Source organism: Musca vetustissima, unplaced genomic scaffold, assembly GCF_032173495.1.
Source record: "Musca vetustissima isolate MV318-11 ecotype Yass unplaced genomic scaffold, APGP_CSIRO_Mvet_v1 utg5396, whole genome shotgun sequence".
Taxonomy (NCBI): domain Eukaryota; kingdom Metazoa; phylum Arthropoda; class Insecta; order Diptera; family Muscidae; genus Musca; species Musca vetustissima.
The window spans coordinates 66,622-201,788 of record NW_026876638.1 but is presented as its reverse complement, the minus strand read 5'-3'; the positions used below and the strand labels follow the sequence as shown (position 1 = coordinate 201,788).

Below are 135,167 nucleotides of genomic sequence, written 5' to 3'. Positions count from 1 at the left end.
GATTTACGCATGTCTGTCCGTCCGTCCGTCTGTCGGTCTGTCCGTCCATGTATTTTTGCGAACAAAGTACAGTCGCATTTATGATCCGATTTGGATGAAATTTGGCACAGGTTACTTAATTGGCCCAAGGACGAACCCTATTGAAATTGGAAAAAATCGGTCGACGTTTAGGCATAGCTCCCATATAAGGGTACCCCCAAATTTTCGGTATTTTGAGGTTCTTGAGCGCGTTTTTTAATTGAATTTGCTGAAATTTAGTACTTTGAGTTCTTATTGGGTAGCAAATCTCCCTACCATAAATTTTAAATATAGGTCAATTTTTTTCGGATAGCCCCCATATAAGAGTACCCCCAATTTTCGGTATTTTGAGGTTCTTGAGCGCGTTTTTTAACTGAATTCGCTGAAATTTGGTACTTTGGGTTCTTATTGGGTAGCAAACCTCCCTACCAACAATTTTAAATAAAGGTCTATTTTTTCGGATATCCCCCATATAAGAGTACCCCCAATTTTCGGTATTTTGGGGGTTTTGATCTCATTTTTCGACCGAATTCGCTGAAATTTGGTACTTTGAGTTATTATTGGGTAGCAAATCTCCCTACCAAAAATTATAAATAAAGGTCCATTTTTTCGGAGAGTCCCCATATAAGGGTACCCCCAATTTTCGGTATTTTCGGGTTCTTGGGCTCGTTTTATAACGGAATTCTCTCACTAAATTTGGCTCAGCGTAATGAATTAGGTCTAGATGTGTGTTAAGTTTCCTGAAATCGGTTCAGATTTAGATATAGCTTCTATATCTGACCAAATGAACAATTTAGTATCGGTTGCAGAATGACGTGTTTATGGTTCCAAATTCATTTTACTGATCCTTTAAAAACGATCCTTTAAAGCGACGTCTGTTAGGATTCATCTGTTGAATATACTCAAAGTGGTGAAGGGTATCATATAGTCTGCCCCGTCCGACTTTACTACTTTCCTTACTGGTTTGATAATGTATCTATCACCTCCCCTTTGCTTTGGCACCAGATTTGTGGACGAACATGCCATTGGGTGCTACTCCAGAGTTCATCACCCATATTATAGGATCTGAATTTTTTAAGAATATATTGAGTTTCTTTGACATAAAAGTAATAGAAAATTGGCTTCTTCGTATTCTTCTTGCACTTGAGAAGATATTTAAAACACATATTCTATTTTAGGAAGTTGCCCTATATTTTTTTTAAATGAATGTCTTCCGATTTTGCATAGACCTTTAGAATTTATTTCATTAGAAATCCAATAGAGTATATTCCTTTCGATAGAAGAACGAAGTTACTATTGTCACCATAGGGACTTTTTAATACTTTTAGAATATTTTCACTTTAAAAACTTCACGTATACTATAGAAAAATCGCTTACTATGTAAAACCATTAAAATAGAACCTTCTATAGTATTCTATACATTACTATTAATTTATTTTATTATTTCGCACAAATGTGAATTTAATTATTTTTTAATTTAAAGTATATATTCGGAATGTGATATTACTCACATCATTGGCAGAACTCAATGCACAATGTTACTGCGCTCGGTGGCTCTTCTAATCCTTTTGGATGGCTTCGAATACAATGAGGTATGATATAATATTTTAATTTTATCCTAATTAATTTCTCTCTTCTACAGGCCGCTCAACGTCGTTACAATTTCGAAGTCCTAAATCTCACATGTACCCGCAGGGGTCCTCTGCTCAAGGGTATGCAATGTAATTTTGCAAAAGTCGCCACAAATCAATATAGTGTTTCGGTTTATATGTCTTCAACTCGGCAATTGGCAAGCAATGCTGAAATCGGAATAACCATTCATGTTCAATCGCAAAAATTGGATAAAATTTTGAAATTTCTAGATATAAAAGTAAATATTTGTGAAACATTGAAAAAGCAGACCGTGCCCATAGCTATGATTAAGGCGATATTTAATGAAATTATGGCAAAAAGTAATGTGCCATATGCATGTCCAATTCGTCAGGTAAGCTTCGTAATATGAGGAATTCGGAGGAGAGAATAAAATATTTCAATATTTTTTTTTTCTTGCAGGATTATGTTTACAATATGACGAACTTTATGTTAACCGATTCCATATTTCCTGTCTATACGATATATGCAAATTTTAATTTTACCATGAATTTTATGAATGATTATCGCACGTTTGCGGTGTTGCTGCTGCAAGGACGTACGGTACCCAAATAGGTTGAAGATTTTATGAATATGCTAAATTTTGAAATAACTTACAATAAAATAAACGTAGCACAGACCTTAAAATAATTCGAAGTAAGATAAAAACCAGTGAGCGGAGCAGTATAGTCGGACGGGGCCGACCATACGATATCCTACACCACTACCACGGAACTCTAACTTTCTGCCGACGTTTATTCTGAACGTGGTCAATATTTCGTGATAGTTGCACCCTCTTGCCCTCTTCCTTACACTTCCGAATATTCCCAAATATTCCCAATATTAAGTACAACCCTTCAATTACTTGTCCAGATTCCCTTAACCTTGGATTGTGTTGTGATGTTCGGATTATAATTGTGGCCTACAGATCGTCTAGAAAAAAAGAAGCACAAAAACTTAAGTTTTCCGTCCAATTCATCCCAAAATTTTGATCTGATCATCACCAAAAATTATACCCGATATCCCTGACAATACCTGGATCCTCATTGAACATTTCAAAGCGATCAGCGCTATATTTCCACCCTCTAGTGTGGTATTGGGTTACTAAATAATGTCTGAATACGTAAGCACCTGTAAATATTTAAGTGTAACTCCCAAATCTGAGTACATACGACCATATAATTGGTATCAATTTAAAGGTCAACCACCCCTATTGAACACAGGCCTTGGTCCTTCAGGGGCAAATAAATACGCCATAGAATACATTTTTTTGTCATTTTTCACACAAAAGTCAGGGTTCATTTGAGCCGCTAATTATTGACCGATCTTTATCAAAACAGGCATGCTTATTCTTTGGCCCGATCCTCTTCTCTATGCAAAAAATTCGACAAAAATAAAGTTTTTGGGTTTTGTTTTTTATGCCTTTTTAGGGCGAAGATCATTCATGTAAATGTTTTTTATTAATTTCTCTTTCGAGATGAGCTACATGGTCGGAGTTGCAATGAAAAGGAAAGCCAGAGAGATACTACATTCCCACCACTATGCGACGCGTTTCGCCGTTGGTTAAGCGGCTCATCAGGCATATTGGGAAATGTGGCTTACAAATGTCTTTACTTGATAAGTTGTATTTATGTCGACTATTGTTGCGAAATTGCATCTACGAATTAAATTCAACCGTGTCAAGGTTCGGACATTTGGCATCACACCAGAACATTCATTTTTGGTCCATTTCATCCCCTAAATATTAGCCGATCTTTTCCAAAAACAATAGGGGTCTTTATTCGCCAGAACCCATTCTACATGCAAAATTTCGTGAAGATTGGTTCATAACTGTGGCCTGTATCGTGTTTACAAATTATAATGGACAGGCGGACGGACGGACGGACACACATGTCTAGATCCACTCAGCTGGTCGAGATATGACGATCGGTATACTTAAAGGTGGGTCTAGGACCAATATTTCGCGGCGTTACAAACTTTTGGAGCTGCACAAAGCTATAATACCCTGACAACATAGTTGTGTAGGGTATTAAAATAACCTATAGATCTTCAGAAGGCCTATCAAATATCTCAAAGGTTTAGAAAACCTATCAAAGGACTTATAGATATGCTCCTAGTTATGACTTCTATTAAAAAAAATCAGTAAAGTCTTAAAACCGTAGATGAATTCCAGACATAGACCTTTTAAGCTTTAGAGGACCTTTTAAAGTCCTGTGAAGGATTTTGGCCCCAATAATTGTAGTACATATCTCAATAAATTGCTAAGCCTGATAATAGACAGACCTCCAGAGGGCTGTTTCAATATACTGTAGCAGTAAAAGTCCTATCAATGGACTTCATGATAGGTTCATAGCAATAGAAGTCAATTAAAACCTCTTCTAAGTTTCCATAGATCAATCCAACGTCTTCTGCTTAGACAAATTCCGTTAGAAGTATTTAATTCGTAGAAGGCATTCCAAACATAGAACTTTTAAGCTATAGATGAACTTTAAAAGCCTTGTAAAGGATTTTAGCATCCTAAAGCTAAATAGGCTTGACATTTTATTTGAAAGATGTCAACAAAATAAACCTATCATAGGTATAGGAATATTTCCACTTCAGAAAATTGGCCTATAGATCTCTAGAAAGCTACCGAATATCTCTAAACTATAGAAAACCTATCAAAGGAATTCTAGATAGGTTTCTAGCTATATAGAGAAATTAATCAGTAAAGCCTTTAAACCGTAGAAGAATTCTAGACATAGAATTTTAAGCTTTACAAGACCTTTTAAAGTCCTGTTATGGATTTTGGCCCTAATAACTATAGTACATCCCTCAATAAATTCCTAAGCCAGATAATTGACCAACAAACCTTAAGAAGTTTGTTTCAATATATTGTAGCTATAGGAGACCTATCAAAGGACCTCTTGAAAGGTTTCTAGCTATATAGGTCAATTAAAATCTTTTCTAAGTTTTCATAGATCAATCCAACATCTTCTGCTTAGACAAATTCCGTTAGAAGTCTTTAATTCGTAGAAGGTATTCCAAACAGAACTTTATATGTATATATATATATTATATGACCTTCCGAAGATAGAATATATGTATATATATATATTATATATATATATTATATATATATATATTATATATATATATATATGTCAGTCTCCTACCGGGCGCGTCCCCAGGTGGCGGATAGGGGGAAGTTGGATGATCAGACTATCTCATTACTATCAGCTAAACCCTGGAGGTAAAGGAATAGTCTGATCACCCCACTTTAGGGCTTTTTGCCCCGCGAACCAAAACTGACTAAAGATGGAAAGTAAGGAAGATAAAATAAAAGTTACGGTGCAGAGCCTAAATAACTCAGTACCGGCGGGTGTCGTTGATCTGCCCACGAGTCACGCCCCGTCGTCATCCAGCGATCGTCAGCAAAAATTTCCTACAGATGTGGGTGGCTTGGCATCTGTAGTCGAGGGTATCGCTACAAGCACTCAGCCAGCAGGCACAAACAAGTTAGATTTCGGTCACCACCGGGGAGGCGAAAGCCTGACCCAACCTTCAGAGACAGGTGGGGACTCGAATTCTAACTCCGTGTCTGACCAAGAAAGTAAGACCGATATAACCGTCCTAGAATGCCGGAAGAGAGAAGAGGCCGATAGGATGGTGGAAGAAGTGAGCAAAGACATAGCGAAGCTCACAACAAAAAGAAAGCAGCTATCTGAGGCACAAAGGCGAAAACTGGCCAGGATGAACCGGAGAACCAAAATCAAACAGGAACGGGATGCCCTGAAGGATAGGCCTGACCCTCTCCCACTTCCTCGGAAGCGGCGAAGAGGATTAGGTCATTTAAGGTCTAGAAGAAAGTACGATTTCCAAAGACAGGAATTCGCCTGTAGCTAAAATTTATATATTTAGAAGTCGTTTCCCGGTCTTCTAATTACATAAGATCTGTAAAATACTTCTAAGTTTAGAAACACTTTTCTATATCTTTAATAACAGAAATAACTTCAAAATTATGAACCTAATCACCTCTTACAAGTACACTATAGCTAGAAGGGTTCTACAGATATTTTGTATCTAAAATTATGGACAGACGATCTAAGGCTTATTCGCACAAAATTTCTTGATTGTTGGAGTTGGTGCTGAGCAAACTTGTTCGGTAATCGAATAGCTACTTGGTTGAGTTTTTCTAACATAAACATATGCATTTTTGGAGTCTTTACTAAGGACTCTAGTTGTAGTTCTGCTTTGAATCGTTTTTTTTCTTTCTCTACGAAGCATTATTTTTCGGTCATCGAATAGTTACATTGGGTTTGGTTGAGTTTCTTTGACATAAAGGCAATAGGAATTTTACAAATTGTGGTGTCTATTACGGAGTCTAGTTGTAGAACTGCCCTGTGTCATTCCCTTCTCGTGAAGGAAAAGGGATTCGCTTAATTTTTCCATAGAAGGTTGAAAACTTCTGTTCGGCCTGTGATTAGTAAAACTCTTCGTTTACCTAGTATTGTTTAAAATTTCTGATCGGCCAGTGAATAGTAAAACTCTTCGTTTACCTAGTATGGGACTTCGTCTTTTTCGCGATGTCTTCTACTGACGTACGAAACTTCAATATAGCGTAGATTTTTGCTATGTTCCTTGTTCGATCACCGAATAGTTACGATATTCTTGAGAGAGTTTCTTTGACACAGATATATTAGAAAAATCTTCCTTCTCGTACTGACCATGGCTTACTTTTTGTACTTCAGCCAAGCATTCTTGTTCGGAAACAGAATAACTTCGTTGGTATTGCTTGAGATTATTCGGCATTAAGTCTTTCTCGTACTGGATATGTGTCACTTCGGTGACGTCCTTCCACATAAGCTTAATATTTCTTCCAATTTTACATTTAGAAATCTTCTACTTCTTCGTTACATATTGCTTACGCACTGAATTTCAATTTAGCGTAGATTTTTGCTAAGCATTCTTGTTCGATCACCGAATAGTTACGATAGTCTTGGTTGAGTTTCTTTCACATAAAAAAGTAATTAAATCATTTCTTTGATATAAAATCTTCCTCATTTGGGTTATCAGTCACTTAAGTGATGGCGTTCCCAGTAAGCTCCTAATTTCTTCATAAAGGTCATTACTTCGCATTTAGCCTTCGTCCTATTGCACTGAGGTCCTCCAGTATAGGCTTCTGCGTGCACTCTATGTCTGCTTCTAATAATTGTTGTTAAATCACAAGAAGTTATGATTGAGTTTCATTGACATATAGGCAATAAGAAAAGCTTCGTCTTTCATATCCAAATTTAGTACATATTCAGTTTAGTACTTTATTTACTTAACAGAACATTTGTTCGTTCCATATGCCACACTTTAAAAAGATTTCCTGACGCATCGATCTTTGTGTGAACCATCAGTGGGCTCGCTTTTATACGACTTTTAGAGCTGGGGTATCCTCATCCACTCGCACAACATGGTCCAGCCACCGTAGTCGCTGTAGCAGGATACGTCTGACTATGTCGATGTCCGCGTATATATGGTATAGCTGGTGGTGCATTCAATGTCATTATTCACTGTGGACGCAGATCGTCCCATATCAGCTGCATTATCTGCTTGCGCAAGTACTCATGCTTCTGATCCATATACCAGCACGGGTAGTATCAGCGTCTTATAGAGTGTGAGTTTAGTTTGGCAAAAGGTAGACTTGTTCCACGGAACCTTTCAATACCGAAGGTGACAACCTTTCGAGTGACCTTTTCAACGTCCTGCTCGAAAAGATCACACAAGCTGCATTTGTGAGCATAAATTGCACTCTGTAAATTCACATTTTAGTAATTATTAAAATATTTACATAAACTTCTTCATCGAATCCTTAATTTTTTTTGACAGAATTCTCCTTGAGATCGCTTTTCGAAACACCTACAATCCTGAGAAAAAAAAACAAATACATTTATAGACTTCAAGGTATTTAATCTGTTTTGATATTCTTCACTGCTGTTCTTGTTCGGTCACCGAATAGTTTCGTTGGGTTTGGTTAAGTTTCATTGACAAAAAAGTAACAGATTATGACAATGATGGACTTCCACATATGCTTCTTCTTCATAGCGGTCATTTCAGATCGGCATGCTTGTTGTATCATCAAACGATTATGTTGGTTTTTCTGGGAGTTAAATTTTTACGATCAAAAATTGCCATCGGAAAATCTTGAAATTGCTTGTTCGGTCACCGAATAGTTACGTTGGTCTTGGTTAAGTTTTTTCGACATAAAGAAGATATTTAACGAATATATAAGGACGTAAAACATCCCTTTGCTGAATAAAACACTAAATATCTTCTTGAGATCGTCATTTTCCGTAAATTCCGTCGCTATATAATCCTTCGTGTTAGGTTGTTACGAACCATGTTCATGTTCGGTCATCTCCTCGGCAAACAGGCTTCCAATGTCTCAAATAGTATAATTACTAAACTCCGCCTTATAAAAACATCAGTTCTGAATCGTATCTAGAAAATACCTATAGAACCCTATCGACTTAATGATTTGTGGCAACCTTGGTTTATAATCGAAAACTAAAATTATCCCATCTTTGAAAAACAAATATATTTGCGTATTGATTTTCCATTTTATAATTAATAGAAAAGCTTTTAATGCTATTATCAAATTCTAAATCTCCATTTTGTATTTTTAACTAATTTCAATATTAATTTAAAAATTGTTGACATTTTTTACGATAATTAATTATACTTAAATGGAAAGTTTTTAAAAAATTTCCATTCAGTATAATTTCATTTACCATTGATAGCCATTTGAAATTCAGTAAAATTTGTTAAAAATTCTGAAATATGTTTTGGATCCTCCTTCTACATTTAATTACCATACAATTTGTTGTCTATAGCCAGGTACTTTAAAAATTAAATCACTTTCAGAATTCTGACGCCCAAATTTCTCTTCTAGGCCGCAAATCGCCGCTTTAATTTTGTCATACACAATTTGACGTGTAATAAATTTAGTCCGCTTGTCACAGATATGGAATGCAACGTTCAGCAGTTGGATACGAATATTTATAGCCTTAATTTGACGGCACGTTTAGAACGTCAACTAGCCAAAGATGCTGAATTTCATGGTGTAATACATATAAAGCCAGAGAAACGTTTGACCCCGATTAAATTTGCTGAAGTCCGTTTAAAAGTTTGTGATACGCTGGCCCTGCAAACATTACCCATACCAATTGCCAAGACTATTTTCAATGAGGTTATGTCCAAGGGTAATTTACCATTTTCGTGTCCCATTAAAGGGGTGAGAGAGATGATGATATATTTTATTTAGATAAAAGAAGGAATCACTGTTTTCTCTTTTCAGAATTTCACCTATAGGGTAACAAATTTTGAAGTCTCTGCCGATTTGTTTCCAGCCTATACAATAATTGTGGATTTTAATTTTACTTTGACATTTTTGGAACATCAAAAGAAATTTGCCATGCTTTTGTTGCAAGGTTCCACAGTTCCAAGGAAATCTTAAATTCCATTTTTGTTGTTTTAATTTGGAAAATGTAAAATATATATCGGAAGTTTTATGTAAAATGTAAAGAATTAAATATAAAAAGAAGCCTGAAGAAGACCCTTTTTGTTGAAGTATGAAGTAGTATTCCCCGCTTAATTAGCTCCACGCTTAATCACCTTCCACGGTTAATTAATCCGATTTCAGAATACCCAGTTATTTTCAGTACAATCTCTTACAAAATCGCACGTTTAATTACCCCCTTTTAATTACCCATTTCATTTTTTTGCCCCTAAATAACCTACCCCAAAATAACCGTACCTTCCACGGATAATTACTCAAAAATCTTGAAATTTTCACTGAGGTAATTAAGCGGGGTTTACTGTATTCAGAAAAGATCTTCTTAGATATTGTGTCAAAGAAAGTCAATCAGGGCCAACATAACTATTCGGAGAGAATGCTTAGCAGAAATGTCCGCTAAGAAGAAATTAAAAGAGTATTGAACAGCATATTCGAAATATCCAATGTCTAGTAAATGGAGCCGAACATTTTTTCCTATTACCTTTGTGTCAAAGAAATTAAACCAAGCCTATCATAATTATTCGGTGATCGAACAAGAATCCTTAACTGAAATGTCTTCTCTGAAAAATTAAAATTATCTCAGAGAATCCCAATATCAACATAACTATTCGGTGGCCGAAATAAGAATAATTAGCAGAAATTAACGATATGAAGAAACGATGGAAGTTATCGTGGAAGGGGCTCATGTCCAATACCAGGAAGACGAAGATTATTCTATTACCTCTATGACAAAGAAACTCAACCAAGACCAATGCAATTATTCTGTGATGGAAGAAGAATGTCAATTACCAATGTCCAATACAAAAGTCGATAATTTTTTTTCATATTACCTTTGTGTCAAAGAAACTCAACCAACCCAAACGCAATTTTTCGATGACCGAACACATATTCTTAGCAGAAATGTCTTCTATGGAAAAATTAAGATTGTACATGGCCGAGTACATGACCGAGCAAAAACAGCTTGACATATATTTTCGTTATCAGAAAATTTAGAGGTTATTTTGAAAGATGTCATAATTTGGACCGACCATGCGAGGAAGAAACAAATTTTTATATCACCTTTAAGTCTAAGAAACTCAAAAAAAGTCCAATGCAATTGCATTATTTTATTCGGTGATCGAACAAGTAATCGAGCAGAAATGCATATGGATGGAAATCGTTGTGGTGACTCATATCTAATTCCTTTTACCTTTATGTCAAAGAAACTCAACCAATAGCAACGCCATTATTCCGTGATCGAACAAGAATCCTTTTCGAAAATACCGCCTATGACGAAGATATGAATGAATACCTAATGACATCATGTTAGTATTGGACATGACTCCAATACGAAGAAGACGACGGGATTCCTATTACCAAAGAAACTCAACCAAGAGCAACGTAGTTTTTGGGTGTCCCAACAAGAGAGCTATGTCAACTAAAACTAAATTATGAACATATGCAGAAAAATGTCATTTAAGAACTCTATGTTGAATAGATAGACTAAACCCAGGCCAACATAACTATTTGTTGACGGATAATATTAGCATTATACACTTAGATCCTATGAGCGACGATACTACGAAATATACACAACCAAAACAGGCTTTTTAGTCCGTAATTATTTGTTGGCCAAAGAAGAATTCACTGCAGAAATGATCTACGTCCAATACGCGGAAGACGAACATTTTCCTATCGCCTTTATGTCAAAGAAACTCAACCAAGATAAACGTAATTATTCGGTGACCGAACAAGAATGCTTAGAAGCAAATATGAAGAGTGTATTTTTTTCTAGTCAAAAAAATCTATAGCCTCAGTAATAGTTTTTTCAGTCTAGAAAAAATCTATAGCCTCTGCAATAGAATTTTTTCAGTCTAGAAAAAAATCTATAGCCTCTGCAATAGATTTTTGTCAGTCTAGAAAAAAATCTATAGTCATGGCTATGTTTTTTCCGTGTAGATAAAAATTCTATAGCCTCGGTTATAGCGTTATTTCCGCCAAGAAAAAATTCTGTAGCCTGGACAACATAACTATTCGGTGACCGAACAAGAATACTTCGCAGAAAAACTTTTATGATCGATTTTCTATTATTTTTATATCAAAAAAACTCAACCAATATCAACGTAATTATTCAGTGACCGAAAAAGAATAATATGCAGTACAAATTCTAGAGCAAAAGGCCATAGATGAAACAAAATCTAGCTTAGGGATACGTAGTCGAGCACAAAAGTCGACTTTTAGACTTTTCGATTTTTGTCTCTGATAAAAAAGTCGATTTTTAGACTTTTCGATTTTTCGATTTTGTCAAAACTGTTCAGAATCGATTTTCGACTTTTACTGACTTCTGCAAAATCGACTAAAAATTTGATTTTTATATGAATTATTGTGAACAGAAAAAGTAAAGTTCCGGAAAGTGCAATTTTTGAGCAATTTGAGCTTTGTGATAAAAAACCAAGTATTTATGAAGAAAATCGAAAGTCGATCTTGAAAAGTCGACTTTACGATTTTCTCATAGATCAAAAGTCGACTTCGACTTTTAGACTTTTCAATACAAAAATTCGATTAATCGATTAGTCGAAAGTCGATTTACTTATCCCTAATCTAGCTGAGGTTACACGAATTTGTCTATCCGAAAAACTCTATAGCTAGGCGAAAAAAAGTCTATAATCAGCCCCTGCAATAAGCTTTTTTCAGTATAGAAACAATTCTATAGCCTCGGCTATAGAGTTTTTTTCGTCTAGAAAACATTCTATAGCCTCGGTTATAGAGTTTTCGCCTAGAAAAAATTCTCTAGCCTCGGTAATAGTTTTTTCCGTCCAGAAACAATTCTGTAGGCTAGACTAAAGATTTTTTCATAATATAAAGAATTCTATAGCCTCATCTATAAAGTTTTTTCGTCTAGAGAAAATTCAATAGCCACGGGTAAAGATTTTTTTCTGTCTAGAAAAAATCTCTACAATAGGTTTTTCCAGCAAGAAAAAAATCAGTAGCTATGACTATTCTATAATCCTGGCTATAGGGTTTTCCGTCTAGAATAAATTCTATACCATCAGATACAGTTTTTTTTTTCGTCTAGAAAAAAATTGTTTACACTCTGTGAAGGCCTTAAACTTCCCACTCGACTCGATATAGGGTATCTTATTAAAAAATAAAAAAATTCCAACACACGAAATTCCAATTCGATATTTTTTTCTTTTTTGTTATAAACAAATAATAAAAAACTAAACAACATCAGACGGCGACTACATAAATTTGACTTGTTTTTTTCGATTTTTCAAAGCTCAGACAAAGACAGCTAAAGACAAGACTTTGTAGACCAGCCAGCCTGTTTGTTTATATTCAAAAATAAAAGAAAGAATAACAAAAATTCGGCAACAACAAAAATAAACTATAACATATTCGATACTCAATATATAGTTGTTATTGTTATTGCAAATTTTTGGTAAATTAGTTTGCTTATCAGCATACGCATAAATAGCAAATAACTTTCGAAACAAATATGTTCAAAATTTGGATGATGATAAGTTGTGAGTACAACACGCTTTTTTGTTTACTATATTTTTTGTTTTGATTTGATTGTCCAGACAGAAAAAAATGGGTGTGGCTCCAGACATAGACACAATAAAAATCGCGACTTTGAAAAACTACGCAGTTATTTATTTTTTTAATTAATTCGGCAAAAAAATATGCCTCAACAAATTGGCGGGTTTTGAAATTTGGGACAATGTTGAAAATAAAAAAAAATAAAAACAATTTTTTAGAGATCAGATTATGAAAAGAGATAGAAGTGTAAAAATAGGCCTATATGAGGTTCTCAGTATATAGACAACCAATGGGAATACACCGATATCTAAGAGAATTTCTATGTACACAAGACATACATAAAGTTCGGAATACTTAAAGAAGCTCTTATACAGTTTCATGAATTCAATATTAATTTTAATTTCCATAAATTACCGCTTATCAGACCACCACCATAGCTCCAGCCGACAAAAAGTCTGAGGAACAATCATTCACAACAAAGTATTATTACCGATATCAGTTGTTCTCTATTATTTCTGACTTTCATTTTAATTCCACATGACATTATCAATAAATGCGGCAAAGTCGTTTAATATCACCACACTTTTGTGAATGGAAGTTTGTTTGCTTGTTTATTATGGGAAAAAATGATCGCCGTCCCCTAGACATCCGAAAAGATTACAGGGGTTTTGCAAAAACAGAAAAACAAAATTTTTATTATTGATAATAAAAAAAATGGAAAATTTGTAATGAGGTCATTTTTTTAAAAAATGAGGGGAACAGGCACTTCCGAAGTATTATATACGGAGAAGAAGAACTTCCTTCAAGAACTAACAATATTATCCTGATGAGAAAAGAAGACGAACAAATTCCTATTGCCTTTATTTCTAAGAAACTCAATCAAAATCAACGTAACTATTCGGTGACCGAACAAGAATACTATTACCTTTATGTCGAAAGAACTATATCAAAAAGCTATAGAAATTTTTCTAGACGGTAAAAGTCTATAGCCAGGGCTATAGAATTTTGTCTAGACGGGAAAAGTCTATAGCCAGGGCTATAGAATTTTTTCTAGACGGGAAAAGTCTATAGCCAGGGCTATAGAATTTTGTCTAGACGGGAAAAGTCTATAGCCAGGCTATAGAATTTTGTCAAAAGGTAAAGAACTCTACAGCCAGGGCAATAAAATTTTTTCTAAACGGAAAAAATCTATAACCAGGGCAGTAGATTTCTTTCTGGACGGAAAAAAGTCTATAGCCAGGACTATGAAATTTTTTGTAGACGGAAAAAACTCTATAGCCAGGGTATAGAATTTTTTCTGCACCGCTGTAGAATTTATTCTAAACGAAAAAAGTCTATAGCCAGAGCTATAGAAATTCTATACGAAAAAAAAATATTTGTTTGCTGTAAAACCTGACCCTATACAATGCGGAAATTTTTTCAACTATCAATTTTAGCTTGACACTATTCTGTTTCGCAATTGAATCGGTGATGATAAGAAATCTGCTTAGCTTTGCAATTTTCTTTTTCATTTTTTATAGTTGCGAATTGCATTTAACTGGAAAGTCCATTGCCTAGAATTCTTATCAGAGTTTGAAGTATTTCTCGGATCATTGCCATAACCTATAAAACACAGTTGTAACAATTTTTATTATTCTAGCGATAAGTGCTAATGAATAGTATTCTAGATGACGAATTGCGACGAAGAGATACGGAATTCTTGATAACAATCGACATTTCCATCGTCGAAAAAGGTCAGGTCTGCTGTGAAAATAGTTGTGCTATAAATTTATGAAGCAAGTGGGAACTCAGGGATAAAATGTAAAGGAAAACTAAATTTCTTATAGGGAGAGAAGGACATCATCGAAGTAAACAATGTTTTCTATTGCCTTTATGTCAAAGAAACTCAAGCAAAATCAACGTAATTATTCGGTGATCGAACAAGAAAGTACCTTTTTCGTTTAGAAAAAATTCTATAGCCTTGGCTATACAATTTTTTGTTCGTTTAGAAAAAATCCATAGCCTTGGCTATAGACTTTTTTCGTTTAGAAAAACATCTATAGCCTTGGCTATAGAAAAAATCTATAGCCTTGGCTATAGAAAAAATCTATAGCCTTTGCTAAAGACTTTTTCGTATAGAAAAAATTCCGTAGCCCTGGCTATAGTTTTTTTCGTAAAGAAAAAATCTATAGCCTTGGCAATAAACTTTTTTCGCATAAAAAAAATTCTATAGCCTTGGCTACAGACTTTTTTCGTATAAACAAATTCTATAGCCTATAGACTTATTTTCGTATAGAAAAAATTCTATTCTATAACCAACAATTTTATAGCCTTGCTATAAACTTTTTTCGTATAGATAAAAATGTATAGCCTTAGCTATGGACTTTTTCGCGGCTGTAGACTTTTTCGTTTAAAAAAATAATCTATAGCTTTAGCAATACATTTTCTTCTATATGTGCAACTCCTATAGGCTTGACTATAGACTTTTTTCGTTTAGAGAAAATTCTATAGCCTTGGCTATATACTTTTTTGTTTAGAAAAAATTCTATAGAATTTGTTCTACTTATTATTGGGTCGTTCACTGCTATTGGTTGAGTTTCTTAGACATAAAGGTAATAGGGAAATCGTCTTATTTTTATATCGTTCGTTTCGATTGAGCTTCTTTGACACAAAGGTAATGGGAAAATCGTTGCCTCGACTACAGATTTTTTTTCGTCTAGAAAAAATTCCATAGACTCTGCTATAAACTTTTTTCGTCCTGAAAAAATTCCATTGCTTGGCAATATTTTTTTTTTTTTTTGTTTAGAAAAAATTTCATAGCCTCTTCAGCTAATTTTGTGGTTCCAATTGTGTTTCGATATTCGAAATTCTCATGTAAAATTAATTGTTCAATATCTCCGCCTGATTGCAGGAATTTTTGTGCGGCTAAAATTTATTTACTGCAATTTGTAAACAATTCCATTGGTTAAAAATAAATTGAGCCGTAAGTTATTTTTAAGAATCTTCATGAGAATATTTTAGGCTGTGGGTGATTGAAAGACAAACAAATTTTTGCAAGAAAAGAAGAAAAACAAATAATTGCAAAAGAAACAATAGCCGATATCTTATAGAAATTGCCAAACAAATTGCAGATAATTAATAATTATTTTGTATAAAGAACATTTTGCGTTGATTATATTTCATGGGAGTTGGGGTCAATAACCAATGTGCAGACATTTATATTTTTTAGGTTAGGTATTAATAGCATAAATAGGGTCCTTGGCAAATGAATATATTTAATATTTTCGATGTGGAGAATTTGAAAAACCTCGACCTTCCTCAATAATATAATTTTGAAGCCATTAAATATTGAGGTTATAAAAAATCAATTTATTGGACCCTGTACTCTTAGGCCATCAAAAAAAATTAAAGTATTAATTCAATTTAATATTTCATTAATTTAATTTCCACTGCATTTATTCCCTATCAGTCAGTCACAGACATGATGAACGATAAGCCATTCAAAAATAAAAAATATGAAAATAATCTAGAAACGCTTTTCAATTCAGTGACGTCAAAAAACGAACTGTTCTAAAAATAAAAATTTCCAAATATTTGTTTACCAATAAATCATAATGAATTGAAGGTGTTCATTTATTTGTTTATATTTAATTTTAATTAATAACGTCTATTTTGTTGTTATTAAATTCAGTGCGTATCCATCATAAAAAAAAATTGTTTGCTGGCGAATTCCAAGAATTCACAAAAGCCATTTATTGTCAAATGCCTTTATGCGATGCGAATCTGTGATAAGGAAATGATTTATAGCCAGAGCTAACGTAATGACGATTGGCACACGTTAAGAAGGCAGGCTTTGTCCTCACATCTTACCGTCAACGGCAGTAATTTTCCTAACTTTTAAAATGACTAACTACTTGATGACAATAATCTTTCAATTAATTTATTTGGTGTTTGTTTTAAATTTTTATGTTTTTTTTTGTTTTAATTTTTATTATCAATCATTTGGTTTAATTAATTTATTGATTGATCTAATTAAAATATTTATCAATACCCAAATGATTGATGAGACATTTTCAGACTTTGAATACCTTACACTTTAAGCAAACAATTTAAAACTCAAACCATAATATTTTAAAGTCGTAGCTATTTTCTTCTTGGCAATAAAAAATATAGCCCTGGCTCTGTGTTATTAAACGGCATTTACAATAGAACCTTCTTTATGAGGATTTATTTGACATATTTGTAATGGAATTGACAATTTAGATCTACTGGATTGGAGAAATCCGGTACAATTTAAACGTCCTATTAAACGCTATAGCCAAGAACAGATTTGTTCTCATTATTTCGCAAAAATACTCTAAATCCAAGACTATATAATAATTTTACTAGACGCAGAAAACTCTCTTCTTACTATTCGGTAAAAGAAGGATACCAAGAAATACTTTAAATAAATATTCTTATTTTTATTATATTATAACCTTTATGTCAAAGTAACTCAACCAAAAGCCAACGTAAATATTCGGTGACCGAACAAGAATGAAAAAAATTATCTTAAAAAAAATTATATAAACGATAAAACTCCGAGGCTAATGCTATAGCATTTTTATTACGAAAAATCTGTAAAGGCTATGATCTATGCCAATCCTTAATTTCTTTATAGACAGAGAAGATTTCCGACCACAAAGATTTTCCTATATACTTAATGTCAATGAAGCTCAACCAAAAACCAACGTAACTACTCGGTGACAGAACAAGAAGCCTTTGCAAACAAATCCAATATGAAGAAATTATGGATGAATACGTATGTCCAATACGAGGAAGACGACGTGATTCCTATTACCAAAGAAACTCAACCAAAAGCAACACAGCTTTTAGGTGTCCGAATAAGAGAGTTAAGTCAACGAAAACAAAATTATGAACATATGCCGAAGAATGTCATTTAAGAACCCTATGTCGAATACGAGAAATGTGTTTCTATTTTCTTTATTTCAGAGAGACTCATTAATAACATTAGCATTATACACTTAGATCCTATGAGAGACGATATCCCGATAGATACACACCCAAAACGGGCTAAGAACTAGGTACTTATTTGGTGATCGAACAAGAATTCATAGCAAAATGACTTACGTCCAATACACGGCAGACGAAGATTTTCCTATTATATTTATGTCAAAGAAACTCAACCAAGACCAACGTAATTATCCAGTGACCGAACAAGAATACTTAGAATTAAACATGAAGAGCTTATGGGTATCTAGACAAAATATAGCCTCGACTATAGAATCAATAGCCTCGGCTATAGAATTTTTTCTGGACGGAAAAACTTCATTTAATTGTTTTTAGACGAAAAAAAGTCTATAGGTGAGGCTATTGAATTTTTTCTAGACGAGAATAGTCTATAGCTGAGGCTATAGATTTTTAGGCCAATGCTATTGTTTTTTTTTTCCTATAGTAAAGTGAGCCTATAGAAGATTTTCTATTTTTATTATTCCAAAGTATTCCAAAGGATACGAAACATTTCTTTAAATAAATATTCTAATAAGTATAAAATACAGTACAAGAAAGACGGAGATCATCCTATTACCTTTATGTCAAAGAAACTCATCCAAATCCAAAGTAAATATTCGGTGACCGAACAAATTAAAGATTTTGCAAATTAAAGATTAAAGATTTTTTATAAAAAGGAAAAATAACAAAAATATTCTTCAAACAAGAGGACCCACTGGTCATCTATGAAAATATCTACTAAACTTCTATGTGAAGACCTCTGGTCTCCTTTGATAGGAACTTCTGGTCATTTATACCTACTGGCCTTCTAAAAGTCTTCTATTTGAAGACATAACATCTTTCTAAATAATATTATTAGGTCCCACTTATCTTCTATGAGAGGACCTACGGATCTGCTATGAAAAGATCTACTGATCTTCTATTAGAGGACATATTGGACTTCTGCCAGAAGATCCACTTGTCTTTTGTGAAGAAAATCTATAGGTAGGTCTATGAGAAGGCCTACTAGACTTGTAATAGATGTCCTACTGGTCTTCCATGAGAAGACCTTCTGGTCTTTTATTAGTAGGTCATAGAAGACCTAATAATATCTTCTGAATAAGGTCTACTAGTCTTCTATGAGAATACCTATTGATGTTCCATCGGAAGGCCTACTGGTATTCTATGGGAGGACCCACTGGTCTCTTAAGAGAATAAAAATATTGGATTTCTATGGAAAGACTTATGGATCGTTAATGAAAGACCGATTGATCCTTCAATGAGAAGTCCTATTGATCTTCCCAAAGAAGATTTAACGCAAGGTCTTCTATATAAATGACATGGTGACCTAATAAAAATACCTTTTGAAAATAGACCAAAATTGACTTATAATAGGAAGACGTAGTGCCTTTCTGATAAGAATAGCATGTGTTCTGCTAATACGAAGGCGAGGAGGATTTATAATAAGAAGTTTTATTAGCTTTGTAATACGAAGACAACAACCGGTTCTAATAGGCCTTCTGACAAGTACTAGTGGGTTTCTGATTAAAAGAACTATTGACCATCTAATATGAAGTCCTAATCCTCATAATAATAGAAGACCTACTGACTTTATAATAATAAACCCTAGTAGCATTCTAATTAGAATCCTAGTTTATTTCCAATAAGAAGACAAAGAGGCCTTCGAATAAGAAAACCTAATGTCATAATAATAATACCTACTGAAATTATAATAAAAAACCAAATTCCAATTAGAAGACCATCTGACTTTGTAATAAGAAGGCCTAGTGAGCTTCTAATAAGAAGACCTAATGATCTTCTGATAAGAAGACCTAGTACTTTTCTAGTAGTAGAAGGACAAGTGGACTTCTAATAAGAAGTTTTAGTAGCTTTCTTATAAGAAGACAAAGGCCAGTGCTAATAGGCCTTATGATATGTTCTAGTGGCCTTCTGATTAGAAGACCTATTGACCGTCGAATATGAAGCCCTAATACTCATAAAAAGAATACCTGCTGACATTATAATAAACCTAGTAGAATGTCTAGTTGCTTTTCAAGAAGAAAACATAATGTAATAATTATACTGAAATTATAATAAGAAAATTTAGTGGCATTACAAATAAAAGACCATCTGACATTCTAATAAGAAGAACTAGAGATCTTCTGATAAGACCACCTAGTAGTCTTCTGATAACAAAATCTAGCGGTCTTCTTATAAAAAGTCCTAGTGTTCTTCTAATAAGAAGTCCTAGTGATCTTCTAATAAGAAGCCCTAGTGATCTTCTAATAAGAAGTCCTATTGATATTCTAATAAGACCTAGTGGTATTATAATAAGAAGACTCAGTGATATAATAAGATGTCCTAGTGATCTTATAATAAAAATACCCTGTGAACTTCTAATAAGAAACCGCAGTAATCTTCTAATAAGAAGGCCTAATCGTCTTCCAATTAATAGACTTAGTGATCTTCTTATAAGAAGACCTAGTGATAATCTTATAAGAAAATGTATTGGGTTAGTGACTTTCTAATAAGAAGGCATAGTGTCCTTCTAATAAGAATATGAGGACCTAGTAACATTTTAATAAGAAGACCTATTGCCTAGCCTATAGGATACCCATAACCCAACAACAATCTAATAGGAAGACTAAAGGTCGTCTAATAGGAAGGTCTAATGACCATCTAATAAGAAGACCTACTGATTTTTAATAAGAAGACATGTTAGCCTTTTAATAAGAAAACCTATTGGAATTCTAATAAGAATGACCTTCTAATAAAAATAATCCTGATAGTGTGATCTTCTAATTAGAAATAAAATGTCTTACTGCCTCTAATAAGAAAATTTAATGGGCTTCTAATAACAAGACTTACTGCTTTTCTAATAAGAAAATCTAATGGCTATCTAATAAGAAGAATTGGAAGTTTTTTTATGGGAAGATGTAGTTGCTTTCTGATAAGAAAATCTATTGATATTTAATTGTTTTCTTATTAGGAAATCTGTCAATATTTAATAGAAGATCCAGTGCCCTCCTTAATATTAGCACCTAGTAGCATTCTAATAACAAGGCTGTAATAAGAAAACCTAATGATGAATTAGTAGTCTTCTAATAAGATGGTTTGGCAGCCTTTTAATTCTATTCTAACATTTTATTTAAAATGGGATCTAATAAGAAAATTTAGTGAATATCTAATAAGAGCACTTGGTAGCCTTCTAATAAGAATACTAATAATAAGAAGACTTGGTAGTCTTTTTATGAGAAAAAGTTAAGGTTTTCTAATATGAAAATCATTTGGTCTTCTAATATGAGCACCTAGTGGCATTCTTATAAGGAAATCTTTTGGCATTTTTACTATGAGAACCTAGTAGCATTCTAATAAAAATGCTCTAATAAGAAAACTTAATAACAATCCAATAAGAGCACTTGGTAGTCTTCTCATAAGAAAAGCTAGTGGTTTTCTAATAAGAAAATTTGTTAACATTCTATTATGAGGACCTAGTAAATTTCTAATAAGAAAATCTATTGGGCTTCTTAATATCAGGACCTAGTAGCATTCTAATAAGCAATCTTATTGGTCTTCCAAAAAGCACATCTGAAAATCTATTGGCCTTCTTAATATCAGGACCTAGTAGCATTCTAATAAGCAATCTCATTGTTCTTCTAAAAAGCACATCTGCCATAATTTTCGTTTAGAAAATCATTCAAATAAAATTACGCACATTTCATAAATTGCTGTTATTTCAATTTAAGAACCCTCTTCCCTCCCTCATTAGCCGTCATTATCCTCCACGTCAACATATCCAACTTATAGATTGTTGAGGTCTCATTTCATTTTTATTTATTGTTCTCTTTTTTTAAATTTTTTTTTGCAATAATATTTCGAACGCATTGTTTTTCCTGAATTCCTAAATAAATAAAAAAAATTCCATTACTACTGCTGATGCTGTTTTGGCTGCTGGAAATAGTAAACAAACGGCCGATGCTCTCCAATGAACGATATGGACTTTTTGTTGTATTGCTCTGATGGCTGCGCTGAATGGCTATACAAAATTTCCATTTCATTTCAATTTTTTGTTTTGTTTATACAATTAAATGTTTTTTTATTTGTGGCGAAATAAATTGCCATCAGCACCAGTGCCTGTCTATATGTCGTTATGTCTGCCTGTCTGCTGGCTGCCAATTTTAATGAGTTCTTCGTGTGTTTAGCTGAACGCTTATAACCCCAATTTTTGGTGTGTTTTTTTTTATTCTCCCTCCCAAACGATAATTACTCTTAAGAAACAGACATGTGAAATATAGTCTATTTTGTATTGCTCTAGCTTTTGTAAACAAAAACAATATTTATTTATAAGGGAGTATGAGGAGAGATTTTTACCAGAGAAGTTCGATTTTGTGGAGAGGGAACAGGGAACATCTTAAACTTTAATTATAAACAAGGAAAAAGGGTTAAGTTCGGCCGGGCCGAACTTTGGATACCCTCCACCATAGATATACTGACAGGTACTAGAAATGAAAATATAGGGAACATACCAAAAAGTGGACCTATACCGACATGTCTAAAATCGGATTATGTAAACCATAATACAAATTTCAGAAATTTCAGAAATTGATAATTCAAATTCGAAGATGGGGAATATCGGTCCACTCCTTCTGAAACCTCCACACAGGGGCTAGGTCTAAATGCGGCTATAGTACATTCGAACCTTCTAATTTCTTTTATCTCGCTATCCTCCGCAGGCGAAATGATTACAATAGAGTCTTAGAACCAAACTCAAAACGCGGAACAAATCAGATAACTATTTTAATATAAAAAAAGGGGGTTATATGGGGACTACCCCAAAAAGGGGGCGAACATTAATAATTTTTGGTAGAGAGATTTGTTACCATATACAACTACAAAATACCAAATTGCAGCAAATTCGGTTGAAAAACGCGCTCAAGAACCCCAAAATACCGAAAATTGGGGGTACCCTTATATGGGGGATATTCGAAAAAATGGACCTATATTCATATTCATTGTGGAGAGATTTGGTACCTATTAAGAACTCAAAATACTAAATTACAACTAATTCGGCGGAAAAATACGATCAAAACCGCCAAAATACTGAAAATTGGGAGGTACCGTATATGGGGGCTACCAGAAAAAGTGGACCTATATTTATAATTTTTTGTGGAGACATTTAGGACCCAATAAGAACTCAATGTAGCACATTTCAGCGAATTCGGCTGAAAAACGCGCTCAAGAACCCCAAAATACCGAAAAATAGGGGGGTAACTTTATATGGGGGCTACCCGAAAAAATGGACCTATATACATAATTTTTTGTAGAGAGATTTGGTACCTATTAAGAACTCAAAATAATAAATTACAGCCAATTCGGTGGAAAAATACGACCAAAACCCCCAAAATACTGAAAATTAGAAGGTACCGTTATATGGCGGCTAACAGAAAATATGGACCTATACTTATAAGTTTTTGTGGAGACATTTAGTATCCAATAAGAACCCAATGTACCAAATTCGGCTGAAAAACGCGCTCATGAACCACAAAATACCGAAATTTGGCGGGTACCCTTATATGGGAGCTATGCCTAAACGTGGACGATATATCCCATCTTCGAACTTGACCTGCCTGCAGACAAAAGATAACCCTATGCAAAATTTCAGCTCCCTATCTCAATTCCTTCAGAAGATAGCGTGATTACAACAGACGGACAAACGGACATGGCTAGATCGTCGTAGAATTTTACCCTGATCAAGAATATATATACTTTATAGGGTCGGAAATGAATATTTCGATGAGTTACAAACGGAATGACAAAATTAATATACCCTCCATACTAAGGTGGAGGGTATAAAAAACGAGTAAGGAAAGTTCAAATTCGGAAGGGACCGACTATATGATACCTTTCACCACCTAGGGACGAAAATATATACGGGAGCTATATCTTAATCTGTACAGATTTTCACGAAACTTAACACACATAATTTTAAACTCCGTCTAGTACTCTGTGCCAAATTTCATACACATCGAAAGATATATAGGTACTTTGTTGCACCATTTACATAAAATCGGACGAAAGTACATATGAGAGCTATATCTAAATCTGAACCGATTTTCACGAAACTTACCAAACATCATTCTAGAGTCAATTCATTTCGCTATGCCAAATTTCGTGCAAATCGAAAGATATATAGAGAGATTGGTGCGCCATTTACATTAAATCGGACGAAAATATATATGGGATCTATATCTAAATCTGAATCGATTTTCACGAAACTTAACACACATCATTCTAGAGTCAATTCACTACGCTATGCCAAATTTCGTGCAAATCGAAAGATATATAGGGACCATTTCTATTAAATCGAACGAAAATATATATGGGATCTATATCTAAATCGCAATCCATTTTCACGAAACTTAACACACATCATTCTAGAGTCAATTCATTACGCTATGCCAAATTTCCTGCAAATCGAAAGATATGAAGGGACTTTGGTGCACCATTTCTATTAAATCCGACGAAAATATATATGGGATCTATATCTAAATCTGAATCGATTTTCACGAAACTTACCTCACATCATTCTAAAGTCAATTCATAACGATATGCCAAATTTCGTGCAAATCGAAAGATATATAGGGACTTCGTTGTACCATTTCTATTAAATCCGACGAAAATATATATGGGAGCTATATCTAAATCTGAATAGATGTTCATGAAACTTAACACACATTATTCTAGACTTAGTCTAGTACTCTGTGCCAAATTTCGTGCAAATCGAAGAATATAAAGCGACTTTGGTGCACCATTTACCAAAAATCGGACGAAAATATATATGGGAGCTATATCTAAATCTGAATCGATTTTCACGAAACTCAACATACATCATTTTAGACTCAATTCAGTAAGCTATGCCAAATTTCCTGCAAATCGAAAGATTTCTATTAAACCGAACGAAATGATATATGGGAGCTATATCAAAATCTGAATCGATTTTCACGAAACTTAACACAAATCACTCTAGAGTCAATTCATTACGCTATGTCAAATTTCGTGCAAATCGAAAGATATATAGGGACTTTGGTGCACCTTTTCCATTAAATCGAACAAAAATATATATGGGAGCTATATCTAAATCTGAATCGATTTTCACGAAACTTACCACTCATCATTCTTGACTCAATTCATTACGCTATGCCAAATTTCGTGAAAATCGAAAGAAACATAGGGACTTTGATGAACCATTTACTTAAAATAGGACGAAAATATATATGGAAGCTAAATATATCTAAATCTGAATCGATTTTCACGAAACATAACACAAATCATTCTAGAGTCAATTCATTACGCTATGCCTAATTTCGTGCAAATCGAAAGATATATAGGCACTTTGGTGCACCATTTCTATTATGTGGTGAAGGGTATAAAAATTGATTTTTTTTAACTTCTTAATAGGGTACTCTTAAAGACCTTCCCTTTAGATTAACCCACGAATTTGTTTTCATATTTTATATAAAAATCTATGGCCTTAAAAATTCCTCCCCCTAAATGTATGCTCTTTTTAATGTCTTCAACCAAAATCCCCACAAGTACACACTGCTACTTTTTTCAAACACTTTAATATGGCCTACTTTTAGGCGTTTGCCTTTAATTTGTTTGTTTACCCAAAATGAGGTTTCGCCTATCCAAAATCATATCAAACGCACATTTTTCTGGAAATTTCCGCCTTTAAAGAGGTTTCCTTTTTTCTATGTAGAGAACGAAACACATACATACACACACATATATAGATTTGATTAAATTTCTCATGGTTGTTAGGCTTGTGGAGCCTTTGCCTGGTTGGGATTGTGGTTGATAGGAAATTTCTTGGAAATAAATTTAAGCTGGTGGCCTGGTTAGGCACGCACACAGGCATACATATATATATACCAAAACACAATACAATTTGTTGATAATTAATTATGTTGTTCCTGGAAAAATGTTTCAAGTTATTTTTGAAAGAAGGGAATTTTGTTGACTAACTCCTAGGCGTTTTATGTAGCCTACATAATAAGAAGAAGATGGGAATTTAAAAGTCCTCTTAATACCTTATGGTATTAGATCACCAATAAGACTTCTTATTAGAATCCTACCCTCGATGATACGAATATGGAATTTTAAAAGTCATTTTAATAAGAATGCCCTATGGTATTAGATCAAGAATAATACTTCTTATTAGAATCTGCCTAGGTCTTCATATTAGAAGGCCAATACTTTTTTCAAAATGTTGTTGCCTAACTCCCAGGCGTTTTACATACCCTCGATTTTAAGAAGATGGGAATTTAAAAGTCCTCTTAATAAGAGGATCACCAATAAGACATCTTATTAGAAACCCACCAAGTTCTCATATATGAAGGCCAATAAATTTTCAAATTTAAAGACCAAAACCTAATCTTATTAACAACAACAGAAGGAGAAGAAGACCTGGTATTCTTATCAGAATGCTACTAGGTTTTCATATTCAAAGGCCACTAATTCTAATAAGAAAACTTCTTTGATCTTCTAATAAGAATATCTATTGACTTTCTAAGGAAAAAAATTATATTGTCCTTTAACAGAAGATCTAGTGACTTCCTATTCCTACGAAAATCTACTGGCCTTCATAATATGATGACATAGGTAGCATTTAAAAAGAAATCTCAAATAAGAAAATCTAATGACAATCTAATAAGAAGGTCTGGTAGGTTTTCTCATTCAAAGCTCACTAGATCTTCCTATAAGAACTTTCATTTGTCTATGTAATAGGAAGCTCCTAAAACTTCTGGGCCTCTAGGTATTAGGCCAGTAAGTCTTCTTATTAGAATACCACCATATGTTCTTATTAGAAAATCATATCGTTTTCGTATAAGACATCCACTAGGTTTTCCAAATAGACGACAAATGTAGACATTTTCAAATAGTACAAACAAATCTCCAAGAACTAATCATTTTAGCAGGTTGGTATCAATGAAGAAAATATTCTCCACAAAATTCCCTTAGAAGACACCGACCACACGAAGTCTGTATAATACACGTATATAGCATTAATATCTCAAACAAATTCAAATAAATAATGAGGACATTTTTTGTTGCAACATTTTCTTACACTTTCCCATTTATGCCAATAACTGCCAAAATACCTCAGATTAGAGGGTGCGGGTCAATAAAGAAAACATTCCCCACAAAATTTCATTAGAGGTCAGTGACCACATCGAGTCAGAATATTAGATGTATATGACAATAACACCTCAAACAAATCGAACTATATAATGAATACATTTTTTGTCGCAAACATTTCCTACACTTTCCCGTTTATGCTAATATCTCCCCAAATACCCCCGATTAGGGAATTAGTGTCAAGGGAAAAAATATTCCCCACAAAATTTTACTAGAGGTCACCGAACACATCAAATCGATATATTGCATATATATAGCAATAACATACATAAAAAATCAGGGTATATATAAAAAGACCTCTTTTGTTAAATTGTTTTTCAGAGCTTTCTGTTTTTGCTTATATCTTCGTAAATATTTCAGTTAGGGGGATGAATTCAAGGAAGAAAAAAATCGCCACAAAATTTCATTATGGGTCACCGAACAAAAGAATGGTCAAGGCATAGTATATATGCCAATAAGATAGTCCGAATGGTTTTGGATTAATAAAAAATTAGGTGTTTGTAAAATATATTTTTATTTATTTCTCTTTTTTTTACTTTTCCGAATTTTGCCAATATCTCCTTAAATATACCAGTAAAGGAAGGAAATATTCTCTATTAAATTTCACTATGGGTCCCTAACCAAGAGAAATCTTTAAGTATAGTACATATATTAATAAAAACCCAAAACAAATTAGTCAAATTAAAAATTAAATGCTTATGGTATAGAAATTTTACCTTTCCGAAATTTCTCCCGAATATCTCCCCCAAATACTTCAGTAAGGGAGTTGATGTAAAAGAGGGAAATGTTCTCCATCGAATTTCACTATGGGTCGCTAAACAAATTAATCCAATAAAAAAATAAATGTTTATGGTATAAAAATTTTACTTTTCCGAATTTCGCCAATTTTTCCCTAAATATTCCAATTAGGGGGTTAATATTAAAGAGGGAAATGTTCTACATCGAATTTCACTATGGGTCACCGACCAAAAGAAATCTCTATATCAATAAAATCCCAAAACAAATTAGACTGATAAAAAATTAAATATGTGTGGAATACATTTTTGTATACTTTTCCAAATTTCGCCAATATCACCCAAAATATTTCAGTTAGAAGGTTGCTGTAGAGGAAAGAAATATTCTCCATCAAATTTCAACATGGGCCACGGACCAAAAGAAGTCGCCATATAGAATATATATGTCAATAACATATCAACACAAATTGGTATGAAGAATTATTTTTTCGAAAAAAAATATAAATTTTACCATTTTCCAAAATTTGCCGAAATCTCCTCGAATACTTGATTTTAGATGAATGCTACTAATGGAGAAAATGTTCTTCATAAAATTTCACTATGGGTCACCGACCAAAAGAAACCGAAATATAAGTTACAAATAACAATAAAATACCAAAACAAATTGGAACGAAAAATTATTTTTTTCGAAAAAAAATATTAATAATAATTTACCATTATCCGATTTTTGTCGAAATTTCCGTTAATTTTTAATTTTAGATGGGAGGTAATAATGGAGAAAATGTTTTCCACAAAATTTCACTATGGGTCAGCGACCAAAAGAAATCGCCAAATATGTTATATATGACAATAAATTATCAAAACACATTGGGAAGAAAAACTATTTTTCGAAAAAAAAATAATAAATTTACCATTATCCGATTTTTGTCGAAATTTCCTTGAATACTTGATTTTAGATGGAGGGTACTAATGGAGAAAATGTTCTCCATAACATTTTACAACAGACCACCGACCAAAAGAAATTGCCATATCGGTTGTAAATGGCAATAGAATACCAAAACAAAATGGAATAAAAGATTATTTTTCATAAAAAATAATTTTTACATTTTCCGATTTTTCCGAAATCTCCTTGATTACTTGATTTTAGGTGGAAGGTACTAATGGCGGAAATGTTCTCCACAAAATTTCACTATGGGTCACGGACCAAAAGAAATCGACATATATGTTATATATGACAATAAAATATCAAAACAAAATGGGATGGAAGAGTATTTTTTCGAAAAAATAATAATTTCACCATTATCCGATTTTTGTCAAAATCTGCTTGAATACTTCATTTTAGATTGGAGGTATTAATGGGGAAAATATTCTCCAAAAAATTTCACTTTGGGTCACCGACCAAAAAAAATCGCCCTATCGGTTATAAATGGCAATAAAATACCAAATCAAATTGGTATGAAGAACATTTCTTTTTTGCTTTTGAAAAATAATAATAATTTACCATTTTCCGAATTTTGCCGAAATCTCCTTGAATATTTCATTTTAGATGGAAGGTCCTAATGTAGAAAATGTTCTCCATCAAATTTTACTATGGGTCGCCGAACAAAATAACTACGTAAATACAATATAAAATCGAATAAAATATTGAAACAAATTTGCTTAAATTAAACACAACATTTTGAAGTGAAAATAGATTTTTCCCTTTAAATATTACAAATTTTATATCTTTAATACAAAAACAGATATTTTGTACAAATAAAACTCATTTGCGAACATGTTTTTCTTTTAGTAAAAATTATATATTATATTTAAATTTATTATTATTGCCAAAAAAGAAAAAAAAACAAACTAAACATATTTACATTATTTTCTGTTTGCGTTTGATTTTTCTTATTTTTACACTTACAACTAGAACTAGTGTATATGAGCTATGAATACCTTTTCATTCTCCTAAGGGATTACAATGTTTTTTTTTTTTTGTATTAAAAAATTAAAAACAAAAAACATACGGAACTTTTTTCGAAAAAGTTCCATTGTGGTTGAAAACATAACATATTATGGAGGGGGATGGCTGGCTTACATGTTAATTAGCATGCTTATGGGATGTATGGGGGAGAGGGGGACAGAAGGGAGAGGTTGGGGGGATAGATGAGATGAGCAATTATGGGAATTTGGGTTATGGTTTATGGTTTTAAAACTACGCCTGCGTAACTATATATACATCACCATTATTACTAACAACTTCCGTCATGGTCATTGTAGATATTGTGGGGGGTGAAGACGATGAATTGTTGTTGTTGTGGTTCAAATTTAAATTCGAGTTTTGATTTTGATTATCGGAAACACCACCCGCTCCACCTCCTCCACCATGTCCGGTAATTTGAAAATGATCTTCCAGTGTTTCAATATCATAGAAGACGGTATTACATTCCCCACATTTGTATCGCGGTATATCCGCACAATTGGCATGTTTACGTTCGATGTGCGATTTCAAAGTCATGGCAGTGGAAAAATGTTTACGACAATTGTCCACAGCACAACAATAGGAACGCTGTTGATGTGTCTGCCGATGACGATAGAGTATGGCTTTCGATTTGAAAGCCTTATTGCAAATGTGACAGGTGGGTACCTTCCCTGCCGATTGATGAGTTTTCATGTGCATGCGTAACATCCCCGGGCCCTTGAAACTCTTGTGACATATTTCACATTGTGGTTGTTTCTTGCAATTGGCCCGAATCCAATTTGAATGTTGATGCATGTGGTTCTGCAGACCCTTAAATTGTTTAAATTCTTTTTGACATAAATTGCACTTGTAACGTCCCGTAGCCAAAATCGTGGTTTGTTGGTTAATAAATTCTGCAATGAGTTTGGAATCAATTTCGAAATCATCATCCTGCCCGGCGGCCTGGGCTATGGAACAGGCGGTGGCTTGTAATTGTCGGGAGTTGGCCAAGGAGCGATTGGAATTATTGTTGTTGGAGGTGTTGGAATTTGAGTTGTTGCCACCACGCCTGGATTTTGTTTTTGTGGCCGAGGAGGAGTTTGCGACAGGTGAGGCATCTAGGGAATTGTGATTGGAGGAGCAGGAGGAGTTATTAACTTTATTATTAAATTGTTGCTGTTGTTGCTGCTGCGCCTGGGCCTGCTGCTGTTGCATCTCCGTTTCATTGGCATCACACGCGGCCTGGAAAACCGCATTTACCTCCGCCTCCTCCATGGCATCAACATCATCCACATCATCGATGCAACCACCCTCCACAACAGTGTAATGGGCCAGGGAATTATCCTCATGATAGATATTCGCCTCATCGTCCTCATCATCTAACATCTGATGATGATGCTGTTCCTCCATATCCTGTTCATGGGTGGTGCTAATAAATTCCGAACCATTTGATGTTTCCAATAGCATGGTGCCATCATCCTGTAAGATTTCCTCTTCCATGTGGATTTCTTCAATAATATCATCCTCTTCGTCGAGTTCATCTTCCCCCTCATCATCAATGACTTCCTGAACGACGACATCGGGTAAAATTAGGCCCTGATGATGGTGTTGTTGTTGTTGCTGATGGGATGTGGTCACTGTAACATCTTCCAAATATTCCATTTCCACATTTTGTTGTAATAATTGATGATGATGATGTTGTTGGTGGTGCTGGTGGATCTGCAGCTGCTGATCATCCTCCACCACAATTGTTTCACAAATTTGATCCCGCTCATTTGAATGGTGTAGAACATGATTATTGCTCTGCTCATCGCCAATGTGACCACCACCACCATCCAAATCATCCTCCTGCTGATCCCCCTCCTCATCATCGATTAGATGCTGTTCCGTTTGTTCCATAAGAGCCTCCTCATCCATTATGGTTAGATGATCATCTTCCAGGATCGCAGTGGCATTCCCACCATTACTTAGGGTATGGGTAGTTATCACATTACCTCCACCTGTAGTACCACCTCCCACCGCCGTCAAGGTCCGCTGGGGTACAATTTGTACCAATTGCAGAATCTGTTGGCCATTGGGTTGTTGTATCAATTGCAGGGTCTGACCACTGGTGGTTTGTATTAATTGGGCGGGGGCAAATTGTGGTTGTTGTAACTGTGCAGGGGCGGGGGTGGTGTGATGGAGCAGATGATTGGCGGGATTACCGCTAATTATTTGGGTCAATTGGGGTGGTCCACCGGAATTACCACCACCATTTGTGGCCAACAACTGGGTGGTGGTGGTTATTATCTGACCATTTGGCAGGACAATTTGTTGAGGCAGGACATTACTGTTGTGGTTGTTGTTGGACGAGGAGGATATTGGCAATAATTGTGGTGGATTTGTGTTGAGCAAGGTCTGGGTGGTCAAACGTGGCTGATGGCTGAGGGTGTTGTTGTTATTGTTATTACCGCTATGTTGTTGTAAAGTCAGGGTGCCGTTACTCTCATTTAAACTTATTGTGGTCTGGGGTAAGATGTGCTGTTGCTGTTGTTGCTGGAGGGCAGGTGTTGAAATGTTGCTTTGCTGCTGCTGCTGAATTTGGGCAAACTTCTTGGCTGCGGGTTGGGATTTTTTTACGGAAGATTTCCGTTTAACGGTGGTTGAGGAGGAGGCGGAGGAGGTGGTACTGCTCGTGGTGGCTGAGTGCATTAGCAATTGCTGCGGAGGCTGCTGCTGAGGACGATGTTGATTGTGTATCAAGAGGGACTGTTGTACAGGTTTCTTATCCTCATCTTGGTGGACCGGGGAGGACTGGGGTTTCGTTTGCAGAACCAAATGCAATTGCTGATGTTGTTGCGGCTGTTGCTGCTGCTTTAAAGATTGTTTTTTCTGTTGCGACTGTGCGGGTATTTGTTGTTGTTGGGCCATCCGTAACAACAGATCCTCTTGCTGCTGCTGTTGTTGTTGCATTTTCAGTAGCTGCTGTTGTTGTTGCTGTTGCAACAATAACTTTTGCTGCTGTTGCAATTCAAATAATTTCGCCTGGCTCTGCTGTAATTTAAGGCCTTGGATTTCATCGAGAACAACACGGGTCGTTGTGGTGGTCGATGATGTACTTTGATGGTTTTGTTGTTGCTGTGCCACCTGTTGGATAGTCTGTTGTTGAGGCTGATGGTGTTGCTGCTGCTGTTGTTGATGTTGCGGAGCCGCTGTTTGTTGTATCCTCACACTTTCAATTTGTGGCTTTTCGTCGACCATCACTCGAACCGTAATAGATTTGATATATTCTCGTAGTTCTTTATCGCTGCGCTCGACCTGCATTTTAAATGCATGACAGCGTGAAACGGCATGCACACATTGGACACAAATTTTGTCGGGCCAACCTTCGGTGGGTTCGACCGAAACACTGGCACATTCCATTAACATTTCGGCTACCTTTTCGCTAAACAACGGTCGCATATCCTTGCGTTCGCAAATGCACACACGACAGATTTTATCCAATTCGAGGACTTTTTTACGTTCCATCATGGTGTGTGTGTTGGTGTAGATGTGAAATTAAAATTTAGTGGCTGTAATTTGAGAGAAAAGAAAATGGATATTAAAACCAAACTATGAAAAACAAAAATTGAAAAATGAATATAGTGTGCGGTCGAAAAAAAGGTAGTAAATGCTTGGACTTCGAAGTGGTATACTGCAGTTATTTTGAATTTCACGCCTCACGCGATACGCCTTAAAGTATGCTCCGAGTTATTAATATATATGGGAGCTATATCTAAACCTGAACCGATATTCACGAAACTTATCCCACATCATTCTAGACTTAATTTAGTGCGCTATGCCAAATTTCTATAGAAATCGAACGAAAATATATATGGGAGCTATATCTAAATCTGAACCGATTTTCATGAAACTTAGCACACATCATTCTAGACTCAATTTAGTACGCTGTACCAAATTTCGTGCATATCGAAAGATACATAAGGACTTTAGTGCACCAATAACCTTCAATCGGAAGAAATTATATATGGGAGCTATAACTAAATCTGAACCGATTTTCACGAAACTTAACACGCACAATTCTAGACTCAATTCAGTACACTGTGCCAAATATCGTGCAAATCGAAAGGTGTATAGGGACTTTAGTGTACCATTTACATAAAATCGGACGAAACTGTATATGGGAGCTGTATCTAAATCTGAACCGATTTTCACGAAATTCAGCGCACATCATTCTGCACATAATTCAGTACACTATGCCAAATTTCGTGCAAATCGAAGGGTATATAGGGTCTTTGTTGCACCATTTACATTAAATCGGACGAAAATATATATGGGAGCTGGCGAATATTAAAAATATTTGGGAGGGAGATTTGTTACCAAATGCGACTGCAAAAAAACCAATTTGGAAAAAATGCGTTTAAAACCGCCAAAATACCGAAAATTTTGGGATACCCTTATATGAAGACTACCCGAAAAAATGGACCTATGTTTATAATTTTTAGTGTAGGGATTTGCTACCCAATAAGAACTGAAAATACTAAATTACAGCCAATTGGGTCGACAAATGCAATCAAAACCCCCCAAAATACTGAAAATGGGGGACACCTTTATATAGGGGCTACCCGAAAAATAGGTCGAAAAATGCACTCAAAATACCGTTATATGGGGGTTACCAGAAAAAGGTAATCTATATGGCGGCAATCACTCGTACCCACAGATCATGGCCTACAACTTTATAAATTGTCAACGAGGTTTATCTGCGAATCAAGATTTGTCGGCAGGCGAATTGGGACCATAGTCCTAGTTTTAACTTATCGCACATATGGCTTTCCATTTTATTTAAATTTCGATCATCATGCCCTCTTCTGGTGAAAACTCAACCATAATTTGGGACATTTAAAAGGAGCTAACATCAAGTAGTTTACAGCTGGGCTTATCATTTGTGTGAACCTATCCTCAATACAGCTACTATTCCTATTGCAGAATCTACTAATTTTAATAATTCCTAATAAAAAAAGTTCTAGCATACTTTTAGGCACCCACATTCTAATTGCTCAATAAGAGCAGCTTATAAGGAAGCACATGGAAAACGAAAGGAAAGGAAATAACATTTTTTTTTCTTAATATATCCTTCTGGCAATTTCCTTAATAAATTTATGGCAAATATGCCACCCACCCGCACTTTCTAATAGCCATCTATCCAAATATTTACAATGTAAACACAAGGAAACCCAAATTTATATGTTAAGGCGAGTTCTTTTCAGAAATCTTACAAAAAACGTAGTTTTGCATGTTGAGAGACATGCGCATAGCTCAATTCAAGGGTTTAATGGTGTTTTTTTTTGTACCAAATGCGTAAGGTTTGAGATAGGAATAGGGATATAAATAACATATGATGATGTCCTGTGCTACAATTTCAACTCAATGAAAATTCGGAGAGAGATTGAGAGGGAGGAGGAGTACAAATGAAATGAATGAAAGTTGAGCCTCTTCTGTTTATTTTGGCAATTTCATTCATGGCATAGCCCTAAGGAGAAATGAATGTTGTTTTGGACATATAAATATTTTTTTTTTGCTGTAGGATATAGAGAAGGATGTAAAAAAATAAAAGATATTTTCGTTTGTGACGCAAATCTTTTGTAGCTCGCGGGAAAGAATTCGTACTAAGCTAAAGTTCATTGGGCAGAATGTATGGAGATGATGATAGAATGGACATAAATATATAAATTCGGAATAATCATTTCATTTAATTCTATGACGATAAAAACATGTCCGTATGTCTGTTGTAAACCCTGTGGCCTCTTAATGGATTTAGATATATCGCTAAAATGTTGCATAGAGTTGGTTTTTGTCTGCAGGCAGTTGAAGTTCCAAGATGGGCTATATCGGTCCATATTTAGGCATAGCCCCCAAATAAGGGTATGGCCTATTTGCGATATTTTTAGGTTTTTGAGCGCGTTTTTCGTCCGAATTCGCTGAAATGTTGTGCTATATGGGTCCACTTTTTCGGGTGGCACCCATATAAGGGTACCTCTCAATTTTCAGTATTTTGGGGGTTTTGAACGCATTTTCGCGATCGAATTCGCTGTAGTTTAGCGTTTTGAGTTCTTTTTGGGTAGCAAATCTCTCCACTAAAAATTATAAATATTTGTCCGTTTTTCGGGTAGCCCCCATATAAAGTTACCCCCCATTTTTCGTTACATTGAAGTTATTGAACGCGTTTTTCAATCGAATTAGCTGCACTTACATGACTTTCAGAGGCAAAATCCAATTTTAAATAAATCGAAAACAATTAAATTCTTTACAATTCTCCCTTAATAGTTTTTTGTAGAACTTTAGGAGTACTATCAGTGGTAAAAAATGTAGAGCCTCCGGTTTATAACTTTCGAGATAAAGGCAAAAAAAGGGCGTTCACTCACGCGACTTCAAATATACATGACTTAAGACATCACTGCTAATAATGAGAAAACTTTGCGAATTGTGTGAATATTTTGAACATTTTATATTCTTTACATGAAGAAGACATATCAAGCATTATTATTGCACTTTCAAATTTTTAAAATTTGGCATATCCTTTATTTGCGGTCACTCACGCGACATTTGTGAGTTTGCTGTTTTTATTTCTGCAGTCTCAACATTTATGGTCATTAAATTAGTTTTATGCTAAGAAGAAAAAATAACAAATGCGGTCTTTCTTTGTATTTTTGCCTTTACGTATTTAAGCACAATTAAAAAAACAAATTCTTCGACTTTGGTTTACCTTTTTGCGGAAGTGCCCATATATCGGTCATTAATTAGGGATAGCCCTCATATAATGATAACCTAAAATATTCGCTAATTCCTACTCTATGTAATCAATATAGGTCTCACTTTAGGCACAGTCTCATATAACTTTGCACTCTAAATTGCTGTAGTTTGAGGATTTTATACTCTACCATGCGTCATCAGATTCTAGGAAAAATTCCCGCTTTTTCACTTGTTTATTAATTAATTTTTATTAAAATATTGTTTTTTTATTTATTATTTGTTTCTTTGTAATTTTTTCTTTTTTTATTTTATTAAATAATTTGTTTTACTTCATGATCCATTATATTTTTATTTAAATTTTTTATTACATTTATAATTATAATTATTATTGTTATGATTATTTTGAAGTTTTTTTTTTTAATTTTTATTAATTAATTATTTATTTTAATTTTTATTTTTTAGTTTTATTGTTTCATATTTATTTATTAGTTACATTTATATATATATATATATATATATACATTTATATATATATATATATTATATTTATATATATTATTTATTAAATTATATATTTCTAAATGTATTTCTTTTTCCCGCCATTTATTTTCCCAATTCAAAAACATTAACCGTTGCAAAATCAATCTTTCCCTGTAAATAAACATCTGTGAAACACCCTGTCTAGCAAAACAATTCGCTCATGCATATATGACTCTCCCTGTTTCGCAAAACATCACTCATCATATATGACTCTCCCTGTCTTACAAATACATCAAAGAAAGAGATAACAATGGGAAAACAGGAGAGAAAACAATATACACGGTCTTTTTTAAATACTGCAACAACACTACTACACACCAATGATGATGATAATATACACCTCTCTCACACAAACACGAAGTCTTGAAAAGGCAAAATAAAAACACACAACATAACGAAAACAACACAAAATGAAAACATAAGTGAGAAACACAAAACGACGACAAAAAACCGCACACACGAAACGAATATTCCGGATTTTCTGTTTTTGTGTAAAACCAAATAGCCGAAGAATATGTGAAGAGTGTAAAATAGAAAACAAAAAAGAAAACCGACGACGTCCAAGCATTTACTTTCGCAGATAGCACACGAATTAAAACAAAAAAGAAAATAAAATGTAAGCACACCACTACACACTTACCTCTCAGTTAGTAGTTTATGTACATATATAATGTAATTATATAAAAAAATGGTAAGGCTCTTGATGTGTGCCAAAGCATTTGATGCATCACATTTGTGTTTCACGTATTCAAAATTCTTTAAAAAAGGATTACATTTTCTTTTGCATATTTGTTTTTGGTGTCACAAACAACTCCTTTCACAACTGCTGTTGTTTTTTTCTTCTTCACACACAACACAACAACAATAATAAACAAAAACAAGTTAGAGTGAAAAGTTTGCAAAACTCAGCAGTTTGTTTTGTTGTCGTCGCCGTATTTTTTTTTCGCCCGCAAATGGAATTCACAAATAAACATGAACGAAATAACTAGAGGAGATATTTTGATTGAAAACCGTTTTCCATATATTTATTTTCTTCTTCTATTACTTGGCTAAAACTCTTCTGCTGTCTCGGAATCCAATCGAATCGACTACTCGTTCGTTCTGTTTGATGGTGAATAGCTGATTTGTCTGTATACGAGCACTCTTTGTCTTGCTCTGTTACGTTGCTAATGCCACACACATGCACACACACAAATGAACGATTTTTCGTGAACGAAGTTGTTTCGTTTTTTCGTATCGCTACAGCCACCGTCACAAAGAAAAGGAAGAAACGAATACTGAACAAACATGTTGATAGGTATGCGTGTGCAAGAGAGAAAGGGAAAATGAAACTGTACAAAGTAGAGGGGAGATGAATAAACAGCTGTTTTTTGTGGTTTGTTGTATAGAGTTGCCATATGGCAGGGTTTTTGAATTAGGTAGACAAGGTTTAAAATAAGTGAATGGCGGGATTTTAACTGAAAATTAAAAATAATTAATTTTTTCATTAATAATAAGCAATTTTAAATGAAATTTAGTAGGTCTACCGCAAAAATATATACATATAAATATTTACTACAATTAGATCGTACACATTTACAATAATAAATACATTCTCTTAAAAGGGAAGAACCATGTTAAAACTTTGAGAGCTCAAAAACAGAATTATATGTAAGACTGTTTTTTTTAATACTGTGATATAGAATCTCCTTTCTAAATTAGAAATTTCTTTGACCTGCATAAGATCGGATTATTTCCTGCATTTCGTTTGCTAATGAAAACATAATGAGCTCTAAAGAGGTCCATTCACGTAAGTAGGAGAACTATAGAAATATGAATAGGTAAGGAAGAGCTTCTTAGAAGTTATAAGTAATTATATAGAGACCTTTATAATTTAGGAAGAGGTCTGTATAGGTCAGGAGGACCTGTAAAGAGGTCTGTATAGGTAAGGAGTAGTTCTATAGTAGGCTGTATAGGTATGGAGGAGACCTATAGAGGTCTGTGTAGGTTGGGAGCAGATCCGTAGAGGCATATTTAGGTATGGTGGAGCCCTATAAAGGTCTGTACAGGTTGGAAGGAGATCTGTAGAGGTCTGTATAGGATATGAGAAGTTCTAAAGAGGTCTGTATAGGTTAGGAGGAGCTCTATAGAGGTCTGTATAGGTATGGATGAGCCATATAGAGGTTTGTATAGGTATGGAGGAGGTCTAAAGAGGTGTGTATCGTTTGGGAGGAGACCTATATAGGTATGTACAGGTTGGGAGGTAATCCATAGAGGTCTATATAGGTTATGAGAAGTTCTATAGAGGTCCGTATAGGTATGGAGGAGCTCTGTAGGCGTCTGTATAGGTATGGAGGAGCTCTATAGAGGTCAATATTGGCATGGAGGAGCCCTATAGAGGTCTTTACATTATGAGAGGAACTCTGTATGGGTAAAGAGGAGCTTCATAGAAGTGTGTATATGTTAGGAGGAGTCCTAAATAGGTATGTATAGGTGGGAGGAGACCTATAGAGGTAAATATAGGTATGGAGGAGCCCTATTGGAGCACGTAGAGGTTGGGAGGAGATCCGTAGAGGTTTGTATAGGTGAAGAGAAGCTCTATAGAGGTCTGTATAGGTAAAGAGAAGCTCTATAAAGGTCTGTATAGGTAAGGAGGAGCACTATAGATGTCTGTATAGATAAGAAGGAGCTCTATTGTTGTCTGTAAAGGTAAGAAGGAGCTCTATTGATGTTTGTAAAGGTAAGAAGGAGCTACATAAAGGTATATATAGGTAAAGAGGATCTCTATGGAGGTCTGTAAAGGTAAGGAGGAGCTCTATAGAGTTCCGTATAGGTTAGGAGGAACTCCACAGACGCCTTTATGGGTGAGGAGGTGCTCTATAGTCGTCTATATAAGTACGGAGGAAGTTCATAAAGGTGTGTATAGGTTAGGTGGAGCTCTATATAGATCTCTATAGGTTAGGGGAATTTTATAGAGGTCTGTATTGGATGGCAGGAGTTCTAAAGAGGTCTGCATAGGTATGAATGAGCTCTATAGAAGATTGTATAGATTAGGGGGATCTCTACAGATGTCTGTATAGGTAAGAAAGAGCTCCATAGAGGTGTGTATAGGTAAGGCAGAGCTCAATAGAGGTCTCTCTAGGTTAAGTGTCGCTTTATAGTTGCCTGTATAACTTAAGAAGAAGCTATCGAAAACCACTCCAAGGACGGTAGAGATACGCCTACCTTCGATGGAAATTTCAAGTTATAAATTGACTTCTCGCGTCCAGGGCGCACTAACGGTGGTTTGTCGGCTATAAGTGTAATTGGGAACCCAACGCTTGTTATCATTTCAAAGTGTGGATTCGTGATGTCGGATATCAGTTCCAAATATTGACCGTATTAAACGATTTTGGAAGGAATTCCTAAAGAAATACTCATTGAGAAATGCACGTCTTTAGAGTAGCCTTACAAAATTTAAAAATGTCCGTCTTTGGAGTAGCATAAAAAATAATTTTAAAAATCCCCGCCTAGGGAGTAGCCTTAAAAATAATTTTAAAAAATCAACGCCTTGGGAGTAGCCTTAAAAAAATAAAAATATCCGCTTTGGAGTATCCTAAATAAATAATTTTAACGCTTGTTATCACTCGAAAGCACGAAATTCGTGATGTCGGATATCAGTTCAGAAACATCGACCATATTGAAAGATTTTGGAAATAATTCGCTGCAAAGCAAAGAAATACTTATTGAGAAATTCGGGTCTTTGGAGTAGAGTTAAAAAATAATTTTAAAAAATCCAAGCCTTAATTATAAAAAATCCAAGCCCAAAAAAATAATTATAAAAAATCCAAGCCCAAAAAAATAATTATAAAAATCCACGCTTTGGGAGTAGATTAAAAAAGATTTTAAAACAGGTGTGATTTGAGAAAATATTTTATATATGGTTCCAAAGTCTCGAAACATTAATCTTCAGTGATCGTACAAAGATTTTTTGCTTCAATAATGAAGTCTAAATCCCAAATCGGAGTAACATTTTACATATACCTTTCTAGGGTTAATGTTGGTAACGTTCACAACATTTAAATTCACGTTACTTGTTCACTAACGCTAACATATCATTGCGAAAACTAATGACAATCAAATGAAAACTGCCATGTAATCGGAGAGAACGTATAAATTTTGTTTTTATTTAAAAATCATTAATAAATTACTTACCATATATAGATTTTATTTGTTTACGATTGCAATATGTGTACTTTTCTATATTTTATTATATTATTTTAATAAATGTTGTATTTAATTAATTTATCTTACATTTAATTCTCTGAAACACACACTCACACACAATTCTCTCTTTTGACAACTTTGAAATTTTCGACGAACATTGATTTTTCACATTTGCATTCAATTTACTTCCAAAATAATTATTATTTTTTACATTTCTTTTTTAATTTTCTTCTATTTCTACTATTTTATCTTTTTATTCTTTCTTTCTTATTTGTTTATCTTAAAAAATCACTGATTTCACCGAAACACAACACGAATTCCTTCCATCATCAAGACCGGGCCGCGTTTGTTTATGTTTTGCATTCCCATTTAAATGGAGAGTTGCCAAGTGTGAATGATTTTCTAATGGGATTTATTCTGACACAGGGTGTTTCACAAATGATACAAATAAATAGAAAACAAAATACCATGACTCCAAGATATAAATATTTTTATTCTACTCTATGGACAGGTCGTAAAATCGGCTACTAGGTTATAAAATGTGCGACAGTCAGAAAAAAATTCTACCGCTACTTTCGGTTACATTTCTGCAATAACTTTTCCTCCTAACTCGTTTCGTTTGAGTCTTTTGCTCTTATACAGTCGCCACAGTCTTGGGTAGTAGGCATAACTCGCTCGCCTTTAGAAACTATATTAAAGAAAAATTCTATAGAGGTTCGAATAGATATCTTTTTAGGATAGCAGGAGTTTAAATAGGCCTTTATAGGTTAGAAGTAGCTCAATGGAGGTAAGTAGGAATATGCAGTAGCTCAATAGAAGTCAGCCTAAATATGTAGGAGCTCAATAGAAGTGTGTATAGGTATCCAGGAGCTCAATAGAGGTATGTATAGGTTAAAAGGGGCTCAATAGAGGTCAGTATAGATATGCAGGAGCTCAATAGAAGTGTATATAGCAGTGTTGGGCAAAATTAAATTGAGAGCAAGTGTGTGCGAGCATAACTGAGAATTAACCATTAAAAACGACTGACGTAAAGAGGTCAGAATGAGATATGTGTTTACAGGAGGCCTCAGTTACGGAATATAGCGTATATGGCCTTAGGTGTATATAGGTATGCAGGAGCTCAATAGAGGTGTGTATAGGTATGCAGGAGCTCAATAGGGGTGTGCAAAGGTAAGCAGGATCTAAATAGAGGTCTGCATAGGTTAAAAGTGGCTCAATAGAGGTCAGTATGGATATTCAGAAGCTCAATAGAGGCCTGTATAAGTTAGAAGTAGCTTAATAGAGGTCAGTATGGTTATGCAAGAGCTCAATAGAGGCGTGTATAAGTTAGAAGTAGCTCAACAGAGGTCAGTATGGATATGCAAGAGCTCAATAGAGGCCTGTATAAGTTAGAAGTAGCTCAATAGAGGTCAGTATGGATATGCAAAAGCTCAATAGAGGTGTGCGTAGGTATGCAGAAGCTCAATAGTGGTCTGTATAGGCTAGAAGTAGCTTAATAGAGGAAGTATGGATATGCAGGAGGTTATTAGAGATGTGTATTGGTATGCAGGAGCTCAATAGAGGTCTGTATAGGTTAAAATACCTCAATAGACGTCAGTATGGATATGCAGTATGGATTAAGATCTGTATGCCCTTATTGAGGTATGTATATGTATGCACTAGCTCAATAGAGTTCAGTATGGATACGCAGGAGCTCAATAGAAGTGTGTATAGGTATGGAGAAGTTCAATAGAGGTTTGTATAGGTTAGCAGGAGCTCAATACAGATCTGAATAGATAATAGATATTTTTATAGAGGTTTATATGGGTATGGACGAGTTCTCGCATAGGTAAGCTAAAGCTCAACATAGGTCTGTATAGGTAAGCAGGAGCGCAATAGAGATCTCTACAGGTGAGCAGAAGCTCAACAGAGGTCTGAATAAGTAAAAAAGGACATTTATAGAGGTTTCTATAGGTAAGGCTGAGCTCTTTAGAGATCCGTATAGATTAGTATGAACTCAACAGAGGCCTGCATAGGTAAGCAGGATCTGAATATAGGTTTGACTAGGTAAAGAGAACCTTACATAGGTTTGCATACGCATCCGTACAGATAAGTAGATAAGCAGGAGCTCAACAGAGATATGTATAGGTTAGCAGGACATCAATAGAGGTCTACATAGTTCAGCAGAAGCCCCAAAGAGGTATTGATAAGTATGCAGAACCTCAATAGAGGTCTGAATACGTAAAGGGAACCTTTTATAGAGGGTTGTATGGGTATGGATGAATTTTATAGAGGTTTATATAGGTCCGTGTAGGTAAGGAGAAGCTCAGTAGATGTCTATATAGGTAATCAAAAGCTCAATAGAGATCTTTATACAGTATACAGGAGTTCAATCGAGGTTTGTATAATGTGGATGAGTTCGTATGCATACATAGGAACTCAATAGAGGTCTGTATCAATAGGTAGAAACTTAATAGAGGTATGTATAGGTAAGCAGGACATCAATAGAGGTCAGCATAGTTTAACAGGAACCCAATAGGGGTCTTGATAGATAATAAGAACCTCAATAGGGGTCTGAATTGGCAAAGAAACCCTTTTATAGAGGATTGGATGGGTATGGATGAGTTCTATAGAGGCCCGCATAGATAAGTAGGAACTCAATAGATGCCTGTATAGGTTAGCAGCTCAATAGACCTTTTTATAGATATGCAGGAGTTCAAAAGAGATTTGTATTGTTATGGATGAGCTCCATACGGGTTCGTATACATACATAGGGACTTAATAGACTTAATAGGTCTGTATAGGTTAGCAGTGACTTAAAAGAGGTATTTATATAATAGCAGGGGCTTATATGTTATGGCTAGAAGTCTTTAAGGTAAAGAGAACTGTTTATAGCTCTGTAGAGGTCCCTATAGCTAGGGAGGAACTCAATAGAGGTCTATATTGGTAAATAAAACAACTAAAATTCGGTTAATTTCTAAAAATTTATATTAGTTCCCAAAAATAAATAACACAATCACATGATTACAATAACTTCTTCTTCGTAATTCGTACATAAAAATTTCCTCTTCTTCATATTCCTGTAAATTTATATCTTCGTCGCTCATCGCGTGAACTATAATGGCGTGCGACCAAATAAACCGTACCCACAAGTAGACCACCCACAATCAATACCACCAAAATAAACCATGGATAGAAACCACTATTCGAATTATTCTCACTCTCCGTATCATCCCGCAGGCCATCCACATTCATTTCATCCTCCTCGAAAAGACCCTCCAGATCCGTAAAATCACCATCGGTATCGTTGTAACCCGCATACAGATCATCATCCGCCTCAGTTAAACGTTCAAAACGTTTACCATCTATCGAATGGATTTGTGGCACTACAATATCATCCTCCTCAGGCATTTCATAGACCGGTTCGGTACCTTCGATACGCATAAAGGTGACATTGCCGTTCTGCATTTCTCTGTAGAATCGCTTGACACCATAACCGAAATATTCGTAGATGTCGGCAGAGAATTCCTGACGATCCTCCGCCCATTGACCAATGATGTCGACGCGGACCTTGGTCTTCGGTTCCATTTTACGACCAAAATAGGCTTTCTGAAAATGGAAAGGAGAAACTTATTAAAAATTGCCCAGGGCTATTTTTCTAGTTCTCTTTCAAATGTTACCTCTTTAACATCCATACCTCCAATGCCCTTGTCATCGATCTTCAGCACGGCATTTTTATTTTCGAACAACAATGGCAATTTCCGCATACCATTTTTATAAATGGAACTAAGATTCAGTTCCACCTTCTCCACATATTCATAATTGAAATTGCCATAGATTTGTTTCCGCTCCCGACTGGGATTTTTTAGGTAGGTACGGCCCAGCAGTGTTTTATAACTGATCGTGGAATTAACCCAAGGCATAAACGTCACATTGCGTAGCTCATACATCAGGGGTTTGATTTCGACAAGAACATTAATACTGGACTCAAGACCATACTGAAAAATAAATAAAAAATTACGCGGGTTAATTAAATCCGTATTCTTCGAACTGCTCAATGGAGGGCTGCAGAGGTCTACATAGTTACGGAGAAGCCGTATAGAGGCTCTTATAGGTATAGAGGAGCCCTATAGAGGCTGCTATAAGCATAGATGAGCCCTATAGAGGCTCCTATAGGCATAAAGGAGCCCTATAGAGGCTCCTATAGGTATAGGGGAGCCCTATAGAGACTCCTATAGGTATAGATGAACCCTATAGAGGTTCCTATAGGTACAGAGGAACCCTATATATTTCCTATAGGTATAGATGAGCCCTATAGAGGCTCCTATAGGTATACTGGACCCCTATTGAGGCTTTTATAGATTTAAATGATCCCTATAGAGGCTCCTATATGTGTAAAGGAGCCCTATAGAGGCTCCTATAGGTTTAGGGGAGCCCTATAGAGACTCCTATAGGTATATATGATCTCCTATAGGTATAGAAGAGCCCAATAGCGGCTCATATAGGTATAGAAGAGTCCTATAGAGGCTCCTATAGGTATAGAACCGCCAAAGACAGGTCCGTATAGGTACGTAGAAGGTCAATAGAAGTATGTATGGGTAAAGGGAAGACCCTTATATCTAAGGAGGAAGACTAAAGACGTCCGTATAGGTAAGAAAAAGCTCTGTATAGATAAGGAGTACAGCTGTAGAGGTCTGTATAGGTAAGAAAGAGCTCTTTAGAAGTCTATTGAAATATGTTCAAGTTATTTAAAGCTCTATAGAGGTCTGTATAGGTAAGGAGGAGTTCTATAGAAGTCTGTATAGGTAATTTAAAACTATATAAAGGTCTATGGAGGTGAGTAGGAGGTCTTTAGAGATCTGTATAGGTAAGAGTGAGCTCTATAGAGGTCTATGTAGCTGAGGAAGAGTTCTACTGGGGTCTGAATAGGTTAGGAGGGGGCTCTAAAGAGGTCTGTATAGGTGAGGAGGAGATCTGTAGAGGTCTGCATAAGTTGGGAGGAGCTCTACAGAGGTCTATATAGGTAAGTTGAAGCTCTATAAAGGTCTGTATGGTGAGGAGGGACCCTATAGAGGTCTTTATATTCAAATAGGTGTTCTATAGAGGTCTGTGTAGGTAAGAAGGAAATCTATTAAAGTCTGTATGGGTAAGGTTGTGGTCGGTCTAGGTGAGGAGGAGCTCTATAGAAGTATGCATAGGTAAGGAAGAATTCTATAAAAATTAGCACATGTAAAGAGGAACTCTAAAGGGATCTGTAAAAATGTTTTTGCCTTCGGGAAAATAGTTATTGCCTTCTACTTACAAAATTATCTTCAAATATCATCACCACGCAGGTGAATAAATTATCCGGTATTTTCTCGACCAAATCGGAATGACGAAAATGACACAGTTCCGTTTTTTCACGGGAAACATCTGTGGCCTTGGCCATATAATTTAAACGCTGTAAAAGAAAATCCTGATTAATCACAATGCATTATTAGTTTAATATCTCTCGAAGTACCTCCTTTGGGTTCAATTCCTGAGCATAATACGTCTGCATCATTTCATAGGGTATCCATGCCAGTAGGGGATTCTTTTCACCCTTACATATTTCGTGATATGTTCCACGGCCAATCAAATCGCCATTATAGAATTTCAAAAAATAGAAGGCATCCTTGTGCGAACTGCCATGATCCTTGCACATTGTATTGCGGAAGCTTTCCTAGGTTGGAGGAGAGAGAGAGAAAAAAATAATTTCAATTATTCAAGGAAAATGCACACATGTCAAATGAAGACCACTTAATCGCGTTAATGTAAACTTCGACATTGGCATTGATCCGCCTATTTTAGCATCTGACACATGAAAAACAAATGTAAACATTTAACTGTCATCGATGTGATTGAATCATTCAATTCATACCATTTATGGGCGTAACAACATTGCCAGACACTTTAATGGACATATTTGGTTCGCATAGAGGTTAATTACCGATCTCAGGTGATTAATAAAGTTATATTAGGAAAATGTTGTTGTTATTTTAATAACAACACTTTTCTTTGCAGCATGAAAAATATGTTGTCTTGAGGATTATTTCCCCGTGCTTTATATGAGTTAGAAGGAGTTCTATAGAGGCCTCTATAGGTAAGAACAAGTTATATCGAGGAAGCTTTAGGAATGGAGGAGGTCTCTACAGGTGAGGAAAAATTATATAGAGGTCGGTAAAGCTAAGGGGGATCTTTATAGAGGCCTGCAAAGGTGAGTAGGGGCTCTTTGGAGGGCTGAATAGGTTTGGACGAACATAATATATGTCTGTATAGTTTGGGAGGAACTTTCTAGAGGCATGTATAGGAAAGGTATGTATAGGTTAAGAATAGCTTTATAGAGGTATGTATATATATCGAGGAAGCTTTAGGTATGGAGGAGGTCTGTAGAGGTCTCTACAGGCTATGAAAAACTATATAGAGGTCTGTATAAATTACGAGGAGGCTTTTAGAAGTCTATATAGGTAAGAAAGAGTTCTATAGTGGTATGTATAGGTTAGGAAGGGTTCTACAAAGGTCTGTAAAGGTAAGGAGGAGTTGTAAAGAGGTTTGTATGGGTTAGGAGGAGCTCTATAAAGCACTATATCGGTTAAGAGGAGCTCTGTAGAGGTATGTTCAGGGAAGCTCTATATCATTATGTATAGGGAAGGAGTTCTGCAGGGGACTGTAAAGGTTAGAATTAACACTTTGGAGGTGTGTGTAGGTTAGGAGGAGTTCTATAAAGGTCTGTATAGGTTAGGAGGAGCTCTATAGAGGTCTGTATAGGTTAGGAGGAGTTCTTTAGATGTCTGTATATATAAGAAGGAGCTCCATAGAGGTCGGAATATGTAAGCAGGAGTAGTATAGACGAGGAGTAGTTCTATAGATGTCTGTATAGGTAAGTGGGAGCTTTGTAGAGGTTTGAATATGTATGGAGAAGCTCTATAAAGATGTAAGGTGGAGCTATAAACAGGTTCGTATATATGATTATGTGATGTGTAGAGGTTCGTATAGGGACTTATGTTTTCTATTGGGGTCCCTATAAGTTGTAGAAGTCCTATAGAGGTCTACATATTTTAGGATGATGCCTGTATAGGTAAGTAGGAGCTCTAGAGAGTTATGTATAGGTAAGGAGGGGATCTATAGTGGTATCTATAGGCAAGGAGGAGGTATATATAGAGGTCTGCATAGGTAAGGAGAAGCTTTTTAGAGGTATGTAAAGATTAGTAGGAGTCCTATAGAGGTCTATATAGGTTAGGAGGAGTTCTATAGAGGTGTGTAGAGGTGAGCAGAAGCTCTATAGGGGTATGCTTAGGTAAGGTGGAACCCTATAGAGATCTGTATAGGTAGGGAGGAGTTATAAACAGGTTCGTATATGTGATTATGTGATCTGTAGAGGTTTGTATAGCAACTTATGCGTGCTATAGTTGTCCATATATGTTGCAAGCAGGTCGTATGAGTATTCGATTTTTTTTTTCTGTTATGAACTTAATTTCTCATATCCAAAAATAATACCTTTTCCAGTGATGTCAATAGCGTTGCCACAATTTCACATGACTTATTGTGTCCCTCGGGACTTTTATGCTTTTCAATATCGGCCAATAGCATCGGTTCTGTTCGGAGGCAAAATTTGGTATTTTCTTCAAATAATTTGGCCTCGGCGATATTTCCGAAAACACTTAGCACAAAAACAAAAAATATACAATTGCCATAGTTCGGAAACATTTTGCCAATCCAATCGATACTGATAATTCGAAATACCGTTTATCCGTTAGATAAAAATTATGAACGCGTCACAGATTACGTTCTCGCGATTAAAGAGGTTTTTAAATTCGTATAAAAATATTTATTTATCGTCTAAAGCGTTTCGTGGTTTATTAACAACTGAAAATAATTTTCATTTTACGATTAAGTTTTGAGTTTAATTGGGAATTCATTAAAACAAAAACAAACAGAAAAAATAGCAGCAACAATAACAGAAAAGAAAATGTTCTGACCACACACACACTGACTCACATTGAGGATAGCCATTCAGGTGACAGTTTTTTTCGATTTGTTTTTCTTTTTTTTACAAAATCCGAACATGCGAAAACATTGTCGTAGCTCTTCATGGTGCGGTCAGTGTCACTTTTTTCGTGGAGTGGAGATTTGAATTTTTTGTTGTTGTTTTGTGTGTGGTTTTCGTTGTTGTTGTTATTTTTTCCAGATGCAATGTCAAAATTCTGTTTTTGGTCATTATTTGTGGAACAGGTTTCGGCTAGAATTTAGTTGTTAGTTTTGTTGCTCATCGTTGGGTGTAGGAGTGGGGATTTTGAAAGTTCGCGTTTTGCGGAATTTCTAAATGCCCAATATGGGATTTTTTTTCCTGAAATAACTGGAGAAGAGGTCATTTACCTCTGAAATGGCAAAGGGAGGATTATATTTATATGCATTAAGGTTAGGAGAATATTTATAGAGGCCCCTATAGTTCGGTGTATATAAGAATATGGCCTACAGAGAACTGTGTGGAAAATTTCAAGCGCTATAGGACTCCGTACCGGAATCCAGGAGGTGAAGAGCTATATAGTAGAGGTTTATATGGCTAAGGAAGGACTCTATTTAGGTCCGTATAGGTTAGGAGGATATTTGTAGAGGACTATATAGGTTAGGAGCAACTCTATAGATGACTGTATAGTTGATAAGGAACTCTATACATGTCTGTATAGGATAAAAAGAGCCCTATGGAGGTCTGTATATGTTAGGAGGAGCTGCATAGAGGACTGTATAAGTTAGGAGAAACTCTATAGAGGACTGTATAGGTTTGGAGGACGTCGATACAAGTATGTATAGGTTAAAAGAAGCTTTATAGAGTTTTGTGTAGGCTATAGAGTTTTGTGTAGGCTATTAGGAGCCCTATGGAGGTCTGTATAGGTTAGAAGGACCTCCATAGAGGTCTATATAGGTAAGGATGAGGTCCATACAGGTCTCTATAGGTAAGGAGGAGCTTCATAGAGATTTATGTAGGTAAACAAATTTTTTGGAGGCCATTATAGGTTAATAGGAGCTATATAGAGGTATGTATAGGTTAAAAGGACATATATAGAGGTTTGTACAGGTCAGGAGGAGCTCCATAGAGGTCTGTACAGGTTAGTATGAGATTTATAAATTTATGTACAGGTTAGGAGAAGACCTTCTGTGGCCTGTATAGGTGAAGAGGAGCTCTATAATGGTCTGTATAGGTTAGTACGAGCTGTTTTGAAGTAAGTATAGGTTAGGAGAAGCTCTATTAGGTAAGATGCAGTTTATTGGAAGTATGTATGGGTAATATCGACCTCAGTAGAGTTCGATATAAGTAAGAAAGGCCCGAAAGATGTCTGTTTAGGCAAGGATAACCTCTGTAGAGGTAATTCAGTGTTAAAATAAGCGATATCAAGCGCGATTATAGGTACAGAGGTCTGTATTTTTAAGGAGGTGGTCTCTAAAGGTAAAGTGGAGGTCTGTATAGGTAGGAAAGATCTGTTCGAAGGTAGATAAAGGCTCAATAGAGGTCTGCAAAGGTAAGCACTGAGGCTTGCAATGGTAATGAGGATCCCAAAATAGATCTGCATATGTACAGATGAGTTCTATAGAGGTCTGTGCAACCAGAGAGAACTCTGCAGATGTTTGAACATCTTACTGATATGTTTTACAGACATCCGTATAGGTAATAAGGAGGATCATAGAGGTTATCATAGTTAAGGATAAGCCCCTACTCTGCAGCTACTGGAAATGCTATTGAAATGATCTACAGAGGTCCGAATAGATTATAATGAGGATGATGAAGGTTCCTATAAGTAAGGTTAAGTTCTAAATAGCTCAATAGAGGATTGCGAAGGTTAAGAGAAGCTCAATTTTGATCTAAATATGTAAAGACGAGCTCTATTGTGGTCTGTAAAGGTACGGAGGAATTCCAAAGAGTCTGCATATGCAGGGAAGTAGCTTAATATGAGTCTGAACATGATTTAAAGATGTTCGAACATGTGGGAAAACAATGCAGCTGCCGGACATGTTATTAATATGGTCTCTGAGGTCCCTACAGGTAATGAGGAGGGTAATCGAGGTTATTATAGGTAGAGATAGGTTCAAAATAGTTTAAGAAATTGACTAGATGTTCGGGAATGTAATCAGAATTGTAACGAAATGTTAAGTGGAAGCTTCAAAGAGGCACGTATAGCCAATCAGTAGTTCATTGAAAGTCGTTAAGGTCATAATGAGCATTGTAAAGGTTCGTTTAGGTCAGGACAAAATCTAAATAGATACGGATGAAGTAAATATTGATCAATATAGGTAACAAGGAGACCCATAGAGATTTAAATAGGAATGGAGAAGTTCAAATTATTTGCCAAAAATTGAGTAAGTGATAAAAAAATGCCGGGATAATTTTTTTCAAAATCCCAAATTTTTTTCTTTTTCCAATTGGCATCTCTATTGTTTTACTACATTAACGACTTTATTAGCTAGCTAAGCATTTCTTTGATTTATTTTCAATTTTTTTTTTCGAAAGTTTGGAAAATTTTATTTGAAGCTTTGCAAAAAATCTGAACGCTTCGTATTATTGTCTATTTAATCTCAATGATTTGTTGTTGTCTACTGCTTTAGATAAGATAAATTTGATTAAAATTCTTTAATGGTTAGAGAAGAATAAACTACTAGTTGTCTATCCCTAGTTAATATGGATATTTTTGTACGAGTGTCATATATTATCGGGAGGGCATTGAAATCGAATATTCGTAAATAAAAATACAGAAAATAAACAACCAAGAGCAACAATATTATAAATTAGCAATTAATTTGAATATTTCTTGTTTTCAATTCTATATTTGGAATTAATGAATGGATGAATGGGTGGATATAAGAATGTATGTAAAATATATCGGAAGTTCGAGGCATTGAAAATAAAAACATGAGAACATTTTCTTAAAAGTAGGAACTTGTCAGAATTGGAAAATTAAAAAAAAAATACAAAATCAAAAAAAAAAAAAATACAAAATTAAAAAAAAATAAAAAATAAAAAAATATAAAATTTAAATATTACAAAACTAAAAAAATACAAAATTAAAAAAAAATACAAAATTAAAAAAAAATACAAAATAAAAAAAAACAAAATTAAAAAAATACAAAATTAAAAAAAAATACAAAATAAAAAAAAACAAAATTAAAAAAAAATACAAAATTAAAAAAAAATACAAAATTAAAAAAAAAATACAAAATTAAAAAAAAAAATACAAAATTAAAAAAAAAATACAAAACTAAAAAAATACAAAATTAAAAAAATACAAATTAAGCGAAACGGAAAAATATTTTTGAAAATAAAATCAATTTTTTGAAATTTTTTGGCGTTTTTTGTACCCTGACCTAACCTAAATAAAAATTAAAAAAATATAAAATTTAAAAATTACAAAACTAAAAAAATACAAAATTAAAAAAAATACAAAATTAAAAAAAAATACAAAATTAAAAAAATACAAAATTAAAAAAATACAAAACTAAAAAAATACAAAATTAAAAAAAAATACAAAACTAAAAAAATACAAAATTAAAAAATACAAATTAAACGAAACGAAAAAATATTTTTGAAAATAAAATCAATTTTTTGAAAATTTTTTTTTTTTTACAAGTTTGGCGTTTTGTGTACCCTGACCTAACCTAAAAAAATAAAACATGTTTTTTCCTTTGAAACAGATTTCTTTTTTTATTATTATATTAAATACAGTTCATTTATGTTCGGTTTTTTGTTTTTTTTTTTTTTTTTATAAAAAATGCAAGTAAATTGTTATACAATTTCTTATAATTTTTTTGTTTTTTATATATATTTTTTCATATAGATATACCTATTAAATTAGTTAATTAATTACATACAATTATACATACGATTGGTAATTGATATTGAGTTTTGTTTAGATTTTGTTAGACAAAATATCATTTGAAAATTTTAATTTTTTGGAAAAAAAATAATCTATAATTGAAGGGGTTTGTGGGTAGAATAATTATATGCTGAAATTATTGTAGAAAAATCAATGGAACAAAAAATTGTATTTTTTTGTAATTAAATTTTTTGTAAAAAAAATTTAAAAGAAAAAAAATTTTTTTTTTTTTCAAAAAAAAAATATTATTTTTTCCTTTAATTTTTTTTTTGCAAAAAAATATATAATTAAACTTTTAAAAAAAAATAAATTTTTTGCAAAACAAAAATATTTTTTTAAATTATTTTTTCAGAAAATTATTTTTTATTTTATTCTTTTGAATTTGTATTTTTTTCTTTTTGTAATTTTTGTTTTTAGAAAAAAAATTTAGAAAATTATTATAATTTTTTTTCTTTTTGAAAAAAATAATATTTTTTTATTTTAGTTTTTATAATTTGGGAAAAAAATACCTACAAATTTTTTTTGAAGAAACAAATTATTAAAAAAAAAAATGTTCTTCGAAAAATTTTTGGTAAATAAAAAAATAAATAATAATTTTTATTATTTATTTTTTTATGTTTTTTTTTTTTTTTTTTTTTGAAATGTAAAAAAAATTACGAAAATTAAAAAATAATAATTTCTTTCCAAAAAAGTGTATATATATTTAACAAAGAATTTCTTTTTTAATGCATTACAAATAACATTAGAATTAATAAACATCTAGCTATATAACTTATATATTAGGTTAAGATTAAAATGAAAAAGCAAAAAAAAAACTAAAGAAATTTGTGAACAGAAAGGATAATCGCGATGGATAATCGATTTTTTTTAAATTTGTCTGTAGTCGAGTCGAGCGGGAAAACAAGAAAATCATCACCCCACACACACCGACAATTTTCTTGGCTTAAGAAAATTCAAGGCAGTTAGGCGCAAAGGGCTATGTATCGATTCAATTTTGAGGCCTCTAAAAATTTTTAATATAAAAAAAAGTTGGCTGGCGGCAGGAACACAGTTCTCGAGCGAGAAAGAGACCATATACACAAGGAAACTGAAGGAGACTCTGCAAGGCGGCTTACACAATTTTTTTGTTTGTTTGCTTGCGATGTACAGACATACAGGCGATTGATGATGGGGGGTAGCGAGCGAACACCACATTTGATTGTGTGATAAAATGAAAACAACTAAGCAAATAAACGGAAATGATGTGGAAGATCATCATCCTCCATGATGTCCATCCAACCATCATCGTCGTCATCATCATCGCCATCGTCGTCATCATCATCATCACTATCGTCGTCGTCATCGTCATCATCATCGTCGTCGTCATCATCATCATCCTGGTCATCGTCATCGTCATCACCATCAGCATCATCATTGTTGCCACGGCGTCTACGGCCAGGACGCTCATCAGGAATAATATCAAACACTGGAAATCATTTGAAAAAATTATTAGATTTAAAACAAAATTTTTAATTTAAAAAAATTAATATTTTTCTTTTAAAAATGATATATATTTTTTTAATTTAAAAAAATATATTTTTTTAATTTAAAAAAGATAAATTTTTTTAATTTAAAAAAGATATATTTTTTTAATTTAAAAAAAATATATATTTTTTAATTTAAAAAAAAAATATTTTTTTAATTTTTAAAAAATATATATTTTTTAAATATTTAAAAATATATTTTTTTATATTTTGTTTATATATTTTTAAAATAATTTTTTAAAAATACAACTTTATCAAACCAAACCTACCATTGTTTGAGTCATCACTATCGGAATTGTCCTCATCGGACTCACACTCCTCTTCATCTTCCTACAAGCAAAGACAATAAATTTATTGCAATATCTTCCAAATCAAACAAATCATCATTGAGACCATTATTAAGATTATTGCCCGGTGCTGCTGCCACTGCTGCGCCGTTGCCACCACGACCGCTGCCGCCGCCATTATCATTGCCCGCTGCCGCCGGTGCAGCGGGCTCTAATGCTGCGGCTGCTGCGCCAGCTGCTGCCGCTGCTGGTACTGGTAAAGCCCGTAGGCCAGCGTTATTGCCATGATTGTTGTTGGCACGATTTTGCTGTGAATGCGCAGGATGGTGGTGATGATGATGATGCGTGTGGTTATGGTTGTGATTGCGTGGCTGCAACAACAAGGGTCGTCGTGGTGAATTATAATCCATCATATTGCGATTACGTAGTATACCAACAATATCCGCCGCTATAGCCAATCCTCCAGCTGGAGCTGCTCCGGCACCACCACCACCACTGCCACCTCCGCCGCCTCCTCCACCAGCATTAGCATCGTTAACGCCGCCAGCAGCCCTGGGGCGCGGCACAGCATGACCACCGACGCCGCCATTGCCACTGGCAGCCGTCGTTGCAAATAGGCTAAACGAACCACCCGTACCCTCCCTGGCAATAGCCCGTCCCATATCGCCGCTTGTCCCGAAATTCTCATGCAAACGTGACAAGTTGCGCAACATGGCCGTACCATTACCATTGGGCGATGAATTATCTACACTCTCAATATCACACACCTCTTCGTCCTGTTCGGTTTTCTTCATGCCGACACAGTAGATTTTCACAAATGTTTCCGGTTTCGATTCGTACGATGGTTGATCCTCCACCAATGCAATCAGGCTGCCATTTCCGCTGACACTTAAATCGAACAGGCTGCGCTTGGCATCAATCGTTGCTATCGAGCTATAATCATAGGCATCCAGCACCTTAAAGCTTGTATCATAACTTGTTGTATCATCGAAATCGGAACGATTTTCCATTTCCAAACGGATGCCGTACATCACGTGTAGGGGGGAGAATTTGATGAGACATTGATCCAACACTGGGACAGTTTGTAACAGATGGAATGTTCGCAAGTCCCATACTTCGGTATTGGAAATAATCTGTAAGGGAAAACACACAAGAGATTAAAATGACAGCACTGTGATATGCCTTATTGTACTCTTACCTCTAAACCATTTGGATGGAAGACACCTGATAAGGATTGATTTAATTTATCAAATTTGTGGATTTCTTTGCCGGATCGAACATCCCATAGGACACCACCTAGGAAAAGGAAATAAAAAAAACAGAGATAGGATGGATTAAGAAAATAAACTTAAGAATGAACAGATCAAATCCAAAGTGATACCCATTTACGGGGAGCTATGGGAGCTCTATCTAAATCTGAACCGATTTTCACGAATCTTCACGTACGTCATTCTAGGCCTAATTCAGTACGCTATGCCAAATTTCGTGGAAATCGAAATATATTTAGGGACTTTGGCGCACCATTTTCCTTAAATCGGACGAAAATATATATGGTAGCTATATCTAAATCTGAACCGATTTTCACGAAACTTAACACACATCATTCCAAACTTAATTCAATACGCCTTATTCAACTTACTTGACAAAACCAGTTCATCGGTGGGACAGAATGTGGCACGATTCTTTGTATACTGATTACCCAAAGTAGGTGTAAAGGTGGATATCTTTTGGCCCGTGCCAATATCATATATAGTACAGGCCTGCAATAAAGAAAATATTGAAATTCAAACCATTAATAAAAAAACATTTTTAAAAAAATACATTTCCCCACTCACATCTGACAGAGTACCAATAACTTTATCCTGAGATAATTTACTAAATTCACAATAGAACTCATCGACAAATTCAATTTTCGATACAAAATCATTATCCTTGACAGCCCACAGGACACTCAAGGGGCTGCGCCATGAAACCGATGTCAATACCAAATCTCCGGTGCGATTCGATAGTATAGAATCGATGATATAACTATGACAACGTGCCGAAAACAATTCTGTGCCATGATTCATATTATAGACCTTGGCATCACCCTGATGCGTACCAGCCAGAAGGATATCTGAATTGGGTACAATGTGACATGAAGAAAATATCACATCATTATAGTCATTGGAACGTATTGTCTTCCAAGGGGCAAAATGTGAATGGATAAAACGACGATTTAATCTTCTTGTATTGTAACCATCCTGTGCTCTGGCATAGCGTGTTGCCACATTTAAATTATCACCCAATATACGATTTGGTTTCGGGTCGGGACATTTGTGTGGTGTTAGCAAATCAAATTGTGGACATGTTGTCATGGGATTGTTGCAGAGGGCATGTTGATTTGTCAAATATTCCGTGACAATTGTGCTGAGGGTAATGTTGTTGGAGAACTGAGGCGGTGAACTGATATCCATCATCAAACTACTACTGGGGTCAACTACGGATATTTGTTTTTGTAAAGATTTTGCTGATGAAGCGACATTGTTGATGTTTGTGGCTGCTGTTGAGGTTAAATTGGGTGCTACCTTTTCAGTCTTTTTAACCAATTTAATGGGTGTGACGGTGCTCATTGTTTGATCTTCGGAAAAGCTATCATTTAGACTATCCGTGCCACAATTCGTTACGGAGGAGGAGGACGAGGTAATGCAATTTGTTGGTGTATTAGTGTTTGCATTGTTTGTAGAGTTCGGCGTCGCCGTGGTTGTGGCACTGTTAATGGCCTGATTAACATCCTGCATTCTTGATCGCAGACGATTCCGTGCAATTGAACTGGTGGGCATAACCTTATAATCGAATGGCGATTGATGAAAACTTTTCATTGTTGTCGATGGCAGTTGAATATTGGCCTCCTTTTGTAACATGGCTGCCGTCTGCGTGAGGCCCTTGGATTCCAGGTGATCGTAAATCAATTGATAGAGTTGATGTTCATTATATTGTATCTTGGTTTGGGCAATAACATTGGCCTTATGAATATTTGCCAGCGAAGGGTCCAATTGATGACTAAAAGGCTTGGCCTTGCCTGAAACTTGTTCCAACAACTCAAGGGCATACTTCTGGAATATAACATGTTCGGCACGTTTCTCTTGGAGGATGGGATCGCGCATTAGGGTTTGTATTTGGCCACTGGCAAAGAGTGGTAATTTGCCAATAATTTGCTTGACTCGTTCCCATCTTGCCAGGCCGGCCAAGGCACGACAGGCCATGCCGCGGATACAATCGGCATCTGTGATAGGGGTTTTAATTTGCATGAGAGAAAGTAGTACAATTATGCCGTTATTGGAACACACCGATTCCCACACCTTTTCCACTAATTCTTCGCTATATTTGTTGTTGTGTTTGGCCTTCTTGGAGGAGCCGAAACATTTAATCAAAGTGTTGGGTTCTTTCTGTAAATTAAAAAAATAAAAAAGTAAAAAATAAGTAAAAAAAGTAGTTATGCTATTAACTCACCCTTGCTATTGGCGAACACACACAATTACACAACACAGCCAATGCGGACTTTTGTACATCTGCATCAGGTACAATATCACCAGCTGCTGCACCCAATATCGAATAAATACCCGATGTTGTAACAATGGCTGGCAACTCCAATATATCACAATATGTGGCATAGACCCTAGGTATAACACAACATATCGACAGAACATCCAATGCTGAACGTACCGTTTCCGAACGTCCACTATTATTCCAATCATAGGAGAAGGCAATAATTTTCAATAGGAGAGTTATACCACCTAATTTTAGCAATTGGTCGACGGGTGCCCAATGCGCTCGCACCGATGTATTCTCTTGTAGATTACGTATTTGTTCATTAATCTGTTCCATTGTGGTCTTGGTGGCCTTGGTGATATTACGATTAAATTCACTGGACACAGGGAATTGTTGACACATAAAATTATTGTATTTATAGAAGAGATGGGATTCCATATAACGTTTAAGGGCCACGCAGACGTGGCGTACTATTTGGCGTGAGGCACATTCCACATCTTCGTTGAGTTCATTATTGTCATCGTCATTATTGGAAGGATTCAAGATTTTCAAAACGGATATCTGAAAGGAAAAATTGAAAATTAGTCGCATATCCAATAGAAAAATGATCTCGCCGATACTCACCACATTGTATAGCTTCCGGAGGCCATCCTGGGCATCAAACTCCTCGAGCATAACCTTAAATTGAAAACTCAATCCGAAAAACATGGTGGCATGACATTTTCCCGAATCATAAGAATGTCCCAATATCCATAGAGCATAGCGCACCAAATCTGTGATAATATATTTGGGCATTGTACAAATACGTTCCATGGCATCTTCGGAATAGGCTAAGTAGTATAGGGTGATGGAAACTCCTGTGGCAGCTATACTGGGACGAGGGACTCTCAAGAGGCGCTGGAAAGACACATTAAATTTACAATAAAATTGTTGAATAAAAAAGTAAAAAAAAAATCGGACGCGATCGACTATATGATACCCTACACCACTATGGGTATATAGAAGAGGGGATAATGAAATCCCTATTCATTTTAAGTTCAAATTTAACTGACTATTCAAAATTTCGTCGCATTCGGATAAACGAAGGGCCTTTGGGGCCAAATTTTGATGAAATCGGGCGAACAGACATAGGGGAGCTATAATTAAATGTAAGCCGATCTCTACAAAACTTAATAGACACCAATCTAGAACTAATACAGTATGCTGCGCAAAATTTCGTTGCACTCGGACCAACATTGAGTCTTAGGGGCCCAATTTTATGAAATCGGACGAAGTTGTTTATGTGAGCTATATCTAAATTGGAACCCATTTTAATCAAACTTGACACACGTCATTCTAAACTCAATTAGGTACTCTGTGCAAAATTTCGTGGCTATCGGACCAGTATTGAATCTTTGAACCGATTTCAACAAAATTTACACACATCATTCCAGACTATATTCGATACACTGTATAAAATTTCATCACAATCAGACAAGTATGGGGTATTCGCTGTACAATTTACATAAACTCGTTCGGAAATATACATGGGAGCTATATTTGAATCTTAGACGAGTTTTACCAATTTTAATGGGGTTTGTCCTTACGCCAAATAAATGAGCTGTGCCAAATTTCATATCAGTCGGATGTTATTTTTTTATTTTTTCACTCACCTCCAATCCACCATGTGTTATAAAATCCAATGCAAACTTCTTGTGACACAGCAGCGATGCCAAATATTTCAACGCCTCAAAGGCCAAACATGTATCACGACGATCCAAATTTTCAATATATCCAAAAATCAACTGCATTGCATTGTGTTCGAATATTAAACCCAAAAACTCCTGATACTCTCCCATAGTGGTGAGATAACGTAATATTAACATTTGACTTGTCTCAGCCGATGGTGGATGTATGGGTATATACATTTTCTTATAATAACGACCACCACTACCGGTGGGGAAAGCATCACGACTATTCTCCAGCAGGGTAGATAGGTTCGATGAATTTACAAATGTGTCCAAGGCGCTGCTATTCTGTACACGACCACTTGCCGTACTATCATCTAAACGTTGTGGTGATTGTGGTGCCGAACCGGCCATCCATGATGGTAGGATACGTTCTACCCCAAGTGTTGAATTATTCAGACCCGCTTCACTATCAATCGAGTTATTGATGGATTCATTTGCATTATTTGTGGTTGATGGTTGAAGTATTGCTGAAATGGTAGAAAATATATTTGGGGATTAATGAAGGATATTTAAAAACATATTTCAAAAAAATCTCTCTTACTTTTGTGTATCGCCTGTAGCATATGTAAACGTTTTATCATTTTCGGCACCAGACGGGTATTAATTTCCCTAAAGGTCACAGCAATATCAGTAACTTCCATAGCAGCAGCCAATAAACCAGTGGCATAACTTTGCAACGGTTCAATACTATCCTCAGCCCAGCCATAGATGCGATTTATTAAATTATCAAATTCAACTTGAAACACCGCCGAAGTCTCCAAACCTGGCATTATCACCAATATCAAACGCAATGCCAATATATTCAATTCTAAGGAACTTTTTTGTACATTTTGACGGGTAAAATAATTATCACGCAGATAGTCATTGACAAGCTGCAAGGCAAAAAGTATTTTAATTAGAAAAAAAAACTCAATATTCTTAAAATTGGTTGGACATACCTTCTTCATAAAATTATCTTTGCGAAATAATAGTTTTAGTAGGAAACCAAATTGACAGCTGGGATCTGTACGATATGGATGGCGTTCATCGAACGGATCGGGATCTTTGCGCATATAGATTTCTTTTTCCTTTTCGAAAATTTCAGCCAATCTGAAATGGAAAAGGGAAAAATAATTATATTTAAATACGGAGGATTAAAAGGAGGATATCCATATATTTTTGTATGCTTCGATTTTTTAGAACTATTTTTTCAATATTTTTGTAGGTGTGGATGGTTTAACAATATTTTTTGTAGGCATAGATTTAAAAAATAATTTTTTAGGCGTGGATTATTTAAAAATAAATTTTATAAGCGTAGATTAAAAAAAAACAGTAAGGAAAGTAGTAAAGTCAAGACGGGGCCCACTATATGATACTATAGGAAATCATTTACCTTAAATCGGACGAAAATATATATGGGAGCTACATCTAAATCTCAACCGATTTTCACGAAATTCGACACACATCGCTCTATACTTAATTAAGTAGGCTACGCTAAATTTCGTGCAAATCGAATGATGTATAGGGACTTTGGTGTACTACTTCCCTAAAATCGGACGAAAATATATATGGGAGCTATATCTAAATCTGAACCGATTTTCACGAAACTTCACATCACTCTAGTCTTAATTTAGTAAACGAAAGATATACAGGTACTGTGGTGCACCATTTACATTAAATCGGACGAAAATATATATGGGAGCTAAATCCAAATCTGAACCGATTTTCAGGAAACTTAACACACATCATTCTAGACCTAATTCATCACGCTGAGCCAGATTTCGTTCAAATCAAAAGATATTAAGGGCTCTTGGTACGCCATTTACCTTAAATCGGACGAAAATATATATGGGAGATATATCTAAATCTGAACCGATTTTCCCGAAACTCACCACTCATAATTTTATCCTCAATTCAGTACGATATGCCAAATTTCGTACAAATCGAGAGGTATATAGGGACTTTGGTACACCATTTACGATTATTTAACACATATCACGAAATTTAACACATATCATTTCACATATTTCGTGCAAATCGAAAGATATATAGGGACTGTGGTGCACCATTTACCTAAAATCAGACGAAAATACATATGGGAGCTATATCTATAATCTGAACCGATTTTTCCAAACTTCAATAGGGTTCGTCCTTGAGCCAAATAAATGAGCTGTGCCAAATTTCATCCAATTCGAATCAAAAATGCGACCTGTACTTTGTTTACAATTTAACATGGACAGATGGACGGACGGAGAGGACAGGAGGCGTAGATTTTTTAAAAATATTTTTTAGGGTCTGCCTATAGTCGTGGATTTTTTAAAAATATTCTTTAGAGTCTGCCTATAGGCGTGGATTTTTTAAAAATTATTTTTAGAGACAATTATAATTTCTGTTCATGTGAAAGAAAAAATCTTGCCCTTCATTATCAGATAAGCCCTTGGGTCATTATCATATTGGATTTGGTGTGAGGTATCGCTAAGGTTGTAGATAACACGGCCCAAAAATCTATTTTAAAATATTATTGAATTCCAATGAACTTCCACATTCATGACCACCACCCCCAACCCTTTGCCTATGCTAATCATTTATTTGTTGTTGTGTTTTTCATACGACCACCTTTGTCTCTATAATGATTAGGGGGGCCATACGTCATCATCAAATGGTGCCTTAAAGAAATTGAAAAAAATCATACCAATACAAGCAATTAATTATGTGCCAACCAGCTCGCACTCACACCAACTCACCCATGTCGAACTGACTGCTGATAATTTCACAAAACTATTAAATAATGCAAAAAAATAATAACTTACCTTTTCAATATCGGCACTGGATCAAAACCCGATTGGGTATGTTTAGATTCCCAAAATTGTAATACTTGTGGCATATCTTTTTCCTCCAAATTGGGTTCAGATTCTTCGAAGCCATAGAATGGTTCAGCGGCAGGAGCATTATCATCAGCATTGTCGGCATCTGAATCATTGCCGCCACCGGCACCATTGGCAGGTTGTTGCTCTTCCTCAGCTTCACCACCATTAACAGCAGCATGTGGTTCATGATCTACTTCCATATTTTCATGGGCCTGTTGATCTTCTCCACCATTTACCATCGAGAGTTCTTGCTCCTGTCCTACTGTATTATTTTGTTGTGCTGGCTGTTGCGATTCACTACTGGCTGGCTGTACATTATTTTCCTCCTCTGTGTTATTGTTTTCATTTGCCAGACGATGCTGTTGTTGTTGCTGCTGTTGTTGATCACCCTCTCCACCACCTTCGGCCACCTCTTGTGATGGCAATTCCATAGTATTGTTTGTCATATTTTTTTGTTGTTGTTACCGCAGCCCCCGACACTAGCTTGCCTTTCGTAGCTGCCTTCTTTTAGCCACAGGCCAGTTGCCACTCACTTTCGTTTTTTTTTCTTCACTAATGTGAGCAGGGAAGGGATACTCTTTCTGCTTTTAGCACACCACAATTAAAACACAACGCGTATTCGTTTCTAACCTAACACTCAACACTATCGAAAAAAATTCCACTACTGTCGGACTTCCTTCGCAATGTTGCCTAAACTGAACGCACATGCAGCAAAGTTAATCCTGTCTTTTCTGTTTTTTGGAACACTTCTTCCTGTACTTTTATCTTTGCTACGATTGCTTTTGCTTTCTCACTCAACACGTTTTGTCGTCGTTGATTCGATTCTTCTTTTCTTTTTTTTTCGCACTGTTTCGAGAAATTCTTTTCTTTTTGTTTGACTTTTGCAAATTCAATTCTTCTCCGTTTGGCGTTTTGAAATTGTTATCACTCTTTTGTTGTTACAACAATTTAATACGCGTAACGTTTTTTCTTTAATTTCGTTTGTTTTATATCCTTTTTAATCCTTCGATAAGGATATTTTAATTTATTTGCAAAAATAATTCTAACAAATTCCGCTTCTTCGTTTGCTCGTTTGCTTTTGCACGCTTGTGCCAGTCAAAGCTTTCAACGTGATGAATTGTGAGTGATGCCTTTGGTGCCTAACTCTAATTAAAAACGTTCCATTCGCTATAAATGGGGGAGAAGACAAAAATGGCCGATAAAGAACTAACCCAAAGCGCAAAATGGAAAATTTACGAATGCGATGTAATGGAGACCGCTTAACAAGAGCGCATTGTTGAGAAAGAGACATGGAGAGAATTGCCGATTAGGGCTACCGCAAGTCAGCAAGGCGGTTGACTGTTTTCGCAATCTCATGAAATTAAATAGGGATCGTTAGGCGACCAATTGACTAAACCATGATTCAATAATAAGGTGATGTATCACAACAAAAACCTTTGTTTTTGTCTCGACCTTCTGTCAAAATTTTTCATATAAGATTTCACATGGTTGGCAACATTGCACATCAAATGCAAGTAGAAATTACCCACTTTGACAGTTAATCGAGACATCAGCTGCGCTAAATGGACTACCTATTTATTGTGCCATGGACTAAACATTGCACAACAGGGAAGCCAAGGCAGATTTAATAACGCACAGGTATTGGGACAATTAACTGTCCAAAATGAGATAACAACAAACAAAAACCTGAATTATAAAAAACGTGGATTTTTTTAATATTTTCAAGGCTTCTAAAATGCGAAATTTATTTAAAGTATATTTTTCTCGGATTTTGTTGGGCATATTGCGGACACTTAGGTTTGGTGGGTGCGGATCCTCTTATCTTATTATTTCATAGTTTCATAGATGTGCTCAGTAGAAACCGAACCCATCCTGAACCGAAATTCAATTTTCCCTCCCTCCATCTTCGTTACTAGGAGTAAAGGTGGCAACAGTCCAACTCGAGTCAGTGAGGCTGGGATTCTGCAGCGCCAACATTTTCAGCAGGAGTTCTTTGTCCATCGAAGTTGTGGGAACCCAGGCTGTGAGAATCAGTCTGGATATCAGATAAGGAGACCTCAGCAAGGATGACCCAGAGTGCGCCAAACAGAGTGCGTCAACAGTTCTCACAAGGAAATCTTTCGATTTGCTCTTCAAGCAGTTTATTACTTTATGCATCTCTAATCGTACTTACCATAACGATTAAATTTGTCGATGATTGCCACTTGAAGATCATCATCATCAGCTACCGCGGTCGGTCTGTCGTATGGCTTTTTCTGTCTTTGACCAGAAGTTTGAAGTTTGCCTTTCCACAGGAGGTTGATGCCTTCTCTGTACTAGGTTTCTTCTCCGCAGTTTCTTGCTGAACGACAGCTGCATACGATGTAGATGGGTCAGTCAGACGTGAAGTCATCGTCTTTTTGGGTGAAGGCTGTGGACATTCTGATTAGAGAATGCGCATCACAGATTTGTTCTGAGGGACAAATTCGCAAATTCGCTCTACGAATTCGCGAAGATAAGATACAGAACGTTTATAGTGCTTCGTATCGTATATTTGTCGGGCAGTTCCGACCTTTGAATCTATGTCCGCTGCTGGGTTCTCGATAGATTCCCCATGGTCGGGCATCGCTTCAGTCGCGGTCTGCCTTTAAAGCAGTCCTGTCAGTCGTATACTGATTTTTATCAGTTTTGACTAGCCCAATTGGTCTCTCTGGATGATCTTATTGGCCAAGGCCTATATATAAGGTCATCCAGGAACTTCAGAGGCATATCAGCTGCTACTCAAGTTTGCTGTCAAAATCCATTATTGAGAATTGACTTTCATTGTGAAAACGTAACAAACGGTGAAATTTTTGCCCTTAAGGGATTAGTATGTTAAGTTGGCTCCTTTTATTGTAAAAGGGGAACGGCGTCCGAATTCAAGTTTGAATTTGACATTCCTTTATAATTTGGGATTTTATACAAAACTAACCTAAAAGGCCAGGCCTGTATCCACGTATGTGTTTCCCCCTTTAGACTTGACTTGAAGAAACAGCTGACTTTCGCTTGCTGTGTGACCTTAGGTTAAGTTAGGTTTACGGATGTGCAGTCGCTTATGTGGCTGCAACACTCTGAGACCGTTAGGTCCGTTGTGATCATCTACGAGAAGAAAAGAGATAATGATAGATCTATAGGGGAAAAAATATTGGGGAAATAAAGAGAGATGAGAAGCTTACAGAAAGATATAAGAATATAAAATTGGAATAATGTCGATGGCTATATACATAAGACAGAAGATATATACGTGTCAAGGTTTCACTTTACCCACCACTTTAGGTTTCTAATTATGCTGTAGATTAGAGCAGGTTCGGTTGTTGATACTTCCGATGGACCTCGGATCCTTGGATAGTAATCTTCGAAACCTATCAGCGTCGTTGACTCCTTCTATCTGCCGCGTGACCTTATATTTAGATTTCCAAAAATGTTGTCGATTTTTAAAACCCTGCATTTTTGATTGGTTTGGTTTTCATCCGTGAATTGTCATTAATTTTGTTTTGTTTACCTAGTTTTCGTTTTGTTGTTGTCTCCGTACAGCTGATGATGACGTTTCAGTTATTTACAGTCAGCGACAGCCGCCTTTCGAATTGGGAATTTTTTGCCTGTGTGGAAATGTTGTTTTGTTATTAAACAAAAATTTGTGTAAAAAATATATATAATAATTAAATATATATTAGATATATGTCGGTTTGTGATATAACATAAATGACAGCTGCAACATAATTTGACAAGAACAGGAAACAACAACAACAAAAGAAATAACATCATCATTAGACGTACTTCTGTGTAGTGAATTTATATACGGGTCCAACGCATTTCGGAATTATTAATCATGGGTTTTATGTACATTTTAAGTTGGATAGCGTTGATATTTCAAATTGTTTTTGTAACCATATCAATAGGTGAGTGGTAATTGGACCTAGCATGCGACTGGAATTTTAAAGCACCAATTTTATTTTTGTTTTAGCTGCCGGCCTCTACTACATTGCCGAACTGGTGGAGGAGTATACAAGTGCGGCGCGAAAAATGATCTTAATGATGATTAGCTTTACCATGTTCGTTTATGTGATGTTCATCTTCTGTGATGATCTACCCTGGAGCATGATTATAATGGGATTTGTGACACAGCTACTGCACCTGGCCATTATGAGCACATTTCCGTTTATTAAATTCCTTTCGCTGCCGTTTATTGGTACGGTGGGATGTCTAATAGCCAATCATTTCTTGGCTTTTCAATATTTCACATCGGTGTACTATCCATTTACACAGGTATGTTGCTCGATTTGGAATTAAAAATTTAGATTTTTAATAATTTTCTGTTCCTCGTTACAGATTTTGGCCTACTTCACAATTTGCCTGTGGATGGTCCCATTTGCATTGTTTGTATCGCTGAGTGCAAACGATAATGTCCTACCCACCACTGTCAATGATAGCCACCTGGCCGGGGATCAAGATGTTGTTAGCAATTACTTTTCACGTGGCAAAAAACAGGGTCTATTGTCGCTGTTTAATTATTTGAAAAATAGTATTATGCCTGGTCGCAATAAAAAGTCGTTTTAAGTTAAATGAAAAAAGGAATCAAGGATGCTGGTAATATATCAATAATATCTGCGAGTGAGATATTAATAGTTTAGAAATCTTTTTTCTATATATTTTTTTGTATTTAGTTATTTACCCCAAACGAAAAGACTTTGTAAAGTAACAAAAAGAACAAAAAAAAGGTTATGAATTTAATAATTAAAAAAAAAACAAAAATTCGTGGGTTCTGCTGAATGGGTCCTACACCTTATAGTGGACCAATATTGCTAATTTTTGGTAGGGAGATTTTTTAACCCAAATTACAGCTAACATGGTTGAAAAACTTCTTCAAAATCCCGATAATCGAGATTCCGTTAACCAAAAGTGGATCATTATAGATAATTTTTGGTAGAGAGATTTACTACCTAATGAGAATCCGAAATATCAAATTACAAGTAATTCTATTAGAATAATATTTTCAAAAAACCGAAAATTGGAGGTATCCTTATATGGAGGCTATAACCAAAAGTGGACCAATATTGATAATTTTAGGGTAGGGAGGCTTTCTACTCAAGGAGAAACCAAAATATAAAAATACAGTCAAAATTTCGAAAATCGGGATGCCATTATATGGGGGCTATACCTAAAACTGGGCCAATATTGGTAATAGTTCGTAGGGAGATTTTATACCTAAAGCTAACAAAAAACCTCAAATTACAGTTAATTTTGTTGGGAAACTTCCTCAAAATCCCGAAAATTGGGATTCCGTTATATGGGGGCTATATCTAAAAGTGGACCAAAGTTGATAATTTTTGGTAGGGAGACTTTCTACGCAAAGAAAACCCATAATATAAAATTACAGTCAATTTGAATGGAAAATGTGTCCAAAATATTCGAAATATCGAAAATCGGAGGATTAGGTGTGTGGGGGCTATACCTAAAAGTGGAGCAATAACGATAATTTTTGGTAGGGAGACTTTCTACCCAAAGCGAACACAAAATACCAAATAACAGCCAATTCGGTTAGACGACTTCTTCAAGACCAGTCAAATTGAATGTACCGTTATATAGGGGCTACAACTAAAAGTGGACCAATGTCGATTATTTTTGTTAAGGAGATTTTTTACTCAAAGAGAATCCAAGATTTGAAATTACAGCCGATTTGGTTGAAGAACGACTTAAAAATCCGCAAAATCACTTTCCCTATTCAACGGGTCTAATAAATAATTATTCGGGATCTGTTAGGCCGTATAAATAATTATAAGAGCTCCTACATGCCTTCTTGATAATTAGAAAAACTTCTACAAATCTTCTAAAAGGTTACGAGATCTACTGCGGGTCTACTAAATAATCAAGAGAACTCTAATTGCTCTCATTGATAAGTTGAAGACCTCTTACAGGTCTTCTAAATAATCTACAGAGTTCTTACAAATCTTCTTGGTAATTAGACGGATCTTCTAAATCATTAGAAGAGTCCATATAGGACTTCTTGACAATTAAAGACCACCTACAGGCCTTCTAAATAATTGGAAGAGCTCCTATGGGATTTCCTGGCAATTAGGAGACCTCATACAGGCCTTCTTAATAATAAGGATAACTTCTCTAGGTCTTCTAAATAATTAGAAGGTCTAATTCAGTTTTTTCAAATAAATAGGGGCCTCCTAAAGACCTTCTATACACTTAGAAGACCTCCTACAGGTCTTCTAATAAGTTTTGAGATCTACTACAAGTCTACTTAATAATTGAGAGAACTCTTATGCCTCTTATTGATCATTTGAAGACCTCCTAGAGGTCTACTTAATAATTGAGAGAACTCTTATGGCTCATATTGATCATTTGAAGACCTCCTAGAGGTCTACTAAATAATCTGGAGACCTCACAGAGGTCTTCTAAATGATTAAAAGTGTCCCTATAGGACTTCCTTTATTATAAATTCGCGCCTTAATAATCTGGAGACCTCACAGAGGTCTTCTAAATGATTAAAAGTGTCCCTATAGGACTTCCTTTATTATAAATTCGCGCCTTAATATGGGTCCTTAAAAATATATTTTAAAAAAATCACGCCCTGATAATGGTCCTTAAAAATATATCTTAATAAATCAACGCCTATTGAGGGTCCTTAAAAATATGTTTTAATAAATCCACGCCTATTGAGGGTCGTTAAAAATATTTTTTAATAAATCCACGCGTTACTAAGGGCGCGTAAAAATATAGTTTAGACCCATCTAATTATTCAGAAGACCTACAGAAGCTCTCCAAGTTATTTAGTATTGGGAGTGCCCCTATAGGTCTTCCAGATAATTAGAAAACCATTTACAGATTTTCCATACAAATAAAATACCTTATATAGATCTTTCATAAAAAAATGTATGCTAATCAGCTTTATGGCTTTGCTGATTCTTAGACAAGAACATCACACACACAAACAAGTCCAAAGTATTACACTTGACCTTGAGAGATAGCTTATCGTCTCTTCCCTTTTATGATTTATAATTTATATAAAACTTTATTAAAAAAGCTATGCTTTTTTTACAAAAATATGGCAGATTCACACAAAAAAAAATCTATGGAACTATGGACTTAAGAATTAGTTACGAGAATGGTTTATACTTATATTACTAAAAAAATATTCTCCTTTTTAAAAATTACTTCTCCTGAGTCTTCACCGAACCATCAGCCATGCCAAAGTAGGCCTTGGTGGCCATATTGACAAACAACCCTGTCTCCACGACACCGGGAATCAGCAGCAAATCACGATTCACTTCGGTCCAATTGAAATCAGCACTTGCGGGGAAATGCCAATCCAAAATGAAATTACCATTATCGGTGACACAAGGTCCAGCCTTGGCCACAGCCATACGCAGCTTCAATTCACCACCAAATAGTTGTTGGATTTTTTCCCTAATAGGAACATAAGCCATGGGGACCACTTCAATAGGTACACCTTTTTTGTATTGTTCACCCAGCTTTTGGGAATTTTTCGTATAATCCGCTATGATGATAAGTTTCTCGGCACAGGAGGCAACAATTTTCTCTTGTAGCAGGCAACCACCACCACCCTTGATGAGCACCATATCTTTGTCAACTTCGTCGGCACCATCAATTGCGACATCCAATTTGGGATAACGATCCAAATCACCCAATACCAAATTGTTCTCAACAATCAGCTGGCGTGCTTGGAAACTGGTGGGTACACAGACCACCTCTAACCCTTCGTTCTTTACACGTTCCGCCAAACGGTCAACTGCAAAGACAACTGTTGATCCGCTACCAATACCCACGGCTGTTTTGGTTTTAACCCACTCATCGACGGCACGATAGGCAGCGATTTTCTTGGCTTCATTGAGGGACATGTTTGGGGATTTATTTGTTGGAGCGGCACGTCCGGTGGCTTGAAGAGATAAACAACGAAGTTCACGTGGTACTGAACGAACCAGATTGAATTTATAGCTTGAACAGGCTAACCGGCAAAATGTCATTGCGATTTGTAAAAATTGTTGTGTTGTTGTTGGTTTTGCTTTCAAATCATTCTTTCAATGGAGAGTAATGTCAAAGTAAAATGGGAGAGTTTGTAGTTAGACAAGGCAAAAGAGTACGTAAGGTATACGTAATGGGACGTAAGGCGCCGTAATTGAAATTAATGGCGGGATATTAATAAAAAATTATATTTATTACAAAATCGTATATATTCGGTGACAATATATAATGGAGAACGAAAATTTGGTTTTTCGGAGTGTTAAAAAATAAAAGTTCCGCTTTACATTTGTATTGGCAGTCTTGTCAACTCTAGTGACATCTGTTGCAGGAATATGTAACTAAGGTGTCCAAAAACTCTCCAAAATATTCGAATTGGTGAATGTATGAAGTAAGAGTCATCATGAGGCCAAAGACCTGAAATAATCAAAGACATAAAAGTATAAAGATAGGACATTTTATAGTCACGAATGAAATATAGATGTCGGTGTGGTATAACATTATGTTATGTCACGATATGTGAGTTTTGAGTTTTTTTTTGAGTTTTGAGTAAAATGATTTTTATTTTTTATATTCTCTGAAATTGCACTGGAATTTTGACAAAAAGGCAATTCAAAGAGACTGTCATAGATAGCAAAGTTGAGCAGTATTTTGATTGAAAAAACACACACACACAACCAACAAATTATTTATTATGTAAATCATACTCATTTACATTGTTTCTTCCAAATTGTCATGTTCGACGTGGTTAAAGCCGAAGATAAAAACTAATCAGATAAAGAAGGAAGGCATAGATAAATAACAGTGCAATTCTTTGAGATACATTTTCGCTAAGACGAAATATGTGGAAATTTAGAAAAACGTATCCGAATCAATACATAATTTGACTCGATTTCATACAAATGGTACACCAAAGAATCCAAGTCTGTCCGTTTGAATGCAATTTTTCATTGATTTCAGAATGGTGTGTGTATGGGGTTTTTATACCCTTCACCACTCTGTGGTACAGGGTATTATATCTTTGTGCATATGTTTGTAACAGGCAAAAGGAAACGAGATAGACACATGGTTTCTTTTGAGAATATGCATAGAATCACTTTCTAAGTCGATTTATGCATGTCCGTCCGTCCGTCCGTCCGTCTGTCTGTCCATGTTAAATTGTAAACAAAGTACAGGTCGCATTTATGATCCGAATTGGATGAAATTTGGCATAGGTCACTTATTCGGCCCAAGGACGAACCCTATTGAAATTGGGAAAAATCGGTTCAGATTTAGATATAGCTCCCATATATATATTTAACCGATTTAATGTAAACGGTCCCTATATATCTTTCGATTTACACGAAATTTGGTACAGGCTAATCATTTAGGCCTATAATGATGTCTGCCAATTTTCGTGAAAATCGGTCCAGATTTAGATATAGCTCCCATATATAGTTTCGTCCGATTTCATGTAAATGGTGCCCCAAAGTCCCTATATATCTTTTTATTTGCACGAAATTTGGCATAACGTACTGAATTAAGCCTAGAGTGTTGTCTGCCAAGTTTCGTGAAAATCGGTCCAGATTTAGATATAGCTCCCATATTGTAGCATGCATGGGTTAAATCGATTACAATTTTCCTGTAGATATTTTCAGATGAATCATATGGCCTGGCACGCATAGTTCACCAGCCTTATTGCTCGTCGTTGGGGTGGGATCTTGCCAAAAATTCATCAAGAAATTATGCCAACTACCAGTCTATTTAATTATAATGCGTGCATAAATGATAGAAAGAAGTACAAGAAGGAAAGGGATATATGAAGAAGGATATCTATAGTCCAAAGCAAAATATAGAAAAGAGGAGTCTATTTCCTTCATAATTTGACAATGCCATGCTTAGCTGTAGATGCATGGTTAGCCCTCCCATCCTGTTTGCCATGAAAATCCAAAAACAAAAATAAATTGTTTAACACATATGGCAAACCCATATTTGTTTACCCTATGTTACTTCTCTGACCCCTGTTTCAAATTAAACTTAGAACATTCGTTTAGCACATGGTTAACAATACCAAAAATTTATTGAAAATAAAATTCATTAAAACTACCCAAAAAGAAAAAATTCAGATAAATGTTGAAAATCCTAAATTTATAAAGATTTTAACATTCAATATTTTTGAAACTATCATATTTATCACCGATATCAAATACTTGACCAATTACTAATGATTTCCACAAAAAAATCAGAAAAAAACTAAAAATAGCTAAATAATTACGTATCAAAATTATACTAAATGTATCTCTATAAAATTATATTATTGAAAAACATAAGTTAAAATTTTTAAATTTTTTTAAAAAAAATAGAATTTCAAAATTCAGAAACAAAATTCGGGCTTGAACGTTAGATGTGAAATTGCAAAAAAAAAAGAATCTTTAATCAGTTCTGTATATGTTTGTGTGTTTCTGTTTCCTTCATATGAACAGCTGTTAGGTACATTGACCTTTTACAGTCATCATCAACACAAGCACAAATTATTGCAATCGGAGATTTTTTTTTATATTTTCAGTTCAAGTTAAATTATTTGAAGATCATTCCCCAAAAATAAATTCATATGTAAAGCAAATGGGTTTCAAAAAATATACAATGTTGGATTTGTTATTGAAAGCGAAACAAAATAAAATTAATTTAAAATAAGAAAGAAAATCATTAGCAAAGAATACATTAAAGCAGTGCTTTTCAAACTATGTTCTCTCAACAGCATAGTTAACAGCGCCAATTGTTCGCAACAGCGTGCTGCCTGTTAACCCAATACTTAACATTAACACATCCAACACTTGTACATTTTTTTGCATAGCGAGTAAAATTCAAACAACCATCAACATCCGTATCCTTTAGAAATATTTTAATTGCAAAACAAGTAATTTTAAAGCCATTTAAAAATTTTTATGATCATTTTATAATATCAGCAAAATATTTGCATATTTAAAAATATCAATGCAAATATCTTGTGGAACGTGAGAGCAATAACGGTTCACCCGCTTACTCTCTGTACAATAGATCGATTGGTTGGTTGATGGTGGTTTGATGGAAGTTAAAGAGAGTTAACTTACTTTGAATATGTCGGAGCTCCCACGTTGAAAGGCCTTCCAGAATGGGTTGGTTGATAATTACAACAGCAAACTCCCGCAAATTAACCAATTTAACAGTCGTTGGATCTGTTCTCTCTTCTCAAACAAAACACTTATCATATGAACTTTTAACAGAAAATGATCTTCACTTTGATCTGTACTTTTCTTATTTTGTTCTCTGGCCTTCAATTTGGTTAACCACACAAACACTCACTTTCGTTTCAATGCCGAATGTTTCTGATTTTTTTACATTTTTTCTTTTTTTTTTTTAGAAAACTAATGCAACCAATAAAAAATATATGGGTATTAATAATAATTTTGACGGGATAAACTACCAATATAGCGTAATATTTAAATTTTTGTTTTTTTTTCTTCACTTGGAATACCCGCACTCAAATATTAATAATTATAAGATTTCCAACAAAACTACCGATCGCTTTAAAGCATGCGAAGCCACTAAACACCTAATGTTGTTGAAGAAGTTTGGCAGACATAACAGCTTATGGACGGCATCGGTGTATCAAGGCAGGGAAATGAGGGGGAATCCAAGTGAAAACAACGACATAGAGCATATATGGTACTGTTGCCAAGTAAAAAAAACAGGAACTCCAAAGAATCCAATAAAAACATGTATCTGGGCCACCAGTTAAGTTTCAGTACTGCAAGTTTTTTTTAGAGTTCCTTGCTCCGGCAAGAATTTATTCCAACAATCGTGGAAACAGGAAAAAGAAAATTATTTCACCAACAATTACAACCACGTTTGACAACTGGCTGGCTGTTTTACAAGCAATTAGGAAAACTTCAAAGTTTTTTTTTTTTTTTTTTTTTTTTTGATAAAACTTGTTGGTTATGACTTGCAAAAATGCAAAAAAAAAATAAACTTTTCTTTTCAAACGTTCAAATAACTTTGCAGGTGAACAGCTTCGAGGTTAAGATAAAAAGATCAAAATGTCTCCTCAATTACCCCCTTTTGTATCCTCGGCTAAAACCAATAAAAAAACGGCTGAATAACCAATACTATCTTAAATTTCAAAAAACCATTATGGCGACTTTTCTAGCACAAAGACATGGTAAAAGCACTCAATTGATGTATTGTGCATGTACAAATGTATGAAATAAGAACATACTAACAAAAAAAAAGGTTAAAGAAAGTTTCACCACTATCATCAAAAAAAAAAATTATAGCATTTCCCCTTATGGCATATTATAGCGTTCAGAAATGAAGGTGAACTTCAAATCTAAATGCGCCACTACATATGGGAGCTATATCGAAATCTCAATCGATTTTCACGAAACATAGCACACTTTTCACTTGTTTTAATTATAATAAAATCTATTTTTTTTCTTTCCAGAATGTGGAATAAACAATTGGTTCAATTATTAATTTCAAAATATCGTAAATACGATCATTTATATAATACCAAAAATCCCCAATATTTATATAGAAATGCTAGAATCAAATCGCTTAATGACATCTGTAAAGCCCTGAAGAAAATCAACAGAAATATAACTGTAAATCATATTAAAAAGAAAATACATACTCTGCGAACGCAATATCTTAAAGAATTGCGCGAATTGAATAAAAATAAAGAAGCCGGGTGTAATGAAAAGGCTACACCAAAACTATGGTGTTTCAAGCAATTGGCATTTCTCGAGACCCATTGTGTTGTGAAGGGCAATTACACAGCAAATGAGGTAAAATACAAATATTTTTTAATTATTTCTTTATTTCTATTTGGAATTGAATATGCCCATTTATTTTTTAGATTGACGAGGAGGTATTGAGTAACGACCCGGAGGTAGGTAGATTTTTTTATTAGGACAATGAAATTAAAAATTTAATGTAAATTTAATTTAATCTTCTTTTATAAAAAGGCTAATGAACTAAGCTCCCACTCGTTGGACTATGAAGAAGTGCATATTGAATTCGAATCCCAAGAAGATAGCGAAGCAGAGGATCTACCAGATAGGTATATCTCAAATAAAATATCCTACAAATTCAAATTAATAAAAAATTATTCATTTCCAGACTATGGAGTAAAGAAATGTTGGAATTATTACTAAGGAAATATCAACAATATCCCAATTTGTATAATAAAAAACATCCTCACTATTTCAATAATGCAAAAAAATCAAAATCAATACAGGATATATGCAAATCATTGAATAGACACTACTCGAATATCACCGAAGAGGATATTAATAATGAAATTCATAAATTGACAATGGAATATCGTGAAGATTTAACGAGACTGGAAAAAAGACCGGATTTGAAACCGAAATTATGGTGTTACGATCTAATGGAATTTTTGAGGCCATATTATTGCAATAATTTAAAGGATTTGGAGGTAAGTATTTAAATTATGTGAATTATTTATAATTTTAAAATATTTCTTTTTTTTATTAATATTAGATAAATGAAAATGACGAAAGTGACAACAAAAATGCCAATGAAGTCTTTATTGAATACGAATTTGAAAGTCCCACCGGATGCAATAAAAATGTAAGTAGTTAAATTCGCATCAGCTACTTCTCGGGCTTTCCCAACATTTGAGCCGCTGTCCGTTGCTGGGGTCTCGACAGATTCCCCATCGTCGGACATTGCCTCCGTCGCAGATTGCCTCAGAAGTTTATTGTCGGCAAGTGCCGACACAAAACCTGTTGGTGTCAGATTTGAAGTCGGTCGGACAACAGGGTCTACGCTTCCTTCGTTTATGCTACAACAATCCCCCTGTATAGACTTGGCTGGGATCACCGTGGTGTCCAGCTCATCATTAGTCAGGGTGAGATTTAGTAGCAGTTCCTCGGGAAGCGTATCCCCACATTGCTCTTCCGGTATAAGTCTGTCTAACTGGTCGACGATTTCCTTACTTTGTTCCTCTAAACTATCGCGGAAACTGAGGTCCTATCATCCAGAGTTCGAGAGCGACTTAATCGTTGCCCATGATGCTCTAACCATTTATTCCGCTTATGCTCCGCGACTAATCTGCTGACCTCCAACGTAAGTTCCCTGAGCCTGAAATCTGCTGCTAACTGCTGCTGGAAATTAGGTCTCATATCGGGCATTCGACCAGCAGATTAAATCTGGCGGCTGCAGCTGTAATGATGTCTCGGAATTTCCTTTGTATGGGTACATCAGAAGGAATGGAAAGTTTTCTAAAGCACTGGTTGGTGAACTCTCTGAATCCTTGCCAGTTGTCTTTCCTATGATTAAGGAAAGTGCAGCGTTCGGAGATGATGAAATCGGGCGTTCTGCTTAGGGAGACGAGTGGGTGCACTTTAGGGTGCATCAGTGAAGATGGTAGGATTTCTTCCTCCCTCTACCAAGGGTGGTAAGGAGATGTTTAACAAGTTTCTCAATTAAAACAGCTGTAATTTGGTATTTTGGTTTCACTTGGCTATCAGATCTATTTTTACGAAAAAGTATCTATATTGACATATGCTTCAGGGTAGCCCCCATATAATGGTACGCCAAATATTCGATCTTTTGATGGTTTTGTGGACACGATTCTATCTAATTGTTTGTAATTTGTTGTTTTGGGTTGTGGTGTGGTTGTAGTGTGGTTTTGGTGTGGTTGTAAATCTTCCTACTAAATATTATCAATATTGGTCCACCTTTTAGGGAAGCCCCCATATAACGCTACACCCCAAAGATCGGTATTTTGAGAAGCTTGAGCACGCGTTTCAACGAATTTGTAGAAAATTAATATTGTGGATTAGCATTGAGTAGAAAATGTCCCTACCGAGAATTATCAACATTGGTCCATGTTTCCGGGTAGCCACCATATAATGGTAACCACCATTATTCGCTATTTTGGAGATTTTGGACACGTTTTTTAACCGAATTGCCTCCACTTACTTAACTTAACATGATCAATATTGGTTCACTTTTTAGGGAATCTTCCATATAACGCTACATCCTAAACTTCAGTATTTTGGGGAGCTTGAACACCCGCTTCAACCAAATTAGCTGGAATTTCATATTTTGGATCCTCATTGAGTAGAAAATCTCCCTACCAAAATTTATCAATATTGGCCCATGTTTCCGGGTAGAGTTCCGCTTCGTGTGGGCCCTTACGTGTTGGAGGATATACAAAGTTTGACCTGGCCGATCTTACTAATATTTTTACTTGTTATTTTTCTTTCAGCTTCAATCGTCTAAAGACATTTTACGTTATTTACGTTGTGGTGAAATTCTAATAGCCTCATCGTGTGACTACAAAGATCCCTATATTTTGAAATGTAATCATTGTGGTGATATTTATTCGGTTGTAGAATCTTTTCTAAATCATTGTATTGGACATTTTCAAATGGACGATAAAAATGAACTTAAATTGAAAGATAACCACCACGAACAGCCGAGCAAAAAAAGAAGTAGAACAACAAATGAAGTTCATAGTATTGAAATAGAAAAGTCGGATACAAATGAGGTATGGTTGAAAATAAATAATTGGTAACGACGTTTCAATTGAAAAATCTAATAATTCATAAATTTTTCTTTTAGGAATATTTATTAGAGATGGAGGATGAACAGTTTTCTGATGATAATCAACTGGAATATAAAATTTCTAGAAAGGTATGTGAAGATGCTGACATTAAATCGAAAGACACTGAAAATAATGCCTCTGTTTTATATGATGAGAATAATTTTTACGAAGATAATGCGGAGGAGGAAGATTGTCAAACAAGTGAAGGAATTGTGGCAAATAGGGAGGTAAGTCTCTCTACTCTTTACTAGACACTTATTGTTTGAGGTCTGATTTTAATGTAATTTATATCAATATAATTTTTTTAAGGTCCCAGTGGATTTATACGACGATGAAGAATGCATGGAGGAAAATCCAGCCGAAGAGTTGCCCACCTTAAAATGTCAACTGAAGGATTTTAAAGATAGCAAACTGTACAAATTGCATGCGCAAAGACATCTGAATGCTCTCAGCGAAAAATGTCTAGTGGGTGGCAAACGTTTTGCTAAGCCAGCAGATTTGAAAAAGCATCACCTAACACATACAAAAGAAACAACGTTCTGTTGTGAATTATGTGGTGCCTCGTATCGAAATAAATCAACACTTATTGCCCACATACGAAGACATCGCAAAGAATTACCCTCGAAACGGTTGCATGGTAATGAACGTTTATTTAAACATAAGAATATGCATTCCAGTACCGGGAATTATTGTTGCGATATTTGTGGAAAATCGTTCAAATCGATGGTGACATTAAATGGTCACAGAGCTGGTCATAGACGCTAAGCATTTGAAACCACTCGGAGATCTACGAATGGTTTGATTGAGGAGCGTTCCATACAAAAACCCGACAACAGAGACCCTAGAGTGTATATCAATATTGTCATTCGGATTGTAATAACCCGAAATATTCACATACATTAATACTACTTCTAGGATGTTTGGTTTTGAAAAAGGAATACATCGGTCTACTTTTTAGTTTAGCTCTCATATAACGGTGCCCCCAAATTTTCGATATGATGAGGATTTTTGACATGTTTTCAACCGAATTGGCTGTAATTTGCTACGTTTGGTTCTCATTTGGTATCAAATCATTCTACCGAAAATAATCAATAGTGGTCCACTTTTTAGTGGGGCCACCATATAATCATACCCCCAAATATTCGGTATTATGAGGATTTTTGTTACGTTTTTCAACCGAATTGTCTGTAATTTGGTACGTTTGGTTCTCATTGGGTATCAAATCTTCCTAACGTAAATGATTAATATTCGTCCCCTTTTTAGGGTACCCCCCATATAACGGTACCCCTCATTATTCAGTATTTTTTGGGTTTTAGACACGTTTTTCAAAATAATCAGCTGTTATTTGGTATTTTGGATTCACTTTAGCTATCAGATCTGTCTACGAAAAAATATCAATATTGGTCCATGTTTCGGGGTAGCCCCCATATAGCGGTACCATCCCAATATTCGGTATTTTGAGGTTTTTGGACACATTTTTCTACCTAGTTGCTTGTAATTTGTTATTTTGTGTTGTGGTATGGTAGTAAATCTTCATACTAACAATTATCAATATTGATCCGGTTCTTAGGGAAGCCCTCATATAGCGTTACACCCCAAAGATCGGTATTTTGGGGAGTTTGACCATGTGTTTCAACCAATTTGGGTGTAATTTAATATTTGGTATTCTTATTGAATAGAAAATGCCCTTACCAAAAATTAACAATATTGGTCGATGTTTCCGGTTAGCCCCCATATATTGGCAATCTCCATTATTCGGAATTTTTGGGGGGCTTTGAGCACATTTTTCAACCGAATTGGCTCTAATTTAATTTTTAAGGGTTCATATGAGGTGTCAACCAAATTAGCTGTAATTTCATATTTTGGATTATTATTGAGTAGAACATGTCCCTACCAAAAAAACAACATATACCAATGTTTCCGGGTAGCCCCCGTATAATGGTAACCCCCATTACCAGAAAAAATTGACCAGAAAAAATTGACCTATATTTATAATTTTTAGGGGAGAGATTAGCTACCCAATAAGAACTCAAAGTGTTAAATTACAGCCAATTCGGTTGAAAACTACGATCAAAACCCCCATAATACTGAAAATTAGAGGGTACCGTTATATGAGGGCTACCAAAAAATGGACCTATATGTATAATGTTTTGTGAAGACATTTAGTACCCAATAGGAAACCCTATGCAGCAAATTTCAGCGAATTCGGTTAAAAACGCGCTCAAGAACCCCAAAATATGGAAAATTGGTGGGTACCCTTATATGGGAGCTAAGCCTAAACGTGGACCGATATATCCCATCTTCGAACTTGACCTGCCTGCAAACAAGAGACGACTCTGTGCAAAATTTTGGCGATCTATCTCAACTCGTTTAGACGCTAGAGTGATTACAACAAACGGACGGACGGACAGATGGACATGCTTAGATCGTCTTAGAATTTTTAAATTGGGGTTTTTGGCACATTTTTCAACCGAATTGGCTCTAATTTAATATTTCAAGTTCTCATGAGGTGTCAACATTTTCAATATTCGTTTAGGATTTCGTGTAGATCCTATATAACGGTGTCGGCTCATTTTTTTCGGTATTTTAAAGGCTTTAGCCGCATTTTCCAACCGATGTGAAAGACGCCTTTGAAAGACCCTTGAAAAAAATTTAAGAAATCTACGCCTTTGAAAGACCCTTGAAAATAATTTTTAAGAAATCTACGCCTTTGGCAGACCATTGAAAATGATTTGTAAAAAACCTACGCCTTAGGAAGAACCGTAAATAAATATTTTTAAAATATCTACGCCCATGGTACAATTATAAAAGGTAACAGCAAATCCCAGCTGATTTGATTCCAACGTAATACTAGTGTCAATATAAATTTGACAAATTATGTTTTTAAAAATCACCCAACAGGAAAATTGGGAACGCATACAATTTGAAATTGTTCTTTATTAATGTGCTCCCGTATTCAATTTACTCAATCTGCCTGCTGGGAAAGTTTGAGGAAGCAAATCTTTCTTGAAGGAATTACTCGCTATTCCCAGCATTGTCATATGTGTTACACACATATATGGCAATGGCTCAATTAAAGGAAAGATGTGGAAGCGATAGAAATATAAATTTGATAGATTTTCATTCATGTTTTTCAATTTTTATTATCTAATAATAATATATTATATAATACTATTCTATATATATATATATATATACATTATATAAATTCTTCTTCTTCAATTATACCACCTCCTCGGGTCGTTCATATCTTTGATTACCATGCGTTCTCATATGTTGATGAAGGCCAATTTTCAATTTAAAACTTTTACCACACAGCGAACACGCAAATTTCCTTATATCTTCATGCGTCACAAGATGCTGCTGTAATGTCTTTTTCGTAATGAAAGCCTTACCACATGTTTCACATTTAAATTCCCGTATTTGTTTATGCGACCGGATATGATCATCCAGTTTACCTTTGCTATAGAATCCCTTCGAACATGTCGGACAATGATGTAAATAGTTCTTCTCGTGACGTCTTTTGTGACAGGTAAACGTTTGCAGATGACGAAAAGATACACCGCAAATTTCACAACAAAATGGTTTGGAACCCGTATGCGAACGCATATGTATCCGCAGATCATATGAATTAATGAATTTTTTACCACATTCCTGACAAACATCCTCCAAATCGTTCATGTGACGACGGGCATGTAAAACATAGGTGCTGACGACTTTAAATTCTTTCTGGCATAGGGAACATTTCATCGGCATGGAACCATCATGTTGGGATTTGTGTATTTTATAACTTTGGGCGTTCTTATTTTCCGTATTGCATTGAGGACATTTAAAGGGTCCCACATGATCATAAAGAAACAACATATGTTTATAGTATGAAACGTGTTTTTTGTTGTTCGCCTGAGAGCAATTCTCATTTTTAATATCTAAACGTTTCTCTTTCGAAAATTTCTGGTGTATAAATTGCAAATAGTCCTTTAATTGATCTTCATCAATACCCCAATTCAATTCGGCGTTGACAGTTTGTAGCATTTCTTCAATTGCCTCTTTGCGTTTATTTCTACAACAATGTTCAATAAGATCGGTATTCCATAAATTCGGATATCGTTCATAAATGGCTAATAGTTGGGTAATTTGTTTACTTTTTAAATCACAATGTGGTATTTTTAATTTAACATTGGGTTTGGCTGTTTGGTAAATGGGTCCCAAAAATTCCAATTCCTTTATGAACCACAATGGATTTTCATCCATTTTGGATGCTTCCTGTGAACGTTGGTATCGTCGATGTAAATATTTTATGATTTTTTCAATTTGTATTATTGTCATATCAATTTGGTATTGATTCTTCAAATCTTTTCTCATTTCTTTCAAATACATTTCTTTGGATTTCTTTAGGTTTTTCGTTTTAACATTCGGATTCCACAGTCCATCTTGTTGTTTATATAATTCAATAAATAATATTAGATTTTCTTGTGACTTGATGAAGTTTTGAATAAATGCGCTGATTGAAGGGGTATTATCTTCAGAGGCCGTCGACTAAAATGGAAATAAATTATTAACCAATAAAGCTCTTAAAGTACGGAACGGGTCTTTATAAAGACCAACTGGTCTTGACAAAGACAGATGGTCTCTATACAAACCAATTAGTCTTTATAAAGACCGATGGTCTCCATATAGACCAATTGGTCTTTATAAAGACCGATGGTCTCCATATAGACCAATTGGTCTTTATAAAGACCGATGGTCTCCATATAGACCAATTGGTCTTTATAAAGACCGATGGTCTCCATATAGACCAATTGGTCTTTATAAAGACCGATGGTCTCCATATAGACCAATTGGTCTTTATAAAGACCAATTGGTCTTTATAAAGACCGTTGGTCTCTATAAAGACCAATTGGTCTTTATAAAGACCGTTGGTCTCTATAAAGACCAATTGGTCTTTATAAAGACCGTTGGTCTGTCTAAAGACCGATGGTCTCTATACAAACCAATTGGTCTGTCTAAAGACCGATGATCTCTATACAGACCACTTGGTCTGTCTAAAGACCGATGGTCTCTATACAGACCACTTGGTCTGTCTAAAGACCGATGGTCTCTATACAGACCAATTGGTCTTTATAAAGACCGATGGTCTCTATACAGACCAATTGGTCTTTATAAAGACCGATGGTCTCTATACAGACCAATTGGTCTTTATAAAGACCGATGGTCTCTATACAGACCAATTGGTCTTTATAAAGACCGATGGTCTCTATACAGACCAATTGGTCCTAATAAAGACCGGTGTTCTCTATACAGAATATTTGATCTATATAAAGTCCGGTGGTATTTATACAGAATATTTAGACATGATTTTCGTCTTTTTATACTATGATGGAGGATATAAAGATTATTTTAAACCATAAGGCAGCATACCTCATTATCATATTCAATATTCCCAATTTCCATTTCATTATTCAATTCATCTTCATTGTCTTCCTCTTCTTTGGGTTCCTTTACATCATCATCTAGAAATTCCATAGACGGTTGTTTTTCCAGTGTTACTTTATCATCTTCAGGCTCAGAGTCAAATGGCTTACTAACAATGAGGTTTAATGGGTCCTGGAGATAAAATAAATAATTCATAATTAGGGATCATTCGTAAATAAAATAAAATCGATTAAGGCAACAAATTCCCTTCCACACACTCCCTAGTAAACCTGCCCAATACTTACTTTTCCTTCTCGCATATTTTGGCCTTTCTGTGCATCTTCAAACTTCACATCCTCATCAGCACGAAGTTCACCGTCATCTTCAATATTACTTTCAATGGCATAACTAATTTCCGGTTTTTCATCGGAGTCCTCCACATTACCTCCACCACCACATACCACTGCATCACAATGGATAATGCAGGGTAGCATAAATGATTCCTCCAGCTCAAAATATTGATCATGTACACATTTTAAAATATATTGATAATTATGATTTATTGGTTTGGGTGATTTTAGAACTACACCAATTTGTATATATTCCAAATATTCAGTCATTTTAGGCAGCAGCTTCTTAATTTAAATTTATTTTAATACATTTGTTTATTTTCTTAATATATTTTGAGGGGTATGTTAAGTGTGCTTTGTTTACATTTTATTGCATGGTACCCAGACTGAACGTTAGGGTTATGACTTTTTTGTATCAAAATATTATATTTTGATAAGTTTTTACACATGGCAGAATGTAGTCTCATTTGAAAATTTGATCATGGCAACCCTTATTAATTTGGAACTCATCTATCAATATCAATATTTTCATTTAAATTTTGAAAGCTGAATACTGTCAAAGGCAAAATTATAAAAAAAAATTGAAACATATGACTGCATGAGACTACCTTGTACAATTATGCCATGTCTTTACCATTGCACAATGAATAGGTAGTCCATTTAGAGCAGCTGATGTCTTGATTAACTGTCAAAGTGGTCAATTTTACTTGAATTCGATGTGCAATGCAGCCAACTTTTTGAAATATTATAAGGAAAATTTTGACAGATAATCGAGACAAAAAAATGTTTTTATTTTTATACATCACCTTATTATTGCATCATGGTCTGTACCATGGTCTAATAATAAGGTCATCCAGAGAGACCAGCTGGTTATCAGCTGCCACTTCATTATGAACACCTAAACAAAGTCAAAAATTTTGACTATAGATTTGACAGACAAACAGAATACAGCTGTTTTGCGATTTCGATTGCTACCTGGGTGACTTTTTTAATAGATCTTGGTCCAAACTTTTGACATTAGATTTGAGAAAAAACAGCTGACTTTGACACCCAGCAAGCGGTAACTTATAAATAGATCTTGGCCTGGACTGTCAAATGAAAATATATTTTGTATATTACTTTGAATACTATGTCAAATAAATTGAAATTTATTCAAATTTAATTAAATACTTTTTTTATTCACCCCAAGTTTTTCTGCCTTGTATTATTGTACCATAAAAGAAATCATAAACTTTCATTAATTTTTCACGTTTTTAGTTTTGGAAAAATGTCAAATAAAAACAACAACCTGTTGCGTATATTTATATTTAAAAAAAGAAGCCACTACCAAGGTCCTATAATACAATTAGTTTTTCTGGAATCCCCATTAATTTTAGATATTTTTAATGTCAACTTCATGGTGGAGGATATAGAATGTTTGGGCCAATCGAAACTAGCACTTTTCTCCGGAAAAGACACCAAAAAGATCCTAAGCTTTGTTAAAATTTTGAAAAGGGTAAAATGACCAATTTTCTACACTCTTTTCCACTCCTTTCTTTTGGGGTATCAAGGATGAGCACATTGGACAAATGTCTCTGAGTGAACGGATGTGAATGACAGCCGTACCAACCTACTGCCCTGAAAGTGTAGGAACTATTCTTTAAATTTATATTTAACACAATGAGTGCATTGGGTAATGCTTTGTCAATTTCGCAATATAATAAATAAATAATAACAATAAAAAAGTCGTACCATAAATAACAAGACTAAAATCAGACCATTACCTTGCAATGTTTTATATTAATTTAAGTATTTTATAATTTAACAAAATTTGTATTTGTCTATCATACATAAATATTTATATTACATACTAGATTAAATTAGAATGTTATATTTGAGAAAAATTATTATCCAATATATACTATTAATTATGTATCTATATACATTCTTCTTCTTTCTTGGGTGTTCGGCGAAGTGCCGGTTTTTTTATGATTTCTCTACTCTCTTACTTTGCGTCAATTTTCCCGCCATTTCCTCCCTATGTTTTTTCATATGCCTGTATATATTCAATTTATTTTTATATTCTTTTCCACAAACTGGGCAGGTAAACTCCTGACCCTCTTTGTGTGTAATCATATGTTGTTTCAGTGTGCTTTTATTTCGATACGCCTTATCGCACATTGTACAGGCGAAATCTTTCGTTTCCTTGTGCGTATTCAAATGGTAAACGAGACCATGCTTTTCATAAAATCCCTTCGAACAAATCGGACATATATGACGATAGTTTTGCTCATGTTTCATTTTATGAACCCGAAAGGCACTGTGGCGGCAAAATGCAGCTCCACAAATGCCGCATACATATGGTTTGACACTGCTGTGGATGCGCATGTGTAGCCGTAAATTGTGATTATTCAAAAAACGTTTACCGCACTGTTTGCACACAGAATTGAAATCATTCATATGCCGACGAACATGATCAACATAAGGATTCACCTTTGTGAAACCTTGATTGCATGTGGAGCATAAAAATGGTGTGCTGCCATCATGACTGGATTTATGAGCTTTTAACGCCAATGGATTCCACACTACTTTATCGCACTCTGGACACTCGTACGGTGCCACATAATCAAGAAGATATTGCATATACTGGAAATATTCCGACTGAGGTGTTTGATGGGAATCTAGTTTTTGCAAGCGTTTTTGTTTCGTGCAATGCATGTGGACATTGCTGAGATAGTATTTCAATTCATTTTTCCCAAGTTTTATAAACATTTCACACTCTAAGAATTGTTGCATATTTTCCAAAGCCTCCAAACGTTTATTGTGGCAACAATATTCATTTAAATCGCTGTTCCAGAGACATGGCAGTGTCTCATATGTCTGTAGAATCTGTATTATTTGTTGAGGATTTAATTTGTGTTTACCAATTTCGGTTATGGACATATATTTACTTGGCAATGGCATGAAACGTAAATGGTCATAGAACCAGTCGGGTTTTATAATGGTATTTGTGGCTAGTTTATATTGTAAACATAAATATGCCACTATGGCTTTTGTCTGTTCTATAGATAGTATCGTAGATGTTTCCCTTTTAACCTCAGATGAAATTTGTTGTAAATATTTTGACCTATCGTTGTCGTTAATACTATCGATTAGTTCGGGATTCCATATTTGTGGTTGAAATTTGAAAGCCTTTATAAAAGCCAAAGCATTTGGTTTGTTATTCATAAAATCTTCTACGAATTTAGCATATGGGCCTTCTTCAATGTCGGTAACCTGAAAATGTGAAAACGGGGTTTATCTTCAAAGTATAATTTTGTTAAGTTTTTGCATAGCTTACCTCCTCCTCCGCCTCTTCCTCGTCTTCTTCTTCTTGCGTTAAATTTTCTTCTACACTAAGTGTTTCGCATTGTAACATTAGATCCGAGTTATCGTTATCTTCTTGTAATGCGACATTGTCATCATCATCAATATATTCCGCTTTCATATCACATGTTATATATTCTAAGGGATCCTTTTAAAAAAATAAAGCTAAAAATTTAAGAACTGAAACTGTCCTTGTAACATTACAAACTTTAATACCTGATAATCATTAGCGTAGGCTACAGATTCCTTGCTCGCAACTGGTTCCTCCACAAGACCATCCTGCATGTACATATCACTTCTATGGATATTCGGCATTAATGATTCGTGTTTAACAATAACTTCCTCGTTCAGACCTGTATCTTCTGGCGGATTTACATTGTCCACCATTAACATATCATCCTTATCCATACCATAGTCCACTGGCTCATTTTTAACAATCGGTTCGTCAGCTTCTACTCTATAACGTTGAGTTGATGGACCTTCTTCCTCCACTATATAATATAATTCCTTAACGCCGCTGGATAAATGAGTATTTCTCCAATGGGTTATAAGTTTCTTTAATCCCTTTATATATTCATCACAATCCAGACATTTTAAGATATATTGAGTTTTGTTTTCCAACGATGGTGCTAATAGCACCTCTCCACATTTTATGAAATTGCTATAATCACCCATGTTTTTGGGACACCGCCTTTAGTTTATTGCAAGAGTTTGGAACAACTCTAGTTTAGTAAAAACGATCAAATTTTTCTGAAATTTTTTCCAGAGGTAGGTATTTTTACCCTAATTATGGGGATATCTTTTTTTCTTGGGGGACGTACCCGGTTACCCGGTTATTTGACCCGGAAGTTCGGGTACGGGTACCCGGTTATATCCGGTTCTACGGATCCGTTTAATATAATATGGGTATCATTTTAAAGGTTATAAAAATACCTTTCCATTGAGTGGTAATATGATGGGGTTATCTCAAACCATTTTGGGGATATAGTCAAAAAACTGGGTTTTGGTCCCCGATTTTTTTGAAAAACTCCCTAAAAGTCGAACTTGGGTCCATTATAGTCCCTCTCCAAACAGGACCCAAATGATAGACCACAATTTGCCCTTTCCAAAATGGTGCGATATGTGGCTGTATCTGTTGTGGATCAAAAGATATGGGCCTTAGAACCCTATAAAACAAGGAAAATCTTTCTACATGACAGAATCTCCTTTTAAATAGCATGGTGTTTTTTGGGTGACCGGCCTTCGGCCGGGGATTTAAGACTTTCTCCTATGGACAGATGCCAACACCGGCTAACGCGGCAGAAACTCCTTCTAAATAAAATATTTTCTTGTGTAGCCGGCCTTCGGCCGGGTATTTACCACTTTCTCCTATGGACAACTTCCTACACCGGCTACGCGACAGAATCTCTTGTTAAATGGAATATTTTTTTGGGTGACCGGCCTTCGGCCGGGGATTTAAGACTTTCTCCTATGGACAGATGCCAACACCGGCTAACGCGGCAAAAAATCCTTCTAAATAGAATATTTTTTTGTGTAGCCGGCCTTCGGCCGGGTATTTACCACTTTCTCCTATGGACAGATACCAACACCGGCTACGCAACAGAATCTCTTGTTAAATGGAATACTTTTTTGGGTGACCGGCCTTCGGCCGGGGATTTTAGACTTTCTCCTATGGACAGATGCCAACACCGGCTAACGCGGCAAAAAATCCTTCTAAATAGAATATTTTTTTGTGTAGCGGGCCTTCGGCCGGGTATTTACCACTTTCTCCTATGGACAGCTTCCTACACCGGCTACGCGACAGAATCTCTTGTTAAATGGAATATTTTTTTGGGTGACCGGCCTTCGGCCGGGGATTTAAGACTTTCTCCTATGGACAGATGCCAACACCGGCTAACGCGGCAGAAAATCCTTCTAAATAGAATATTTTTTGTGTAGCCGGCCTTCGGCCGGGTATTTACCACTTTCTCCTATGGACAGCTTCCTACACCGGCTACGCGACAGAATCTCTTGTTAAATGGAATATTTTTTTGGGTGACCGGCCTTCGGCCGGGGATTTAAGACTTTCTCCTATGGACAGATGCCAACACCGGCTAACGCGGCAGAAAATCCTTCTAAATAGAATATTTTTTGTGTAGCCGGCCTTCGGCCGGGATTTAAGACTTTCTCCTATGGACAGATACCAACACCGGCTACGCGACAGAATTTTCTTGTTTTTGTAGGGTTCTAAGGCCCATATCTTTTGATCCACAACAGATACAGCCACATATCGCACCATTTTGGAAAGGGCAAATTGTGGTCTATCATTTGAGTTTGGGTTAGAGAGGTACTATAATGGGCCCAAGTTCGACTTTTAGGGAGTTTTTCAAAAAAATCGGGGACCAAAACCCAGTTTTTTGACTATATCTCCAAAATGGTTTGAGATAACCCCATCATATTACCACTCAATGGAAAGGTATTTTTATAACCTTTAAAATGATACCCATATTATATTAACCGGATCCGTAGAACCGGATATAACCGGGTACCCGTACCCGAACTTCCGGGTCAAATAACCGGGTAACCGGGTACGTCCCCCAAGAAAAAAAGATATCCCCATAATTAGGGTAAAAATACCTACCTCTGGAAAAAATTTCAGAAAAATCTGATCGTTTTTACTAAACTAGAGTTAAGCCCTGCAGTATTGTGAATTGTTTTACATAAGGTATGTTCGTTTAATCCATAATTTGTACAAATTGTTACGGGATGACAAGATCTATTAATAAGGTCACCCAGCAAGCGAAAATCAGCTGTATTTTTTTGTCAAGTCTAATGTCAAAAATATATACTTTTTTTACGTTTTCATCATGGCAGTCAATTCACAATAATATATTGTGACAGAAAATTTAAGAAGTCTGGATCTTTTGAAAAAAAACTTTCCTAAACTCCACAAAATTCCGATTCCGGAGGTACCTTTACATGGGAACTGTACGGAAAATGTAGCCAATTTTAATAATTTTTGGTGGGAAGATTTGGTACCAAAATACCAACTTTTAGGCAATTTGGTTGGAAAATGTACCCAAGCTTCCCAGAGTATAGAAATTCCGCAGGTACCATTGTATGGGGCTACCTTAAAAAGTTGATCAATATTGATAATTTTTGGTATATAGATTTGCTACCTAAAGAGAACCCGAATTATCAAATTATGGCCAATTCTGTTGGAAAACTGTCCCAAAAATCCCCAGCATATCGAAAATCGACAGGCATTGCTATAAAAACTTGTAAAATTTGTAGATTCCTGCAGGTTCTGGAACGGAGTTTATGGTTATTTTTTCGAATTCAATATATTTTGACAAAGAATGTAGATATCAGCTTCCCCTACAGGATGACTTAATGCATAGACATTGGGTCAAATGATATGGTCGTCCGCTAAGGCCAGATGATTTCATCCAAGCTGTCAAAATGCTTTCAATTTTGACATTACCGTATGAATTTTGACATTACGAAGTTTAAATCAAAATTGCCGATAATATTCCCTTCTTTCACGACCTGTTTAATATATCTTGGTTCTGTCAGGATTTGTGTTGTGAAGGATTTGTGTGGCAATATGCCACCTTATTAATAGATCTTGATATCTCCTTTCTCTCGAAAAGAGAGTTCGACAAATATGTGGAAAGAAATCATTAGGTTCGTTCGTTGACTCAATAACTTGTACAAATATTTCAAAATATTGTTCCTATACAGAAAAAAAAAACAATAAATATTATATTTAAATAGCTTGAACGCTTTTTTATTTTTTTCTCTTCAGCAAAGTTATTTTATAGAGAACAAAAAATACACATTAATTTAATTGTTGTTGTTGTCGTAGCACCCCTATTGCTTTTACACAATGGGCTGAGGTGACAGACGTTGGCCGAGTAAGACTCGGGTCGTTTCGGATCGTAGACCCCTCTGTCGTGGAAACGATTAATTTAATTGTGGTTCCTTGCGGCGATGTGTCTTCATATGATGATATACACCCAAACGATTTTTAAACATTTTACCACAAAGTTCACATGGATGTTTAAGCTCTGTTTCATGCGTCAGTATATGGGCCTTCAGTGTACTCTTTGTCTTATATCCCTTACCGCATATTTTACATATACGATTACGTTCCCCCTTATGTATATCCATATGGTTATTCAGCTCATCCTTCGAATAGAATTGCCTTGGGCATATGGTACAACTGTGACAATATAACTTTTTGTGACGTCTGGTGTGCAGCAGCAGGGCATTGCTGTGACGAAATGATGCACCACAAATTTCACAACAATATGGTTTAACACCGGTATGGATGCGCATATGTAAACGCAAATCAGCATCTCGTATGAAACGTTTACCACATTCCTTACATTCGACAGGTAAATCGTCCATATGTCTGCGACAATGCTGCATATAAGGTTCCACACTGCCATAGGGTTTGCCACATATCTTACATGGTATAGTTTCGTCTTGGCCTTGATGACCGTTAAGATGCATTCTAAATCTTAACGCATGTACAATTCTTTTATTACACGTTGGACATTCAAATGGGGGCACATGATCACGCAGATAATCCATGCAATCATAATATTCGGATATTTGTTCGGGATCGGCATTTTTCATTTCCAAACGCTTCTGTTTGCCATAAAACATGTTGATGTCGTTAATATATCGCTTCAATTCAATTATATCCGTTTGCAGATTCAGTTTAGTCTGTATGACTTGTTGCATTTGTTGTAGGGCCTCATCACGTTTGTTGTTGCACACATACTCCACTAAATCGCTATCCCATAAGTAAGGAAATTGTTTGTAGATTTCGAGCATTTGTAGAATTTGTGATTTCTTTAGAGTGTGTGTACCCAGTTCATTGATGCTGGCATTAACAGTGGACGATGGCAAAAAGCTTAAATATTCGACAAACCATTCTGGCGGAGTCTTATTGCCCGTACTGGCATACAGGCCTGCAATTCTATGTTTTGCACGTAAATATGTAATAATATCACGTATTTGATCCAAAGTTAATTTTACTTTAATTTTACTGTGAAGTTCTGTGGATATTTCTTCTAGGTAATCAATTCTTTGTTGTTTGGAAAGTTGTGTGTACATTCCAATTTCCCAGAGATTTTTCTTATTTTTGAATACCTCGATAAATGCTCTGACATTTGGTTTGGAGGTGAAAAAATCACGTACGAATTTATAGCCTCTGGAGGTGTTATATTTGACTTTGAATTTATTTTTCTACAAAAATATAATTTTTTTAAGTATTTTTACGAAAATGTGCACAATTATCAAATTACCTTATTTTTGTTGCCCGATTCATTTGAATCCTGTTGACTATCGTCGTCGATTTGTAATGTATCCTCAATATTACTATAATTGCTATGCTCATCATCATCATTATCAATCTGATAATCGTCATCTTCATCTTCTGGAATTTCATTATTTTCAGCTAACTCATCATATTCGTTTTCAGGTTTTTGAAATTCAGCCTCAATTTCCTCTTCAATCTCTTTTGTATCCTCTAAATAGATCTCTGTTTGATTGTATGCAGCATTTTCCTCTTCAAGTCCGAAATCATTATCACATTCAATAATATAATGTTCTCCGAAATTCAAGGATGCCTATAAAATAGATTAAAAAAATTCACAATTTAATTCGAGTTCTTAATGGGCAATTATGTACAATTTTGAAATAAATTCATTAACGGGCTGCATACTTTAAGCTGGGGCTTAAAACTTGCATATGGGACTGCTTTGTAAGCATTAAAAGGGAAACAAATTACGCCACTGTATTAATATTGAAATAATAAATGAACTGAATAATTCTAAAATTATTCAAATAAAATTGGCTTGAAATTGGACACTGAATACTACTTTATCATCTTTTGATGTGTTAATGTTGAAAATGTTTACTACGGAGAAAGATCTCATCACCCACCACCAACACACCCTATATACAAACAAGCACTTAGACATTGTTTGCACGAGGTCTTGTAATACCTGATCTTCATCGATGTACTCCACGATTTCCTTTTCTTTTTTAATTTCCTTTTTTACAGGCTGCTCTTTCTTGACAACTTCCTGTTTAATTGTTGCATCGAGTCCATCTTCATCCACATCCGATTCCTGGCTATCACTGTAATGCCGCTGCCAATGCGGAATGAATCGTTGCAAGTCTATTGTATTGTAAATCTAGTAGATTCATGCAGTACGGGAACAGTCCAATATATGAATTAAATCTCCATGTAAAACTGAGAGATATATCCAAATCCATAAATGTATTCAAAAACTTAATAAACGTATATATTTTTAGAAGTAGACATAGATAACGAATAATAGATTCTTGCAGGTTCTGGATCAAGTCTTATCTAGTAGAAATTATGAACACTGGGTGGTAATAATTGCTCAAATATCAGGGAATTTAGGTTTGGGATGTGCAGTCACTAACTGTGACAGCAGGTCTCGGAGACCGTCTGGTCCACTGTGATCATCCAAGAAAGATATGGTCAGATCTGTAGGGGGGAAAGGGGATCGAGATCGAGAAGGAAATAAGAGGAGATAGATACTAAATAGTGTCGATGATTGTAGAAATTTTGGACAGAAAACATATTACATGCTAAGGTTGCACTTTCCAGACCACTTTAGGTTCCTGATGATGCTGTAGATAAAAGCAGGTTGCATTGTTGACACGGTGGAAAGTGTAAACTCATTAATCCGCCTGACTATCCACAAAGATAGTCACCGGTTTAACGATCTCTACATTCAGACTTTTAATCAATTCTGCTGTCTTCCAAATCGCGAAAAATTCAGCTTGGAAAACACTACAGTTGTTATCCACATTGTAGGTAAGAGCAAGGCCTAGCCTTTCAAAAAAATGTTTACATTTATTGGCCATGGATTTGCCTTTGGCAAAGTTAATTAATAAAGTATCCAGGGAGACCACCATTAAAATCCATCCATTGCTGTGAATTGACTTCCGTTATGAAAATGTAAAAAAAGTCCAAATCAAGGCCTATAAATAAGGTTTCCCAGGGAGATCTACTGGATATCAGCTGTCTCTTAAGTCTGCTGTCAAAATCCATTATTCTGAATTTCTATTATGAAAACGTAAACAGAAGCCAAATTTTTTGACATTAGACTTGAGAAAAACAGCTCAGTTGGCAAGCTGGGTTGGCTTATTAATAGATCTTGGTCCAAATCAAGGCCTATTAATAAGGTAACCAGGGAGACCAGCTGGATAGAAGCTGATTCTCAAGTTTGTTGTCAAAATCCATTATTGTGAATAGACTTTCATTATGAACGTAAAGGAAGTAATAATATTTGACACCAGCATGGCAGTGGACGTTAGACTTGGGAAAAAACAGCTGATTCTCCCTTGCCGAGTGACGTTATTAATAGATTTTGCATCTGACTTCCGCTTGCTGGATAAAATTATTAGTAGATCTTGACAAAGTCCAAATTTATGACATTAGACTTGAGAAAAAAAAACATCTGACTTTAGCTTGCTTTTTTTAATAGATCTTGGGGCAGATTTTAAATGGTACTTGATTGGTCTTTAGAAAATATTGATTCAGTCGAATAAAGCTTTTTTTTTGTAGAATTATATTTTGTATCTGTATATGAAGAGGATTTTTTTTCACAAGGCTCTTCGAAATACACGTAAACTTATTTCATTTAGCTTGTTTGGACAAGACACAACAAAAACATATAATTTTTATTACAAAATTTTATAAAACAAAGACAAAAATCTCCCCCATTAATTCGTTTGCGGTTCCTTGCGACGATGTGTTTTCATATGATGATATATACCCAAACGATTTTTAAACAATTTACCACAAAGTTCACAGGGATGCTTTAACTCCGTTTCATGTGTCAATATATGACACTGTAATGTACTCTTTGTCTTAAATCGTTTACCACATATTTTACATTCACGATTGCGTTCTTCTCCATGTATATCCATGTGATTGTCCAAATCATGTTTCGAATAGAATTTCCGTGGACATTCGGAACAACTGTAGCGATATGATTTCTTATGACGCATGGTGTGCAACAACAAGGCATTACTGTGACGGAAAGATGTACCACAAATTTCACAACAATACGGTTTGACCCCAGTGTGGGTGCGCATATGTAATTTCAAATCAGCTTCGCGTATAAATCGTTTACCACATTCCGCGCATTCTTCGGGCAAATCATCCATATGTCGTCTACAATGTTGTATATAAGGTTCAAAATTGCTATAGGCTTTGCCACACATTTTACATTCAATAGATTCGTCACCATCATGCCCATTGAGATGTATTTTAAATTTGATCGGATGTAAAATCCGTTTATGACATGTTGGACATTCAAAAGGTGGAACATGATCACGCATGTAGTGCATATGATCATAGTACACGGACATATTTCGCGTGTCGACGTTTTTCAGCAGCAAACGTTTTTCTTTGCCACAAAACATGTTCAGGTCATTTATATATCTTTTGATGTCGTTTATTTCCACTTGCAATTTCATTTTGTTTTGTATGGCACTTTGCATTTGCTGCAGGGCCTCGTCACGTTTATTGTTGCATACATATTCCACTAAATTTGTATTCCACAAAAACGGAAGTTGTTCATATATTCTAAGAAGTTGTATAACTTGGCCCTTTTTCAAATTATGCGGACCCAATTCATTGAGTGTGGCACTAAAACTCGTTGAACGTAAAAAGCTTAAATGTTCGGCAAACCATTCGGGTTTTGCTTTATTATGTACTGCGTTGACATCACTGGCATACATGGCTGCCATACGATATTTTGAACGTAAATACGTAATGATATCACGTATTTGATCCAAATCCAATTTTATATGGATTTTTTCCTCTAATTCTTTGGCAAGTTCTTCGAGATATGATATTCGTTGTTGTTTCGTTAGCTGTTTGCCGGCACCCAGTTCCCATAGATCTTTACGATTTTTATATAAATCGATGAATGTTAGAACATTCGTTTTGGAATTGAAAAAATCTCTTATAAATTGATGTCTTTTAGTTTGTCTTTGTTTTGTTTTGGATTTGGGGGTTTTCTGAAAAAAAGGGGATTATTAAAATGAGTAAAAGTATAAACTAGATTATTTTTCAATTACCTTATTTTTGTTTTCCTCTTGTGGTTTATATTCAAAATCCTGTTGTTCTTCATCGTCTTCGGTTTGAAGGGCTTCTTCTCTCATACTATTTTCTTCATCTTCTCTCATACTATCATAACTATTTTCGTGTGGATCATCGTCACCATCATCGTAGATTTGCGGTTTTTCATCGTCATTATCCGAATCATCATTATATTCAATAATATACTGTTCTTTTTGTTCCGCATCAGATACCTTTGGGGATAAAAAATGTATTCCAATAAAAACTATCAAATGATATTCAAACAATTTTGGCATCCACCGTAGGAGGTAGTAATGAATCTCCCTCCGGTGGAAGTTAATGAAAACGATTTTATTTAAAAAACTAATCTTTAGAAACAAAACTTCCCCTCTTTTTATTATCTATAAGATTATTATTTTTTTTTTAATTTTCCTACAGATAGGCCTTTTGATTCTGATTACAACATTATTTTTCTGGGGAGAACTAAATACCCCGACCGAAGGGTTTTCCGAATTTTTATTAATCGAATTTAGATAAGTTTGAAAATAACATATTTTGTATATATAAAAACCCCCCTCTTTCCCCCCTAATATACACTCCCCAAAACAAACAAATGCTTACACATGGTTTGCACAAGGTATTATAACTGATATTTTTACCTGATCATCATCTTCTTTTTCTTCCTTTTTAATTTCCACTTTAACACATTTCCTCTTCGGTTCATTCTCAATGATATTATCACATTCATTTTCAAGTAGCTCCTCCTCCAGTTCCATATCCGATTCCTGGCTATCATTATAATGTCGTTGCCAATGCGGAATGAATCGCTGCAAATCACAATAATATTTATCACAATCACCACATTTCAAAATAAATTGTTCTTTGTCATCGATGGAAGGTGATAAGAGGATTTCTCCACATTTGATGTAGTCATCGTAGTCCCGCATTTCGACGGAGGAGTTGGTAAACCTTTCTTATTTTTTAATATTAAGTTCAGACCGACAAATTTTGTTTGTGAATTTTCAGCATCTGACGAAGCAGGGGTATTTACATCGACTTTTGGCCAAAACAAATTATCGGTTTTAAATAGTAAAAAAATGAAACGATAACACATGAAAGATGAAAATCGATTTTGGGATTGTCGAATTGTTGATCGATTTAAATGAATGCGGATTTCAAATCCAAATACGAATTGTTAAATATTGGTGTGTTTAAACTGTGCCAAATTGAAAAAGGGCAAAAAGTCGACAAAAAATAAAAATGTATTTTTTAAAAAATTACCCAGCAAAAGAAAGTCAGTTTTTTCTTTTTCTGAAGTCTAATGACAAAAATTTAGTCGTTATTTCCGATTTTATAATGGAAGTCAATTTATTTTGGCTTTTGGACTTTTGGAGTAGTCTATATTTTGTTGTTTTTTGAATTGCTCTAGGCCCTTTGGGCTAGATTCTCGTTTATGAAATAAATTGAATTGAAATTGAATTTGACATCAAACTTGAGAAGCAGCTGGTCTACCTGAATGGCCTTTTAAACAGTCCTTGTTTTAAAATATATACGTGACGGTTTCAAAAACTGCAAGAATACTCCTCAATAAATAATGGTGAAGTTAAGCGAATTTTTAATTATTCATACAAACCAAATTAAAATAAAAAGGGCAAAAAATCGACAAAAATGATTAAAAAAATATATTCAAATATAGTTTTAAAACAAGATCTTTTAATAAATTTTAATAAAGCTAAAATGAGCTGTTTTTTCTCAAGTCTAATGTCAAAAATGTAGACGTTGTTTACGTTTACATAATGGAAGTCAATTCACGTTAATGGATTTTGACAGCAAACTTGAGAAGCAGCTGATGTTTAAAAAATATATGTGTGACTTTTCCAAAAAACCGCAAAAATTCTTAATAATCCGTAATTTACATTTTTTTGGGTTTACTAATGATACAAAATAAAAAAATTACAAAACAATTAATTAGCTTGAGAACAATTTTTTTATTTACAAAACATAACAAAACAGCTGATTAAATATTTAAATACATTTAAATACATTTTTTTTGGGGTTACTAATGATACAAAATAAAAAAATTACAAAACAATTAATTAGCTTGAGAACAATTTTTTTATTTACAAAACATAACAAAACAGCTGATTAAATATTTAAATACATTTAAATACATTTTTTTTTGGGGTTACTAATGATACAAAATAAAAAAATTACAAAACAATTAATTAGCTTGAGAACAATTTTTTTATTTACAAAAAATAACAAAACAGCTGATTAAATATCAGCTGATGGTACAAGAAAATTCTTACTGAGTAAATTTTTCCTTGTACGAATTTCCAAATACTCAGTAACACAACGGTCAAATCTGCTCTCTCAATTCACTCTCTTTTACTGGAATTTGGGTAAACGAACAACATTTTGTAATAATTTGTACACATTAGGTTCGTTCGTTTACTTTCCCAGTAATATTTACTCAGTAAGAATTTGCAGAGAGTAAATACGAATTTTTCCTTTTCAAGAGAGAAAACTGCAAAAAGTAAACGAACAACATCCAGTAAAAAGATTGTTTCGACACAGCTGATTAAAACAACAAACAAATTGGCGCAAACTAAAAAACAGCATTTTTATTAGAAAAATTGATAACAAGGGAACATTTTAGATTTTTTTATAAATACATGCGTTTTCTTCATCCATTTTTCTGTTTAATGATACAAAATCAAAATAAAATTCACAAAAGAATCAATTTGCTTGATAACAATTTCGTTGTTTGTTTACAAAACATAACAAAACAGCTGATTAAATATCAGCTGATGGTACAAGAAAATTCTTACTGAGTATATTTTCCTTGTAAGAATTTGCAAATACTCAGTAACGCAACTGTCAAATCTGCTCTCTCAATTCACTCTCTTTTACTGGACTTTTGGGTAAACGAACAACATTTTGTAATAATTTGTACAAATTCGTACAAATTATTGAGTAAACGAACGAACCTATTTTTACAAATTATTGAGTAAACGAACGAACGTATTATAATATAAATATATAAAATTAAAAAAAATATATTATTCTTTACTATTTGGGTTTGCCAGTACCCTATTAATAAAAGTAGAACTAAAATATGTAGGTCAAGTTTGAAAATAACTTCCTTCGATCCACTTCTTTTGATATCTCGAACACAAAGGGTAAAAAATCTTCTGCCCGGATTTATTTATTTATTTTTTTTTTGATGTTTCTTAGATATATGGCGGTAACACACTAAGTCGATCAGCATACAGTACTTTAAATTAACACCTTCACTAGATGCAAAAATCTTCGACAACAGCTTTTTTGATCCCAACATTTCTATTTGAAGTCTGAATATAGATTATATCGGTTCTAACTCTTTCGTACCTTTCTCACACAAGTTAATCATTTGAAGAATTGGTTGAAGAATAGTCGCCGGCTCGAAAAAAATATGTAATGAATAGTGTAACCGATTAGATCTATATTCGGTACATCACAATATTTTTTATCAAACAAATAACATATCCGACGATGGATATCTGTCAGGCCGAACTTTTCAAAATCTGAGAGCTATTTCATTGTAAAATGTCAAATTATGGACCTATATTCGACATTGTCTGCGAAAATGTTTTTCAGTTTCGGATATGTGGCTAAAAACTTGAAAATGTCCCAAAATGAGGACTGATATATCTCATTAGGTTAGGTTTGAGGATGTGACTGCAACACTCGGAGACCGTCCGGACGATTGTGATCATCCAAGAAGAGATATGGAGAGATCTGTTAGGGAGAAAGGAATAGAAAAGACAAAAGGCTAGTAAAAAAGTAAAAAAGGAAGTAGATAATAAATAGCGATGGTTGTAGAAATTTGGACAAAAACATATTACGTGCTCAGGTGGCACTGTCCCAACCACTTCAGGTATCTGATAATGTTGTAGATTAAAGTAGGTTCCATAGTTGAAAAAAGCTTAGGCACGGTGGGAAGTGAAACACACTAATATGTGCCGACTGTAGGTCAGAACTGGACAGCGACACAGGATATGTTCAATTGTCTCCGTCTCCTCCTCGTCGACGTCACAGAGTCTGCAGTAAATAGTTACATCGTGGTCCCACTTACTGGTAAAGGCCCTGATATTGCAATGATCAGTAATAGCACCTGTCATTACTCTAATTTCAGCTTTGCTCAGGTTCAACAGTCAATTTGTTCTTTTGGCTGACAGAGTCGATCAGATAGATTTTGACACATTGCACCTAGGTTCGCTGTGCCAAAGTTCATTGGCTCGTTCGTCAAAGAACATCTCAAAATTCTGGAAAAGGTGACAGATGGTTTGATTGAGTCATCGATTGCTAGATCTGTAGATTGAGATCCTCTTCTAGCGATTTCGTCTGCTTTTCCATTACCCATGATGGCACAATGTCCTGGTGCCCAACACAGCCGTTAGCTGTTAGTGACCCTGCAGCGAGCAGCTTTAGTAAAATTGTAGTGTTTTACTGGTGACATTGTCGCTAGTACTAGTGAAAAAGTATACCACAACCAATGTAATTTCCTATGGACATTTAACATAGGCTTGTCATAGGAGAAGTACCAGTAGACCTTGACTATATTGACTAAGTAGTTCTTTTGGGACTATATGGTGACATTTGAACCAAATAGTCACTAGAAAAAGATTATATCTTTTGAGATTATGTGATGACGTGTATACCAAATAATCACTACATTATATTGGGTTTCCTGAGCTATATGTAGACATTTGAACCAAATAATCACTAGAAAAAGATTAGATCTTTTAAGTTTATATGGTGACGTTTGAACCAAATAATCACTGCATTTTATTGGGTATCCTGAGCTATATGTAGACATTTGAACCAAATAATCACTAGAAAAAGATTAGATCTTTTAAGTTTATATGGTGACGTTTGAACCAAATAATCACTGCATTTTATTGGGTATCCTGAGCTATATGTAGACATTTGAACCAAATAAACACTAGAAGACCATTAGTCCTTTCGAGATCATATGGAGGCATTCGAACCAAATAGTCATTTGACTATTATTATTAAGTAACAAAAACAAAAGTAAAGCACAGTTCAATCTACACACAATATATTTAATTAATCTAAAACAGTCTGCGAATTTTAGGCAAGGTAATAAATTAAGAAATGGATTACATATATAGCTCACTTTTTTCAAGGCTGGCCAAACCTTGTCTTATTTTTAATAAAACTGAATAGTGTTAGAACTAGGATTTTAAAATTATATAGTATAACATAAAAACATTCAGTTAAATTTGTGGTTCTTCATCATTTTCATCTTGTTCCTTTTCTTCGGTGCGCCTGCTTCGTTTGTTGATCTTAAAATACTTTTTCTTTTGGCGTTGGAACGCTGCTCGTAAAGTCTTGTCAGGTAATTTATTAAATGTTGATATAACTTCTGTTTTATAAACTATATTTTAGCATTACTTATTTGAAACAAAAACAAACACGTTTTACCTATTATGGCGGCAAGTACATTACCAAAATCTCGTAGACCTTTTTTCCCGAAAGTTCCGTCAACATTAAAATCCATAATAATATTTCTTCCAAATACTTTATGCAAATTACGTTCAGCGTTACCTGCAATGAGATTTTTCATTTGTCGAGTCTGCAATTGTAAAAATTGTTTTAGTTATGAATTTGTTATTCCCAAAACGCAGATACGTACATATAGATCTGCTTGTGTTGCGAGAATTCGATCAAATTCTCGAAGTTTTTCTTCCGATTCAATTGGAAAAATTGTCATAATATTGTCCACAAATGCGTTCTGAGAAATAACACGATCCAGTAAAACTTTATGCTCCGCCAAAATATCAATAATCGTGTCTAGTTTTCTGGCATTTTCTTGGCAGGAAGAACATTTTGCATTAGCTATCAAAAATATGAACTCAATTTTGTTATACTGTTAAAAATTTAGTGATAATCTTTGGAGATTACCTTGTGGAGCAAAATATTTCATTTTTCCTTTGGAAGGGTTGGCATTTTCGTTCGACATGTTTATGTGCGGGAGTTGTGTACTTAGGAGGTAAAAATTTGTGCTTGATATTTCTCTGGAAAGCAGGAATGTAAAATGGGCACGATTACAAAATCAGAATCAATTGGCAAGCATACAAATTTGAACTGAATGTCTTTAATACAAAATGTCTCTTTTTCCCCTAGAGTCAGATTCGTTTTGAAAATACCAATCTCACAAGAATTCACCGGTTCTTCGTAGAAACTTTCTAATGCCAAAATTCGACTGCCTTCAATATATATTTCGCCCTTTTTCTTTATATTATCAATTTTTATTGGAATGCATGAATTCACCGCGCAAATATTATCTGGTTCTTTGCAGGATATGTAGCAATCATTTACAAAAGCTCCAACGATAACACCTTTTTCATATTTTAACCCATCCTGAATAGTGTTGACAATCATGCAATTTTTTTCCTTTTGAATAATTTGTTGAAAGATATGTGATGGTTTTCGAACATGTTTTTTCAGTGTTTGCAGTTTATTTTCAAATGCATATGCAGAAAACGAAATAAGGGGACCATACTTTTCTGCGCAAGAAGCCAAATGAAGCAGATTATGAACGTTAAAAGAAATGCTGTTCGAACCAAATACAGTTGAGAAGTTCTCGACAAATAATTGAAGCAAATTATTAGCTTGAACAATATTTTGATCCATATGTCGTGCATTGTTAAGAAGTCGATAAGCACAATGTAAAGTTAAAAATTCATAATAAATATCTTCGTGTACATTATTATAAAGAGCAATAATTCCTGTATAAGCAAGGAACTGGTGAAATTCAGTCGCTTTCCAATGACAAAGATCATCTAAAGGCCTGGGTTTTCTTGGGAATTCCCTTGGAATGTATTTTTTAAATTTCACCAATTCAGAAGATATTTTTGAAATATTTTGTTTTGAGGTTTTCTTTTCAGTTTTATTATGCATTATTCTGGTTAGCATTTTTTTGGTGACTCCGAGGTCAATGAGATGCATGCTATCTAAAGGAGTCTGATTTATCATACCAAATCCAATTTCTTCGAGAGGAGTTTTTTCTTCTTTGAACATTTGGGAATGGTGGCATGGATACTTTCGCACAGCAAAGTCCTCATCGGAGATTAGGGAACCACTCTCGCTACTATAAGTCAAGACATTGTTTACCTTCTTCGCAATTTGAGTACACTTGGTGCAGCCATGTGTTGATGTATGTCCAGGAACTCCACAAACGAAAGCTTTTGCTGGTGCGTCACATATTAAGCAACGAAACTTCAATTTTAAATGTTTTTGTTGTATGATAAACTGACCTTTTAGTAGAATCACTTCATCAATGAAGTCTTTCAAATACACATTCACACTACCCGGCTTGGTGTTTCCCAAGTATAATCCAACAACAAACGGTTTTGTTTTCTCCTGAATATTAACGATTCTGCAAAGGATTGGCCACAATTGCACACGAGAGCTTTTGAACAGTGGAATTCCATCGATATTTATATCTAGTTCGACTTCCTCATACTTTTCCAAAATGTGACCAACTTTTCGTAGTTGTGTTTCTATGCCAATATGACAATAAATTCCAGGGGCAACATTTCTCGTTAACATATTTTTTGCTCTGCCCACCAAAGTCTCTCTAGTGAGCGGAACATCTAGACCTTCTTCCTTTAATATTGATAAAAGACTTTCCAAACATTTCTTTGAAGGATTCGTTTCCATGCACCACTTTTTAAGTTTGTCCCGCAACATTAATTTCGGAACTGCAAAATCTTCCATTCCATTTTCCACGAAATCATTTATAAAATCTCCACCGTTTGACACAAATTCACTTTCACTATTTTCTTGTTCACATTGCAAACTTCTGTTTTTATACAATATTTTTTGTTTTTTAATTAATCTTTTATAATTTCTTTTACTCATTTTGTTTATATATTTAATAAATAATCACCTTTTTAACAATAAAACACACAAAACAAATTAATTGCCGATAAAAACGCGTTGTTTCGATGCGATCTACAAAAAAATTACATAAAAATGTGTATATATTCAATATGTTTTAATGACAATAAAAGAAAAGCCAACTGTCGACATTGTCAGTAGAAATACACTACAATCAGTGTCCCAAACCAAACTCTACTCGTAAATTGTTGAAATTTGAACTAGTACAATTGTCTGTAGAAATAAAGTGGTAATATAAGATACACATGGATCTTTGCTCGCAGCAGGGGAGTGTTTCCAAAACTGCTCTACTATCGAAGACGACCTCAGACTTGATTTTACAGAATTTTATGGCATTAAGAGCCGGCTGACTATCCACAAACTTGTAGGTAAGGTCAAGTCACGGTAGACGCCAGCTCTTGTACTATCTTTCATCTTGGATCCGTCTGTATAAAAAGCCAGACCGTCCAGAGGAGGGTTACTACGGTACCGGTCGTCTCTACTAGAACTGGAAATCTCAGGACTGGTGATATATAGTCGCTTAGTTAACTCATTATATCAGTATCAAACATGCTTGGGGTAATTGAAATGAATGTGCTAAATTTCAAAACTCTATCTTAAATATTTCGAGCTCAGACGGACATGGCTTAATCGACATAGAATTTTATAAAGATAAAAAATATGAGCTTTAATTATTTAGTGAAAGTTTTAAGGTTACATACATATATCCTATGAATTGTTTTATTATATCTAAATCTTTATAAGTCAAATACTTTATTTTTATTTTTTTGTTTATGTAATAAATAGTTTATTTTTTTTATTATTATTAAAATTATACTTAATCATAATTATATCTACCCTTTCGTCGATCTTTTTTCGTCAATTTTTCTTCTATTGCATCATAGTCGGCATGCTGTTTACGATGTGCTCTCAAACCGGCATCCTGAGCAAATGCTTTGCCGCATACTAAACATTTATAACGTTTCGTGTCCGAGTGTATTTGTTGATGACGAAGTAAATGTTTCTTGGCGGTAAAGCCCTTCCCGCAAACATTACACAAAATATCACGTATATTCAAATGGGCCTTAACATGGGCATTGAGGGCATGCAAATGATTAAAACCATATTTACAGATATGACACTCATAACGAAAACGTTTCTCATGACGTCGTATGTGATTGTCGTAGCCGTGGCGGGAACGAAAACTGGCACCACATATCTCACAGAGATATGGTTCTTCGCCAGTATGCTCTCGAACATGCCATTCCAATTCCGCTCTAAACGGATAACCCTTACCGCAGACATCACAATGATAGTTATTTATGCGCAAATGACGTTTGGCATGTACAATATATTTGACTAATTTATTAAAGCGCATCTCACAGAGAGCACATTTAAACGGCACCTGTTTGGTGTGTTCAGCCAGATGAATGTGATAATTTTCATATTTTGCTATGATTTCATTACAATACGAACATTTAAATGGACCCTGACTGTCGCTTAAGAATGACAGATCTTCATAGTATTTGGAGGATGGCACAAATTCTCGATTTTCCAATTCACATTTAAATTGTTCTTCTTTATCGGCCGAATATATGCGATTTATGTAGTCAATACTTCGCTGCATATCTGGTAAACTAATATCAAGGTTGTGTTTTTCTTTCAGCTCTTGTATGATGGGTTTTAAAGCTTCCAATTTCTTGGGTCTAACCACAAAACCAATATTGTTCACCTGCCACAGAATTTCACATTTCTTATAGTATTCTATGATAATTGGTATATGGGATTCTTCTAAGGAACTCTGGGGGATGAAAGAAAAGATAGATACATTTTAAAAAGTGAAATTTGGAAAGGAAGTTAATTTAGTTTACTTACCAAACGTTTGTATTTCTTTTTTTGATACTAAAATGAAAAAAAAAATAAAATAAATGAAATAGTCTGTATTAATAATATTGAATTTAATAAATGGCTATAAGATATAAATGTACTCAATTCTTAAATATCCCTTATAAACCTTACACATCCCCTTTTTAATACTTACCCGATGTTTAATAAGAACTTCAATATTTTCCTTTAAAAATTTCATATGTTCGGTATACCAAGGTAATTCATACTTGTCTCCCTTCAATTGTTTATCGTATTCCCGGGAATATTGATAACGTATATCGGTAATACGTTTTCGTATATCTTCCCATTTCATTTGTAATTGTAATTTCTCATTGACCTCTTTGGCTATTTCTTGAAAACCATTTTGACGGATTATCTTATCGTGTGAACGATTTTTGATATCCCAAAGGACTGGTTGTTTTTCCAATGCCGCCAATACTGCCAATGTCAATTCTTTTTCATCGACGGGAGGATTGTTACTGGGTTTCTTGGATTTTTTTCGTCCCGCCTTGCTCTTCGGTTTTTGTTTGTTCAACTAAGGGAAAGAATAGAAAATTAATATATTCTCAAAATACAAATTTATACTTACATTAAAATCCATATCCCTCGAATCATCGCTATCATCCTCAGATTCACTTTCCTGGGTCTAAAATACATTTAATTTTATATTTAATATTCATTTTTTTAAATGAGTAAAAATTATTTACCCTTGTGGCCTTTCTTTTCCTCAATTTATTTTTTGCTGTATCCGCTTTCTTTTCACTCTGATCACTCTCGGAACCCGAATCCCCAACACTATCCTCATAATCCTCAAACTCGCAATTGAATTCATAGTTGTTATCAGCATCCTCATCATCGCTATCATTTTCACCTTTTACATTTTTCACCTCCTCTACACCTGTCGAACTTTTTACACTATTCGAAAGGGATCTTGTTGAAATTCCCATCGAAGTTTCCAAAGGATCTCCACTTTCATCATCACTTTTTGTAATTGCTGTATGTTTTACATCCTTAAAATCCCCCTCATCATCGTCATCTTCCTCGACATTAGCAATGTCCATCAATTCCTCTACCTTAATCTCCGGTACAAATATCTCTAAATTCTCTTTAATATCCTCAATTTTTTCTGGAACTTCAGTTGACAAAATTGTAATATCCTGTTTCTCTTCAGGTTTGTCATCATCATCGGGACATTCTTCGATAACCGGATCTGTATCGCTGTTGTCATAAAGCTTGGAATGTTTTTCATCCAAATGGAGTGAGAACTTTTTCAATTGGTCACAATTTTCTTCACAAAATGCACAGCTAAATATGTAGACCTTGGATTTTTTGTTGGCTTTCAGGCTCAGCAGAATTTCTCCACATTTCTTAGTTATTGCCTTTTTATTAGCCCCCATTTTTTTCTTGTAAAATTGGAGTAATTTTGTTTTTAATAATTTTAATAACACATAGCAGGATACATAGGTATATACCTACAAACTATTTTAAAAACGTTCCACTTGCAACGAATATAAGTAGCAAAGAGAAAATGGGTGATAAATAATGAACTCGAAACAAATGTTTACGAATGAAGATGATGCATAACGCCGATATATGCGTTTTGTTTAGAATGGGACATGGAGAAATGAGCGGTCTGAAGTTTCACCCACAAAATTTGTTTATATTCGTAAAGGGGTATGTTCAGTGTATGCAAGGTAATAAGAAGAGTAAAGACTGAGCGAGTTAAATTCTATATTGTGTGGCCAAAAAAAAATAAATCAAGCAAATTTAAGAAGGTATTCGCATCAGGAATTTATTATAATGAACCATTTTTTATGTATAAAAATATACAAAAAATTGTTTTACACAAATTCATTCAGAAATTGTGCCTTGTTAGTTGGAGTATGTTCAGTGATAGTTTGTTTATATTTTGCTGATCATAAACAATGTGGGAGAGTCGGGTATGTTCAGTGAACAGATTGCTCCACATATAATAAAATTGATACGGTTATAAATACTTATTTTAAAATAAAACTTGTTCTTTGGTAATTTATATATATTGGTAAATGTTACGTTTTAGTGATATGTTCAGTGCTTGTATGCTTTTATTTTACTGGGATTGCCATTTAAATGAGAATATAATTTACGAAGTCCACTCGATCTCAAATGTCAATTACATAGCGTATACGTCAAATATAATCCACTGTGACGTATACACTATGGAATTGACCTATTCTATCTATTTTACTGGTTGTCATCTATAAAATGTATGTCCTCTATCTGTAATCTATTTATATAATCTTTGTCATCTATATTTTTAAAACCTTAACCAATATTAATTTGTAAATTAAAACAAATCAATAAATAAATTTTATGAATTTTTTAGAGAAATATTTTGAAAATGGGTTCGAATCTCAGCAGGGAAAACCATATAACTGCCCAAAAATAATTAATTATAAAATGTTGGTTTTCAAGGTTTCTAGACACGTTTTGAAACCGAATTGGCTGTATTTTGATATTTTAAGTTCTATGCTTCTAGGTGTCCCCAAAATAAAGAAACCTACATTTTTATTTTTTTTTTAATTTTACAAAAATTTGCCATTCAGAAGTAACTGTAATTTACTATTCCTTGTGAAAAATATAATCAACATAGGTCTACTTCTTTGCTATGTTCCTTTGAAAATATTCCAAGATTATTCGTTTTGAACCTAATTTGGCCCGGTCGTACTTAACAAACTTTTTCACTCATTTTATAAATTTATAAGTAAATCTAAATATACGGTTTTATACACATACTTATACTTTTTATTAAAAAAATATATATTTTTCTTTCTGTCATCTATTTTCATTTAAGAAATCGGGTCGCCTTAGTATTACGACGTAATGGGTACGTTCAGTGGACATGATAGCTCCTCATATAAATGTTAGAAATATTTTTTTTTATAAAAATTAATTACACTTTCAGTTTTCTTTCTGATGTACAATTTTTTTATTTTTTATTTCATTTATTGCGGCTAAGCCATTTGGCTAATAATCCAATGTTTGTGGGTATGTTCAGTGATACTTTATTTAAACTACAACGTTAAATTACTCATAATTTACGTCTTCTTCTAATTGCATGCACTTAGATTAAACACACCCCACCTACGAGATCTTTAGGTAGGTAATAACTGAACATACCCCATTGAAAATATAAACATATTTTGTTGACAAACCCAACAGGAAAGGAGGAAAGATGCCTCCTTTAGCCGAATTAAATAGTGAAATAATAAATAAAAAATGTGGCGAAATTACGATTACCATGAAAAAGAATGCAAAATACGTATATTCCTTTAATTGTACGTTTTGCGATACAATATGTCAACAAATGAAAAAATTTAGTTTGCATCTGGAAAAGGAACATGAACGACAAATTAATAGCAATGGTCTAGTGGTGGCCGAAGAGGATCACAACAAAAGTGAACACCTTGGAGATGCGGATAGTTTGTATTTGTCGGAGATAAAAGTGGAAGATTGTATGGTTGATGTGAAACTGGAGAATGATGAAGTGGAGGAGTTTAATGTGGTGACAACAAGGAATACAGAGAAGGTATGTATGTGCATGAGTTTGGGTGTGAATCCCTATTAAGATAACTTTTTTTCAATGATTGATTTCAGATTGAAAGTCAGCAGAGTTATGATGATCCCTTAAAAACCAGTACCATTGAAGAAGTTACATTGCCAACATCGGAAAACCAACAACGGGACAATGAAATTCTAGGCGATGAAAAACAAACAGTATTACAAAGTTCCTTGGAAAATGAAAACGATTATGACAAGGATGATATTGAAATGCATGAGTTTTCGGATGATAATGTAAATATAGAGAATAGAGAAGATAAAAACTATATAGGTCCCATTTTTAATATAAACAATTTGGATTTATATTTCAGATCAATCATAATTCCGATTTAAGTGCTGATGAAAATTACTCATCAAGTGATTTCGATGATGAATCTGAAGATGAGTCAAAAAATACAAATCGAACAAAAACCGAAAATATCCAAACACAATCTAAAGTTGATGATGACGATAAAGTCTTTATTATAGCATTAATAGAAGCCTTTAAAAATACACCACAAATATGGGATACAACACATCCACAAAAGTGCAATAGTCTCAAGGAGAAAATCGAATACTACAAAAATATTACCGATAGTTTAAACTTGCAGTTCAATGATGAAAATCGAACTGTGGAACAGGTGAAAAAGAAAATAAGCGGTCTTTGCAAGGAATATGAAAAGGAAATTGACCGGAGTATGTGTCCCAGAAATAAAAGAGAAAAATCCCAATTATGGTTTTTTGAAAACATGGAATTTCTAAGGCGTTCCATTGAAAATAAAGTGCAGATTAAAAGGGTAATTATATCAAGGAAATAATAGAGTTATATATCTAAAAAAATTATTTTTTATTTTCCAGAAAAAATATCGCCAAAAAGTGGTATGTACGCAAATAAACCTGAATATGATAAATTTTAAATTATTTTCTCCTTTTCAGAAACCCTTAAGTAATCATCTAATGGAAGACTTAATAGACATTTATAAAAACTATCAGACTTTGTGGGATGTGAACCATATGGCCTTTACCATTAAGGATAAACGCAATGAGACGTTGAAAACCATGGCAGAAGAAATCAAAACAAAAATGAATCTAACAATGGATATCTATAAACTCGAAAAACATTTATCACATTTACATAAATCATATTCCAAGGACAAACACAAACGTTTGGAATGTGAGAAAACAGAAAAAGAATTCCAACCATCGTGTGGCTATTATAGTAAATGCGACTTTTTGGATTCAAATCAAGGTCCCTTCTGTTGTCCAACGTGTAAAGAAATTGTTGAAACCTATAATGATTTTCAAATTCATCGATCCAACCACGATGGCTCCCCACCCTTTAAGTGTCAAGAATGTGGTATGGGTTTTAAGAAAATATCCAACTTTACCATTCATGCCAAACGACATTTACGTGTTTTTAAATTCATTTGTAAAATTTGTGGCAAAGGTTATCCTTTCAATGCCGAATTGGAGTTACATATGCGTTCGCATACCGGTGCCCAACCCTATTTATGTTCATTTTGTGGTGAAAGTTTTCGCACTGCAATTAGCTATGATAATCACATTAGACGTCACGAGGAGAGATTTAAATATTTTTGTCATATTTGTAAGAAGGGTTTTAATCATTTGACACGCATGAATGATCATGTTAAGGCCCACCTCAATGTACGTGATATAATTTGTGCCGTTTGTGGTAAAGGTTTCACAAGTCGCAAATATTTGAATCATCACAAACGTATTCACGAAGGTAAAAATTATATTTGTAATATTTGTGGTAAGGGTTTCGCTCAAGATGCTGGTCTGAGGGCGCACAAAAAATATCATGGTACACCAATCGGTGTTAGTAGTATACAAAAGGAACAAAACAAATATAATTTATTATCATAATTTAAGTTGTGTGAATGTTTTTCTTTTTTTTATTTGATAAGAATTTAGAACCTCGAAATCTATATTACCAATATCAAAGCGTAGATCTAAAACATTAATAACTATAGGAACGATCACAGGCCATTGCCGAACCCTATTTTTTTCAAAATTGTAAATTATCGAAGTAGAATACTGCCGTACGTGTTTCTGGTTTATTTCATGGTGACATTTTCAGTGATCTTTTTACATGATCTAGACATGCTCTTGTCATCCTTCGCATGCATTTCTTTATAATTGAATGAATATTCAATCACGATCCACATTGTTACACGCTCAATATCGTCGGCTGGAATTTCACTGACCCACTTTTTGATTTCCGATGTTGGCAATGTAATTTCTTTATTGTTACTGGTTTTAGAGGATCATCATAACTCTGCTGACTTTGAATCTGAAATCAGAAATTAAACATAATAAGGATTCACACATAAACTCATGTACATACATACCTACATACCTTCTCTGTATTCCTTGTTGCCATCACATTAAACTCCTCCTCTTCATCATTCTCTAGTTTCACATCAACCATACAATCTTCTACTTTTATTTCCGACAAAAACAAACTATCCACATCTCCAATGTTTTCATTTTTATTGTGATCCTACTCGGCCACCACCAGACCACTTCCATTAATTTGTGTTCTATGCTCCTTTTCCAGAGGCAAAGTGATTTTTTTCGTTTGCTGAAATATTGTATCGCAAAACGTACAATTAAATTTTACCATATTTTTTATTTCACTATTTAATTCTGCTAAAGGAGGCATCTTTCATCCTTTTCTCTTGGGTTTGTTAACAAAATATGTTTATGTTTTTATTGGGGTGTGTTCAGTGATTCCCTACTTATGGTCTGCCTCCTATGTGCGGTATGTTTAATCTATATGTATGGAATTAGAGGAAGACGTAAAGTATGAGCAATAAAATGTTGTAGTAAAACAACTATCACTGAACATACCACAAACAGACGGGTTTGGATAATTGTAGCTATAAGAACTAAAAGTGTAACTAATTTTTAAATTAAAAAAAATATTTTTAAATATTATATGAAGAACAATCATGTCTACAGAATGCAACCATTAACATAGCTCCTTTATTTTTCTTTCCAAGCCTTATAGGTTGGATTGCCAAAACTGTAATAATTTAAATATAATCGTATTTCATTTAAATAGCAAACCAAATAAATAAAAACAAACACTGAACATACACCTATAACATAACTTTTGGCAATATATATAAGTTAAGAAGAAAAAAACTATTTTTATTTAAAAGAAAATATTTATAACTGCAACAATTTTGTTATTTATATAGAGCGGTCATGCTCACTGAACATACCTGTTACAACTCTCTCACATTGCTTTCACTCTTGCTCCCATTAATATGGTAAACAGAACAAAATATAAACAAACTATCACTGAACATACCCCACAGCAGAATATTTGGGATAGTTGTGCATCTAGAGAAGAATTAAGTTTTATTTTGTTTATTTTTAATTAAATAAATGCTAAATATCTTGGAAATTACAAAGTGCTGCATATTTCGGCAAAATTTATAAGAACAACAAATATGCCTGACTACAACAATTTCATTAAATGTGGAGAAATCTTAAAATCGCCGACTATCAATGAAAAGGAACAATTTGTTTTTCGTTGTGGATGCTATGCTGACCATTATATTGAGTTGCAGTCATTTGTAATTCCTCCATGTTCAAAGCGTTTCCAAGAAAGTTTAGTCAATTTTGAAACTAATAGCCTGGGGCATAATGTAAATGCCAATATTAAATATGAAGAGGATAATATAAACGTTGAAGATGTGGTAGGTCCATCATTTATTTTTGTATTATTTAATAAAATATATTGTTTGTAGGACCCTTTGAATGCCTTATATGAAGATACCAAGAATCCAGAGATTAAAGAGGAAACTACATTAAATGAACCCGAAGAGTGTTTTAATCAGCAAGATAATATATTCGAAGACCCCGAAAAAGATGAACAGCTATCAACTGCTTCAGATGATGCCAATTGGGAAAACCTGGAATCTGATAATGAGGTATGTAGATGTTAATAAAAGAAACACTTGCTATATTACAATTATTTATTTTCTCTCCGTTACAGTCTGTGGAATCCGAAGATAGCGATTCACCACTATTTGTTCATAATTTTATTAAATCCCAGCAAAATGTTATATCCCTTATCGAAGAATACAAAAGTTATCCAATACTTTGGAAACAAAAATCTCCACAATATAGATTGAAAAAACATCATAACAAATATTTGGAAAAAATCAAAGAAGACTTAAAGGAAAAACATAGTCTACAAATGTCCCTGACACAAATTGCAGCAGTCATTACCTATCTGTATCGTAAATATAGACATGATTTTAAACGCAGCATATACGATGCCACAACCACCCTCGATGAAAAAACTCAGCCTGCATGGTTTTTGCCTCACATGGAATTCCTTAAACCCATAGTTGAAAAAACTTTCAATACAACAATAACTACTAACACAACCCCCGAATGTAATCTACAACCCGAACAAATAATACAAGTTTTGGGAATATATGAACGTTTTCCACATCTTTGGAATACCGATTTAATAGAAAATGTTTGTAAAAATAAACGCATGGAAGCCATCGAAGAAATGCGAAAAGTCATTGAACAGGAAATGAATCTTGAGATTAGCGGAAGTGCCCTACAGGGCTATCTACATTTTATGCACAATCATTTTAGTAAACTAAAACGTTGTCATCTTATAGAGGCTAAACCGAAGCCAGATAAATATTTCAAACACATGCAATATCTTAATGACCACATTGGACCTTTTCAATGTCGTGAATGTGCCCAAATATTCAAAAGTCCATTGACGTTTAAAGTCCACAAATCTCAACATGATGGTTCGGAGGCAATACGTTGTTCGCTGTGCCAAAAAGAATATAGTAATCCCGGCCCATACATTGCTCATGCCCGCCGCCACATGAATGACTTGAATGAAGAATGCTCGGAGTGTGGTAAAAAGTTTTTGGTAGCCAGCGATTTGAAAATTCACATGCGTTCACATACCGGGGTCCAGCCGTATTGTTGTGAAATATGCGGCATTTCATTTCGTCACAGCACATCGTTAAATGTTCATCGTCGTCGTCACGAAGAGCAGTATTTACATAAGTGTCCAATCTGTTCGAAGGGTTTCTATAAAAAGGATCGTATGAATGATCACATACGATCGCATAATAACGTACGTGATTTTGCATGTGCAATTTGTGGCAAAGCTTTTAAAACCCGCAAAACTCTCAAGCAACATGAGGTGATACATGATGATGCGAGGAAGCATGTGTGTTCACTGTGCGGCAAGGCGTTTAAACTTAAAGTTGGTCTGCTGCAGCATATGCGGACACATGGTGGCCAAATATAATTTTTTTGAAATGTTTGTTGTTTTTATTTTTTTGTTTGTTTAATAAATGTTTATGAAAATTAAAATTAAAAAAGTGGTTTTATTTTATGAAAATGCTATGATATCTCTATAAAAAACAAAATGCCCTCCAACAAATAACCAAACGAATTTCTACAGATGACCAAAAGAGCTTCTTACAGAAGAAAACACATTAGAGGTTTTTCTTGAAGACCCATAGTTTTTTTTCGAAGACCAAAGTAACTTTAATAAAACCAAAGTTCTTTATCGAGAAGACCAAAAGCCTTACAGAATACCATGAACTCTTTTTTTTAGAAAACAAAGAGGTATTTCCATCTTGTATGAGGGGACTTCTTATAGAATACTAAGAAGTCTTTTTATAAAAGACTAAGAATTATTCATATAGAGATCTTATAAAAGACCAATTGGTATTATAATAGATGATCAAGAGATCTTCTTATAGAAGACCAAGAGGTCCGCTTATAGCGTACTATTAGGTCTTATGGTAGAAAACTAAGGGTAATTTTTAAAGAAGAACAAGAGATCTACTTATAGAAGACCTTGGAATAAATCGGTTCAGATTTTGGTATAGCTCCCATAAATATGATGATGGTATATGATGGTCCGAAATTTTGCATAGCGAATTGAATTGAGAATAGAATGGTGGTGAAAAAGGTTCAGATTTAGTTATAGCTCCCATATATACTTTTGTCCGAGTTTAGGTAAATGGTACACCATACTCCCAAGATTTGTCCGATTGAGACATAATATTGCATAGCGTACTGAATTGAGTCTATAATGACGTGTGTTAAGTTTCGTTGAAATCGGTTCAGATTTGAAATCGGTTGAGATTTAAATATAGCTTCCATATATCGTCCGATTTCATTTAAGTGGTGCAACATGTCATGTGGCGACTATTCCGGTTGAGCAATGTAGGATCAATATTGGGCGATGTTTATTTAACAGTGACCTTTAATTTATGTATAGATCTCATTCTAGTCGCAATGTAAAAAAATCGGAATTTACAAAAATGACGCCCAATGAATGGATCATTGGTTAACATGGATATGATGATAAAGGTATTTATCGAAAATCAAGATTTTTTTAATCAATACAGTTGTGGCACCAACATTAAGGTAGATTGTGAATTTTTATTTAATATTGCCACCACAACTCCGAAGAGAATATCCCTGATGCCTAAACTGTAACGGTCTTATAAACAGCTTAATATTTAAAAAAAAGTTGATGATATTTATTAAAAAAAATTTTGACTTATAGTATGTCACACGAAGTCTATGTATTATACGATCTTTGAGCGGGTGTCGTTTTGTAGGCTCTTTAACCTTTAGGTCCCTTCTATTATTTAGATCTAATATAAAAACTGTAGGCAATAGAACCACTTCAAGGTTTTCTATAGAACTAATGAAGACATAAAGGTCTTTAGGAGCTTTCTACAGACTCTGGTACAGTCCCAAGGATATTTAAATACAATACAAGGCACCTAATAAGTAAGTCTTGTAGGATCTCTAGTGGGCTTCTATTAACAAATTTAGGCATTGAAATTGCAAAGCACATATTTTTGAAGGGGTAAAAAACCTACCTGCAGAAAATATGCAACCGCCAAATTTTTAGAATTTTCACTTTAAAGTTCTAACCACATTTTCGAAAACAAATGGAAATGGTTTGGAATTTCAGGGTTTTACCTCCAAAGAGCCTGTAAAATGGTATTTCGGGATCCAAACAATGGCACCATTGCATTTTTTTTTTGTTCATCGTCGTTAAACTGAGATTATTACCCCAAAACATTAAGAACAACAATCTTAAGCCCATATCAACATGGTTTTCGTAGTGGCCTCTCAACCATTACCAATCTTATTCAATTTTCCTCAACCGTCATAAAAGGTTTTATTCAGCGTAATCAAACCGACACGATTTACACTGACTTCAGTAAAGCTTTTGACAGGGTTAACCATGAACTTTTAATATATAAATTAAATCAAATTGGTTTCAGTATAAATTTAGTTAAATGGATATCATCTTATTTGAGAAATAGATCACAGGTAGTTTTGTTTGATGATTGTCTCTCCAAATCCATTAATGTTCCTTCCGGCGTTCCCCAAGGAAGTCATTTAGGTCCACTCCTCTTTCTTCTATTTATAAATGATTTACCAAATGCAATAATCCACTCCAAATTGCTAATGTATGCTGACGATGTCAAGTTGTTTATCACCCATAACTCCATGAAGCAAGCTGATTTACTTCAAAATGATTTAAATAACCTTTTTCAATGGTGCGAATTAAACTGTATGGATTTAAACCTAAACAAATGTAAGCATATGTGTTTTTCCAGATCTTCTACTTTAACAAGGCAATACAATATTAATGGTACTGTTTTATCAACTGTTGATTCATTTGTTGATCTTGGTATTTTAATGGATCCAAAATTAAATTTTAATAATCATGTTATTTCTATGGTAAACAAAGCCCACGGTGTCTTAGGATTTATAAAACGATGGGCTAAAGAATTCTCTGATCCCTACATTACAAAACAACTTTTTACATCTCTTGTGCGACCCATATTAGAATATGGTTCTGTTGTATGGGATCCCCAATATACAATTTATTCCGATAAAATTGAATCAGTGCAGAAACAATTTCTAATTTTTGCGCTGAGAGGTTTACATTGGAATAGTGACTTTGTGTTGCCTTCTTACACTAGCAGGTTAAAATTAATTCGATTGCCAACATTAAAAAGTAGACGTATTATGTTGAACACTATGATAGTAATTAAAATACTAAGCGGTAATATACCCTCAGACTTCCTAATTTCATCCATTAGAATAAATGTTCCTTTTCGATCAAGTAGATATTATCAACCATTATACGTAGATTTTCATCGCACAAATTATTCTATGGGAGATCCACTTAGTAAAATGTGTATTGATTTCAATTCTGTGTATTCTAACGTAGACTTTTGCATGAATATAGACCTAATAAAATCTAATATAATCATATTTTTAAATGAATAATACAACTTAATAACAAACTGGCTGTTGAAGTAGATTTCTGTGGCTGGTTTTCTATCCCTTCTCATATTCCATCATAATGCGGATTATGATGCGTACGCGATCCCTACGAAAGGGGAGGTCGCCCCCTCGGTCGGCAGGGGTGGGAAAGTGAGGCGTGGGAACGTACGATATAAAAAAAAAAAAAACAAAGTAAATATGTTGGTCGCCAATCTGGTAATTGTTGAAAAAATTTTAGAAAGTCGTGGTGACAATCTAAAAAATGTACTAAATTTGCTAGCATGTGGAGCTAAAAACTTGAAATTTGTATGCTAATCAAGGTTCAGAAGAAGGTTAGATATAAGGAGGTGGTTTTGGAAGTGTATACGAAAAGTACTGAACAGTACTATATTTGGTACAATTTTAATTTGGAGGAGTGAACCGATAGAGCTGAAATACTGAAATCTGGAAATAAGATTACTACAGCAAATAGGCAGTTTTGGAAATTTGTACTTATGGGTACTAAATTATATACAATTTGGCTTTAGATGATCCGACAGAGCTGGAATCGTGAATATTGGAGATAGGATTAACGTTGGGATATAGGATTGGGATATGTGGAAGCTTTGGACATTTCGACCAATGTGAACTAAATGACACTAAATTTAGTACAATTTGCATTTAGAGTGAATAGGGCTGGGATCCTGAAATTGGGGAAAAACTATTTCTATTGGATTGTATGATGTAGGTAATTTTGTACTTATGTGTACTAAATGATACTAAATTTTATTTAATATTGTTTGAGGTGATCCAATAGTGCTGGAAGTTCGCTTATTTATTTATGTATTTTGAGCTAATGAAGTTGGATATCATCTCTTGGTAGCGTTTACCATTCACGGTTCGCAACATCTTTAAAGAAGTACGGTTCAATGATGCGATCAGCCCATAACCGAACCTAACGTTTTCTGGATACATTAATAGCTTTAGCAATTCTTCTGGCGGATCTGCACTCCCAAACCAACAATTCGGCTTATTTACGTAGACATTGAACCAACAAAGATCTTTGTCGCTGAACACAATTTTTCACGCGATAGACATTCTTAAGAAGGGGGTCTAATACATGACGTGGATTTTTTAATATTTTTAGGAGGTCCAGCATAGCTTAGATTTTTTAAAATAAATTTTAGGAGTTCCAGGATCCCCGAGGATTTTTTTTAAATATTTTTAATGGTGATTTGATTTTTAAGCAAATATTGTGGATGTCCATAATGAGATTTGTTAAAAATCCCATGATGGAGGATTTAGAAAAAATATTCTTATTTTAGAAGGACTAGTACAAGCCGAAAATTTATTTAAAGAAAATATTTTTAAAAGTCCAGCATAAGCGTGAGTTTTTTAAAAATATTTTTCCAGTTTTACAAGAGGCTTGGTTTTCTTAAAAATATTTTCAATGAGGGTCAGTATAGGCATGAATAAAAATATTTTTAGAAATACTTAGTCAAGGGCTGGATTTTTTTTTAAATATTTTTGTTCCTTTTGAGAATATGCATATAATCACTTTCTGAGACGATTTATGAATGCTCGTCTGTCCATCCATGTATTTTTGTAAACAAAGTACAGGTCGCATTTATGATCCGATTTGGATGAAATTATTTGGCCCAAGGACGAACCCTATTGAAATTGGAGAAAATCGGTCCAGATTTAGATAAAGCTCCCATATATAGTTTCGTCCGATTTTAGGTAAATGGTGCACCAAACTCCCAATATTTGTCCGATTAAGACAAAATTTTGCACAGAGTACTGAATAAGGTCTAGATTAATACATGCCAAATTTTGTTGAAATCGGTTCAGATTTAGATATAGCTCCCATATATATTTTCGTCCGATTTTATGTAAATGGAGCACCAAGGAGTCAATTTTAGGGCGATTGGCACGAAATTTTGCACAGCGTACTGAATTAGGTCCAAATTTATGTATGCGAAGTTTTGTGGAAATCTGTTCAGATTTAGATATTAGCTCCTCCGATAGTAAATGGTGCACCATACTATCAACGTTTGTCCGATTGAGACAAAATGTTGAGTACTGAGTTAGGTCTAGATTGAGGCAGCATAGCAAATGGTGGATGCCACAGTTGCTCAAATGCGCCCATTTATATATAGATCTTTTACATATTTTGGTCGAAGATTGACATTCAATTTTCCATAAATTTCAGATTGGTATCATATAGTCGGCCCCGTCCGACTTTTGAACTTTCCTTACTGGTTTTATTTTGAGTTGCAGGATCGGCGAGGATTTTTTAAAAATATTTATTCCATTTTTTAGATTTTTTCAAAATATTTTTCTTTGTTTCGATAAATCGATTTTTTTACCGTCATTTGATTCTGACACAATAAATCGGCTATATCATCAAGAGTTTATGAGTTTTTCACTTGAAATTTTATTGAAACCAAGGTGTATTAAATAAGGTGTAAGTGACAATCATATGGTTTCAAACTTTTTTCTTTATTGTTTGTAAAGCAAATTGTCAAAAACATTTTCAATATTACATTTCGATTTCAAAATTGTTTTTCAAATTTAGGCTTTTTTAATAATAAACATTCAAGAAAACTACATTCATAGAGGCGGACGGAAAGGAAACCTAGGCTCAGTTATAACCCCGTTCACCGATTGGTCCACATATATTGTTATGTGTGGAAATCTGTCCAGAAATCCCAGTTACTCATAAAATCGAGCAGATTATGTTAGTCTATATTGGAATCGGCCCCTTGGTGCTTGTCACAATTCTCGGCGGAGGTTAAATACGTCTATGGAAAGAGTTTATACGGTCAGCACAATTTCCATGATTTAGTCTTTTGCCTGGGATTTATGTCCTTCAATTTTATTTAAGAAGGCAAGATTTGAAGCCACTCCATAGATTATAATCCACAATATAAACAACATCACAAGGATCCATGGGTTACATGTGGGAAACTTAAAATTAATCGCGACCAGGCCTTAAACTTTATTTTTCACTGACCTAAAACCTCCAATAACACAAGTGCAGCACTAAAATTACACTGTGCAGCACTAAAATCTTGAACCAATCGAGACCCCCAATATCTTGAAGCTTGTGATGGTGGAAGAAAATACCTAGCTGGGTTTTGCATTATTAGCTAAGGTTTTTTTGTTAAATTAATTTTTAAAATATTCGACTGGGGGTGGATTTTAGCACAATTTTCAAATAATACGTACTTATTATTGAGTCTATATCTCGTGAACTATTCGAAATATTGCTTTTTCTCTCTTAAGCAATATTTTTCCTCTTAATTATATCTAAAAATTTTCTGTTGAGAGAAAAACAAAAAAACAACACCATAATACTGAAAATAACACAACTGCAAAAAATTAAAATTTCGACATACTTTTTCCATGTTTAATTTTTACTTCAATTTTGTACCTATTTATTGAAAAAAAGCATAGCAATTTTTATTTCTATAAACATACAATTGGGAGTGAATTTTTTTGGTTCATTTTGATGAATTTATGAGGCTATTACTATGTGAAGGAGTCAACCAATGAAATCGAAGTTTTAAGAAGAGTTGCAGTTTCTGAAATAAGTGTGAAAAAACATGAAAAAGTATGTCGGAATTTTATTTTTTTTTTTTTGTTTGCAGTTGTGCTATTTTCAGTATGATGGTGTTGTTTTATTGATTTTATCTCAAGATCTAATTAAGAGGAAAAATATTGCTTAAAAGAGAAAATCAATATTTCGAATAGTTGACGAGATATAGACTCAATAATAAGTACGTATTTTTCGAAAATTGTGCTAAAATCCACCCCAGTCGAATATTTTAAAAATTAATTTAAAAAAAAAACCTTAGCTAATAATGCAAAACCCAGCTAGGGATTTTCTTCCACCATCACAAGCTTCAAGATTTTGGGGGTCTCGATTGGTTCAAAATTTTAAAGTTGAAAAATGTGTCACTGTGTTATTTAAAGAATAGTTCTTGCCAAAAATAAATTAATAATTGTTTTTGTTTATTTTTGTCAATAACTTATTGTCAGCATGACAATTTAATTTCTATAACAACAATGTTGTTTTTGTAAAATATTTGTTGTTGTATCTGATGCATACACCTTATTAAATACACCTTGATTGAAACTATATGCTCATTGGTATGTTCCCGTACTGCAAGAATCTATTACTTTTTACTACGATAACGAATTTTTCTTTATGATATCGAAAAAAATTGTAAAATCTAGTAGATTCTTGCAGTACGGGAACAGACCAATGAGTATATAGTTTCAATAAAATTTCAAGTGATTAGCTCAAAAACTCTTGATGATATATCCGATTTATTGTGTCAGAATCAAACGACGGCAAGAGTACTTCTCAAACATTAAACGCGTTTTTCTCTAAACAGCGGTTTTACGATTGGCGGGAACGATAATTCAAAAACTATTAATCGGTTACAAATTTGTGCACGTTATTCTGGACCTACATAGCTATAGTATGAAGTAGGCTAAATCCAATCGGAGAAGATCTTCCATATTTTCCAACTTGGTATTTGACCCTATTTTCCAAAAAATTAATTTCGAAGGACTTTTCTCTAATCACAAAAACCAATAAACACAAATTTTGTTCAATTTATTTTCATCTTCTTTAAGTCTTCAAATACATGAATACAACGTTACAAGCCTTTAATATAATTGGTCTGTGCCCGTACTGCAAGAATCTACTCGATTTTACTATTTTCTTCGATATCATAAAGGACATTTCGTTATCGTAAGATTTGTTAAAGAAATCGAGTGCACAAATAAAAGTCAATGATTTCCAAGCGTTGTTCGTTTGCAAGACTATTCATGGTTAAATTATGAACCAAATTGAAAATATTTGACAGTAAATCATCACAGTGCATTGTAGGGCATATAGATTGCCCATATCCGTACCATTATTATTGTTTCCTTATTAAATGAGTAATTAGCCTAAAAGTATGCAATATACTGGGAAATTACTCCAATAAACTAATAATCTAATTGGGCCGTTATTACATATTCTAGAATTGTAATAATAACGTCATTATTGTTGAGTAAAAATTAATAGTTAAGTTAATAGTTTTATACAATATAATTGCAAGAACAATTTAATAATATTAACCATGATTTGTTTAACTTAAACACATTTTGCATTTATTGTCTTACACCCAACCAGCAATTACGTTTGGGGTCATTTTCCTTTCATTCTTTTTTTTTCATTTCTTCCTCGTAGACAAATTTATGATTAAAGCAAACTTCATTGACCTAGACATCATAATGGTTGGCTATGTCTCCAAGACGAATTGCATGAAGTATCGAAAAATAAAATGCTACGCCAATGAGTGCGCCATTAAAATGTGTGATATGGGTCCGCAGCACTTGGTTGGAGAATTCGCATGGATAATGAAATAGAACGGAACCCCCAAGTGTGCCACACAGCTAATGTGTGTGTGTGTGAATGTGTGTCATAGTACAAAGTATTTTATATAAGTAGTTAAATGTTAATGTTGCTGTTGTTGTTGTTGCTATTTTCGTTGACATCATATCACAACATTTTGTTGTTGGCGACAACAGTTCTGGGCCGTATAAAACTATAAAATACTTGGCTAAATAGTCTAAATAACAAAACATATGACAAAATACAGCATGCGGCCATTGTAATATGGGGTTGAACAGATTCAGAACTGTATGTAAACTTAAAATATAATCTGATAGCTCGTCTTCTATCTGCAAATCTTAATTCCTTATCTCTTGGCTGTAAATAGTTACATGTCCCGCAGCCTTAAATATTTAATAATAACAAAAATACAACTATAACCAAATTCTGTTTCTGAACTTCAAATGACATAGTGACGGAAAATTTGTAATCGTTGCGCAAAAAAAAAAAATAGAAACATTCCATAAATGACTAAATGTCGTAATGGAAGGAGGTTGGGAAACATATTAATTTTGATGCCTTTATGGTATGTTTGCTATGTTGGAAAATATTTAAAGTTTATATTAAGATTTTACACAAGTATGCGTCAATTTGAATGGAATGGATGTTATCATCCTTTCTTTCAACACATTAACCATAAACTATTTAAGATTTTTAGGGGTAAAGGAAATGGTAATAAATTTTAAAGATGGTATAAAATTCCAATTTGGTATTGCATGTATTTAATATTAAACCCTCCACGATGAGGCTGCCTTCAAAATACCTGAAGTCGGTCTTAACCTTATATAAGAGTTCTGTCCAGACATGGATATATATAGAGGTTTTCTGATTTTTTGAGAAGACCAAATATCAAAGGGTCTATTAGGTTGGAAATAAAGTCTACGTACTTCGAAATACCAAAAATGGGAAATGGCATTTATATTGACATATCGCCCATTTTGCGGAAAATGAGTTTTAAATTTTCAATCGATCAGCTTATTAAAAGGAACGGAACTGCAACAGCTTCTCAATCAGAGTGTGTAAAAGATATTGATTTGAATTTTTTACACAACATGAAGTCGAATATGGCAAACAATTCTACATCATTAACTGACAAATCACGATTTTTGATTTATAGCGGTCTTGCATAAATACGCCATATATTAAGAGGTCACTTATTCTCAAAAGGATAAATTAAATGATGAACATATGCTCTGTTTAGCGGTCGTTTCATTAGGATACCAATGGTCCAATGGGATCTTCTGGAAAAACGGGTAACATAAGTGCAAACATCTTTAAGTTCGCTGGGCCGAACTTTGTATACCCTCCACCAAAGCTATACTGACAGATACTCGAAATGAAAATATAGGGAAAATACCAAGAAGTGAACTCATACCGATAATTCCACAAATCGGTTTATACAAACCATAATGTACACCAAATACAAATTTCAGCAATTTTTAATGGAGATTTTTTTCTAAAATCCGAAAACCGCAAAGCGTGGAATGATACTAATAACGCATTGTATGCCTAAAGGGGGATTACTTAGTGATTAATAATTGATTACATAGTGTAGGAATTGGCGAATATTTGGGGTTATCATTATATGAGGGCTATGCCTAATTAATGACCTATATATGTCAATTTCAAACCAAATATTTTAGTTATGTACCTCAATTTTTCCCTTCAGGAGGTATCATTATATTTAGGGGATGCCTAATTGCCTACCGATATACATGAAATACAAATTTTTAATGGAGATATTTCCTAAAAACACAAAAAAAGTGGACCGATATTGGCGACGCATGGAAGGATTGGAACATCCCCAAAATACTGCAATTTGGAGAGCACAGCTATATGAGGCCATCACCAACGTACCCAGATTTTTTTCGGGGGCAGGGTGGAATATGCTGCTGGTTCAATATGAAAATTGCCATTGAAGAAACAAATTTGTATGCATTTGTATGCTTTCGTTCCTGGAGACTATACCTTAGGCGGGACCAATATTGATTACATCGTATAATAATTACCAAATATTTGTAGGTATCATTATATGAGGTGCTATGCCTAATTGAGGACATTTTTTAGCTCAATTTCGAATCAAACATATTTGCATCACAATAACTACCTTTAAGCTAAATATAAAAAATGCCGAAAATCGGTAAAAGCGGGCCGATATATTTCAATCTCGAATATTACGTTCTATTTTTTTATCTCGATATCCTCTGCAGGTAGAATGATTTCAACAGGGTATTAGAACCAAACCCAAAGCTTGGAACAATTCTGTTAACTATTTTAAGATATAAAAAGGGGCTATATGGGGACTACCCCTAAAAGGGGGGCGAATATTAATAATTTTTGGTAGGGAGTTTAGTTACCACATACGACTACAAAATACCAAATTTGATTGAAAACCCCGCTCAAGAACCCAAAAATTGGGAGGTACCATTATATGAGGCCTACCCGAAAAATTGACCTATATTTACAGTCAATTTGGTCGAAAATGTGGGTACCGTTATATGGGGGCTAATCGAAAAAATTTACCTATATTTTTAATTTTTAGTGGAGAAATTTGTTACCCAATAAGAACCCATTGTACCAAATCTCAGCGAATTCGGTTGAAAAAGGCGCTCAATAACCGCAATATATCGCAATATACCCGAAAAAATTGACCTATCTTTTATAATTATTAGTGGAAAAAATTGCTACCCAATAGGAACTCAAAGTACAGTCAATTCGGTCAAAAAATGGGGGTACCGTTATATGGGAGCTTCCAGAAAGAGTTGACCTATATTTTTAATTTTTAGTGTGCAACCTAAGTGTTTTTGTACCCAAAAGTTCCCAAAAATATAAATTATATTTTATTTGGTTGAAAAAACCGACTGTTTGTTATTTAAAATACCCAAGCACATTGACGTATAAGGTAACCGATATATAGGCCTACCCGATAAAAATGTACTTATATTTATAATTTGCTACCCAATAAGAACTCAAAGTACTAAATTACAGCCAATTCGATTGAAAAATGCGATCAAAACTCCCAAAGAACTGAAAATTATGGGGTTCCGTTATATGAGGGATACTAGAAAAAGTGGAACATAATCGCTATATTTATGATTTCTTTCAGGAACAATTTTTATTTAAAAGCCTTCTCTAAGCCAGTAATAGACATCTATGATATTTAAAAATTTTTAAATAGCAAAATTCCGAAAATTGGGGGGTCTTATATAAGGTCTACCCGAAAAAAATTGACCTATATTTATAATTTTTAGTGGAATGATTTTCTACCCAATAAGAACTCTAAGTACTTAATTACAGCCACTTCGGAGGAAAATTTCCATCAAAACCTCTAATATACTGAAAATTAGGGGTACCGTTATATGGGGGCTACCAGAAAAAGTAGACCTATATTTATGATTTTTAGTGGTGAAATTTGGTACCCAATAAGAACTCAATGTACCAAATGTCAGCGAATTCGATGTAAAAGCGCACTTAAGAACCCCAAAATAACGAAACTTGAGGGGTACCCTTATATGAGAGCTATGTCTAAACGTGGACCGACACAGCCCATCTTCGAACTTGACCTGACTGCAGACAAATAACTACTCTATGCAGAATTTCAGCGATCTATCTCAATTAATCTTGGGCATTCTCGTTCAGTTCAGATATGGAACGAACTAGGTTTTTTTTTAAAAGATGAACTAGGTCGTTTACCTCGTTCAGTTAGCTTATATCGTTCAAATGTCAGCATACTTCAATTCATCGCTGTATGCATATGTATGGCAGCGCATTGCAATTTTGTTTAGGTTTGATTTCAAATGTGGATGTTTTGATTTCAAATGTCGCTTCAAATTATTTACTGACCCTCCAGATATAATAAACTACTACAGTACTTGCATTTAGCCAATTGTTCCCCACATTCTAAGAAATGGGACCACAATGGACATGTCTTTCGATTGTTCATTCTTTACAAGTTTATGACTGACTTTTCAATTTAAAAGACTAACTGAAATTGCGAGAGATGAACGAGTAGTTCGGTGAACGACAATAATAAAAATCGAACTATGTCCTTCACTCGTTCAGTCTTACGAACGACGCAAGACTAATCTCAATTCGGTATAAAAGGAGAAGTATCCTCGCACAGCCCTCAATACTCCGCTTTATTATATCCCATCATCACGCAAAAAATTGGCATGACTGTGTAGTCACCAACACAAGTTATATCCAACTGGTAGCCTTAACAGTAGACTCCAGCCCAAGTACTTTCTTTCATCTTGGATTCGTCTGTATAAAAATCTTGACCGTCCAGAGGAGAGCTACTACGGCTACAGTCGTCTCTACTTAAGATGTGTTAAGTTTTGTTATAATCGCTTCCGATTTAGATATAGCCTCATTATATATATTTTTGTCCGATTTTATGGTACAAAAGGTGCATTGATTTGTGCGTATTGATTTGTGTCTGAAAAAACTTGTGTTAAGTTTTATATAAATTGATTCAGAAATAGATATAGCTCCCATATATATTTTCATCCGATTTTATATAAATGATGCACAAAAATCTTAATTGAATACTAATTTTTGTTGAATTTACCACAGGATTCCAAAATTGAAGTAAAATATAAAGACAATTGGTAAATGATTGATTACTTGAAACTGCAATATTATGCATCGATATAATGTTAGTTCTATAGAAGAACAAGTCACCTATCTTCAAGAAAAAATTGAAAATATTCTTGCACGTCGCATTGTGCAGGTCTCCTAAGGAAGCCCCCCGCATTCTCGATTTTTTATTTTTAAGATTTTGAATGGGCTGGTAAGTGAATACCAATGATTGTTACGGTTTGTAACTTTGTACATAAAAAAATAATTCACAAAAAATGTTTGTTGTTGTTTTTTATCAAAGTCCTTATTTTTAATGGCGGGCATGATAACTCCTCACTGGAACATCGGAATCCGAAAATTCCAACTGTATTAGAAAGAGTACATGTCTGGCTCTCGTATGAACTAGGATTATTGACTTCGCACAACAATTAACAAAATGGCGGAACTTTGAATTTTTTTTTTTTTGGAAAATCGCCTATTTTGGACCACAAACTATGTTAATAAATTAGGAAGATCTTCAACGATTGGATTTATCCTAGTTCATACGAGAGCTATACAATCCCGGAGAAACGTGTCAAAATTTGGAACCGATTGGATTATTATTTTTTGAGTTATCGCGCCCGCCATTCGTAAAACACTGCTTCGAGAAAAAGGCGTTTAAAGTTTCAGAATCACTCTTGCCACCACTTGATGATGCTGACACAATAAATCGGCTATATCTTCAAGAGTTCTTGAGATTTTCACTTTGTAGGGACATTCCAGAATTAGAGTGGATTCGAATTAATTGAAAAAAAATTGTTGACACCGAGAATGGGAGGGCCCCCTTAAAATGCTATTAGATTTACGAAACCCACTCGATCTCAAATATCAATTTCATAGCGTATGCCTCAAATATATATATATATATAACACACTGGATTTGTGAACTGCATTAACGTGACGTATACGCTATGGAATTTTAGCTTAGAGAAGAGGACAGTACAGCGATACATCAAATTATTTGTCAGTCAGCTTCACTTCACGGTCAATAACCGGGTACATTTGTACCTTTTTTTTAAATAAAAATACTGTAAAATTTTTCAAAATGGAGACATTTGGATCAAATTTTGAGGTATTATCACACTTAATCGAAGAAAAAAGTTATAAATATATAATTTTATATAATTTTTACAATTTTTTTAAGTTATTACCTACGTAGATCAATAACCGTGGTACTTTTGTACCCATCCAGAAATAGCGCTGTAATGCATTAAAATATTGGACTATCGTCCGGTTTTAGTTATTTTTAATTGGGATCTTATTTAGGTGTTCCTCAACCCCTCTACAAATTTGTGTGGCCCTATACAACATGGGTCCATCAGGACGACTCGTGGAAGTCAGAAACTACCTTGATTTTTCCTTGGTATACAGGAAAATCAGGAGTGTAATTATCGGGAGAAAGGGAGAGAATTTCCAATAAAAACGTGAGCAAATCGAGATGTACAGGAATGAATGAATGAAATCCGAAACCGAAGGAAGATGGAAACCTTGCGACAGATACATGCAACGTACCAAATAGTGCCGGTGAAGAAGATACCCCAGAACAAATAAGATATGATGGTATAGCAATTAATTGGCTGAAGAATAATAAAGCAGCAGGTTCTGTTTATTACCAGCCGAACTATTCAAGACCGGTGGTCAGACGCTGATCAGGAGCATGCACCAACTGATTAGTACAATTTGGCTAGAGGAATGCATGCCCAATGATTGGAGCCTCAGCATCTTGTGTTTCGTGCACAAAAAAGGAGACAAGACAAAATATGTGCCAACTATAGGGAATTTGTCTTCTTTCTATCGTATATAAAGTGCTATCCAGCGTACTGTGTGAACGATTGAAGCCAATGGTCAATGACATTATTGGACCATACCAATTCGGCGCCAGACCTGGCAAATCTACCACTGACGGGTTAGCCACCTTTGAACAAACTGTGAAGGAGTTTGCAAAAGTATCAAGCTGATGGTATCAACGCGCAAGACGTCCAGTAGACTCGTACCAACTGCGGAACTAGAGGACTACAGCTTCGATGTAGTCAATGATTTTATATACCTCGATACCGCCATAAATAAATCTAATTACATCAGTTTTGAAATTTGGAGAAGAATAGTGTTGGTCAACAGATGCTATTATGGTCTAAGTAATTTAGAAACAAGGCCCCCTCTCGCCAGACCAAACTCACACTCTACAAGACGTTGATACTTTTCGTGTTGTTATATGGATCTGAAGCATGGGTACTTGCGCAAGCATATAAGCAGCTTTTGGAGTGTTTGGGAGAAAAATTCTTCGAAAAATCTATTGGCCGATCTGCGTCGACGGTGAATATCGCCGTCGAATAAACCATGAGTTGTGTCATCTATTTTCGGAAATCGGCATATTCAGATGTATCGAGCTGCAGCTACTACGTTGGCTAGCTCATGTTGTGAGAATGATGAGCCCAAAAGGCATGTAAAAGCGAACCAACTGATGTTTCACGCAGAAAGGGAAGGCCACGAATTCGATGAAAAGGTCATGTGGAAGACAAAATTTCGGAACATGGTCTTTAATTACAAAATTCAGCAAAAATTATTTCAAAATTTATCTTTTGACATCGTTATTGGTATATTTTCCAGCAAAAATTATTTTAAGTCCAACCTTCCTGTGGTACTTCTAATAATTCTTCAAGAGATCGGTAAACTTATATATTCTCCTTGTCTTCTCGACTGTTCGTTTCTAATTCTACTTCTTTCACCAGCACAAATTTAATTTTATTCTTTTTTTTATTCTTAATCTCTTTGCCTTCTATATTATTTTCATATAGTCAATGTAATAAAAAGTGCAGTACACACAGTATCATGATTTAAAAAAGAACCCTGCCGCACGATGATTTAAATTTGTATGATAAGTCATGGCAAATTTAGCCTGATTAAGAAAATAAATACAGATTTGGACTTTCTTCATGATTGCACTAGAAGTGCTACTCGGTTAACGGATCTTTGACCGACAATTATTTTGGCTGAGATGATCACAATTCTGAGACTTTGTTTTGAGAATATACAACGTTTTGAACGAATAAATTTAATGGAATATGTTTGTTTGTAATCATTTTAAAACTGAAAACTTTACTGAAATTCTGAAAATGTCATTGACAATTTTTTCGAAGTTCAAAATTTCAGTATTAGAATGAAAAGGGAGCCTCTGTAAACCTATTAATAGGGTCATGCAGAGGGACCAGTTGAATATCAGCTGTTTCTCAAGTTTGCTGTCAAAATCCATTATTGTGAATAGATATTCATTATGAGAAAAACAGCTGTCTATCGCTTGCTATGTGACCTTATTAATAAATCTTTGTCTGGACCATGGCACAATAAATTTAGCTCAGCTGATGACTCGATTAACTGTCAAAGTGCGTAATTTCTACTTGAATTCGATGTGCAATGTTGCCAACCATGTGAAATATTATAAGGAAAATTTTGACAGTTGGTCGAGACAAAAACAAAAAATATCACCTTATTATTGCATCATGGTCTGAACCATCGAATAAGAAATGAGCAGATAAATTTACTTTTGATTACTTTGATCATAATAAAGTTTTCTATTGGAACTTAAATTAATTCATTTTATTGTTTGTTATTATTTTAATTATTATTATTATTACTTTTCTTTTAAATTTGTTACTGTTACTTATAAACAAGAAAAAGGAGTAAATAGTAGATAAATATATATATGTATATACTTTGTTTTTGGTTTTTTTGTCAACAACATATTGCTTAATAATTTGATAACTGCTTAGATATTAAAAGATGCATTTTGTTAATTTGTTTAATTAATTAGTTAGTTAATTAGCAAATTAAACATTGTGGGAAGAAGGTAAGGGTACTTTGTGTGAAGCTATATGTAGGTTTCGGCTGTTTGTGGAGGTTACGATTTCGAAAAGCATTTGACAAATCTATGGCTTTGAAACTGTCAGAACATGAGGAGAAAAATTTTGGTTATCACTGCATAGTTTTTTTTTTGGGCCAAATTGAAGTGAATGAAATAAATAATGAATGAAGAAAGAGAGATTGTGTTTTTTTGTTTTCTTTTTTACTTTGTGGTGTTATATTTTTATATATTTCTTTTGTTTATTTGTTATATTTTTTCAATTTATTTATTTAATTATTTATTTTTATTTTTTGGTATTGGAATAAGCATTTGTTTTTGTTATTTAATCTTTGGTATAATTTTTTGTTTAGTTGTTGTTGTCGTTATTTATTAATTTTAATTTAAATATATAATTTGTTAATTAATTTCTGTATATATATAGAATATTTGTTTGACGTATTTAATTTTTGGTTTTTTATTTTATTTCGAATGTAAGTAATTTGCCTAGTAAAAATTAATTATTTCTACTGCTACATCTGCCACCAAAATGCAATACATGTTAATATTTTTTGTTGTTTTTGTTTTTGGTATCGATTGTTTATATAATAGTAATTAAATATATATATATGTAATAATTATTTATTAATTCAATAATAATAATAATATAATGTTAATTATATTATTAATAATAATTTATAATATTTGTTTTTTGGTTGTTGTTGTTACATTATATAATTTGTTGTTGTTGTTTTTTTGTTTCATTTATGTAATAATAATATGTTTTTTGTGTAGATATAATTTTTATTTTGTTTTTAAAATTTAAATTTTTCTTAATTTTTTTTTTGGTATCTATTCGTTAAATATATATATATTGTTCCATAAATGTGCCTATATATTTCTTGTTGTTGTTGTTGTTACAGTTGGAGAAGTAAACAGAGACAGGTGGTGTAAGTGTTTGTATGTGGTGTATTCAAGTTTGTGTGGGTGTAGGTGTGGTGGCTGTCAATATATTTGTTTAAATCCTGATCGTGTCCTTCGTGTAAACCGTCATTGAATCAACGCATTTTGGTGTTCATGATGGAAGGGGTCATACCAAACATTCTCATTTCATTTCGCACTCATTCTCTCCCTCTCTCTCTCTCTCTATATATATATATATATATCAGCATCGAATTTAATTTTCTCTCTCTCTCTAATCACCATCACCAGCAGCAGCTTCGAACATAAGGAATTTTGTTTTTATGTAAATATACCACCTTTTTGCCAATCAAATCGGTGCGTTATTGGTCTACATTTGTTTTTAAAACCAACCGCCAGTACCAAGTTTTGAGCTTAAGCCGCCGATGCCTTTACCGAGGAGATTACCGACGCGACCGGCCACCACGTTGGTAACAGCCGCCGCCTGAGCCGTAACGTCTTTTGGCTGAGGCATTCTAACGCGTGGCCCTGGTTCCTCGACGACACCGTCCTCGCCTTCGGCGCCGTCAAGGGCTCTACCATCCTCGACAGCACCCTCATCACCTTCGGCCACATCGGGCATGGTTAGAGCACAAGTCGCTTCTTCGGTAGCCATACGCTGGGCAACAGTTTGATATGCTTTCGAATTCAGCTTTTCCTCTAGCATACCCTGTAACTCGAAATCCGAATAGATCTTTTTCACGATATGCGATAGCGCCTGCACCTGAGCGTAGTGCAATGAGTGATCCAAACGCTCAGAAAGCCAATTACAAAGCATATTAATTTGCTGCGTGTACCATTGTTCGAAGAAATTTAATGTCCATAGATCGTCGCCAATTTTGCCCCGGATCTGCTCCATATTGTTGCGGAAAAATATAACGTAGCTCTGGCCGAGATCTTTGCCCGAACTCGAGACGTTCGTGAAGCTCAATATCGACCCAATTAGGCTACCTTCGTCGTAGCGTGCCAATTTCGACAAAGTCGACTCTAGCACAGACATAAGTTTGCTACTGAGGCCTTGTGTCATGGCTACATTCGCTTTATCGAGCTGATCATCAATCTTGGCGTGAAATTTGTACAAGTCAATTCCGTCGATGGTGGTCAATTTGAAGCTTTGATTCTTGGCGTTTAATATCACATTTACCATGGCGCACATTTCCGTCGGCACGATGTAGTCCGTCGACGAGACGAAGACAATGTTCTTCTTCAGCCACGATTGGAAGGAGGCGTCAGTGCGCGCGATGCACTGTTCAATCATTTCGGCGGCCATCATTTTGAGGCGCTGTTCCAGATGCTGTCGGAACTCGGGCTCCGGCCAGTGCAGATCGCGTATGAACGATTGTAAGGCATCGAGTTTCCAGAAGAGATCTTCGGAGGTGGCACAGCCGTTGCCTTTGCTCTCCCAGCGTTCCTTTTCGAAGCCTTTATTGATGGACTGAGCTATCGAGGACTCCATCAGGTCAACGTAACGTACGACCAGCGGAGCGAAGGTGTCGCGCAGATGCTGATGGAAGCGACCGTTGCGCAGATTGTCGTCCGCCCGCAAGTAATCGTTGAGAATTTGGAATAACGGAAAAGAATCCCAGGTGTCCGGTGGTTGCTCAGATAGGACGCGGTCCATATCGACAGCGAAGAGAGACCAGAATATTTCAGCATGTTCAACCAGCAGATCACTGAACCAAGCAAATGCCTCCGCATAGTGTTCCTCGTTCTGCTGTTGCAAGTCGACGCATAATTCCGCCAAGTGGATTAGATCCTCTAGCTTCTTCGCTGCCGGTACCGACACTTCGCCACGTAAATCTTCTTCGATTTTAGCTTCCGATGACAAGCGTGTATAATTAACCAAGGCCGCAGATTCTAAGCTCTTTTTGATCATTTGGCGCACCTCTTCGGGGGGCACCGGCGTCACGATGTCTTTCATAAGAACGCGTTCCAGCAGGG

The 135,167-nt window shown here is 34.6% G+C and overlaps 11 protein-coding genes across 15 annotated transcripts in view; 4 read left to right on the top strand and 7 right to left on the bottom strand.

Moving 5' to 3' along the window:
* Positions 1-14,219: 14,219 nt before the first annotated feature.
* On the bottom strand, positions 14,220-33,061 carry LOC133321198 (GATA zinc finger domain-containing protein 10). Its single transcript, XM_061530286.1, has 5 exons — positions 32,767-33,061; positions 32,681-32,716; positions 32,441-32,601; positions 29,962-32,395; positions 14,220-14,314 (listed from the first exon to the last, which is right to left on the bottom strand). Exons 1-5 carry the CDS (start codon positions 33,059-33,061, stop codon positions 14,220-14,222), a joined length of 3,021 nt encoding a protein of 1,006 aa, XP_061386270.1.
* A 10,998-nt stretch (positions 33,062-44,059) lies between these two features.
* On the bottom strand, positions 44,060-48,712 carry LOC133321197 (uncharacterized). The gene is made up of 5 exons (XM_061530285.1): positions 48,503-48,712; positions 46,488-46,688; positions 46,290-46,427; positions 44,668-44,985; positions 44,060-44,596 (listed from the first exon to the last, which is right to left on the bottom strand). The coding sequence occupies exons 1-5, from the start codon at positions 48,710-48,712 to the stop codon at positions 44,060-44,062; spliced, it is 1,404 nt and encodes a 467-aa protein (XP_061386269.1).
* Positions 48,713-54,089: 5,377 nt separating this feature from the next.
* Positions 54,090-62,906, bottom strand: LOC133321196 (protein mahjong). The gene is made up of 12 exons (XM_061530284.1): positions 62,730-62,906; positions 60,879-61,029; positions 60,482-60,812; positions 59,863-60,407; positions 58,835-59,107; positions 58,172-58,771; positions 56,515-58,107; positions 56,319-56,439; positions 55,878-55,975; positions 55,447-55,812; positions 54,662-54,722; positions 54,090-54,334 (listed from the first exon to the last, which is right to left on the bottom strand). Exons 1-12 carry the CDS (start codon positions 62,801-62,803, stop codon positions 54,090-54,092), a joined length of 4,458 nt encoding a protein of 1,485 aa, XP_061386268.1. The 5' UTR covers positions 62,804-62,906.
* A 3,721-nt stretch (positions 62,907-66,627) lies between these two features.
* On the top strand, positions 66,628-67,361 carry LOC133321185 (protein TEX261-like). Its single transcript, XM_061530273.1, has 3 exons — positions 66,628-66,703; positions 66,769-67,070; positions 67,134-67,361. Exons 1-3 carry the CDS (start codon positions 66,634-66,636, stop codon positions 67,359-67,361), a joined length of 600 nt encoding a protein of 199 aa, XP_061386257.1. The 5' UTR covers positions 66,628-66,633.
* Positions 67,362-69,964: 2,603 nt separating this feature from the next.
* LOC133321184 (ribose-5-phosphate isomerase-like) lies at positions 69,965-70,672 on the bottom strand. The gene has a single exon (XM_061530272.1). The coding sequence runs from the start codon at positions 70,670-70,672 to the stop codon at positions 69,965-69,967; it is 708 nt and encodes a 235-aa protein (XP_061386256.1).
* A 206-nt stretch (positions 70,673-70,878) lies between these two features.
* On the top strand, positions 70,879-79,152 carry LOC133321195 (zinc finger protein 90 homolog). Its single transcript, XM_061530283.1, has 9 exons — positions 70,879-70,946; positions 75,253-75,595; positions 75,667-75,699; positions 75,776-75,870; positions 75,930-76,248; positions 76,314-76,403; positions 78,049-78,330; positions 78,405-78,614; positions 78,697-79,152. The coding sequence occupies exons 1-9, from the start codon at positions 70,879-70,881 to the stop codon at positions 79,150-79,152; spliced, it is 1,896 nt and encodes a 631-aa protein (XP_061386267.1).
* Positions 79,153-81,609: 2,457 nt separating this feature from the next.
* Positions 81,610-84,419, bottom strand: LOC133321194 (zinc finger protein 124-like). The gene is made up of 4 exons (XM_061530281.1): positions 84,105-84,419; positions 83,806-83,991; positions 82,622-82,923; positions 81,610-82,447 (listed from the first exon to the last, which is right to left on the bottom strand). The coding sequence occupies exons 1-4, from the start codon at positions 84,417-84,419 to the stop codon at positions 81,610-81,612; spliced, it is 1,641 nt and encodes a 546-aa protein (XP_061386265.1).
* A 17,361-nt stretch (positions 84,420-101,780) lies between these two features.
* Positions 101,781-104,849, bottom strand: LOC133321183 (uncharacterized). Of its 5 annotated transcripts, XM_061530270.1 has the most exons (5): positions 104,576-104,849; positions 102,586-102,698; positions 102,317-102,519; positions 102,106-102,256; positions 101,781-102,046 (listed from the first exon to the last, which is right to left on the bottom strand). In XM_061530270.1, exons 2-5 carry the CDS (start codon positions 102,641-102,643, stop codon positions 101,898-101,900), a joined length of 561 nt encoding a protein of 186 aa, XP_061386254.1. In that variant the 5' UTR covers positions 102,644-102,698; positions 104,576-104,849; the 3' UTR covers positions 101,781-101,897. The 5 variants fall into 5 exon arrangements, 2 of the variants coding, with proteins under 2 accessions (XP_061386254.1, XP_061386253.1); XM_061530269.1 differs by having other exon boundaries at positions 102,586-104,849; XR_009754005.1 differs by having other exon boundaries at positions 102,106-104,849.
* Positions 104,850-109,798: 4,949 nt separating this feature from the next.
* LOC133321193 (zinc finger protein 37-like) lies at positions 109,799-111,921 on the top strand. Its single transcript, XM_061530280.1, has 5 exons — positions 109,799-110,020; positions 110,089-110,286; positions 110,364-110,828; positions 110,890-110,910; positions 110,968-111,921. The coding sequence occupies exons 1-5, from the start codon at positions 109,799-109,801 to the stop codon at positions 111,916-111,918; spliced, it is 1,857 nt and encodes a 618-aa protein (XP_061386264.1). The 3' UTR covers positions 111,919-111,921.
* A 1,592-nt stretch (positions 111,922-113,513) lies between these two features.
* Positions 113,514-115,357, top strand: LOC133321188 (zinc finger protein 41-like). Its single transcript, XM_061530276.1, has 3 exons — positions 113,514-113,762; positions 113,814-113,996; positions 114,062-115,357. The coding sequence occupies exons 1-3, from the start codon at positions 113,514-113,516 to the stop codon at positions 115,355-115,357; spliced, it is 1,728 nt and encodes a 575-aa protein (XP_061386260.1).
* An 18,210-nt stretch (positions 115,358-133,567) lies between these two features.
* Positions 133,568-135,167, bottom strand: part of LOC133321192 (calcium-dependent secretion activator) — a 4,247-nt gene continuing 2,647 nt past the window's right edge. The window contains exon 1 of the mRNA XM_061530279.1: positions 133,568-135,167. This exon is cut by the window's right edge and continues 2,647 nt beyond it. Within this exon, the coding sequence (XP_061386263.1) occupies positions 133,570-135,167 (1,598 nt within the window). The 3' untranslated portion in view covers positions 133,568-133,569.

Coding starts and splice junctions, on each gene's coding strand:
- LOC133321198 (XM_061530286.1), bottom strand. CDS start 33,061: ATGGAACGTAAAAAAGTCCTCGAATTGGATAAAATCTGTCGTGTGTGC. Junction 32,717..32,766: donor CGAAAAGCCACAAATTGAAA/GTGTGAGGATAC, acceptor CAACAGCAGCAG/CAACACCATCAGCCTCAACA. Junction 14,315..29,961: donor TGGTGGAGGAGGTGGAGCGG/GTGGTGTTTCCG, acceptor TGTGTTTTATAG/GTTATGGCAATGATCCGAGA.
- LOC133321197 (XM_061530285.1), bottom strand. CDS start 48,712: ATGTTTCCGAACTATGGCAATTGTATATTTTTTGTTTTTGTGCTAAGT. Junction 46,689..48,502: donor TATTGACATCACTGGAAAAG/GTATTATTTTTG, acceptor CCTCCAACCTAG/GAAAGCTTCCGCAATACAAT. Junction 46,428..46,487: donor AGGAATTGAACCCAAAGGAG/GTACTTCGAGAG, acceptor TTTCTTTTACAG/CGTTTAAATTATATGGCCAA.
- LOC133321196 (XM_061530284.1), bottom strand. CDS start 62,803: ATGCCACAAGTATTACAATTTTGGGAATCTAAACATACCCAATCGGGT. Junction 61,030..62,729: donor CCAGTGCCGATATTGAAAAG/GTAAGTTATTAT, acceptor TTTCCATTTCAG/ATTGGCTGAAATTTTCGAAA. Junction 56,440..56,514: donor TTATTGGTACTCTGTCAGAT/GTGAGTGGGGAA, acceptor TCTTTATTGCAG/GCCTGTACTATATATGATAT.
- LOC133321185 (XM_061530273.1), top strand. CDS start 66,634: ATGGGTTTTATGTACATTTTAAGTTGGATAGCGTTGATATTTCAAATT. Junction 66,704..66,768: donor TTTTGTAACCATATCAATAG/GTGAGTGGTAAT, acceptor TTTTTGTTTTAG/CTGCCGGCCTCTACTACATT. Junction 67,071..67,133: donor TGTACTATCCATTTACACAG/GTATGTTGCTCG, acceptor TCCTCGTTACAG/ATTTTGGCCTACTTCACAAT.
- LOC133321184 (XM_061530272.1), bottom strand. CDS start 70,672: ATGTCCCTCAATGAAGCCAAGAAAATCGCTGCCTATCGTGCCGTCGAT.
- LOC133321195 (XM_061530283.1), top strand. CDS start 70,879: ATGGGAGAGTTTGTAGTTAGACAAGGCAAAAGAGTACGTAAGGTATAC. Junction 75,596..75,666: donor GCAATTACACAGCAAATGAG/GTAAAATACAAA, acceptor TTTATTTTTTAG/ATTGACGAGGAGGTATTGAG. Junction 76,249..76,313: donor ATAATTTAAAGGATTTGGAG/GTAAGTATTTAA, acceptor TATTAATATTAG/ATAAATGAAAATGACGAAAG.
- LOC133321194 (XM_061530281.1), bottom strand. CDS start 84,419: ATGACTGAATATTTGGAATATATACAAATTGGTGTAGTTCTAAAATCA. Junction 82,924..83,805: donor ATATTGAATATGATAATGAG/GTATGCTGCCTT, acceptor TTTCCATTTTAG/TCGACGGCCTCTGAAGATAA. Junction 82,448..82,621: donor AAAATGGATGAAAATCCATT/GTGGTTCATAAA, acceptor ACATTGTTGTAG/AAATAAACGCAAAGAGGCAA.
- LOC133321183 (XM_061530269.1), bottom strand. CDS start 102,643: ATGTCGAACGAAAATGCCAACCCTTCCAAAGGAAAAATGAAATATTTT. Junction 102,257..102,316: donor CAACACAAGCAGATCTATAT/GTACGTATCTGC, acceptor TTACAATTGCAG/ACTCGACAAATGAAAAATCT. Junction 102,047..102,105: donor TGTACTTGCCGCCATAATAG/GTAAAACGTGTT, acceptor TTTATAAAACAG/AAGTTATATCAACATTTAAT.
- LOC133321193 (XM_061530280.1), top strand. CDS start 109,799: ATGAAAAAATTTAGTTTGCATCTGGAAAAGGAACATGAACGACAAATT. Junction 110,829..110,889: donor ATAAAGTGCAGATTAAAAGG/GTAATTATATCA, acceptor TTTATTTTCCAG/AAAAAATATCGCCAAAAAGT. Junction 110,911..110,967: donor AAAAATATCGCCAAAAAGTG/GTATGTACGCAA, acceptor TCTCCTTTTCAG/AAACCCTTAAGTAATCATCT.
- LOC133321188 (XM_061530276.1), top strand. CDS start 113,514: ATGCCTGACTACAACAATTTCATTAAATGTGGAGAAATCTTAAAATCG. Junction 113,763..113,813: donor ATATAAACGTTGAAGATGTG/GTAGGTCCATCA, acceptor TATTGTTTGTAG/GACCCTTTGAATGCCTTATA. Junction 113,997..114,061: donor ACCTGGAATCTGATAATGAG/GTATGTAGATGT, acceptor TCTCCGTTACAG/TCTGTGGAATCCGAAGATAG.